Genomic DNA, 144,179 nt, shown 5'->3' with positions numbered 1-144,179 from the left:
ATAAAAGGAGAGGTAGAGACTGTGAGGTGTGCAGTGGTGTATACTTCCCCTTAGAGGAGAGTGACACATTTATTCTCCAAGGTAGAACACTTTGAAAATAAAGAGTGTTATTAATAATTATGCCATATTAATAGGTGTAAAAAGAGACTCTCTTGGGCAAACTTGAGTGCACAGTCATCCCAGGAGGTAATGACCTCTCAGGCTTAGAAACTTCTCACATGGTATCTTCAAGAACTCCTGATTCATAAAGAGAAGCCAGGAATGTGCATTTCATGGCATACCCTCTAATTTTAAAACATTTCATGAGGTTTTAATTAATTTATATTTAAAATTTAAAAATACACAACCAAACCCACTGCCCAGCTATACCTGTCAGCCGGATCCCACCTTCTGTCCTCTAGTTTTCAATCTTAATACCTGACATTATAGGTTATATCACCTTTTTTTCTCCCCATATGTGTTTGTTTTTGTACCTTGTTTGGGACAGTCTTTTAATTTGACTGCAGTGCATGTAAACATGACTTCTACCGATCTCAATCCTTAAACCTGATCTCTGAAGAATAAACTTGCTTCTACCATGTCTCAGATCCACTTTAGCCATCTACTTCTAGGCTCCTGCTTACGGTGACTTTTAACTATGCCCATTGGAAATGAGGTAATTTCAGCCTCACCTTTGTAATCCTGGTCTTTAGGTCTCATTGTCAGTACACAGGTGCTTTGAAAAGATGTCCTTTAAAACTTTTACTTCTATTCTTTGGCAGAAAGTTACCTTTGTCAAATTTACTAAATATAAGACAATTGGGAAACATAAAATAAGTATAGTCCTATATCAATAAACCTAGAACTGGCACACACAATTTTATAAATAAATACGGTTGCTGTAAAGTCACCACAAAGCTGAAAATTGAGTATAAAATATACCAGCAATGGTAAATATAAGATTAGTGAAATTTTCATAATTGCACTATTTTGTTAGGAAATTAAGAAATTTTCAAAGTGAATCTCTCTGAATGTTAGATTTAATACATGCATACTCTAAAATAAACTCTCAGCAAATGAATAAATGCATCAGTGAAAGCAATACATCTTCCAGAGTTAAATTTGTGCTTATATGATGTACAGTGATTTTACTTGCATGTACATATTTAATAGGTGTGTAATCTTCTAGTTTGAATGAGAGTCATTATATATGCAGGCACCAAGAATTGGCAAAGAAAATAAACATTAAATTGGGTTTAAATGTTCTTCAAAATTGATTATAGCAAATTACCCAAACTAAAGCTATATTTAGAAGTAAACCTAGGAAATCTTGTTTTGGCAGATGATATAGGTCTCCTGACTAAAGATGTACAAATTCTTTCCTGAGGGCTTAGAAGAGTGCTTCTGGAGCCAAGGGGCAGAGCTAGGGAGACTGTTTTGATTCACGGTCACAGTCAAAGCTACACACCAATAAATTTTATATTTTGATCCAAGAGTTCAGCTTCAACTAGGTGATATTTCCCAGAATTCAAAAACTAGTAGGCATATTTTTTTGACTGTCTACTTGATCATAATTGGCACATGATGAAATCTTTCCCTCAGTTAACACAGGTTGAAGTATCTGAACTTCGAAGACTTTGATTTATCTTTATACACCTCTCATATCCCCTTACTACACTCTGTCCTATATCTCTTCATAGAAAGCCTCAACATTTCCATATGAGTTAAATTTTCTTGTCTACTAGATCTGGTTAGGTCTTCAAATGGTCTTCAGTATGCTGTTAGCACTCTTTGTGTTTTCAAATATGATTAGAATTAATTTTATTCTTATATTGTATACCTATATTCTTATTCTCATATTCTATAGGGATAGAATATGAGAATAAAATTAACATATAAATAATATATTGTATTCTGGCATAAAATATAAGAATAAATTGATATATATACATCCTTTCATATACATATGTTCATTTATGTATGTATACACAAGCCATTAACAGGCAATGTTCTAGGTTCTATGAATATAAAGATGAATATAAATAGTAGCAGCCTTCACATAATCATAACCTGGCTGAACAAAGTACATTGGATTATAAATTAATAACATAATAACCACTACTTCCACTACTGCCAATAGCAAATTTACATGATCTAAGACTTGCTAACTGAATACTATGTGTCATTACTCTGTTCGTTTCCCTATAAACTGATTATTATTTGGCATTATCTGCTCATTTCATAGATATAGGTTATTTAGAGATGAGGAAACTGAGGATTAGCAATTTAGAAATTTATTCATTAATAAGTTGGGAGGTCAATTATTGGAATCCAGGAAGGCTGACTCTAAATCCTTGGTTCTTGGCTGCTATGGGACTCAGGCAAAGAAACAATTAATTACACATGAGAGGATCAGGAAGATTTCATAGAAAGGATTTTTTTCTATTTATTTTATAATATATATTAAGTACCTATTATGAGCTGGGTGCTGTGCAAGTTGCTAAAAGGACACATAAAAATAAGACACAGTGTCTCCCCTTAAAGTGTTCACTCACTAGTAGGGAAGATGGCCTCATTTAAAAAAATGACTGACAGGGAGATAAGGGCAATAATAGAGACATATGGAATGAGGGCAACAGGGAGCCAGGCACCTGCTTGAGTGGGTGAGGAATGGCTTCACAAGGAAAAGACAAGTCCTACTGAGACTTGAAAAATAAGATAGAATTGACAGATGGCCAGAGTGTAGTTCATTTGTGGCTCAGCATGTGGAAAGGCATGGAGGTTTGAAATATCATTATATATATGGGAATATTGATGCTGGGACTTTAGTGGATGTGAGGAGCTTCCCGAGTCTAGTTGGGTAAGTAGGACAAGATCAAAGTAGTCTTTAGGTAGGAAGTATAACATGGTATTCTTTATAGTCCTTCTTATTAAAGACTATAAAACTGTATTCTATATGGTATGTGGAGCAATTAAGAAAGTAATCTGGGGTGGTGGGAGGATGGTAAAATAACCACATGTGTGGTTTTAAAATAGGGCAAGAGAGCAGAGAATTAGTAGGATTTGTCTAGGCTCCATAGTGAAGAAAAGTACTTCAGAAGGGGCAGGGAGAAGGCACAACAGAATGACACCATATGATGTCTTCAAGGAAAAATGAGTAATGCAAAATGGCAGAGGGAGGGACTGAGTGAGACTGAATAGGTTGACTAGGGTAGATTTTAAAGGACATTCAATTCCATGCATAGGAACTGTTTTGTTCTAGAAGAGATGTCCAGAATAATAATGTGACCATATCTAGCTTTTAGAAAGATAAATCTAGTGGAAATCAAGAGCAATGATTGTCGCCAGACAGCCCAGCGAGTAGCTTTTGTGATAGTCCAGGTGTGAGCAAAAAAGAATCAAAAATGAAGTAGCAAGTAAAATGGAAACAGGATAGTAAATTTCAAAGGATTCTATGTGGAAATATTATGACTTAGTATAGAAAAGGACATGGTGGGAAACAGGGTAGAATTAAAGACTATTCTAATGTTTGCCTATGTATTCTAGTCATGAATTGTCTTGTACTATAACATTTGTAATGTGTAGATGATCTATCTTCTCAAATTGTTTATATTAAAAAAGTATCTTGTTTAAATTAAAAGTGGATCAAATTAGAGATGGACAGGGCCTAGCAATAGCTGGAAAAAAGGAGATGACAACAGAACAGTGAAGCAGGTAAGAAGATATCCAAGAAGCAGATAAGAAGATATCCAAGAAGCAGATAAGAAGATATCCAAAATTTCTAGGCAATGAGAATCAGGGATGTGGGAAATAATATATGGGAAGATTCAGAGATTTTATTTCAGTCTTGAGGGGCATTAGATCCTCACAAATATCTGTTCAACTATTTAGCCCTGGAATATGGATTCAAGACAAAAAGACAGGAATCAAGACAGATAACTGGAAAGGTACAAGGCAGTGTCTTGGTCACAAGAAAGAAGACAAAACCTACCTTTTGGTTATAAAGTCTGAGTTGACTCAGTAGTACTGCTGAATTGGTGGTAAGCTAATAAATTCTTGCCCATGGCTCCTTCCATCTGTCTAGAAACAGGCTGCATCCTAAAGTCTGTAGAGAGCTAAACCCAGAGATACAACTCATACCTCCACAGAGGCAGAGAAGTGCAGAACTCTAAGCGAGGCATTGCATGAGTAGAGCTTTTGGAGGGGAGGAAAGGGAACAACTGTTTACTGCATTTCTCTTTCTGTGCTGGGTATCGTGGCCACTGGTAACAATACCGAGACATAGATTTTATTATTCCCATTTTATACACTTGGAAAACCAATTAGTGGTAAATTGTCTAAAACTGCGGAGCTAATAGGATAACCTGGGTCTGCTCTGTTTAATTCCAAAGCCAAAACAAATTCTGCCATCCCATGCTTGCTCCCAGGAGTGATCCACAAGACCTACTTTAAAATGCTTAGCACATGCGTGTATACACACACACACACACACACACACACTGCCCAATAGATAACACTGAAAATACCTCCTAAATCCAAGAAGTGATTCTGTTTCTCAGTCCAAAAATAAATTGATGAGGTATTCTCTCAGCAAAACATAAAAACAGAAATGTATTACCCTAACTTCCCCTATTCCCTGGTAACCTTAACTCCTTGCCCCTCCTGACCTTTTGTGACACCAATAGGGTTCTAAATGAAGCAGCCACTACCATGCTTTTCTTTCCTTGCTAACTGAAGTCCACCTAGCTGCTGATTTTTTCATCATCATCTCCCTGCTTGTGATTGGCAGAGAAATTGTAAAACATGCTTGGATTCATTTAGAGCAAGTAAGAGCAAGGGGTCATTTGAATGACAACTTTCCAGTTCTGTAGAAACTCTCTGTCTGACCTAATCAATAAATCATGTAGAGTCATCAGGTCAGGAGTATGGATTCTCTTGTCACCTCACTAACAGAACTTCAGCCTCTGAAATACTTTTGAGAACTGGAAGTCCAATCAAGATGGTGCAGGAAATGGTGCAATCAAAGTGATGTGAGGTGAGACACTGACCATCTGCCGAAGAGGCCACAAGCTGGGATTCATCTCTGCTGATTTTACAATATTTCTGCTACAAAAATATCCTTTGCCTTAAGACAAATAAATTAGCTTTTGTAATGGGGAGTGTTAATTCATTTTTTCTAAATCATAAAAAATATTTGCTCAAATACTAAGATTTGCACTAAATTCTCTAGCAGCCAGACTGTGTACATTCACTGTCTTTTTATTTCTTCACTACTTTAGCTAGGTAGATAATTAATAAATGTTATCTGATTATTTCATAAAGGCTCTGTGAATCACACTAAGCATTTGTGTTTTTCTTGTATCCCTACCATATTTTATTTTAGACAACTGTGCTTTCTTGTCCCTGCATTCTATGCAGCACGATTTATTAAACACCTTAATCCAGCTTTTTGATAAACTATACACTGTCTCCCATAAAAAAATGAGCTTTATTTTTAAAAGACACAGACTTGTTTGTACTTGATTGTGAAGGAATCCTAAGTCTTCAAGGGCCATGAAGCTGAGAGCTCAGGATGAGGTGGTTGCTTTTATTCTCATTACAGATTCTCTACATGGCTTCCTTACGGGGTGAGGCTTTCCTTTCCACATCAAAAATAACTCACAGTTTCTGTTGTACTATTTCACCCACTCACCCCCCACTCCCAAAAAAATAAGAAGAAAAAGAGAATTTGTATGTTTTGGAACAGATTTCAAAAAACAACGTGTGGTTAAGAATGGTATCACACAGCTCATAGTTTTACTTTTTAATAATCAACAGACACATTTTGAAATACAACAAACCCAACCATCCTACAACTGTATGTTCGGAATCTACAAAGTGCAAGACACTGTGCTGAGTGCTGGCAAGTGTTAAGGTTGAGGGAGCCAGGCTCTAATTTCAAGGAGGACTAAGTAGAATGGGATTCTTCCCTGAACGAACATACAACACACAGCAAGTAAAAAAGAAGGCAAACTGTTTCACACTCTATGACTAAAATATAAACCAAATACTAAATGAGAATCAATACAAAGCCAAACAAAAAGAAAGTCCAGACATTTTATCTACATTCACCATTAGTCCCAAATTTCCTGGAACTAAGAGAATGTTGAAAACTCTTGATACTTAAAAAAAAAAAAACCTTATTTATAATTCACTTGAAGGTAGGAAGGAAAGAATCAGAAAGACGTCCATGATATTTGGAGAGCAAGAAGCAGGGATATTGGAAACACATAAATGATGATTGGAAAATTATAACTGAGTCCTAGGGAGTGCTGGATTCCCAATAAATGTCTATTCAACTACTCAGTTAAGGTATCAACTCTAGAGTAGATAATCAAGGCAAAGATAAGCGTGGAAGAAAAAGACAGGTAAGATACAAGGCAGATATACATGAATGGTATATGTGTCTACGTTGAAATAAAACAATGTAGGTTACCTAGCTGTAAAAATTTAAAAGCAGATACACATTTTTTTTCCTCCAGAAGGTGTACTCCATGCTTATGCTGATAACATTAGTTTGTCTCAAGTAGTGTGATAGAATCATACTTATTTCCTGCATGGTGGTGATAGTGGGGATAAGGATAGTGAAGGCAAAATAACTTCGTAATAAAATAGCCATGTTTTTAAGTCCAGCAGATTTGAAACTAAATTCTGCCTCTATCTCTTCCTAAGGCCTCTGACCTTAGGCAACTCATTGCCCTTTTGCGAATTTGTCTGTTGTCATCCGTAAAATGAGCAAAACAATCTTTTCACAAGATTAACAAGTTAATATAGGTTAAACATAGGACAGTGCCTGGTAGACAGTGGAGCTCAATCAAAGATGGAAGGAAGATAGTAAGAATAGTGGCAACCTTATAGGTCACTGGGACAGTGGATTGTTAAACTGGTTTGGCATAACAACTAATGGAATAAAAATTGATTTCAGTTTCTACAGAACTTTTGTGGGTTGCATGTTAAGTTCAGAGTGATACATTTAGAAGGGGCCAAAGCAACCTACTTGAAAGTATCCTGGGAAAAAAAGCATTGTTGGTGATATTGTCAGTTTGTTCCAGTTTATATAATTTCTTCTAGTCTTTCTGCTTGTTTTTCTCAAGTATTGATCTCAGCTCCATTTCTGGCATTGCCTAGAATCTCTTCCTTGGCAATATGATGGCTCAAACACAGAACACTATGCCTCTTCCTAGTTTTCTAGTTCTCAATAATCCCTGGTCTTACCCAGTTTTAGACCACAATCTAGAGCAGATGCTGCCGTACCCTATAGGCTATACTTTATGTGAAAATGCATTTTCTTTGGCTGTGCATTTATTTTATTTTTTAAGCAAGTTTTATTTTTTTTTAGATGGAGTCTTGTTCCATCACCCAGGCTGGAGTGCAGTAGTGTGATCTCAGCTAACTGCAACCTCCACCTCCTAGGTTCAAGCAATTCTCCCTCCTCAGCCACCCGAGTAGCTGGGAATACAGGTGGGTGCCACCACGCCCGGCTAATTTTTGTACTTTTAGTGGAGACGGGGGTTCCACCATGTTGGCCAGGCTACTCTCGACCTCTTGATCTCAAGTGATCTGCCCGCCTCGGCCTCTCAAAGTGCTGGGATTACAGTCATGAGCCTAGGTGCCCGGCCAGCATTTTTTATTGGTACATAATAGATGTGCCCAGTTTGGGGATACATGTGATAATTTAGTACAGTTATATAATTTGTAGAGACTAAATCAGTGTATTTGATGTATCTCTTATCTTAAATATTTGTCTTTTCTTTATGCTAGAGACATTTAAATTATTCTCTTCTAGCTATTTTGAAATGTACAATAGATTATTGTTTACTATAGTTACCCTCCTGATCTATCTAACGCTAGGTCTTACTTATTCTATCAAACTATTTGTAACCATTAATCATGTGCAGTTATTTTTAAACACAAAAGTGATTTTCATAAAATTTTCAGCTTTCCTCATAAAAGAAACCCAAATACCTCACCCCAGAGTCCCTAAAAACGGTAATTGGCTAGAGCTAAGCAGGGGTGTAGAAGACCCCAGTGACTGGCATCCTTTCTTTCTTCTCCTTTTCCTGGCAGAAATATGTCAGTTCAGATATACAACTTCACGTAGCCTTTATGACTCCATGAAAGGTGACCCCCTCAGTTTCTGAATTTTCTCTTTCAGCAGAAATGTGGTCCTTCTAGAACATATGACCAAATATGGGCTGATGAGATGTTAGGAGATATTTTCTTGGGCTTCTAGAAAAGTTCCTTCCTCCTACATCTTCTGAGAAGCTTCCCAAGCTGTCCCTCCCCTTTCTCCTAGATACTATTGGTTATGATCATGAGGCTTGGAACTGCTGCAGCCATCTTGCTACTACTGTCTTGAAGATAAAACCCTACACAAAGGAAGACAGAGCCAGGGGAATTTCAGGGAGACAGAGGAATAAACAGTAGAATTAGTCAATTCAAAATCCCACATTACCACTGAACTTACTATTATGCTAGCCACTAGTTCTTTTCAACCATTTTTAATTAGGTGGTTATTGCCTATGCCTGAAAGAACAGGAGACTACACAAGTGCACCCCACTCATCTCCACAGCAACATCTCTTCATGCACTTTCCCTGCCCTTCTTCATTCCTTTTAGCATTTGAGTTTGTATATTTTATTACAGATATATGCTGAAACAAATTCTGACCAGGAAAATATCAGGTTTTGCGGTGCTTCAGGAATCAAGAGTGAAATATGGTAACTGGTGACTTCCCCTCTTTTTAAAAAAGTATTGATATGTTTCCTACTTTTCTATTTATGGATAAGGTTTCTGCCCAGGGGTTGGTACAAAATAGTACTTCAAGGTGAGGGTTGTCAGATCAAACTGCTTAGGTATAAATTCTGGTCCTTTAGCTTGCCATCTGCTTAACTTGCTGTAAGTGACACATTTTAAAATCTTCAACATTCTTATCTAAACCCAAACTTATTGGGCGGTTGTAAGAAGAAAATGACACATAATGTATGTAAAGTATTTAGTAGGCTCCCTATTTCACATGAAATACTCAAGACCTAGTTCCAAAAAAAAAGATGTATTAAAACCAAGATAATTATTTTAATGGTTTTGAGTCAACGTATCTCAATTAGGAAATGGCTCTTTAAAATGCAGTTTAAATGATGGTATAAAGAACAAATAGTCAAATGTAGGCATATACGTTTCTTTATCGAGCTTTATCATTTTTTGACCTAACATCTTTGATTAACACCCACAAAATTAACTTCTAACATTAAAATACTGCATTTATGTATCCTTGGCCTTGTGTAGGGGTATTATATTGTTTCTGTTGCAAAAAGAGACATTTATGAGCTTCCTCTGCAATGCATCAGAATATTTATTTAAGAATTTTATTTGAGGATGGATACCTTGGATACTTCCTGTAAATGTTTCCTAAGAAGTTACATTCCAACTTGGGAAGAATTCTCCATTTAGATTTTAAATAGAAAACCACATTTAAAAAGAAACAGATAAAAATTGCATATATTTGCAATTTTGACTCACATAATTAAAAAGAATGGTATTCTACTCAAAAGGCAGGAAATAAATTGGTAGTCACCACAAATCCACTGAACTTTGTTGCTGGCATCATTCAATAGCTTAGCTCAAGAATTTTTGCATACTTTTACTCAACAAAACCTTTTTAGTCATTAAATTAATGTATGCACCGTGAGCAGAATATAAATTAAATTAACCTTTTTTGAACTGTTACATTTGTTCTCAAGGTTTTAACTAAGAAGGGGTGTGGATTGAGTAAGAAAGAACGAGTATCACCGTATCTCCACCGTTTGCTTATAACTAGGGTATGTTTATGTTAGCAGATTCAGTCTGGATTAAAGTGAGTCAGAGATCTAGGAATTATAATTTGAGCTTCAGTCCTGCTAGAACCGTATGATATAAGTAATTCCTCTGCTTCCTTAAAGACTTAGTTTCTTTTATAAAAATAGATACAACATTTGTGCTTTCCTTTTTTTGAATTTTTAAAATTGTAGTAAAATATATATAAAGTTTACCATCAACCATTTTTAAGTGTGCTGTTCAATAGCATTAAGTACATTCAAGTGAATGTGCAAGCATCACCATCATCTGTGTACAGAACACTTTTCATCTTGCAAAACTGAAACTCTATACCCATTGAACAAGAGCTTCTCAATCCATTCTCCCACAGACCCCGCAAACCACCATTCTACTTTCTATCTGTATGATTTTGACTATTCTAAGTATCTCATATAAGTGGAATCATACAGTGTCTTTTTGTGACTGACTTATTTTCCTTAGCATAATGTCCTCAAGGTTCATCCATGTTGTAGCAAATGTCAGAATTTTCTCCTCTTTGAAAGCAGAATAATATCCCATTGTATGTACACAATACACTTAGCTTATCCATTCATCTCCTGGTGGACCGTTGGGATGCTTTCAAATTTTAGCTATTGTGAATAATGCTGTTATGAACACAGATGTACAACTGTCTCCTCAAGACTCTGATTTCAGTACTTTGGGGTGTATACTCAGAAGTGGCTTTGCTGGATTACGTAGTAATTCCGTTTTTAATTTTTTTTTTTTGAGGAACTGCCATACTATTTTCCACAGTATACCATTTTCCATTCCCACCAGCAGTGCACAAGGGTTTCAATTCTCTACATCCCCCTCAGCACTAAATTTCTGCATTTAAAAAATAGTAGCCATGCTAATGGGAGTGAGCCGGTATTTCACTGTAGTTTTAGTTTGCATTTTCTGAATGATTGATGATGTTATGTAGCTTTTTAATCTGTTTATTGGCCATTTGTGTATCTTCTTTGGATAAATGTCTACTCAAGTCCTTTGCCCATTTTTGAACTCTGTTTTTCTTTGCTGTTGAGTTTTAGGTGTTCTCTATATATTTTGGATTTCAATTCTTTATCAGATATATGAATTGCAAATATTTTCTCCCATTTTGTATGTTGCCTTTTTACCCTGTTGATAGTGTCTTCTAATGCACAGATTTTTTTTAAATTATTAAGTTCAATTTGTCTATTGTTTCTTTTGCTGCCTGTGCCTTCATTGTCATCTCTAAGAAATCACTGAAAATCTAATGTTGTGAAGAATATGCCCTATGTTTTCTTCTAAGAGCTTTAGAGTTTTAGGTCTTTTTTTTTTTTTTTTTTTTTTGAGACGGAGTCTTGCTCTGTCGCCCAGGCTGGAGTGCAGTGGCGCAGTCTCGGCTCACTGCAAGCTCCGCCTCCCAGGTTCACGCCATTCTCCTGCCTCAGCCTCTCCGAGTAGCTGGGACTACAGGCGCCCGCCACCACGCCCAGCTAATTTTTTGTATTTTTAGTAGAGACGGGGTTTCACTGTGGTCTCAATCTCCTGACCTCGTGATCCGCCCGCCTCGGCCTCCCAAAGTGCTGGGATTACAAGCGTGAGCCACCGCGTATTTAGGTCATGAATCCACTTTGAGTTAACTTTTGTATTTGGTATTAGGTAAGAACCCAGCTTCATTCTTTTGCATGTGAATATCCACTTTTCTCTGCAACATTTGTCGAAAAGACATTCTTTTTCCTCTTGAATGGTCTTAGTACCCTTGTCAAAAATCATTTGACTTATATGAGAGGCTTTATTTCTGTTTTTCTATTCTGTTTGATTGGCATATATATATATATATTTATGTCAATATGTCATATATATATTTGTCTATATATATATTTATGTCAATCTGTTTGATTGGCATATATATATATATATACATTTATGTCAATATCCCACTCTTGATTATTGTAGCTTTGCAGTAAGTTTTCTAATTAGGAAGGAAGTATGAGTCCCCCAGTTTTGTTCTTTTTTTTTTTTTTTTTTGTACAGCATTGTTTTGGCTATTCAGGGTCAATTAAGATGCCATATGAATTTTAGAAGTTTTTTCTATTTCTGAAAACTACCACTGGGATTTTAGTAGGAATTGCATTAAATCTATAGATTGCTTTGGGTAGTACTGACATGGTAACAATATTAACTGTTCCAATCCATGAACATGGGATGTGTTTCCATTAATTTATGTCTTCTTTATTTTCTTTTAGCAATGTTTTGTAATTTTTATCATACCAATCTTTCACTTTCTTGGATACTTTTTAAATATTTTGTTCTTTTTGGTGTTATGGTAAATGAAATAGTTTATTTTCTTTTAAATTGTTTATTGTTAGTGTATGCAAACGTAACTGAGTTTTGCATGTTGATTTTGCATCCTGCAACTTTCCTGAATTTTCTAATTAGTTCTAAAAATGTTTTTTTGAAATCTTTAAAGTTTTCTAAATATAAGATCATATCATCTGTGAAAAGAGATTATCTAGTTTAGATGACTTGTTCCTTTTTTTTGCAAAATTTCTCTGGCTATAACTTCTAGTACTATGTTGAGTAGAAGTGGTGAAAGTGAGCATTCTTGCCTTATTCCTGATCTTTGTGGAAAAACTTTCAGTCTTTTACCATTGAGTATAATGTCTGCTGTGGGATTCCTCCGTCTCCTGACCTCATGATCCGCCTGCCTCAGCCTCCCAGAGTGCTGGGATTACAAGCGTGAGCCACCGTGCCTGTCCTGCTGTGGGATTCCTATGTATGGCTTTTATTATGTTACAAAAGTTTCTTTCTATTTCTGGTTTAAGTATTTTTATTATGAAAGTGGGAGGTGAAGACAACTGGACTTCTGGGTTGGATGGGGACTTGGAGAAATTTTCCTTCTTACAAGAGGATTGTAAAATGCACCAATCAGCACCCTGTGGCCAGGATTGAAAAATGCACCAATCAGCACTCTGTAGCTAGCCAAAGGTTTGTAAAATGTACAATCAGTGCTCTGTAAAACGCACCAATCAGCACTCTGTGGCTAGCTAGAGGTTTGTAAAATGTGCCAATCAGCACTCTGTAAAAATGCACCAATCAGCTCTCTGTGGCTAGCTAGAGGTTTGTAAAAATGGACCAATCGGTGCTCTGTAAAATGACCAATCAGCACACTGTAAAATGGACCAATCAGCACTCTATAAAATGGACCAATCAGCAGGACATGGGTGGGGACAAATAAGGGAATAAAAGCTGGCCATCCCAGCCAACAGCGGCAGCCCACTCAGGTCTGCTTCCAGGCTGTGGAAGCTTTGTTCTTTAGCACTTCACAATAAATCTTGTTGCTGCTGACTCTTTGGGTCTGTGCCACCTTTAACAGCTGTAACACCGCAAAGGTCTATGGCTCCATTCTTGAAGTCAGTGAGACCAAGAACCCACCAGAAGGAACCAACTCTAGACACAAAAGGATGTTGAATTCTGTCAAATGCTTTTTCTGTATTGTTTGGGCTATTCAGATTAGTATGTGGTTTTTTTCCTTCATTCTGTTGTATAATAAACAACATTCATCAATTTTTGCACATTAAGTCATTCTTGTTTTACAGGAATAAATTCCACGTGGTCATGGTGTATGATCTTTTAAGTGTGCTGTTGAATTTGGTTAACTAGTATTTTGTCAAATATTTCTGGATCAATGTTTATAAGAAATATTGGTCCGTAGTTTTCTTGTAGTGTCTTTGGCTTTGGGATCAGGGTAAGGTTGGCCTTACAGAATAAGTTTAGAATGTACTCTCTTCTTCGATTGTTTTGGAAGAGTTTGAGAAATGTTGATGTTCTCTTTAAATGTTTGGTAGAGTTCACTGGTGAAGCCATGAGATCCAGGGCTTTTCTTTGTCAGGAGATTTTTGATTACTGATTCAATGTCCTCAGTATTACAGATCTATTCAGATTTTCTGTTTCTTCATGGATGAGTCTTAGTAGCTTTTGTATTTACACAAATTTGTTCATTTCTTCTAAGTTTTCCAACTTGTTGACATACAATTGATCACAGTTTTCTCTTATAATCCTTTTTATTTATGTAGAATTGGTAAGAATGTTCCCACTTTTATTTCTAATTTGAGTAACTGGACTCATTTCTTTAGTACATCTAGCTGTAGAATTGTCAATTGTATCAATCTTTTCAAAAACTCAACTTTTAATTTTATAGATTCTGTTTTTTTTTTTCATTTCTTTGTTTTGTTTTTCTCATTTCTAATCTTTATTTTTTCCTTCCTGCTGCTAGTTTTGGGTTTTGTTTTGTTTTTCTTTTTCTAGTTTCTTAAGTTGTAAACTTGGGTTGTTAATTTGAGGTCTTTCTTTTTTTAATGTAAGCTTGTATAGCTATAAATTTTCCCTTTTGTACTGCTTTGCTATATCTTACAGTTTTGGCATACTGTGTTTTTGTCTTCGTCTATTTCTAAATATTTTCTCTAAGTTTCTTTGTGATTTCTTTTTTGATCTATTGGTTGTTCAGAATTGTGTTATTTAATTTCTACAAATTGGTTCTTTTTTGGTTCCTTTTGTTATGAATTTTTAACTTCATCGCATTGTGGTAGGAGAAGATACTTTGCATGATATCTATCATTTTAAATCTACTGAGACTAATTCGAGGCCTAACGTATTGTCTATCTTAGAAGACGTCCATGTGCATTTGAAAAGAACGTGTACTCTGTTGTTATTGGGTAGAGTGTGCTGTACATGCTTGTTAGATCTAGCTGGTTTATCATGTTGTCTAAGTCCTCTACTTCTTTACTTATCTTCTGTCTGGCTGTTATATTCAATATAGAGAGTAGGGTATTGAAGTCTCCTATTACTACTGTACAACTGTTTATCTTTCATCATTTCTGTCCATTTTTCTTTATATATTTTGATGGTCTGTTATCAGGTAAATTAATGTTTATAATTGTTAGATCTTGCTGTATTGAAACTTTTGTTAATATGTAATGTCTTTGTCTCCTAAAAACTTTTTTGACTCAGTCTGTATTGTCATATATAGTATAAGCCAGTCCTGCTCTGTTTTGGTTACTATTTAGATGGAATATCATTTTTCATCCTTTCAGTTTCAACCTGTGTGTGTCTGGATCTAAAGTCAGACTGTTAGGGACGGCATATAGTTGAATTATTTTTAAACATCCATTCTGCTACCTGTGTCTTTTTATTTAAGAGTTTAGCCAATTTATATGTAAAGCAATGAATGCAAAGGAAGGACTTAACTAAATCATTTTATTATTTGTTTTCCATATGCCTTTTAGCTGTTTTGTTCCTCATTCTGTATTACTGACTTATTTTGTATTTAGTTGATTTTCTTTGTAGTGAAATGTTTACATTCTCTTTTTTTTGTGTGTTATGTGCTTTAGCTATTGTCCTTGTAGTTACAATGAGGATTTTATGTAACATCCTAAGTTATAACACTCTGATTAGAATTTATAACAGCTTAACTTAAACAACCTACAAAAGATTTGCTTTTTTAACAGCTCAGTCCCCACTTCTTTTAGTCATTGATGTCACAAAGTTGCATCTTTATACATTGTGTGTCCAAAAACATAAGCTAATTAATTTTAAAAAACACTGGTCTTTTAAACTGTCCAGAGAATAAATGTAGAGTTACAAGCCACAGTTATAATAATACTACCTTTTAATCTAATAATTCTTAAAATACATATTAGTCTCTTAAATCACAAAGGAAACAAAAAGTGGACTCACACACCACTGTTACAATAATTTTATTATTTCCCCTGTATTTACTTTTACAGAGATTCTTATTCCTTCATAGGAATTCAAGTTTTACTGTCTAATGTCCTTTCATTTTAACCTGAGTGACTACCTTTATAATTTCTTTCATAGTAGATCTTGGGGAAAAAAAAGTCATAAAGTTTGGTTTATATGGGAAGTCCTAATTTCTCTTTCAGTTTTTAAGAAGAATTATGTGGGATACAGAATTCTTGGTTATTTTCTTTGAATATATCTTATAAGAATTCTGGTAATAATCTTAGTAAGAAGCCCTTGTATATGACAAGTTGCTTTTCCCTTATTGCTTTCAAAATTCTTTGTCTTTCCACAGTTTAATTATAATATGTCTTGGTGTGCGTCTGCCTTTTTGAATGCGTTATATTTGAAGTTAGTTAAGATATTTGGATGTTAATATTTATGTCCTTCATCAAATTTGGGAAGATTTCAGACTCTTCCTTTAAGTATTTTCTCTGCCTTTTTCTTTGTCTGTCTTCTCCTTCTGAGACCCTACAATGTGATGTTGTTCACTTGATGGTGTCCTACAAGTCCCTTAGGCCTATTCACTTCAAAGAATTTTTTATTTTTGTTCCTCAAACTTGATAATTTCCACTCTCCTACGTTCAAGTTCAGAGTCTTTCTTTTGCCTGTTTAAATCTGTCTTTAAATCACTCTAGTAAATTTTTATTTTAGTTATTGTACTTTCCAGTTCCAGAATTTTTTTAGGTTTTCTATTTTTTAATTGGTATTCCCATTTTGTTATACATTGTTTTCTTGACTTTTTCTATGCCTTAAACTTGCCCAATTTGTTTTGTAAGACAGTAGTTTTAAAGTACTTGTCTAGTAGATCCACCATCAGCTCTTTTTCAGGAAGAGTTTCTGTTCATTCATTTCTCTCCTTTGAATGGGCCATGCTTTTCTATTTTTTTGTATGCCTTGTGATTTGTGTGTGTAGTACCCTGGACATTTTATTTTAATAAAGTGATAACTCTGGAAATTATATTTCCTCCCTTCTCTCAGTTTTGCTGGTGTTTTTGTTTGGTTTTGCTTTTGGTTTTTTATTGTTGTAGACTGTATCTGTATAGAAGATTAGTTAGAGGTATAAACTCAAAGTCTTCTCTGGTGTTCTCTGAGCCTGTGTCTTACCCCGTGCATGGACAATGACTTTCTAATTTCTACATATATGAAATTACTTTTTTTTTTTGAGACAGGATCTCACTCTGTTGCCTAGGCTGGAAGGCAGTGGTGAGTGGCATGATCTTGGCTCATTCCAACTTCCATCTCCTGGGTTCAAGTGATTCTCCTGCCTCAGCCTCCTGTGTAGCTGGGGTTACAGGTGTTCACCACCATGCCTGGATAATTTTTGTATTTTAAGTAGAGATGGGGTCTCATCAAGTTGGCCAGGCTGGTCTTGAGCTCCTGACCTCAGGTGATCCACCTGCCTCAGCCTCCCAAAGTGCTAGGATTACAGGCGAGAGCCACCACACCTGGCCTGCAATTACTTTTCAATATCCTTGTTTTCAATGTCTGGCTCCCAAAAGCAGGAAAAAGAGAGAAATGAAGGAGAAAAATTTATTGGTCCTTTAAGTTCCCTGGAAATCATTTCAATTAGAGGACAATTGGCTTGCAACAATAAGGAGGGGGAGTCACAACAAAAGTGGGCACTGCCTCTTTGTCTGCACCTCTGTGATCAGAAACAGAAGTCAGTAATCACAGCAAAGATATCTGACATTTGGAAAGCAGGGTTATTTTTCATCCACCCTGGCCCTGCAATCTGTGTGCAAGCTGCTGGGGACAAGGGATGGGTAGCTCTTACTGTGCTATCAGGTGAAATGGTCATAAATTAACTGAAATGTACCATCTAAGCCTTCCCTTGGAAGTTGCAAGCCTTCAACAGATTCCAGAGTTTCAAAATATTTACATCAGACTGATTCTGCCAGTGCAATTTTTGTGTAGGTAGGGAGACAGATTTCTAGTGCTCCCTACTCTTGTCAGAAGCCTTCCATCCATGCTTTATTAACCACAGGATAAAATAATATAGTAGATGGGATTGTATTGTGAAAAAATTAAGAGAATTGGAGGAAGGCAAATTATTATGTATAAAAAAGTAACTTAAAAATCATTATTTTCTCCAAAGCATCTGGTGACTTTATAGTGAGGTATAATTTACACAGAGTGAATGCATAGATCTTAAGAACACAATCAATTTTAACAAATATATACACCAGTAACCTACATGCCTGTTAAGATATAGGGCATTTCCTTCATCCTAGAACTATTTCTCATGCTTCTTCATGCCCAGTTCACTCCCCTCACTCAAAGCAAGAACTCTTCTAATTTTCATCACCATTGATTTGCTTTGCCTGTTCTAGAACTTTGAAGAACTGGAAGTATAGAATACTTAGGCTATTGAGCCTGAATTCTTTCCCTCAACATAATGTCTTTGAAATTAACCAGTGTAGATTTTTGCCCCCCTTTTTACTCCCTTGTAGTATTCCATTATAAATAAAGATATCCTTTATTCAATAATCTACCCTCTTCTAGTTAGACAGGAGAGAGAAGGATTGTTTCTAGGTTGTAGCTCTTACTAGTAAGGCTGCCGTGAATATCCTTGTACAAGGCTTTTGTGGACATATATTTTTGTTTCTCTTAGATGCATACCTAAAAACATCATGCAACTTTACAAGAATCTAATTTAAGCATGGACCCTAAGAGTGATTTCCTCAAGTGTCATGGCTATTTTAATATTCAACCTAGAGGAATTCCAATATTATTTTCTAAGAATCTGCACCCCATACTGAAGATGGCCTCTTCCGCCAAAGAGGACCTATGTTGCCAAAGAACATCAGTATAATCTTCATCAAGTTGCAGCTTTCCTTCCTCTGAGCTCTCTCTATGTGACTGAAAACAATAAGAAAATGCCTAGAAGTCAGGCCTAGAACATTAAATGGTAATAGACACCAAACAACAGCAGAAGATAGAGTTGATTAAAATGTATCTTTGGGGCAAGAGTAGAAATGAGTGTGTGTGTGTGTGTGTGTGTGTCTGTGTGTGTGTATCTGTGGACAATTTCCTTTTACTTATTCCTAATGGTCCTGAAATTTAATGGATTAATGGAAATTAAAGTATGAAAATCAATTTGATGCCTTACAAAAATATCATATTAAATTTCCTTCTATAAAAACACAATACCACAAATTATCCACGATAAAAACAGTACTGGCACTCTTATTTCTATATAGGTTAAAAAATAGGAAAAAAAAAAACTTTCCCTTTAATCATTTTATTTAGAAACCTATGAAATAGCCTATGGCATGATGAGTTAAAAATTTTGAAAAGAATGCCTTTCTCGTCTTGTCCTCTATGTCAGGGGTTTGACTGTGTAACTTAGAGGCTGAATATATTATTTTAGTTTACCCAATCATCACTTTTCTTGTTAAGTTGCAAGTTACCTTTAAAATGTCAAATATCAAATGTTAGTTGTATACTTTTTTCCACTCCATGAGATGAAGCATTATCATTCCATGCATCAAAATATTTCCAAGGGATGTGATTTCACCTTTAGAATTTCTGCCTAACTGGGGTTTGGTATCCAGGGCTATAGCATTATTATTAGTGAGCAAGCTAAAGAGCAACATACAATACATAGTGCAAAACAGGGTTCCCTCATTGTAAAATCAGTACAGCCCCTCTGTTACAGGCAACGTTTATGCAACAAAAGGAGTGTTTCAACAAACGTCCAAATTAAGCCAAGAGAACAATCTGGGAGATGATGATAATGAAATCCTCATATTATTGGTTAAACACAGGCATAGAGGAAAAGGACAACAGTCCAATTACTTCGTATACCAAAGGACTTTTCTTTAAAGAGATAACCTATGGATCAGAATTCCCTGTAGTTACTGGCAGAATATAAAATAGTACTTTTGACCTTGAGGAGTTAGAAGCTGATCTGCCAACAGGAAACCAGAAATCTAACTTTCAAATGATTGTACAGTGTCAGCAAATATCAACTTCTCTCACCACTGAATAGAAAGGGATAAAAAAGGTGAGAGAAAGGACTTGCATCTGTCACTTCATTAGTAATAAAGAACTTGGTCTTTACTCAATTGACCTTCATAACTAATGCTTATTTATGGTTAACATGATTCTATTACTAAACACGTCTTCCCATTACTAAATGTTTAGCAGTTTGCTCTTCAAGCTTAAAATAATGAGATATAGAATGTGTATTCCTTTGGCAGAGGATGAGCAGTTTCAACACAAAGTGCTACTACAATTAAAATGTCTACATATGCATTTAAGAGCTATATGCTACTAGGATTTACTACATATCTGAAGTTTGGGGAAAATACTCTTTGAAAATACACAAGAAGGCCGGGCACAGTGGCTCACGCCTGTAATCCCAGCACTTTGGGAGGCCAAGGCAGGTGGATCATGAGGTTAAGAGATCGAGACCATCCCGGCCAACATGGTGAAAACCCCGACTCTACTAAAAATACAAAAATTAGCTGGGCATGGTGGCGGGCGCCTGTAGTCCCAGCTACTTGGGAGGCTGAGGCAGGAGAATCACTTGAACCCAGGAGGCGGAGGTTGTAGTAAGCCAAGATTGCGCCACTGCACTCCAGCCTGGTGACAGAGCAAGACTCCGTCTCAAAAATAAAAATAAAAAATAAAAAAGGAAAGAAAATACCAATAAAATTAGGCAATGAATCATGTACTTTTGAAAATTCTAATCCTTTTTATTTCTAAATTAAGGTTCAAAACAGATCCCACCTCATTTATTTTGCTGCTTTATTTTGTAGTCCAAGATTGGGCAACTGACATTCAGTCCCATGCACTACCTGAGCCAGTCTTCACTGAAACAGGAATCACATCAAAACGTGAGGCAACACAATCAGGTGAATTTCAAAATCAAATTTCATTTCTTATGCTTATGACTTGGGCTCTCATTTCAGTTTCTTTCAGACAAATCAGATCCAAAACTTAAAGCTTAAACAGCAAGGACTGAGCTTTATTTGCTCCCTAATATCTCTCATTGTTATTTCCCACTAAGCAAAACTGGCTTTCTAGAACCATGGAAGGCTGGAAGTAAAGCTGGGCTCTAACTCTCTTCCCTCCCCCAGGGGAACACGTAGCCTTGTCACTCCTGATTGTTTTAAGAATGGTGTGCTGGAGCAGGCCCAAACTAGTTCATTATTTTGTCAAATCTTCAGGAATTCTGCACACTTATTCAACGTAGTCACTATCAAAAATTAAATTATATAAATATACAATGGAATTAATTATGTGAAAAACAGAAGTAGTAAATACTCAAAGGTCAACAGCTTCAGTATTCTTTTCCAAAAGCCACTGCTATACATTACCACAAAGTTACCACAAGTTTTGTAGGTTGGAAGTCCGAAGTCAAATTGTTCCCAGGCTCCCTCTGAATGCTCAGGAAGGGGGAAAGGGGGAGGAAATTCCTCCTTGCTTTTTCCAGTTTCTGGTGATTGCTGGTAATCCTTGGCATCCCTTAGTTTGTGCCAGTATAGCTTCAATTTCTGACTCTGTCGTCACAGGGCCTTCCGTGTGTCTCTTCTCTGTCATCAAATCTTTCTCTCCATTGAAATTAGGACTCACCATTATCCAGTATGACCTCATCTTAACTTCATCACATTTGCAAAGACCGTATTTCCAAATAAAGTCCACATTCACAGGTACCAAAGGTTTTAGAATTTCAACGTATCTTTTTTGAGAGAGATAATTCAATCTACAACTTCATAACTTAAGTAAAATTTACCACATTTTACTCTTATCTTACGTTCTTGGACTTGCTTACCCCCCGCTTGCATGGGTGTGGCGCAAATTCCATCCAATGATGTGCTACTGAGCATTTCTCCCCAACTCTATACTTAGTTGTTATCATTAGTCATATTGTATTGATAGCTTGAAAACAGAGTGGAAATGATTATACTGTGGAAACCAGCAAACACCACAAATCAGGGCTCGATTTATTATTTTGACTGAAAATACAAATCTCCTCTATAGGGCCAGAGAATAAATATTTATACTTTGTGCACCATATGTTTTCTGCAGCAACTACTCAACTCTGTGGTTCTAACATAAAAGTAGACACGGACAGTACACAAACAAATAAGCTAGGAGTACTCCATCAAACTTTATTTAGAAAGACAGGTGGCAGGCCAGATTTCCCCTGTGGGCTGTAGTTGGTGACCCTTAGCCTAGGGTTAAGAAAGTAATGGAGAAAATATTAATAATATAGATAAATTTCAAACTCATGTCTGTAGCTGTAACATTATTAACAGTACAAACAAAATTAAGAAATATTATCTTAGTGCTTGAAAACAATTATTTGAATCAGCAAAGAAGTTGGTCATTGGTGAATTAGTGATGTTCCAATATATTTATTGTTTTGTCTTATGAATGTAAATTAAAATACCAATATATATTGTTGATCAATTATATATAGTAGTTGATCAATTATTACCAGCACACTGGCAATAAATACCAGAGTTTGACAAAAACCAAGGGAACAGTCTTCAAAAATTAATTGGCTGCATAAAATTTACAATAAAGAATATCACAAATTTTGTTACTATTTGTAACTTGTGTCCTATGTATTATAACGTTCACGCTAAACTTATGTATCCATATATGTGCATACTTTTTTTTTCTGGAGAGTCATTTGTTAAACATTTTTTAGCACATTGCTGCCCAAACCACTAAGATTTGTCCTAATTCCTGCAAATGGCAGTATTCACATTGGCAATGTAAACTCTGATAGGATACTGATAGGAACCAAAAATGTAAAAAGAGAGTCAAGTAGCAGAATCTTTTACCACTTCCTAAGGTTGGTAAGAGCTGTACCTCTCAAAGACAAGCTCTGCCAGCATTAATATATATGTGATTAGGAAATTGGAGCCCAGGAGAAAGCGACACAAATAAATCTGCTTCCTTTTGAGGATTAAACTTGAGACTTTTATTAGATTGTGATCTCTTTCTGCAAATTTATGTAAAACACAATACCTACCCAAAAGAAGAGACTTAAAGGTGCAATGACCTCCTAAGTTACATCTGAATTCGTGACGTTTTTGGTACAGATGGTTTGGACCTGTCTTGCTGCCTTCATTAGGGCCAGCTAGGCTGAGTTGTTTCTTTTTTGCTTTTTCAAAGGGCATTGACGCATTTGTATATTTAGCCCAAGCTTCATTTCTTTATATGTAAGATAAAGATTGTCAAGGTAGCACTATAAATATTAGAGAATTTGCACTATAAATATTAGAGAATTAAAGCAAGGAAAACAAAGACAATGCTTATTACATAAGTGCCCAGTAAATACATGCTATAACAATTGCTCCCATGAATTCTGCTACTACTAACATAAATATTAATTTTTCCAGAAGGTGTCAGTTTTCTGAGAATCCAAGTATCCTATGTCAGTTGCTATAGGTAGGTAGAAATGACATCTATAATCTGAAATATAAATAATTCAATTTTTGTTCATTTTTCCTAAAGACATTCCAATGTACAAGCAAGAGGACTGGTTCTTGTGGTATCAGGGCATAAAATATCTCATGGCAGAAACTACTTTGGTCTCACATAATTATGTCTATTCATCCAAGAACCTACTCTGGCCAATGTCAGTAGGTAGAAATGCATGTTGAATTCCATCTCATGGAGATCACTGCCTGTAAAATCAAGCCATCAGCGAAGAGGTGGTTATGGCATGATCATTTTTACATTGTGTGACAAGTTCCTGTTGTACTGTCAACACACATAAACTTTAATCTCCACAAGGAGAGTTTCTGTAAACTGTATGTCACACTAATGCTTTTATTTTGCATGGTTCTTTTCCTCAGAGAAATTCCTTTTACCTTTATTTCTTTACTACGATTGTAATTCATTTCTGACTGACATGCTGACAAATCTATTCAATTTCTTTATATTATTGTACAGCCATTGATTACTCAACATATTTGAGCTCCCTATTTTTCTTTTTAAAAATAAATACTGCTCCGATTGTCTGCACAGAGATGGCTTTGAATTAGCATTTAAGTTCAAGAGGGAAGTAGATGTCCCCTATATTAGGCTTGCCATGTCTAATTTGAAATTTATAGCTTGACTTTGCACATTTAATTGAAATCATTTCCTCATCATCAAAAATGTCCTTTAGAATTTAACATTTATCAGAATCAATAAAGTGTGCTTTTAAAGACCAGTTCAGCGTATCTGTCTATACATAATAACTGAACACAGTATTGCGATACCAATGGTGTCTTAAGGTCCATTTAAGCCAGGTCAGACCAATGGCAAATTGGTCTAATCACAATGAGAAAGAAAGAGTGACACTTTACTAGGTGGTTGGATAACATGCTATCTGTACTATCTCTTTTCTCCAAACTCTTTATTTCTTTCATCCTAAAGACGTTCCACACCGTGTTCCTCAAGGCCACGTAACAATTCTCCATTCATCTTGACTTCTGATTAATTTATAAGCATTGTTCTTTCTGCCACTTGACTCCCTGCAGGCATTCATATTCTAACTCATGGATGCTTGGCTTCCCTTCCTGCTTAAATGGGACCATAATGAGTGGGGAGACAAGGATATATTGAGAATTGCCTTCTATTTGAAACAACGGATCTATCTCTTTCTCATCATCTTTGAGGGCAAGGACGTCACTCACCTAAGCCTCTGCACAGTTTTAGACACATAATTGGTACTAAGCTTGTATGTGTTGACCAACAAAATTAATGAAATCCCATAAAGTTGCCGATTTATACTTTAATTTCTTATGTTCTATCACAATAATTAAAAAAAATGTTCTTGAAGGGCTCAACTTGCTTTCTATTTTACTAAGACCATTCTTCCTAGCGTCTACATTTTCTTCTGAAATTGGTTTCTTCCTTGCTGAAGTGTTACCCATGGTGATTATAAACTTTGGTGTATGTCATTCATAGATCAATATTTTATAAACTGAAAAACTGATAACTTTGATTCATGACATCACTTCACTAATGCTTTAAAGTATATCCCAGTTCAGTATTATAACAAAAATGAAAGCAAAACCAACTTAAGTAGCCTTTGTTTTATACACTTGTTTAAGCCAGGTTTGATAAAACAAAGTTAATATTTCAGTGAGCCTCACAAACTACATTTTTTAAAAAATGCACAGAGCTGACCCTATCACATGAAAAGGCAAAAAATTACAATGGACAATTGTGCTGATGACCATTCTATGGCTAAACAAATCAAGTATGATAGCATTACGTGCTTCTAACATGATTCTTAGTTATTTCTAGGCTTAACACTATCTTGTATGTTTTATTTTCCATGCATGGCAAGAAAGAAGTGCAAACATTCCAAATTCAGTAATCACATTCATATCTCAATAGTTTGTTCATTTATTATAGATAGATAGGTATGCACACTTGTCTTCAGAACCACACATTCATGCACTCTTCATTACCTCCTTTATTTTAAAAACATGGGAACAAGTGTCAAATTTATGTTAAAAAATTTCCAGCAATCCAACATAATTTAACACTTTTATTATTGATATTCCTTTAGTTTTTAAAATCATCATTGGTTGATCAGTTTATCTTTTTATTGTTGTTCTGTTTTACCTTCTCATGCTGAGTTTCCAATAACTGTTAGATGATAGAACTGCTGCAAAATGGGTATCTTACCCTATTTTGGCCTGAATCCAACAATGTTGCACATATACCAAATCAAGGCATAAGTAACTCTGTTCTTCACGTTCTGTAATAGCATAAGGCAGCATCATATTTGTTGGTGTTTAGTGTCCTTTAACTGTCATAACTAATGGAGACTCTCTTCTCGGAAATTGAGTGGGGAAGGCATTCCTGTAGAGTGTGCCATTTCCAGACAATGTTCTCTTAATTTTTTAATGCAACTATTATTGTGATTTATAATTGCATCAGAGGTTCTTCATAATCTTTTTCAGGATATGTTTGTTGTTATTAGTGAAATCCTTAAGTCTTTGGAAGAGATGTTTTCAACCCTATTTAATAATATAATACTTTCCTGAAAAATGGTGCAATCTTACAACTTCTTTTAACAGATCAGATTTATACCTGCAAACTTTAAAGAGCTTCCTAAACTTAAACAGCCCGAAGCTGGGGGCATGTTGAATTTGAGGGGAGTTATTTTATTATGTAGATTTGGAAAAAATACAAAATATCTATTGTTTTATATATCATAATTCTGAACTCTTTCCTACATCAGAGGATTCACAAGTTACTGCCTATGATGTGGTTTAAAGACATTGGTAAATTGTTGAAGTTCTTTCTTCTATCATCATATTTGGATTAACATTGTCTGCTAATTAATGAATTCTAACTGGGTAGAGCATATCAAAATGTGTTTTCTATATCTATTGTATTAGCTTGAGTTAACAAAGACTAGTAGCTATCTGGGAGAAGGCAGAAGTATTTTATTAATAGGAAAAATATGTTCAAACTACATTGGAGCTCCAGCATTACAAAATCTTTTAAATAGAAAATTCAGCAGAAGGAGTCTCTATTGGACTACGTCTGTAGGGTCTATTATCCAAGATACTGGAAGGAGCTTGCTATGAATACATTTCAGTCTTGTAGTATGCATCTTGAGAATAGTGGATTAGCAAGGCTCCAGCATATGAATCATATATGCCTCTTGATAGTGTATCAGCACAATAATTGTAAGACAGAATTTCAATAAATTCCTCCTCTTACTCTTCCCCAAATTCCTCAAAAGCAGGTTTTGGTTGTGGTAAAGTTTGGGCCATTATTTCTTATGTATTCAAAAAGTTAGGGAGCAAAGAAAAATCTAATGCAAAGAAACACAGTTAACAAAGTTAAATATTAGTTTAGAATTAGATATTTATTTGTGTATATTTTTAAAATTACTAGATGCCAGAGGTAGAACTCAAAAAAAGTTTTGGCTAGAATTTAGAATCTTCCACTCTAATATTTATTCAATGTATACAAAGCAAGTTCATGAATAATCTGAAAGTCAACAATGGAAGGGGGAGGGTCTACTGAATTGCTTCTGGAATAACACAAAGAAAGTGTAAAAGAATCAAACCAGATAGATACCACTGGACACAGAGATGTTAGAATTTGTGGCCAACATAATGATTTTATTTTTATTTTTAATAAAGCACCTGGGAATTATCCCTATGGTAATAGGAACTTCAAAGGTAGGGTAATGAATCCAAGTGAACTAATCAAGTCATAACATCAATTATCAGAAAACCTCTCAGACTCTGAATTTATATATATTCTGTTACAAAATAATAAAAACAGGTCATAAAGTTACTGAAGGTGTTTCATGCTAGAAGTAACATCAGACTTTATAATATCTGGAAACAATTTCTAATTTCAGGATTATAGACGTCAGCAAGTATTCATTCCAGCTACCTGCAAAACAACCCCAAACACACTACTTTGTGTCCATATTCTAGCAAAAAGCTGTTCTGGCAAAGCAAACATGACTATAGGAGATGAAAAATTATCTTAGAAGAGTGGAAAAGTATCAGTACATATCAGCAAGTTCTTTCTTGTGTTTTTTTATGATAGAGTAAGCATTAATCATGGAACTTTGAAAGGACTGAAGAAGAAAGTGGGAAGAAAGGTAGAAGAGAAGAAAGGAAAGAGAATATCCACTCAAGCTATAATGAACATCACAAAACCCTAAGGTTTTGTTAATGTTACCCTCTCAAATTTTCTGGAATATTTGCAGGTTAATAGGATGATCTCTATATTGGTAATTCATGGGGGCACATAAATAATCAGCTATTACATATACTATTTAGGTATTTTATAAAATTGTCATTAAATTCAGACCTTGGGTGAAATCACCCAGAAGCTGATATTCCATCAAAATATTACTTAAATGTCTTTAGACAATAGGATGTGAATTTTCAGCTTTGACATATTAATTTCAGCCAAAATATATCCTTTTAAAAACTCTTGGCCGGGCGCGGTGGCTCACACTTGTAATCCCAGCACTTTGGGAGGCCGAGGCGGGCGGATCACGAGGTCAGAAGATCGAGACCACGGTGAAACCCCGTCTCTACCAAAAATACAAAAAATTAGCCGGGCGTGGTGGCGGGCGCCTGTAGTCCCAGCTACTCGGAGAGGCTGAGGCAGGAGAATGGCGTGAACCCGGGAGGCGGAGGTTGCAGTGAGCCGAGATCGCGCCACTGCACTCCAGCCTGGGCAACAGAGCAAGACTCCGTCTCAAAAAAAAAAAAAAAAAAACAAAACCTCTTCTGCTTCTTTCTGCTCCCTAAAGTATCTGAATTGAGGCTGTAGACTCTCTTAGTGTTTACTCCACGCTAATCATGTGTGGTGGCCATGTCTCATATTGGCATCCCATGTTACACAATTTACAATATACTACTTAATTTACTATCTGGCTAGATTGTTTTGTTGTGTAGGGAGACTCAAACGAAACATATTTCATTATCTTAGCTCCTAGAAGAACACCGTGGAGATTGAAATGAGTTTAAATTGGCATGCCTCACATCATGCTATGTTTCAAAAAGACAGAGCCCAGGTGCTTTTAGCTAAATCAGACAAATGATCTTGCCAAAATTCTCCAATATGACATTCCTTGGCTATACATGAATATAGTCCTATATAGAGGCCGCCTCCTTAGCTAGAAAGAATGGACATTTTGAGAGATAGGAGATTAAGAGGAGATTAAGAAAATTCAATCATTGCTGCAAAAACAGAATAAGAAATTCTATCTTCACAATATCATAAGCTAAGATATTTATATCTAGCATTCACTTCAGTATTTCCTCAAGTTTCAGACTCTCTCTTACATAACATTTGTACAGTTTCTACATCTTTCTCAGATGTCCTATGGTTTTCCTCTCAACAAACACCACAGGCGGAAGAGAACCACTTGTGGCTTCCCGCATACTCTGTTCCATGGCCTGTCTGACTCATTGCATAAACTTAGGCTTTCCTCTGTGAGTCCCTTTAGCAGAAATTCAAAGCTTTCTTTAAATTTCATCACATGTGATGGTGGCTACTCACATACATAACCCATACGTGTAACTGGTGGTGTACAGAAGGGAGGCCACAGGCTTTGTATTTTATGAGGTAAGCAGAAAAAATACATATGCCATCTAGAAAACTGCTTCTAGCATTCATTATAGAATTGGCACATCTTGTTTGAAGAAAATAAGCACGCAAACAAAATAATAACAATAGGTAGAAATAAAAGGTGAGACTTTGAGAGCTCTGAAGCTGATAGTAAGAAGCGAAAAGGCCTGGTCTAGGTGGGAAAAGGGCCCAAAGTAAAAAAAAAAAAAAGTGTGTGTGTGTGTGCATGTGTGTACGTGTGCATGTCTGTGTGTGCACACGCATGTGTGTGTATTAAAAATGGAGAAGGCAGATGGAAAAACACAAAGGAGAGGAAGGAGTTGCAGAAAGAGACAACAGGAAAGAATGTAAAACTTCTATGGCAGGAGCACCAAGAGAGATACACCTTAGGAGAGCAAGAAAGCTTTTGGAGAACTTTAAAGCCTAATTAAAAAACAAATGAGCCTTTTGAGACGCAAGGCCTAATATGTGATTAACTGTGCTATTATCAGCACTGCTGTACAGATGACTACTCTTGTATGAGTGGCGGGATATGAATAAAGGGAATGAGTTTCCTGTCTGTGTTGACATGGTAAAGAGCAGAGACTGTAGGAAGACATCTCATACCAACCTAGATCCCATTAAGGATTTGCAGAAATCTCAGTGGCAACATTGATCCTTCCTAGAATGTGGAATTGCAGTTGAGATCATAACAGTTTTTTTTTTTTTTCTGGAATTCAAGGGGCAGCTTGCATCTAAAAGAGGTCTAGCTGGCATCTATCTGCATCCAGAAGTTCGGGTAAGGTAAACGAGTAAAATGAGGCAAGCAGGAGACGTTGGGGATGATGGAGCCTGTGGGAACCTGAAGTATCCTACCATTTCTAGATGGCTCTGCTGCTTCTTAGATTCACAGCGTGTGAGCCATGTGAGTGTGTGCACTCAGTGTTGCTACAGTTACTATTTTTTTTTTCCAAGAGAAGCTCCAAATCTAAATATTTAGATAAAAATCTCTTCATTTAAAAAAAATCTGTGGGCCAGATAGATATGAGATCTACCAGTTTGCAAACTTTCCTGTACATCTTAGCTGAAATTTCTCTCTTTCATATACAACCAATTAAAACAGTATATAAATCAGTTCTTTTTCATCTTACAAATAACACAAACCCAAAATGTTCAGTTTTCCCTTCCTTAAGGAATGGGTCTCATTTAATATTCTAAGACTGAGTCCCAGACAGTACATCTATATTTCAGAAAGGATATTCAGGAACTTGACAGTATCAGAAACAGTGGAATGTCCTCTGCATTGCTAGATGGAACTGTCTTCTCTTAAAAGGGCAAAGGCATGAAGCAGGCATCTCCTAGGGTAGGGTCCTAGAAGGCACCTCCTGATACTACACATACGTACCACTGAGCTAAACTCAGTTACATGGCCACAACTTGCTGTAAAAAATAAAACAAAGGACGTTGAAAATACAGACCTTTTCTGACTGCTCATTTGCCTGTCTAAAAATTCTATTATCTTGGAGGAAGAATGGACCAGAAATCTTGGGAGGACCAGTACAATAGATCCCTCTGTATGTTTGGTATTAGAGTGTGACTGTAACAATGACAATTTCCCACCATTCCCACATCCATTCAAAATGCTGAACATCATTAAAATAATTCACTAGATGAAGCATTGTTAATTTCACTCATTCTCAATTAATTTATGGGTGACCTGAAACAGCAATAAAGTTAAATGAATTTTTTAAACATACAGAGCCATTTCAAAAAATAATTTTTGAAACATTAATTTTTAATTAAGAAATATTTCAAAACTAGAGAAAAGCAGAATAATAGGTATTACAGATACTCATGTATCCCACCAGCTAGAGTTAACAAGTGTTAAAATATTGCTGTATTAGTTCTCTATTTCTTGAAACAAATTTTTAGATAACAGACAAGTATGCAAAGCTCATGTGGAGCTGAATTGTTTGCAGATAAAGGAAGGCTCAGAATCTCACTCATTGGGCAACTCCTATTGCCCCCAAACCTTCAATGTTCTGCTGAGTGGTGAACAAGCAAGAGTCAATCAGCTATTGATGATCAAAGATAAAGAAATACTACTTTTAAGTTTATTCGAATTTAAACATTATGCTAGCTGAATTTATATCCTCCAAAAATTTGTTTGTTTAAACCTAATGCCAAATGTGATGGTATTTGAAGATGGGCCCTTGGAAGATGATTTCGTCATGATGACAGAGCCCTCCTGAAGGGAAATAGTACCCTTATAAACGAGGGCAGATAGCTCCCTTGTTCCTTTGGCCATATGAGGACACAGCAAGATCATTGTCTATGAACAAGGAAGCAGGCACTCGTCACACACCAAATCTGTTGGTACCTTGATCTTGAACTTCCTAGACTCTAGAACTGTAACCATCTGATCTTTGACAAACCTGACAAAAACAAGAAATGGGGAAAGGATTCCCTATTTAACAAATCGTGTTGGGAAAACTGGCTAGCCATATGCAGAAAACTGAAACTATGCCCCTTCCTTACACTTTATACAAAAATTAACTCAAGATGGGTTAAAGATGTAAACATAAGACCTAAAACCATAAAAACTCTAGAAGAAAACCAAGGCAATACCTTTCAGGACATAGGCATGGGCAAAGACTTCATGACTAAAACACCAAAAGCAATGGCAACAAAAACCAGAATTGACAAATGGGTTCTAATTAAACTAAAGAGCTTCTGCACAGCAAAGGAAACTATCATCAGAGTGAACAGGCAACCTACAGAATGGGAAAAAGTTTTTGCCATCTATCCATCTGACAAAGGGCTAACATCTGGAGTCTACAAGGAACTTAAACAAATTTACAAGAAAAAAACAACCCCATCAAAAAGTGGGCGAAGGATATGAACAGATACTTCCCCAAAGGCATTTATGTGGCCAAAAAACATATTTAAAAAAGCTCATCATTGCTGGTCATTAGAGAAAAGCAAATCAAAACCACAATGAGATACCATCTCACACCAGTTAGACTGGCGATCATTAAAAAATCAGAAAACAACAGATGCTGGCAAGGCCATGGAGAAATAGGAAAGCTTTTACACTGTTGGTGGGAGTGTAAATTAGTTCAAACATTGTGGAAGACAGTGTGGCGATTCCTCAAGGATCTAGAATCAGAAACACCATTTGACCCAGCAATCACATTACTAGTTATATACTCAAAGGATTATAAATCATTCTACTATAAAGACACATGCACACGTATGTTTATTGCAGCACTACTCACAATAGCAAAGACTTGGGACCAACCCAAATGCCCATCAATGATAGACTGGATAAAGAAAATGTGGCACATATACACCATGGAATACTATGCAGCCATAAAAAGAATGAGTTCATGCCCTTTGCAGGGACATGGATGAAGCTGGAAGCCATCATCCTCAGCAAACTAACATGGGAATAGAAAACCAAACACTGCATGTTCTCACTCATAAGTGGGAGTTGAACAATGAGAACACATGGACACAAGGAGGAGAACATAACACACCAGGACCTACTGGGTGGTGGAAGACTAGGGGAGAGAAAATATTAAGAGAAATACCTAATGTAGATGATGGATTGGTGGGTGCAGCAAACCACCATGGCACATGTATACCTGTGTAACACACCTGCACATTCTGCATATGTATCCCAGAATTTAAAGTATAATAATAATAATAAAATTTTAAAAAAGAAAAATAAATGTGTGTTGTTAAAGCCACCTGTTCTATGGTATTTTTGTTATAGCACCCTGAACAGACTAAGGCATTTCTCAAATGTAAATTTTCTACACATGTAGGAGCAATAAGTCTACAATACAAGCACACTTCTTTCTTCCTGCCTGCCTGCCTTCACTTCTTCCTTCCACCTTTCTCTCTCCCTCCCTCCTTCCTTCCTTTTCCCCTCTCTTCCTCCATTCCTTCCTTTTTTCCTTCTCTGTTTCCTTTTAAAGAAGTTACTGGTTTTATTTCTTACACATGAAAACATTATGTGTTCTGACTTTGTTATTTATTTATATTTGAGCGGCTTCAGGAAATTTCTGAAAACTCTTTGGCCCAATTAGAAAATCAATCTGAATGCCTATTACACTTTCAGAAGTGTGCTATATAACTTCAAAATCATCACTCAGAATACTATGTATTTTTAAAATATTACATGATTGGTTATAATCTAACAAGTGTTTCATTTTTTCCATAAAGTCAAATACATTTAAACTTCACAGAAAAGCAATAACAAAACGAAGCTAGAATGAAAAAACACAACCACAGTAGAATTAACTCTAGTCTACGATCTTTTGTGCCTGAACTTAAACATGGGTCACATTCAGATGCCTAGCTTGATACTGCTGTTAATTTTAAGCACTGCTTTTGCAATACTAGACTTAAATAATAAGAATACTAATTATATAGAGAGGTGAAACTCACAATTCTAAAACAGAAATTCACTCAGAGTTTCTCTTGCCACTTGGGCCGTGAGCTACTTAAACAATATTGAACAGAAATTGTTCAATTTGCACGCAGAAAACACGGGTCTCAACATGTCAGGTGGTTTATTTCTGTGCAGCGCAGCTAAAGCCAACACTTCATTTTGCCCTGAAAAACTAATTTTATCTAATTTATCTGTGACACAAGCCCCCTGAGAGTTCCTGAACAAGTTTTATACAATGTATTCCACATACTTCAAAAGGAAGAAATAAATATGGTACGACTTACCCTTACCTTCCTTCTGGTAACTCCCGCCTTCATTCACTCATCGTTTCTAAAGAAAGGAAAAGCAAGAAGTATTCATTGTTCACGTACCTACAGTTATAACTTAATCCAGAATATAATTCAAATTAGCTGCTGAATGGCAGCTTTGCTTTTTTTAAAAAAAAAAAATCTTTGACGAGTTGTTGAAAATTGTTTTAATGTTTGCTATCATTAACCATCCACTTTACCAGTTGTAGACCAAAGTAGATCGGGACACATCTGTTCAGGAAACCTAGACTGCTCCCTTTTTCTTCAGAATCCATCTGTCTTTAGATTTTGAGTTAAATACAGTATTTGGATCTATATTTCATTTTGGAATTTAAAAAAATTTCTTTAAATACATTGGGAAAAAGAACACATGAACCAATTTTCCCTTTCCTGTTATTTACTTATGTCAACCCCCTCTCCCACTTACTCTTATTTCTTTAATTGTCTCATCCCTAAATACATCTACGTTAATTTAGGAGAAAAAATCAGGCAGCCAAATTCAATATGTACCAAGCAAAATGATACTGGGAATTTCGCAAATTAGGCATATATGCTCATCTAGTGAAATGAGGGAAAGGAGAGGGTGGGTATAACAGAGAAATAGTGGAATTAAATTCTCAGATCCCTAAGAGTTAATTTATGCCTCTAAGCATGTGCGTCTGAGAAATGGATTCTATTTATTTGGAATACTTTTTAAAAGTCAGAAATCAAAAGAGAATGGTTTGATATCCAGTGCATTTTGATAGAATTCTGAAAAATAAGTAAAGATTGAGGTTTGTTAAGCACTGGAGAGTTACCTCTTTTTCTAATTGCAATTTTATTGAAGTCAAAGTTGAGCACCCTCGTGGGGCCTCACTGCTATTAGAATAACAAGCTATGGCTGGCCAAAACACACTGGCTCTTTCGCCACTGGGCAAAACAGAAGACAAAACAGCAGTGAAATAACAACTTGGCACCATCACTTCCTTCTATCACATGTTGACAAAGAAAAATAATGAAAGCTGCACCAACAACTGTACTTAAGACAAAAATGCATTTATATGAAATACTTGATTTGGAGGCAATCAGAATTTTCATTTATAACAGCTTGTTACCAGAGTGATACCAACAGTCCTTAGTAATTAGAGGTGTCATTTATGCCCAGACCCTTGGCGAGAGAAGTAAAAATTCACCCCCTGTTTCTTGAGAATTGCTGTTTTCTAATCATTTTGAAGCAGAAGGTGACTAGCATAGTCACCTCCCCACTTTGTATTATACAAATAGCTCATCTTGGGAACAGCTTCTGAGGCACCAAAAATCCCCTCCACATCCCACCCCCGAAGGTAACACATTTCATTTTGTGCGTCCCTCCCAATTCTGGCTGGCATTCCGTTAAGGAGACCTGGCTCTGAACTTTCAGAAGAATGTGATGTTTTACGTTAACACCAAAAGCTCTATACACTGAGGAAGAAAACATCAAGTGAAGGAAGTTCAAACAAAATTTCCAATCTTTACAGTCCTTTAGTATTTATATTTTAAAAACGGAGGCATAATTTATTTCTGATGAAACTGAATTGCTCAGTTCTCCACTAATAGGATCCTCAGGGCGAAAAGGGTCGAGCAAGAGTCAACATAAAAAGCAGAAGCTTCACAATTTTTTGAAATTTAAACTTGAAAAAAATTAATAATTAGGTTTGTCATGATTATTGCACTTTATGATAAATTTTTCTCATTTAGTGAATGGGATAATGAACTTGAGTGACCTGGAAGATTAATAAAAGACAAGTAATATTGGCCTAAAAAGCACTGGTGACCATTCCTATTTTGTTAAGGAAGCCAGCAAGCCATGTGCAGGTGTAATGGCACATCACAATTTTTTTACCCTTTCTTCTTACGCATTTTTTTCCCTCCTAGAATTAATTTGACTGTTTGCCAAATGTTTTCCACCTGAAAGCTGACCAGGGTGAAGACCTTTCTGCTCTTGCCATAGAACTGTGGCAGAGTTTCCATCTGGTGCAAACACTTTTTTTTTTTTTTTTTTTTTTTTTGGAGCCTAATCACGGTGATTTATTTTTCAATCAGTCACATAATCAAAGGAATGCTTAAATATCTTATACTGTCATTGCGGAGGGATGGAGCCGCATTCTACAAAAGAATCATCACCGAAGCAATGGAGGTCCATCTGCCTAATTATCCAGCGATGAAGATCGCCTTTAGTAAGCACAATATTAAAACTGTTGTGGGTTCTTCAAAGGTGCTGCATTCCCATCATCTTCCCTTGAAAATAATGAAAGGGAAGACACAATAATAGAGTGTGAAAGTGGATGGCATGTAGCAAGGGCTCCAGGCAAGCTTTGTGTTTCCTCCTGTGAAAAGTACCACCATTTATTATCACTCATTAAAATTTAATTTTATATGGCATCCTTAAAAGGTCATTTTTTAAATTGGAATTTTGTCGGCAACATTACTGACTGATTAACTACTGTGAAAAAACAAACCTTCATAGATTTATTGTTTTAAGCTATTACTAAAGAAGCACCTTAAAAAAAAACAGAACAAATTATTTCCTTCCTATACAGCAAGATTGTTCTCCTTTCTAAGTAATTTAGTTTATACAGTATTTTCAGTTGATTTTTGTACTAAAAGCACCTTGGAAACCTAATTAGAAATAGAAAATCATTAGCATATAAAGGGTTTAAACCTATAGCTTAACTATGACAAGTTTAAACCAAGACTATGATGGTAAAATGCAAATCGCTCTAGCATGGAAAGTGGAGAAGTTTAACTTATATCTTTTCTTTGTACTTACTTCAATCAAAATCTGTTATTTTTCTACTGAATCTTATTTTATTATAGACTATGATTACTTTGACTTCTAGTCTAAATTGGTTTTATGTAGCTGTACAGTTGTAATAAATATTAATACTTATACTATCAGTATAAAAGAAACCCTTCATTCTCCAAAAGGAAAGAGAAACATTTTTTACAGCACCAAAATTTTCAGGCGCTTTATATACATTTTATTCTTTAATCATATAAAAAAATTGAGATTGACATTAAGCCCATTTTGGTATCAAGGAAACTGATGCTTAGGAAAGATAAGAGACATATGCTGAAACCATGCGAGAAGTTAGTTTAATAGGAAAGCCAGATCTAACCCATATCTCCCTTGCTCCAATAGAATTTCCAATACCTAGGCTATCTCCTGAAGAAAGTACATCTATTTTCACAAAAAGAGAAGTCAGCTAACTTTCTGTAAACAGACAAATAGTAAGTATTTTCTGCTTTTCAGGATATACCATCTACGTAGCAACTACTCGATTTTGCCTTTGCAGCAAAAAAGCAGCTATAGATAAAATGTAAAAGAATAGGCTAGCTGTGTTCAAATAAAGCTTTCCTTTCAAACTTGGACAGCAGGCTAGGTCAAAGGGTCACAGTTTGCCCTGCACTCGAGTATAAGCTATGTAAAGGCATAAACTTTATTTGTTCAATATTATATAATCTGATGTCTAAAAAAGCAATGATTAACTAGTGATATTAAAAATAATGCTAATACTTATTTTGAATTTGTTATGTGCTGACTGTTTTTGCATACGATAACTCATGTGTTCTCAAAATATCCCTGCAAGTTAGTTACTATTTTTTACCCGTTTTAGGAGATAACAGAACTGAGGAATGAATAATTAATTGGTCAAGATAATTCAGCAAGTAAGTCGGGAATCTGGGATTTAAATAATAAAAATGCATAATACACAGTAAGATCTCAATCAATAATTGATTAATTAAACAAATGAATAAATGAATGAGTGAATGAATCAGTATAGGGAATTAGTCCTGGGTATTTTGAGTAAAAAATATACATCTTGGTAATTTAGGAGATATCATTCTTCCAAATGGTCTAGGTTTACATAGTCAGAGGCAAATTTAAAAAAAAAAAAAAAAAAAAAGAGAGGCAAATCAAATGAAGGAAAATGTTAATCTGCTATTGAGCATATATTTCTGCATTTCAATTAATTAAACTAGTTGTCTGGTATGGTTTCTATGTGCCCTCCAAAGACTCATGTGTTGGAAACTTAATCCCCAATGCAACAATGTTGGGAGATGAGGCCTAATAAGAGGTGATTGGGTCATAAAGGCAGAGCTCTCATGAATGGGTTGACACTGTTAATGCACAAGTGGATTAGTCATTGCAAGAGTGTGTTGTTGGCCAGGCACGGTGGTTCACACCTGTAATCCCAGCACTTTGGGAGGCCGAGGCGGGCAAATCATGAGGTCAGGAGATCAAGACCATCCTGGCTAACATGGTGAAACCCTGTCTCTACTAAAAATACAAAAAATTAACTGGGCATGGAGGTGGGCGCCTGTAGTCCCAGCTACTCAGGAGGCTGAGGCAGGAGAATGGTGTGAACCTGGGAGGTGGAGCTTGCAGTGAGCCGAGATCGTGCCACTGCACTCCAGCCTAGGTGACAGAGCGAAACTCCACCTCAAAAAAAAAAAAAAAAGAGTGTGCTGTTATGAAGAAGTCTGGCCTCTGGTGTCTCTGTCTTGTGCACTCACTTCCGCCTTCTGCCCTTCCACCATGAGATGACTTTGCCAGTTGCTGGCTTCATGCTCTTGGACTTCCCAGCATGCATCTAGAACTGTAAACTAAATTAACTTGTATTTTTAATAACTAACCAGTCTGTAGTGTTCTGTTCTAACAACAGAGGACAAAGACATTGTCTTATCTTAAATAAAACTGAACTTTACATAAGTAGGTGGGAAGTTTTGAATTTAACTGACAAGTCTGCATTTGTCATGAAAGAACGTAGGAAGCAAAGAAGGAAGAAGAAGGAAGGACAAAAATCTGAGAGAAGTTGAAAATAGAGGTGGGAGCTAAGGGATATCTGGTGAGAAGAGAATTGTGAGGAAGACCTTTTAATCAACAGGTATTTACCAAAGGTTTAAAATCTATTGGGTACTAAGCTACGCACTGATAACACATTGATTTTAAAAAGAACGAAAAATAATCAAGGCTGCTTTATTCATAAAGCTTACAGTATATTAAGGAAAAAACATAAACATCATTTATAAAAGTATTATTACAAATCATGATAAATGCAACAATAACAAAAAAAGTGGATAAATGCTCTGAGAGTGTACCAGTAAAACTTAATTAAGACCTGCCAGATGTGGTGGCTCATGCCTGTAATCCCAGCAATTTGGGAGGCCAAGGTGGGTGGATCACCTAAGGTCAGGAGTGCAAGACCAGCCCGGCCAACATGGTGAAACCCTGTGTCTACTAAAAATACAAAAATTAGCCAGGATTGGGGGTGGGGAGCCTGTAACCCCAGCCACTTGGGAGGCTGAGGCACAAGAATTGTTTCACCTGGGAGGCAGAGGTTGCAGCAAGCCGAGATCACACCATTCACTCCAACCTGGGCAACAGAGTGAGACTCCATCTCAAAAAAAAAAAAAGAAAAAGAGAAAAGAATGTAATTTAGACTTAGGGTTTTAAGAAGGACTCTTCGAGGAAAGGATATTTAAATTGAGAATTGCAGATGAATAAGAACTATCTGGATGAAGAGTAGGGAGAATAGCATTTCAGGCAGATGATTAACAGGAGCAAAGGTTCAGAGATGGGAAATAACCTGATATACTACATGGACTTTAAGACATGCCAGTATGGTATATTGCTGTGAGCTGGGAGAAAAGTGGAAAAAATGACAAGAGCAAGATGGGATAACCCAGCAGGGTTTGTTAATCATATTAAGAATTTAAGAGGCTAATTATTTTTCTCAGATTATATTCCAGGTTTGATGGGCAAAAATGGAAACGATTTAAATGGTGCAAAAAAAATTTTGGTTTTTATTAAAAAATAAAAGAAAACTGGCAGCAATGGAGGCAGAAGTCAAGAAGTATCTAAGAAGGAGGTATGTGGGGAGGTAGGTTAAGAGGATGTTGCAAGAACAGGCCATCAGAGAGATGCTCATGGATAAGGCTAGGGAGTGAATGGTACAGCTGAAGATGGATGGATAGATACTTTGGACATAGATGTTGACATGAATTTGTGGATTAGATGTAATAGGTGAAAGGAGAAAATGTTTTCTGTTGGTAGAGTGGGGAGGTGGGAATTCAAGCATAAGATTTTGAACAATTTAATTTTGAGATAACTGAGAGACATTCAAATAGACGCAGTGGATCCATTAGCCTATCTCTCAAAAGAGAGGTATGGATGAGTGACAGTAAAGAGTAAATATTACCCTAAGTCATGGGTGTGGAAGATCACTTAGAAAAAGACTGTAGAAATAGAAGAGAAGAACTCTGATATTTAAGAGTGTGGCAGAAAGCGTAACTAGTTAAGAAGACTGAGAAACTGTGGTTAGAGAGAAAAAGACAAAGCCAGGCAATTGTAGTTGTATTATAGAAATCAAGAGAAGAGAGTTTTCAAGAAGGAAGCATGGTCAACTGTGTGAAATGTGGTGAGAAGTCAAGTAAAAAGTCAAGTAAGAGTAAAGTTCTTAGATTTCCAACATGGAGTTCATTGGTGTCCTTCACCAAAGCTTTCGTAGAGTCAGGGGTATAGAAATAAGATGTGAGTGGTAGAGTAACAGAACAGCAAGGGAGTGACAATGTGTATAGACAACTTTTTTGAAAAGCCTCAGGGGGGTAAGAGGGAGCCAAATGGCCGAATAGGAACAGCTCTGGTCTACAGCTCCCAGTGTGAGCAATGCAGAAGACAGGTGATTTCTGCATTTCCATCAGAGGTACCGGGTTCATCTCACTAGTGTGTGCCAGACAGTGGGCACAGGACAGCGGTTGCAGCGCACTGTGCATGAGCCGAAGCAGGGCAAAGCATTGCCTCACTTGGGAAGCGCAAGGGGTCAGGGAGTTCCCTTTCCTAGTCAAAGAAAGCGGTGACAGATGGTACCTGGAAAATCAGGTCACTCCCACCCTAATACTGCGCTTTTGCGATGGGCTTAAAAACAGCACACCAGGAGATTATATCCCACACCTGGCTCGGAGGGTCCTACACCCACAGAGTCTCGCTGATTGCTAGCACAGCAGTCTGAGATCAAACTGCAAGGTGGCAGTGAGGCTGGGGGAGGGCAGCCCGCCATTGCCCAGGCTTGCTTAGGTAAACAAAGCGGCCAGGAAGCTCGAACTGGGTGGAGCCCACCACAGCTCAAAGAGGCCTGCCTGCCTCTGTAGGCTCCACCTCTGGGGGCAGGGCACAGACAAACAAAAAGACAGAAGTAACCTCTGCAGACTTAAATGTCCCCGTCTGACAGCTTTGAAGAGAGTAGTGGTTCTCCCAGCACGCAGCTGGAGATCTGAGAACGGGCAGACTGCCTCCTCAACTGGGACCTGACCCCTGACCCCTGAGCAGCCTAAATGGGAGGCACCCCCAAGTAGGGGCAGACTGACACCTCACACGCCCAGGTACTTCTCTGAGACAAAACTTCCAGAGGAACGATCAGGCAGCAGCATTCGCGGTTCAGGAAAATCCGCTGCTCTGCAACCACCGCTGCTGATACCCAGGGAAACAGGGTCTGGAGTGCACCTCTAGTAAACTCCAACAGACCTGCAGCTGAGGGTCCTGTCTGGTAGAAGGAAAACTAACAAACAGAAAGGACATCCACACCAAAAACCCATCTGTACATCACCATCATCAAAGACCAAAAGTAGATAAAACCACAAAGATGGGGAAAAAACAGAGCAGAAAAACTGGAAATTCTAAAAAGCAGGGCACCTCTCCTCCTCCAAAGGAATGCAGCTCCTCACCAGCAACGGAACAAAGCTGGATGGAGAATGACTTTGACGAGTTGAGAGAAGAAGGCTTCAGAAGATCAAACTACTCCGAGCTACAGGAGGAAATTCAAACCAAAGGCAAAGAAGTTAAAAACTTTGAACAAAATTTAGACGAATGTATAACTAGATAACCAATACAGAGAAGTGCTTAAAGTAGCTGATGGAGCTGAAAGCCAAGGCTCAAGAACCACGTGAAGAATGCAGAAGCCTCAGAAGCTGATGTGATCAACTGGAAGAAAGGGTATCAGTGATGGAAGATGAAATGAATGAAATGAAGCAAGAAGAGAAGTTTAGAGAAAAAACAATAAAAAGAAATGAACAAAGCCTCCAAGAAATATGGAACTATGTGAAAAGACCAAATCTCCATCTGACTGGTGTACCTGAAAGTGACAGGGAGAATAAAACCAAGTTGGAAAACACTCTGCAGGATATTACCCAGGAGAACTTCCCCAATCTAGCAAGGCAGGCCAACATTCAGATTCAGGAAATACAGAGAACACCACAAAGATACTCCTCAAGAAGAGCAACTCCAAGACACATAATTGTCAGATTCACCAAAGTTGAAATGAAGGAAAAAATGTTAAGAGCAGACAGAGAGAAAGGTTGGGTTACCCACAAAGGGAAGCCCATCAGACTAACAGCGGATCTCTTGGCAGAAACTCTACAAGCCAGAAGACAGTGGGCTTGTAGAGTTTCTTCAATGTTGAAGAATATTCAACATTCTTAAAGAAAAGAATTTTCAACCCAGAATTTCATATCCAGCCAAACTAAGCTTCATAAGTGAAGGAGAAATAAAATCCTTTACAGACAAGCAAATGGTGAGAGATTTTGTCACCACCAGGCCTGCCCTAAAAGAGCTCCTAAAGGAAGCACTAAACATGGAAAGGAACAACCGGTACCAGCCACTGCAAAATCATGCCAAATTGTAAAGATCATCGAGGCTAGCAAGAAACTGCATCAACTAACGAGCAAAATAACCAGCTAACATCATAATGACAGGATCGAATTCTCATATAACAATATTAACTTTAAATGTAAATGGACTAAATGCTCCAATCAAAATACACAGACTGGCAAATTGGATAAAGAGTCAAGACCCATCAGTGTGCTGTATTCAGGAAACCCATCTCATGTGCAGAGACACACATAGGCTCAAAATAAAAGGATGGAGGAAGATCTACCAAGCAAATGGAAAACAAAAAAAGGAAGGGGTTGCAATCCTAGTCTCTGATAAAACAGACTTTAAACTAACAAAGATCAAAAGAGACAAAGAAGGCCATTACATAATGGTAAAGGGATCAATTTAACAAGAAGAGCTAACTATCCTAAATATGTATGCACCCAATACAGGAGCACCCAGATTCATAAAGCAAGTCCTGAGTGACCTATAAAGAGACTTAGACTCCCACACAATAATAATGGGAGACTTTAACACCCCACTATCAACATTGGACAGATCAATGAGACAGAAAGTTAACAAGGATACCCAGGAATTGAACGCAGCTCTGCACCAAGTGGGCCTAATAGACATCTACAGTACTCTCCACCCCAAATCAACAGAATATACATTTTTTTAGCACCACACCTATTCCAAAATTGACCACATAGTTGGAAGTAAAGCTCTCCTCAGCAAATGTAAAAGAACAGAAATTATAACAAACTGTCTCTCAGACCACAGTGCAATCAAACTAGAACTCAGGATTAAGAAACTCACTCAAAACTGCTCAACTACATGGAAACTGAACAACCTGCTCCTGAATGACTACTGAGTACATAACCAAATGAAGGAAGACATAAAGATGTTCTTTGAAACCAACGAGAACAAAGACAAAACATACCAGAATCTCTGGGACACATTCAAAGCAGTGTGTAGAGGGAAATTTATAGCACTAAATGCCCACAAGAGAAAGCAGGAAAGATCCAAAATTGACACCCTAACATCACAATTAAAAGAACTAGACAAGCAAGAGCAAACACATTCAAAAGCTAGCAGAAGGCAAGAAATAACTAAAATCAGAGCAGAACTGAAGGAAATAGAGACACAAGAAACCCTCCAAAAAATTAATGAACCCAGGAGCTGGTTTTTTGAAAAGATCAACAACATTGATAGACCACTAGCAAGACTAATAAAGAAGAAAAGAGAGAAGAATCAAATAGATGCAATAAAAAATGATAAAGGGGATATCACCACCGATCACACAGAAATACAATCTACCATCAGAATCATCCTGATACCAAAGGCGGGCAGAGACACAACCAAAAAAGAGAATTTTGGACCAATATCCTTGATGAACATTGATGCAAAAATCCTCAATAAAATACTGGCGAACCAAATCCAGCAGCACATCAAAAAGCTTATCCACCATGATCAAGTGGGCTTCATTCCTGGGATGCAAGTCTGGTTCAACATACGCAAATCTATAAATGTAATCCAGCATATAAACAGAACCAAAGATAAAAACCACATGATTATCTCAACAGATGCAGAAAAGGCCTTTGACAAAATTCCACAACCTTCATGCTAAAAACTCTCAATAAACTAGGTATTGATGGGACGTATCTCAAAATAATAAGAGCTGTCTATGACAAACCCACCGCCAGTATCATACTGAATGGGCAAAAACTGGAAGCATTCCCTTCGAAAACTGGCACAAGACAGGGATGCCCTCTCTCACCACTCCTATTCAACATAGTGTTGGAAGTTCTGGCCAGGGCAATTAGGCAGGAGAAGGAAATAAAGGGTATTCAATTAGGAAAAGAGGAAGTCAAATTGTCTCTGCTTTCAGATGACATGATTGTATATCCAGAAAACCCCGTTGTCTCAGCCCAAAATCTCCTTAAGCTGATAAGCAACTTCAGCAAAGACTTAGGATACAAAATCAGTGTACAAAAATCACAAGCATTCTTATACACCAATAACAGACAAACAGAGAGCTAAATCATGAGTGAACTCCCATTCACGGTTGCTTCAAGGAGAATAATATACCTAGGAATCCAACTTACAAGGGATGTGAAGGACCTCTTCAAGGAGAACTACAAACCACTGCTCAATGAAATAAAAGAGGATACAAACAAATGCAAGAACACTCCATGCTCATGGGTTGGAAGAATCAATATCGTGAAAATGTCCATACTGCCCAAGGTAATTTATAGATTCAATGCCATCCCCATCAAGCTACCAACGACTTTCTTCACAGAATTGGAAAAAACTACTTTAAAGTTCATATGGAACCAAAAAAGAGCCCGCATCGCCAAGTCAATCCTAAGCCAAAAGAACAAAGCTGGAGGCATCACGCTACCTGACTTCAAACTATACTACAAGGCTACAGTAACCAAAACAGCATGGTACTACTACCAAAACAGAGACATAGATCAATGGAACAGAACAGAGCCCTCAGAAATAACGTTGCATATCTACAACTATCTGATCTTTGACAAACCTGACAAAAACAAGAAATGGGGAAAGGATTCCCTATTTAATAAATGGTGCTGGGAAAACTGGCTAGCCATATGTAGAAAGCTGAAACTAGATCCCTTTCTTACACCTTATACAAAAATTAATTCAAGATGGATTAAAGACTTACATGTTAGACCTAAAACCATAAAAACCCTAGAAGAAACCCTAGGCATTACCATTCAGGACATAGGCATGGGCAAGGACTTCATGTCTAAAACACCAAAAGCAATGGCAACAAAAGCCAAAATTGACAAATGGGATCTAATTAAACTAAAGAGCTTCTGCACAGCAAAAGAAACGACCATCAGAGTGAACAGGCAACCTACAAAATGGGAGAAAATTTTTGCAACCTACTCATCTGACAAAGGGCTAATATCCAGAATCTACAATGAACTCAAACAAATTTACAAGAAAAAAACAAACAACCCCATCAAAAAGTGGGCAAAGGGCATGAACAGACATTTCTCAAAAGAAGACATTTATGCAGCCAAAAAACACACGAAAAAATGCTCATTATCACTGGCCATCAGAGAAATGCAAATCAAAATCACAATGAGATACCATCTCACACCAGTTAGAATGGCCATCATTAAAAAGTCAGGAAGCAACAGGTGCTGGAGAGGACGTGGAGAAATAGGAACACTTTTACACTGTTGGTGGGACTGTAAACTAGTTCAACCATTGTGGAAGTCAGTGTGGCGATTCCTCAGGGATCTAGAACTAGAAATACCATTTGACCCAGCCATCCCATTACTGGGTATATACCCAAAGGACTATAAATCATGCTGCTATAAAGACACATGCACACGTATGTTTATTGCGGCACTATTCGCAATAGCAAAGAGTTGGAACCAACCCAAATGTCCAACAACGATAGACCGGATTAAGAAAATGTAGCACATATACACCATGGAATACTATGCAGCCATAACAAATGATGAGTTCATGTCCTTTGTATGGACATGGATGAAACTGGAAATCATCATTCTCAGTAAACTATCTCAAGGACAAAAAACCAAACACCGCATGTTCTCACTCATAGGTGGGAATTGAACAATGAGAACTCATGGACACAGGAAGGGGAACATCACACTCCGGGGACTGTTGTGGGGTGGGGAGAAGGGGGAGGGATAGCATTAGGAGAAGTACCTAATGCTAAATGACGAGTTAATGCGTGCAGCACACCAACATGGCACATGTATACCTACGTAACAAACCTGCACATTGTGCCCATGTATCCTAAAACTTAAAGTATAATAATAACAAAATAAAAAAAGAAAAAAAAAAAAGAAAAGCCTCAGGGGGAATTAGAATAGATAGTGGAATATCTGGAGAAGGATGAAAAGGCAAGAGTAGTGATTATTAATGTTTGAATGCTGATTGGAATATGTGGTAAGAAAAAGAGGTGAGGATGGAGGAATAAGAATGCTTCTGTGTAAAGCTATAACGGAAAATAAAAGGAAAAGGAAGCATGTGAAAGCAAGAACATGAAGAAAAAAAAGAGGAAAGAAGCAAGTGAATAAAATTGAGCTGGGGTTGGTACAGACAACAAGGAAACCTAAAATCTAAACAATCAATGGCTTATACTACAGAGATTCTCTGGGAGGCCTGAAGGTTGATCCCACATAATAATTTAAGAGTAGTATGGATTACCCACTCTCATTTTCTCCCACTATTTATGGGTGCAGTCAATTAAGCTTAGCAACATTACACAGTAGTAGCAGAGCTATTGCATTTCCCATCCTGTGGGGCTGTCAGCACACACAGTCATTTTCCAACTGTCAGGGCAGAGGATTCGGTCTCTGGATAGTGATTACACTCCTTTGAATGTGTATATGGAAACTCTTTCTACCCAGAGGAGGAACTATTACAATGAGCACCATCAGCGAGTGATACACTGCTTCCTTTTGCATTCGTAACACAAGCATAACTAAGCTACCAAATAAATCAGAGAAGCATAGACATTCCTTAGAAATTATTTTCCTTAAATTGAAATTGATTGTTAGGGACCAGATCTCTACTTCAGTCTTTATTTTTATTAATTTTTTCCAAGCCCTGCATTTTACCTCTTATTCACGAATCTGTTTTAAAAAATTATAAAGTGGCTGGGCGTGGTGGCTCACGCCTGTAATCTCAGCACTTTGGGAGGCTGAAATGGGCAGATCATGAGGTCAGGAGTTTGAGATCAGCCTGACCAACATGGTGAAACCCCGTCCCTACTAAAAATACAAAAATTAGCCAGGTGTGGTGGTACGTGCTTGTAATCCCAGCTATTCAGGAGGCTGAGACAGGAGAATCGCTTGCACCCGGGAGGCAGAGACTGCAGTGAATTGAGATCTTGCCATCGCACTCCAGCCTGGACGACAGAACAAGACTCTATCTCAAAAAAAGAAAAATAATTATAAAGTAATTCCTATGTATCAGAAACTGGAAATACTAAAATGAAGAAGACAGCCATGTTCCAGCTTTTATGGGGCTTACATTCAAGTGAAGGAGACACTCTTTATATTTATTGTGTAACATTTTTTGAAGTTTACAATCATTTGGAAGGCAGAGTAAATAGTCTCATCTTAAAAGTAAGCTGAAAGGAATTCACATAACAGCATAGCACACGGTTCTCAGAGTATGTCCCCCCACAACCGGTTATCAACTGGAAACTTCGTAGAAATGCAAATTCTCTAGCCCTAGTCATAAATTGGAAACTCTAGGATGGGGCTACACAGTCTCTTTATCAAGACTTCCCGGTGATTCAGATGCACATTTGAGAAACATTGGTATAAAAAAAATACTAGACTGAATTAAAAGACTAGGCATTTGTTGTGAGAGCCGGGGAAAATTACTTAATGATTTGGCTTCTGTTTTCTAAAAACGAACCGTGTTTTCCTGTTTTGTAGATAAATCTATGCCAGGGGTCACAAACTCAAATAACTGTAGATATTCAGTTGGCAATGTCAGTGAGTGAAAATGGTCAGGCATATGAGAACACAATAGCCTAAGTGAGTTGACAAATGACAACTAGATGTTGGGAGACAGAAGTGTGTAGTGAGAACCACAGCAAACTTGAAATAACAAAGCCCATCTAGAAAAAAAAATTCAAGTAAAAATAGAAAGCTGAATTTGTATGTGTAAATCTCTTAGTGATTAATTATGAACTAACACTGCAGTCCAAAAAAATTGCATGTGTGCAAAAAATAAAAAATTATTGGGGAGAAACAGAGAGAGACATTGGGGCTGAGAGACTTGTAGGTTAAATTTGGTGAGAAGGTTGTCAGGCTGTACACTTTGGCTATGTTTTTGAGGTCCACATAAGGAAAGTAATGTCTCTGTGGATAAAGGTAAGTGTTGTGGTAGGAAGGGGTTGATTGGATGGCAAGGTAGAAATGGTAGACTTCCATGATGGGCTTCTGCCACGATGGTCTTTAATAGAGTCATACTGCTGATAAATAGTAGAATCACACATATTATTGCCTATTAAGATACTAATAATGACTCCAAAATATGGAAGAAATTTGAAGTGCTTTTAAATTCACCCGTTGGGCCCAAGTGTCAAAGGGACAAGAGTTGGCCAGGTAAGGCAAGGACTGGAAGTCTGGTTAGAAAAGGGGTCTCACAAGGTTTGGACAAGCAAAATGTTGTGTATTAAAATGGCAGAAAAGACACAAATACTGTATAAATGCAATATAGATGATATAAGAAGATAAGACAGGGGAAGAAAGAGGTACTTATTCAAAAAATAGGTAAGGAGATTGTATTTGATCAGAAAGGCAAAATTAACTAGTAAAAATGGCACAATAAAATCTAGGGTTACTTTTATTCCTGTCTTTTAAAAAAGCACTGTATGGGCCAGGTGCAGTGGCTCACGCCTATAATCCCAGCACTTTAGGAGGCTGAGGAGGGCGAATCACGAGGTCAAGAGATCGAGACCATCCTGGCCAACATGGTGAAACCCCCATCTCTGCTAAAAATACAAAAATTAGCTGGGCACGGTGGTGTGTGACTGTAGTCCCAGCTACTTGGGAGGCTGAGGCAGGAGAATCACTTGAATCCGGGAGGCGGAGATTGTAGTGAGCCGAGATCACGCCACTGTACTCCAGCCTGGTGACAGAGTGAGACTTCGTCTCAAAAAAAAAAAGAAAAAGAAAAGCACTGTATAATAACTTTGTGCTTAAGCCACAGAAGATGACAATTGCCAGAGGGTACACAGAGGCTTACAGATGACTCTCATCTCTTTTAGGGGCATTGATCAAGATGATAAAAAATAATTATGGTTATAATTCTGTATTTCTATTATTTTTAATGAAAGTTTAACAGAATATGACCAACAGGGAATATGGAGAATTTTAAAAGAATACCCTGCCATAATTGAAAACTCAGGTCCTGAAAGATACTCATGTCCTGAAAGAAAAGACAATTACTACATGTTCTCATTATTTAATTTAATTTATTTTTTATTTTTTATTTTTTGGAGACAATGTCTCACTCTGTTGCCCAGGCTGGAGTGCAGTGGTTCAGTCATGGATCACTGCAGCCTTGAACTCCTGGATTCAAGTGATTCTCCCACTCAGCCTCCCAAATTACTGGGATTACAGGCATGGGTCATCCTCCCGGCCTTGTTCTCACTTATAAATTGGAGCTAAATAATGCGTACACATGGACGTAGAGTGTGGAATGATAGACATTGGAAACTCAGAAGGGTAGGGAGTCGGAGGGGGGCAGATGATAAGAAATTGCTTAATGGGCACAATGTACATTATTTGTGTGATGGATGCATTAAAAGCCCTAACTTCACCACTATGCAACCTATGTAACAAAATTATACTTGAAGGCCAGGTGTGGTGGCTCACGCCCGTAATTCCAGCACTTTGGGAGGCTGAGGCATGAGGCAACCTTGAGCCCAGGAGTTGCAGACATGCCTGGGCAACACAGTGAGATCCCATCGCTAACAAAAAAAATTACACTTATACCCTATAAATTTATACAAATTTTAAAAAGAAAAAAAAAAGAATACTTAGCAAGCTTCTGATGATATTTATCTCAAAATAAATGCCTTGCTTAATAACAAAAAATAAGTTTCTCTTTTCTACCATTCCCCCACTCCAAGTTAGACAATAACACAGGATTCAGTTCAAAGGCAGACTGGCAAATTTGCAAAAATTATCTACTTACACAGGCTTCAGAATGCCATTGCCTGTATCAATTATAACAATTTTCATATAATTACAAACTGACCCATACCAAGATAAAAATGGTCATATGTTTTAAACGTGTCTCTTCACTAGCATAAGGAAAATAAATTTTTAAAAATTCTGGTTTTATGCTACTTGACATATTCGATAATCTTATTTAAGACACAGCAAGGGGGACACAGTTTCTCAATGAAAACAGTAACTCCACATAGCAGCGTTTTAAATCCTATTGGGGCTAAAGTCACCTATCAGTGGGCATCAGGGTAGAGGGCCTCAGTGCACATGCAAACGCTCTCTGCTCTCAGCCCATCCACCATTTTTATCTGTATTTGGCAGATTTCTGCTTATCCCTCAAAATCTATCAAAAGTGACACCTTCTCTGTGGAGCCTTTCTGGGCTACTGTAGGCAGAACTAATTGCTTGCTTTCTCCTTCCACAGCACTCTGTGCGTACCTCTGTTTTGATGTTTTTCTCATCATTTTGTAACTTTATCTGGCTAACTGCTACTTTAGACTGTGACTCTCTCAACAGTCATGCCCTTATCTACCTCATCTTCTACTCCCTGGGATCTATCTGAGTACTTGGCCTGTAAAACGTTTACTAAATAAGCAGAGATGTGAACGAACGAATGAATGAATGGATAAATGGAGGAAAGTATGATAAGGAGGACAAGATGCATTTCATTAGACCAAGGCCAAAGTTTCCCTTTTGTTGCAATACATGAGTGATTTAGACAGGACGTAGTAAACTGCAGTTGAGTTTAGAAGCTCCTGAGTCAGTCTACAAGATCTCGGTACACACCTACACATTGAAATTGCCACGGTTGATATGGGCAAAAATAAGTAGAGAAAGGAAATGTATGAATTGCATATACATAATATTGGAAAAGCAAGTCAAGTCATCGGATTCATTCTTCTTCCATGGGTTCCTACAATCATAGCAGATTTTTTTAGGAAAGTGCCACAGTTTATTTTTTCACTATAATCCTATAGTTGCTAGTAATTGGACATGCGTCTGGCTTTTTGCTGGGAATGCCATGGCAATTCTAATACATTCTTGGCCTAAGAAGTAGAAAGAATGACTTGAGACTGTGGTCCTATTCACAGTCATTACTTTTGATCAGTTTCACTCTATTTTAAGTTGGAAAAGGGTGGGAAACTGAGGAACACTTTCTCTTGTAAAACAATTGTTGTATATTCTTTTTATACTTACACTTTCAAAAGGTATTTTTTAGACCTACCTATTTTCTCTTTTGTTAAAGGTAGTATAAAGCATATTTTGTCAAGACAATGCTCCTATTTTTTCCCTATATGTGTGCATATATATGCATACACACATTTGTACGGATATAAAACAGTAAGTGCCTGAGCCCCTGGAAAATGACACACAATTTGAATGAAAGGAGTGAGAAATTGCAGGTCTGTGTCATTTCATGTGAGGGAAAATAAAGAAAATTGCTTGAAAAACACAGAAAAGGTGCAGGGAAATGTTCAGCAATTGCAGAAGGATTGCTACTTCATGAGGCATTTTTCCTTATTATTTGTGTCTTTAAGTAGAATGTCCTGTGTTCTGTTTATGTATGAGTTGATGCCTCAGCTTCGCTCTCTGATCCTTATTTAGACCTAGCAATTGACACGGCCTTCAGAGGATCTTGGACAGCGTCAAGAGAGGATGACATACTCAACTGCATACCTGCAAAGGAATTCAGAACCTGTAGGTAAACAGCCTATTTCAGATTCTCAAAGACCGAAACACTCGAGGAATTACTCCTACATTGTTCTGAATCACTCATGCTACAGGCTTAAGAAGCTTAAGGAAAAGCATGCAAGATATCACTCTCCTAGTGTGGAACAAAAGGAAACCTTTATCTTGTCTGTTTTAATTTCCCAGATTTCCTACCTTCTCATTTCATCATATGCATTTTTCAATGTTAACTGGTCAGTGCCAGTCACATTTACCTCATGTATCATTGTCTGATATTCAAATTCTCTCCAGTGCTTCCTTTAATGACATGTCCAGTCTTCTGTTGGGATACAATTCTGCCCATGTTGCTCATTTCTTAATTTCCCTGCCCCTACCCTCTCTCTTTATTGCAAAGTATCACTTGAGACTAAATGAGATTTTTTTTTGCCTGTTGTTTGTTTTTAAGCCTTCAACTGTCCTGCTGCGCAATTTCCAGCTGAAGTTATAATCTTCTGTTTGGGATACCATAGTTGATTACTGTTGAAATGACTGTAATACTCATTATCCACCATTTGTTGGAAGAGTGGAAGAAGACTGTGATTAAATAAAAATTGGCTTGGATTTTGCTTCCAACTTCTACCACATTACTTTAAGAACTTAATCAAAATTTTGCTGCTGGTGTCTCTAAATGTTTTTCTCGATCACTTGCTTGGTCAGTACAAACGTTGTAGATTGAATTATTGACTCCATTATTTACCACTGCAGGAATCTACATCCTTTTCCACAGACCTTTGCAGTTCCTCTCACTGTAGACCGAGTAGACCCTTCGGTCTCAGTCATGTGACTTGCTTTAGTCAAGAAGGCTTGAAATGTGCTTGCATAGATGGGCTTGTCCTCTCACACCTCTGCCACCTTTGTAAGAAGAAGCTGTCCTGTTACGATTTTGCACCAAGGAAGATGATGGATACAGAAGCATATTTGGACCCATCTCACACCCTGGCATCCATGGCAGACTGGAGAGCCAATTCTGTGCCTACTCACACACATCTAAGAGAGAATAAATGGTTGCTTTAAGCCAGCATTAGGACTGTTTATTGTGCAACAACAGCTGACTAGTACAACCACCCACATTTATTACTATGAGTGAAAAGATATGTTATTAACTGCAGTCACATCATCAATTAACATTACCAGAGTACTCATTGCAGGTAGAAATATGCATTCTGAGGAGCTCTAAAAGACATAAAGAAGTTTTGTCTGCTGCTCTGGAAGATTCTGGTAGAAGGCATGCTGCTCATCAGATTCATTATTTCAGTAACATTTATTGAGAGCATACTCTGTGTCAGACACTGTGCTACAGCCCGGAAGAACAAAAATAAACAAGTCAGGCCTGACTTCAACAAGCATGGGGCCTAGTAGGAGAGACAGACTTGCAAACAAAGCGCTGCTTTATAAAATTTCCAAACTGGCTGGGCGCAGTGGCTCATGCCTGTAATCTCAGCACTTTGGGAGGCCAAGGCAGGCAGATTAGGAGGTCAGCAGATGGAGGCCATCCTGGCTAACATGGTGAAACCTGTCTCCACTAAACACACACACACACACACACACACACACACACACACACACACACACAAATTAGCCCGGCATGGTGGCAGGCGCCTGTAGTCCCAGCTACTTGGGAAGCTGTGGCAGGAGAATGGCGTGAACCCGGGAGGCAGAGCTTGCAGTCAGCAGAGATCGCGCCACTGCGCTCCAGCCTGGGTGACAGAGCGAGGTATGGTGACATTTGTCTCAATTTTGCTGAAGATGACACTATGTAAATTCATGCTTGATAGTTATAATTAAATTAAAATGGAAGATTTGTATTTCTTTCTTGATAAATTGACTCAGTCTCACCTACATCCTTAGGAACTCAGTCTCAGGCAACAAATTTCAGTGTAATTCTATTCAAATTGTATATACTGGTCTATAGCCATACTTCTGCCATTTGTAAATGAAAAATATATAATTGAATTAGGTTTCTGGAGCTTGCCTTACTTATCAAGTTTCAAACCCAGACTAAGTGCCTAGAACAGCCCTTATACTACTCTAAGTTACTAGATTAACCACAGTATCTAATCTCCACTCAAATTGTATGTGCAGAAAGACCCAGAGTAAGCATGTTATTAAGTTTAATATGAACGATAAATATAATCATAAAATAATATATAGCCCAAAGTGTACGTGTGTCTGAAACCAGGCAAGGGCCAGTTCTCTGGACTTGGTCTAGGTGATGTGATGATTAGAGTGGCTCAGGTGAAGATGCGGGGAGTAAAGGGACTGGACTGATTAGAAGTATACATAATTGCCAAGGCATGGTGGCACACGCCTGTAATCCCAGCACTTTGGGAGGCTGAGGCAGGTGGATTACCTGAGGTCGGGAGTTCGAGACCAGCCTGATTAACATGGGGAAACCCTTTTTCTACTAAATACAAAAAATTAGCCAGGCACGGTAGCAGGCACCTGTAATCCAAGCTACTTGGGAGGCTGAGACAGAAGAATCACTTGAACCTGGGAGGCAGAAGTTACAGTGAGCCAAGATCACACCATTGCACTCCAGCCTAGGCAACAAGAACAAAACTCCATCTCAAAAAAAAAAAAAGTATACATAATCTTCAGATATTTTCCCCTCAAAAATTGTACATCTGGCTAATTACAAAAGCTTACAAACATCTACTACACACACACACACACACACACACACACATCAACAAATAAAGAAAGTAAAAATTGGCAAACGTTATAAAGAGGTAACTCACAGGAAAGCAAATATAAATGGCTATCAGATGAAAATGTTTGACCTTATCGGTAACTAGAGAAATTAAACTTAAAACAATATAAAAACATTTTACACTTATCTGATAATTTAAATTTTTAGTACTTATATAATAGCAAGCTTTGGTTCTCAGCTTGAACGCTACTGGTGTATGGAAATGTTACTGATTGTTATCTGCTGATTTTTTTATCCTGAAATTTTGCTGAAGTTGTTAATCAAGTCTAGGTATCTTTTGGAGGAGTCTTTAGGGTTTTCTAGGTATACAGTAATGTCATTAATGAACAGAGAGTACTTGACTTCTTTTTTTCCAATTTGGATACCTTTTATTTCTTTCTCCTGCTTAATTGCTCTGGCTAGGACTTCTAGTACAGTATTGAATAGAAGTGGTGAGAGTGGAAATCCTTGTCTTTTTCCACTTCTTGGGGGGAATGTTTTCAACTTTTCCCCATTCAATATGATACTGGCTGTGGGTTTGTTATAGATGGCTCTTATTATTTTGAAATACGTGTGTGTGTGCGTGTGTATACACACACATATATATACACACACATATATTTTTATATATATACCAACACACACATATATTTTATATATTATATATACCAACTTAAATCCCAGAGGTGAACACTACAATGTGTAAGATAAAAATTACACTGGATGGGTTTAACAACCGATTATACATTACAAAGGAAATGCAGAAGAACTCGAAGGCGTAGCAATAAAAACTAAAATGAAGCAGAGAGAGACAGGAGAATTTTTCCAGAAAGAAAAAGAATATCAGCATTCTGTGAGGCAACTGCAAGTGGCCTAATACATGTAAAAGGGCATGAGAGAGAAAAAACAAATGCAACAAAATGATCTGAATTTTTTCCAAATTTGATGAAAACTCGAATATCCAGATCCAAGGGGCAAAATAAATCCTCAAGCACCAGAAAACATTATTTTCATTTTCCTTTTTTTGGTAGAGAAAAGGCCTTTCTATGTTGCCCAGGCTGATTTTGAGATCCTAGGGTCAAGCAATCCTCCCATCTTGGCCTCCCAAACTGCTAGGATTACAGTCATGAGCCACCACACAGGGCCAGAAAAAAGTTTAAAACTAGACTAAGGCATATCATCATCAAATTGCTGAGAACCAGTAATTTTTTAAAAATCTTAAAAGATAATCTTATGTACAGAGGAACAAAGGTAAAGAGGACAGAAGATTTCTTGTTAGAAAGAAATATATCCAAGAAAAGAGTTGAGCAACATTTTTAAACTACTGCAAAAGAAAAGAATCCTTATAATCTAGAATTCTACATCCAGTGAAAATATCATTCAAAAACAGGTAAAATGACATTTCCAGAACACAAAAGCTGTAAGGATTCATTATTAATTGATACACACTAAAAAATATTAAAGGTAGTCTTTTAGGCAGAAAGTAAATGATATTGATAGACTGTGATAAGTTAAGATGTAAACTATGCACCCTGAAGCAACTGCAAAAATAACACAACAGAGTTTTAGCTACAGGCTAACAAAGAAGACAAATTCAAATTATAAAATCTACTAATCCAATAGTTGACAGTAAAAAAAAAAAAAAAAAAAATTCAAAGAACAAAGAAAAGATGGTTCAAAGTGAGTTTATTGATGACAAACTTAAGCCTAACCATCTCAATAATCACACTAATATTTAATATTGTCTCTTCAAATATAAAGATACAGCTATAAAAAGATTAAGATATAAAAGAGTGGTATCTATGTACAATGATAACACTTTCAAAAGAAAGCTGAAGTGGCTGTTAAATATCAGACAAATTATACTTTAGAGCAAAGAATATTACCAGTAATAAAAATGATTTTTTCTGATAATGGTAAAGTGCCATTTCATCAAGACATAATTATTACGCATTTCTATGCACCTAATAACATAATTTCAAAATCAGTGAGAGAAAAATGCATAGAACAAATAGAACAAAAAAGCAAGGACAAATAAACAAATCCAAACTTAAGTCAAGGATTTCAATACTGTTCTCTCAATAATTGATAGAATGAAAAGAGAAAAAATCAGTAAGGATATAAAAAATTGAAAACCATTAGGAACTAACATGACATTTATGGAACACTCCACACAAAAACAGGAGATACACATTTTTTCCCAGTGCACATGGAACATTTGCCAAAATAGACTATACTCTGGACCATAAAAATAAGTCTCAGTATATTTAAAAATATTCAAATCACATAAATAACATTCTAACATAAACTAAGTAAAGATAACAAAAATATTTCAGATAATATTAAAGTATTAGGGAACCAAATAACACAGTTTAAAATAATCTATGGGTCAAAGCATATATAAAAAGGAAAATTATAAAATATTTTGAACGGAATAATAATGAAAAGAAACCATATTAAAGAATTTGGGGGTGCCAATTTTTTTTTGAGACAAAATCTCACTCTGTTGCCCTGGCTGGAGTGTAGTGGCATGACCTTGGCTCACGGAAACCTCCACATCCCGGGTTCAAGTGATACTCCTGCCTCAGTCACCCGTGTAGCTAGGGTTGCAGGTACCTGCCACCACGTCTGGCTATTTTTTTCAATTTTTTTAGTAGAGACAGGGTTTCACAATGTTGGCCAGGCTGGTCTCAAACTCTTGATCTCTAGTGATCCACCTGCCTTGTCCTGCCAAAGTGCTGGGATTACAGGTGTGAGCCACCACACTCAGCAGGGGATGCCAATTTATAGCAATCTATGCCCACATTTAATAAGGTATGGTTTTAAATAAGTGACCTCACCTTAGAAATTAGAAAAAGAAGACAAAAATAACCCCAAAGAAGAAAAAAGAAAATCATTAAAATAGAGACAGAAATCAGTAAATAGAAAACAGCAAACAAAGGAGAAAATTAATGAAACCAAAAGCCAGTTATTTTAAATAATCAATAAACCTGATAAACCTCTGGATAGAATAAAAAGAGACAAGACTCAAAATACCGGTATAGGGAATGAAAGAGGTGACAGCAATACAAATTCCTGATATTGAAAGAATAATCAGGGGAAATACAAATAAGTTCAAAACTTTGATGAATAGAAAAAAATTTCTTAAAAGACACAATGTAACAAAATGTATTCAAGAAGAGATAAATAATCTGATAGTCTTATATCCATTTAAAAAAAAAAAAAACCTGAAACTGTTCTTCCTGCCTTAGATAGCTTCACTGGTTAATTCTACAAAACATTTAAGGAAAAAAAAAATAACAAATTTCATACAAGAAATTCCAGAAGATTGCTAAGGAGGAAATATTTCACAATTCATTTTATATGGCCATCATTATTTTGATACCCAAACTAGACAAAGACATTACAAGAAATTACAGACCTATCACAACAATACAGATTAAAAAATCTAAATTTCAGAAAATAAAACCCAAAACTCTTAAGATTGTGTCACTAAATTGAGTTTATTCCATGAATAAAAGGTTGATGTAACATTAAATGTTAATCAATGTAATTCAGAATATTAACAAATTAAAGAAGTAAAAACATATGAACATCTCAGTAGATACAGGGAAAATACTTGCCAAACTCTGACTTCCATTCCTGATAACAACTCTAGCAAACTAGGAATAGCAGAATATTTATACTACCTGGAAAGTATATCTATGAAGCACCTATAGTTAATATGATAGTAATAATGAAAGACTGAATGTTTCCTGCCTAAGGAAGAAAATAAGAATGTCAGCCTTTAACACTTCTATTTAATAATTTTACTTGAGCCAGTGTTTTAATAAAGCAGGAAAGAAAAAAATTAAAAATTGTCTTTATTTTCAGATGATATAACTGTCTATGTTAAAAGCATGATGAATTATATAAAAAGTTACAGAATTTATTATTGAGTTTGGCAAGGTTGCAGGACACAAGATCAATATTAAAAAATTAATTGCATTGCTATATACAAGCAACAATTGAAAACTGAAATAAAATTACCATTTGCATTAGCATCAAAATATGACATTCTTAGGAAAAAATCTGAAAGAGATATAAAAGACCTATACACAGAAAACTAAAAACAATATTGCTGGAGGGAATTAAAGAAGAGCTAAATAATTGGAATGACGCACTGTGTTCATGGTTTGAATGACTCATTATTGTTAAGATGCCAATTCTTCCCAAATTGATCTGTAAATTCAACACACCCTCAAACAAAATATCATCAGGCTTTTCTTGTAGACACCAGCATAATTTACAGGGAAACATACATAACCTAGAATAATCAAAATAACTTTTAAAAAGAAAAAAATTATAGGGCTAACAATATCTGATTTCAAGACTTAATACAAAGCTACATAACTAAGGGTGCTATTATTACAAAAATAAACAAATACGCAAATAGAACAGCCTAGAGTTTTCAGAAATAGATCCACACACTATCGACTGCCTTTTGACAAAAGTGCAAAGACAATACAGTGGAGAAATGATAGTCTTCAACAAACAGTATTGAATCATTTGAACAAGTTGTACGTAAAAAAATGAACTTAAATTCAAGCCTCATACTATATAAAAAATTAACTTAAAAAAGGATCATAAATATAAAACATGAAACTATAACAATGTTTTAGCAAAACTACACAGAAGAAAATGTGGCCTCAGATTAGTCAAATATCTCTTAGATATGATAGCAAAGGTATGATTCTTAAAATGATACATGAGTATACTTCAAAAACAAAAACTCTTTCTTAAAAGACACTGCTAACTGCAGCAAACCACCATGGCATGTGTGCACCTATGTAACAAACCTGCACGTTCTGCACATGTATCCTAGAACTTAAAGTATAATAATTTAACAACAACAAAAAAAGGCCAGGTGTGGTATCCAAGAACTTAAAGTATAATAATAATAATTTAAAAAAAAAAAAAAAAAAGGCCAGGCGTGGTGGCTCATGCCTGTAATCCCAGCACATTGGGAGGCTGAGACATGTGGATCACCTGAGGTCAGGAGTTCAAGATCAGCCTGACCTACATGGTGAAACCCTGTCTCTACTAAAAATACAACAAATTAGCTGGGGGTGGTGGTGGGCACCTGTAATCCCAGCTACTCGGGAGGGATTGTTTGAACCCTGTAGGCAGAGGTTGCAGTGAGCCAAGATCATGCCATTGCACTCCAGCCTGGGTGACAAGAACAAAACTCCATCTCTATTATTATTAATAATAATAATAATGATAAAACACTATTCGGAGAATACAAAGACAAATTTCATCCTGGGAGATATTTGCAAATTGTATATTTGATAAATGACTTGTAACCAGAAATATATAAGCAACTTTCAAAACTCAATAGTTAAAACCAGAAAGCATATCACAAAAACAGAAAAAAGATTTCAGCCGATACCTCACTAAGGAAGATAGATAAATACCAAGAGGCATATGAAAATATGTGTAATGTAATTCTTCATTAAGGAAATGCAAAATTATACTACAATGAGAAACCACTCCACACCTGTCAGAATGGCTAAAATGAACAAAGTCTGACCAGATCAAGTGTTGGTAAGGATGTGTAGGAACCACCCCAGAAGATATTTACTTAATGCAAAGCAATGCAGTAAAGGAAGAATAGAAGAACCCAAAACACCTGACACATATGAAAAACAATACAATGTACTGTGGAAATCTTTCTAAATTAATAACTGAGCTACAAGCCAACCTTTTCTTTTAAATGGCTGTATCACATTCTACTTAGGGCTATGTTCTATAATTTATCTATTACCAATGATGATTGTATAGAGTGAATCCATGTCTTTATTATTATTATTATTATTTTTTATTTTTTATTTTTTTAGATGGAGTCTCTCTCTGTGGCCCAGGCTGGAGTGCAGGGGCTCGATCTTGGCTCACTGCAAGCTCTGCCTCCCGGATTCCCGCCATTCTCCTGCCTCAGCCTCCCGAGAAGCTGGGACTACATGCGCTCACCACCACGCGTGGCTAATTTTTTCTATTTTTAGTAGAGACTTGGTTTCACCGTGTTAGCCAGGGTGGTCTCGATCTCCTGACCTTGTGATCCACCCGCCTCAGCCTCCCAGAGTGCTGGGATTACAGGCATGAGCCACCTCGCCTGGCCCCATGTCTTTATTATTAAAACAAAAAAACATTCTTACAGATATACCTTTGCAATTCAGGGCTGGTTTATCTGTTTGTTTTAAAGCACCAGCTGGTAGTACATTTTCTTCACACACAGTGGGTAGTTATGAAGGAACACAACAGTGTGAACACAATATATAATCATGGTACTTTTGCATACTTTAAAAATCACTCAGGTTCCTTCCAAATATGAGCTAATCCAAAAAACTACTTGGGATGCACTGGCAATATGGATGGTCCTTCTGTTCAGGATTAAACTATGGCAAAATTTCATGTAAGCCTCATACTGGTTGTATTACGAGAAAAGTTCTCAGCCTCAACTTCTACGCTTGTGTTCATATAGGAGCCTCCTGCAACAGCAGGGGACTTTCATACTGAGGACAACGAGGTAAAAAAATAACAACAACAGCAACAAAACAGACCACCACCGCTACTCTCATAAATACTACCAGAGCTGTCATTTATTCTGGGCTTACACTCTTAGTAGCAAGCTGTACACGAAATACTTCCTATTCTCTTATTTACTCTTCAAGGTATTAAAGGGGGTAGATAGTATTGTTTCTGATTCATAGGTAAGTAAATCTGGATGCAAGTCATTTAAGGAACTTTCCCACAGTCATTCAGCTGGTGAAGAAAGTGACCAAAGATTCAAATATAGATCTTTCTGGCAGAAAAGCCACACTCTTAGCAACTACCTTACCGCTATATTTAACCGTAAAAAATCATCTGGAATTTCAAATGTCCAACAATAAGAAACACATCGTGTAAAGGATGGACTATTTACATGATGAAATATTCTGCACACATTTGAAACATATATTCAAAATTAATTCAAATAAAACTAAGCTGTAAAACATAATGATTAAAATCTTATTCAAAACTGAGAGTGTAGGAGGCGACACAGACACGTCTAGATTTCTCCTTTTTTTTTTTTTTTTTTTTTTTTGAGACAGAGTCTCACTCTGTTGTCAGGCTGGAGTGCGATCTCGGCTCACTGTAACCTCCACCTCCCAGGTTCAAGCAATCCTCCTGCCTCAGCCTCCCAAGTAGCTGAGACTACAGATGCGTGCCACCATACCCAGCTAATTTTTTTGTATTTTTAGTAGAGACGAGGTTTCGTCATGTTGGCCAGGATGGTCTTGATCTCTTGACCTCGTGATCCACCCTGCCTTGGCCTCCCAAAGTGCTGGGATTACGGGTGTGAGCCACTGCACCTGGCTCAAATTTTTTTTTCCTTCATTTTACTCTTCATGGGCATTTAGTAAGACTCTATCTGTCCATTTATTTTGCAATAAATTTGAGACCATATGGCAAAAGTTTCTTGGTTCTTATAAATATCCTTTATGAGCCTCCTATCTTATTCTATCATAGGAAACTTGGAGGCCATGTGTTTCAAATCACTTACCTATGCTATAGTGGAGCCTACAACAGACTGGAACTTTGAGAAACTATGGGAAGCAGAACTCCTGTTAACCTACGTTAAGTATATGATGGAATTAGTAACCAATCTTTGTGCTACAAAACTCCTAAAATTTAGGAATGTGCCACTGTGTCATAACCAGCCTATCCTCACCAATACTTTCTCCCTATGTTTACAAATACAAACACATGCACGAATACATCCCAGGAAAATACGTACCAAAATAATAATAAATTTTCTGTTTTAATTTTGAGATTGTTCCTAATTTTTTATTTTCTTCTCCGCATTTAAACATTATCCTCTAAAAATATCTATGTCTTATGTAATTGTTTAAATTGTTTTTTAATTATCCAGATATTTTTTGTAATTATTAGGACAGACAATAATTCAGAAAGAGTTTCTCTACTACTTTTTGAAAAAATGTTCAAATTTCTTTCCTTTTTCTCAGCTTCACATAGGTTTCCATCTCAGCTCATCTGTCCTATTATTTGAAGTCCTTTAAATATACATGAATTTGCATTTTTATCTATCTTCTTGTAACAAATAATTTCTATTAATTCCCATGCTACTTTATTTTTTTAATGTTCCAGAATTTGCTTAATTGATTTCAAATTTTGTTGGAAAATTCAGTCTGTATTGTTTTACTGGCATTAGCTCTATATAGGCTTTTTGAAATGCAAGAAAAGTGTCATTTAATTTTTAATATTTTATATAAGCCCAAGTATAGCTATAACCCCCAACATATTCATTACTTTTTCCCATAAACATGGAAATGTTTCTTGTAATTCTCACAATACCTGTTATTAAGGAAACATCCAAGTACTATGTATTGACAATCTAAGCATAAAGGACCAAATGAGGAGGGAGGAAGGGATTATTGATAAGGAGAAAGTTGGGTCAATATAATATCAAACAATGGTCTTCAAGAGACTCTGAGAACTGTGTATTGATTATTGGTATCTTTCTGAATCAATAAGCTGATCGGTTGTGAGTACTTTTCTATAAAGAGCCCTTAAATAATTTCTCTCATTGATCCAGTAGGCAGCTGTTCCTGTTGCCTTTGTGCATATATGGGCGTGCAGATGTGTGCTTTGTTTATGTATCTGTACACACAGAAAGTGACAAGATGAGGAAGAAGAAAGGAAGAAATGAAGAAAGAATGAGAGAAGTTCACAAACAATGAGAAAAAAAAAAGTCCATTTACCAGCTGGATTTCTTTTCTCATGATCAGTGATATAAAACAACAGCTCGCCTTGTATAATTCTGGACTCAACCAAAAGAAACATCAGACTTTAAAAAATGGTTTCTTGGCATCGTTTGGCTTCCAGGAGATTGAGGAGTAATAATACTTCATCACAAACTCAAATAGCATCAGAACCTCTGGGCCCTTGCTTGACCTGCATTACTCTTTGACCATCAGAACACACAAAAAGATTGGGGACAAAGTTCTCCAGAAAGTTATTTTACCGAATTTGCAAATTCTCTTACTATTTCATAAATAAGAAATGAAACATGTTTTAAGAAAACGTGTAATAATAAGCTTCAAAAAATAGGCTGCCTTTTAAGTTAGGACTTCCTGAAGTCATGAGTCAGGGAGGGTTTAGTTTTTAGTGATTTTTAACTACAAGATTTCTGTCTTGAGAAAACAGTTGTTCCAAATTGGGCGTCGGTCCTTACCCTCTTATAATCATTCCCATGGTTCCACAAAGTTGAAAATCCACATGGAACATATGGCTTTCATATATCTTATAGTCCCAGAATCCTATGATCACCTTAGTTGCAATCTCATTCTGATTTATTTTCAAAACCTCTGATTAGCTCTGTTCTGCACCTTCCCCATTCTTAATCTGCATTCCCCCACAAGGTAGCCACGTACGATCAACAGAGCCCCCCAAATAGAAAGCAAGAAATGACGAGCCAGAAACAAAATGTCCTTTAAGATGTAGTTTGCAAACTCTTCCTTGTTTGCTGCCTACTGTCTGTTTTTAAATAATGCACAAATCAACTTCAGTACCATGGAAATAATCAACACAGGATCAAAACCTGGAGTTTCTGGTAGAGCACAAATCAAAAGCTGTAGGAATCCAACAGCTGGAGCCTGTCTCATTATTTCCCTGTTCTTTGATGTGCTTTTCAGCCAAGTATCTTACAGAATTACTTGCAGATATGTCTATCTACAAATTCTACATTGCTTACGTATTATAGTTTCCAACAGAGATAAATACTGTAACTGAGTTCTCATTTTCAAAATAGAACCCCTTCTTTTTTTCATCTTTTATTATGCACACAATCTTGTAAATGGCAAAACTGAAAATCAGCTGCATCTACTAAGAGAATCAAGTTTGTTATTGACTCTGAGATGCTACTTTCCATTAGATCATCCATCATAGCTTTATTATGTGATCAACTGCCTAATTAATTTTGTACTGGGGTATTTAGACAGAACACTGAATGTTTCAGTAGGGTTTTACTATAATCCTGCACCTGCGGCCTCAGAGATTTAGATATCCTCCTATCATAAGTTTGTACTGTGCCTATAATCACTTCTGCTTCACTAGGATTCCAGCAATTCAGTCCAGTGAAATTCAGCAATATTAATTTCAGAAACACCAGAACATTTGCATCTGTGGTTATGTTTCTTTGGACTTTAATCAGATCAAAGTCACTGCGAGATATTAAGAGCGCTAGATACAATATTTTGTTCAGACAGTTTTAGTGGCTAAATCAGACACTGTTTTGATTTTCTGTGCTTATCTGTTAATATGAACAGATGCAATCATGCTATTGTATAATGACTCTTGATTGCCAGCAGTATTTGATTTTGCAACCATTCGGTGGTGATAATTAAAGATAACGGGATATCCTATACAGTAATAATTAAAGATAGCTTTGTGAGCTTTATCACATGAATAAATGCCACAGAAGAGGAACTGGTTCTCTAAAGTTCCTCAGCAATGCATATTTTTGGAAGGCCGAGTTTGAAAAGTCTTAAAAAGAGACATTTTGGTGCAACAGGCATAGCTAAGTTTGAGCTAATTTAAAAATTTTCACTTATCTTGGTTGCCACACATTATGACTTTGTTCTTTATTTGTTCAGAAAAAATACCAGCAAGAGTGTGCTGTTCACAAGACAGAAATGGAGAAGAATCAAGCATTATGGAATGTTATATTTCACGCACAAACAGGCATTGATGAATGTACCTACGAAGAATCTTTGAATCCATCTTCCATTTGAGAAGAGGAACTAGAAGTCTGTGAAACTTTGCTTTTATCTACTCTATGGAAACTAGGTGACAACTTGGGATGCAGACAGCCCCTCTCACAGGACATTATTCCCCCTGGGATTAAAACTGAAGGAAAAAATTTAATTAATTATGTTTTTGTCAATTAATTGAAAGTGAAGGCAATGACTTCTCACAAAAAGCAATTCTTAAAGCAAGGCCAGCAGTGAACCCAGCTTGTAACATCTGCCTTCAGGAATGCATTGCTTATAAGTGTAGGAATGCCATGATAAGTACAGGACACTCAATTAAATTTAAGTTTCAGATGTAAAAAAAAAAAAATCACTTTTAAAATTAAGGTTTAATTCTATTTCTTGTATTTGCATTTGCTAAATCTTCCAACCCTATATAAACAGCTATACAGGTATAACTCAGAGATATTGCTGGTTCAGTTCCAGACCATCACAATAAAGTGAATATCATGATAAAGTGAGTCATGTGAATTTTTTGGTTTCCTAGTGCATATAAAAATATGTTTACACTCTACTGTATTCTATTAAGCGCACAATAGCATTATTTCTAAAAACAAGGTACATGTGTTAATTTAAAAATTCTTAATTGCTAAAACTGCTAATGATCATCTGAGCCTTTAGGGAGCAATAATCTTTTCACTGGTGGAGGGTCTTGATTCCATGTTGATCGCTGCTGACTGATCAGGGTGGTGGTTGCTGAAGGTTGGGGTGGCTGTGGCAATTTCGTAAAATAAAACGACAATGAAGTTTGCTGCATCGACTGACTCTTCTTTTCAAGAAAGTTTTCTCTATAGCAGGCCATGCTGTTTGATAGCATTTTATCCACAGTAGAACTTCTTTCAAAATTGCAGTCAATCCTCTCAAACCCTACTACTGCTTAGCAACTAACTTTACGTAATATTCTAAATCCTTTGTTGTCATTTCAACAATGTTCACAGCATTTCACCTGAAGTAGATTCCATCTCAAGAACTCACTTTCTTTGTTCGTCCAAAAGAAGCAATTCCTCATCTGTTCAAGTTCTTTCATGAGACTGCAGCAATTTAGCCACGTCTTCAAGTTCCACTTCTAATTCTAGTTTTCTTGCTTCCACCACATCTGCAGTTACTTACTCCTCTGAAGTCTTGAGCCCCTCAAAGTCATTCATGAGTGTGGGACTCAACCTCTCCCTAATTCCTGCTAATGTTGCTATTTTGACCTCCTCAAATGAAATGACAAATGTTCTTAATGGCGTCTAGAATGGTGAATCTTTTCCATAAGGCTTCCAATTTTCTTTGCCCCACCTCTACTAAAAATACAAAAACAAAAAACAAACCAAAAAAAAAACTTGCCACAGTGGCACACACCTGTAGTCTCAGCTACTTGGGGAGGCTGAGGCAGGAGAATTGCTTGAACCTGGGAGGCGGAGGTAGCAGTGAGCTGACATCCCAACACTGACTGCACTCCAGCCTGGGAGACAGAGCAAAACATCATCTCAAAAAAAAAAAAAAAAAAACTACTATATACGATAGCTGTAGCCTTGGAAAATGTATTTCATAAATAATAAGATTTGAAAGTCAAAATGACTCCTTGGTTCATGGGCTGTAGAAAAGATGTCGTGTTATCAGGCATGAAAATCACATTCACATCCTTGGGCATCTCCGTCAGAGCCCTTGGGTGACCAGGTGCATTGTCAATGAGCAGTCATATTTTGAAAAGAATCTTTTTTCTGAGTGTTAGGCCTCAAAATATCCAGTAAACCATAGTGTAAACAGATGTGCTGTTGTCCAGGCTTTCTTGCTCCATTTACAGAGCATAGGCAGAGTAGATTTAGCATAATTCTTAAAGGCACTTAAAGAAAATCTTAAAGATTTTCAGAACAGTAAACAAACATTGGCTTTAGCTTAAAGTCACCAGCTATATTAGCCACTAAATAAGAGTCAGCCTGTCCTTTCAAGCATTGAATCTAGACATTGAGTTGTCCTTTCTACCTATGAAACTCCTAGATGGCATCTTCTTCCAATATGAAGCAGTTCGTGTAAACTGAAAATAGATTGTTTAGTGTAGCCTCCTTCAATCAGTGATCTTAGCTAGATCTTCCAGATTACTTGCCGCAGCTTCTATTACTACATCAGCATTTGCTGCTTCATCTTGCACTTTACTTTATGGAGATGGCGCTTTCCCTTAAACCTCACAAACCAACCTCTTCTACCTTCCAACTTTTCTTCTGTGGCTTCCTTACCTCTCTCAGCCTTCCTGTAATTGAAGAGAGTTAGAGCCTTGTTCTGAATTAGGCTTTGGCTTAAGGGAATGTTGGGGCTGGTTTGATCTTCTATCTTGACCACTCAAACTTTCTCCATTTCAGCAATCAGGCTGTTTCCCTTTCTCATTGTTCATTTGTTCAATAGAACAGCACTTTTAATTTCCTTGAAGAACTTTGCATTAACAACTTGGCTAACTGGCACAAGAGGCCTGCCTTTTGACCTGTCTCAGCTTTCGACCCGTCTTCTTCACTAAGCTTAATCATTTCTAGCTTTTGATTTAAACTGAGAGACATGTGACACTCTCTTCGACTGAGAAGTCACTGTAGAGTTATTAATTGGCCCAGATTCAGTGTTGTTGTGTCTCAGGTAATAGAGAGGCCCAAAGAGAAGGTAAGGGGTGGGGAAAGGGTCATTTGGTGGAGCAGTCAAAACACACACACACATTTATTGATTAAATTTGCGCTCTTATATGGGTGTGGTTCGTAGCACCCCAAAAATCATTATAATACTAACCTCAAAGATTACTGAACACAGATCATCATAACAGATATAACAATAATAAAAATTTTGCAATGTTGTAAGAATCACCAAAATGTGACACAGAGACATGAAGTGAGCACGTTTTTGGAAAAGTGGCGCTGGACATTGGGTTGCTAGACACAGGGTTGTCACAAACCTTCTATTTGTAAAAAAAAAAACTCGTATCTTCAGTGTCTGTGAAGTGCAATATAACGAGGTGTGCCTGCACTTTCTGGTAACTAGGCTTCAGAGCACCTGCTGTGTTTTTCTAAGTAATACTTGATGGGGAAGATCAAAGGTTAGAATAATAGCAGAAGTAAGTCTTGTAAAAAGTGAAGTAAGGCCTGATGGCTGGGAGTTAGCCAACGAAGTCGTAGCTAGGTAAGTTCCCTAAGCAGGGAAACAACCTCTCCTCAGTTCAAACCTACATTTTCTTTCCTCCCTCCTGCTGCCCCTCAGTTTTTAAGTAGACAGCACTTGAAAATGATGCTGTGAATGGGAGGAGGGAGATGGGTGGTCCATTACTGTAAATGGCTTTAATGAGGAGTCTATTGCACTTATCAGAAAATGGTTTATAATTTGTATCAGCTTATCAAAGGGATGAATGATAACTAAAGATCTCCTAGTTGACCACCACTTTACCAATCTGAAATAGTTCATATGTTTTGCAGTGACCTTCCTCTCCTCACTTCTATCCTATTTGGATAATTCACTCACGGGACATCTTTTCCTATGAATTAAAGGAAGAGTAAAGATTAAGTATCTTCAGATCCCTTGAGGCCAGGAGTTCAAGACCAGCATGGCCAATATGGTGAAACCTTGTCTCTACTAAAAATAAAAGTTAGCTGGGTATGATGGCATAGGCCTGTAACTCCAGTTACTTGGGAGGTTGAGGCACGAGCACTGCTTGAACCTGGGAGGTGGAGGTTGCAGTGAGCTGAGATCGCACCACTGCACTTCTACCTGGGTGACACAGTGAGACTCTGTCTCTAAATAAATAAACAAACAAACAAACATTAAGTATCTCTATGTGTGGTCTCTTAAGTCTTCTGATAAGACTAAAATGTCACAAAAAGATATACAGGAAAATTGGTAATAGGCATAACGTTCTCCTTTATAGAAGTTATGAGTCAAGGGAGAAGGTTTTATGGGCTTTCCCTTTCCAATCCTTATGTCAAGAATAGAAAATTATTTGTAAGTGAGTGCTGGTAAAGAGCCTGGGTCAAAATAATACAATAATCAGCCTTATTAGCTACGTGACCTTGGAGAAATTACTTACGCACTTCAAGTTGTAATTTCAAGTTCTATAAAATGGGTATATTAACAGAACAACCATGGAGGCTTAAGGTGGACTGTAAAGATTTTCACTAATATTTTTATTTCTCAAATAGGACAACGTGGAAGTAGACTTGAGAAAGCCCCAAAGTACAAAATTTCAACCAACTGTTGCCCAGTAAAATTTTTCAGCATAAGGAAAAGCATGTTAATAAAAGCATATTCTATGAATATTAGAATTTTGACATGACAAGTTTATGACATGAGGGATATATACTTTATAACACAAATTTTCACAGATTTCAGTTGAGTCAGTTCTGCTATAATGCTTCTTGTGAAAATGTGAATTTGGTCCAATGCGATTAGTATAGCAGGGAATAATTTGGGCGTAATGCAATTCATGTTTATTTACACATGATTTCATCTGAGTGAAATGCTAGGTGAATGCAGAAAACTGTACCCAGCTGACCCATATTTCATAGGAAAGCACAAAACTCACATACCTTAAACATCTATCAGCTACCAAAAGTTCCCCACCTCTGTGATGAGCCACACCTATTCTTTTTTTGTTTTGTTTATTTGTTTGTTTTGAGACAGAGTCTCGCTCTGTCGCCCAGGCTGGAGTTCAGTGGCGCGATCTTGGCTCACTGCAACCTCTGCCTCCTGGGTTCAAGGGATCCTCCTGCCTCAGCCTCCCGAGAAGCTGGGACTACAGGCATGTGCCACCACATCCAGCTAATTTTTTGTATTTTTAGTAGAGACGGGGTTTCACCGTGTTAGCCAGGATGGTCTCCATCTCTGGACCTCGTGATCTGCCTGCCTCGGCCTCCCAAAGTACATACAGTATATACAGGCATTATAGCTTTCTTTTTGATATTAGACAATCATCCTTCTACCAACTTAGAATAACAAGCTACAACTCTTCTGAAACTCACTTCCACAAGCAAATGCTGGAGTTTTTGAGACAGTACCACACTTACATCATATTTACGAATTTCTTAACCATTTAACATGTAAAACTGTGCTACCATTTTGTTAGTTTCTGTTGTTGCCAATAATGTTAATAGTAAATGTCACTAATATTAAATAATGTCAATAACAAAATTTTTGAGTGTTGTACCCCAACCTCATTTTTCCCACAAGCCCCTGGTTTTTAATGCTGTGATTTGGCATAGCATGGTGACTTTTAGAAAGGAATATGTTGCATTACAGGAGAACTCCCTGTATAATGAAGGTACAAATTTCCCAATTGTGATTTAAGTTTATAAATTTTAAATTTTTAATCTCTTTTGTTTCTAAAGTTTAATTCATCTGTAGTATATGCATTTAATTCATTGTTTAGTATATAACTTGGACATTTATTCAAAGTCAGAGGATAGAAGGGTAGAAGAGAAGGTTAATGTTAATTCTTTTTCTGCTAATAGTTTGCTATCTCTTCTTAATAAGGTAAATCTTGCCTAAAGTGAACAGTAGCTTGCTGTCTGTCTCTATGAATACTTAAGAAGTTGAGTCAAATATAGGTAAGTATTTATAACCAGTAAACTCACAGTTAACGATTGCACTACTCTCAAACACAATGGTAATTTTAGAATTTATTTTTAATATTTCAATTGAACATTTTTCAATCTACTCGAGTTTAAAACTCATTTCTCCCAGCATTTAATTACGCAAACACTTACTTCACTTCCAGGCAGAAACATTTCCTATCTTACGTTTCCTCTTACACATCGATGTTGAATGGGCACATGCTATTAAGCAGATGCTGCCATTTTCAATGTGGCATTCGAATGCTTGTCACTAAATTCCAGACAGTGTTATTAATTTTGATCATGCTTCAGAATCTAGCCTAGCCAGCATCCTAGTTATTCCACTAGTATTTCATCTAATAAGTAATTTTTTAAAATAAAAAAAAAACACTTGCATGTACAGCTTCATTCTGTTCAAGAAGTGATATGTGTCATGCATCCAAAAAGGCCAATTAAAGACTTTCTTTTCTTTCTTAAAACTGCTGACTGTATACTAACATATGCCTGTTTTAAAACAAAGAACGCATATATCCTTTCCTGGTATTCTTATCCATGGGGGTTGGGAAATATCTGAGTTTTTTTCCGACCAAAAAAAAGTAGTGGATAATGGTGCTTTATACATTATAGGTGTCCCGTTTCTCACTTTGGTCTTGTGTCTTAGGAAGAGATAAGTTTCTTCAAGAAAAAGAGCTCAGAAGCATTTGTGCTGACAGTGTGCTACTACCTTTTTATTCCAATTTACACATAACAGGGTAAAACAATTTTATGACTCCATGCATGCCCTATTGGTGTGACAGTGTAAGCCTTGATTAGCTCATCAGAGATCAAACTCTTTAGCAAGGTACCGACAGATGCAGCATTGAATCTAGGAAGTAGGTCAGATTTATCACCTACGTCAATCCTTTTATTTAGTAGGGCAGACACACAAAGGGAAAGAGAAAGAGCATTTGTGTGCAGAAACGAGTTGACAGACACATTACAAAAATAAGTCTCCTCCTTCAGAATATCTCTCATTTAAAAAAACAAAAAAATTGAACATTACACTTCTAGATAGGGACCATGCACACTCCAGGCTGCCCTGTGTAAAATGTGATTGTGCTTCTTGTCACAATTATAAAGATGACTTTTCATGATACCTGGTAGGGAATAATAAACACTATTCTTTTTATGCTGTACCAGACATAATAACTAAGTTAAGATCTGCACGAATATGGCTTTTAAGAGTGCCTCTGATTTAAAATATTCATCTACTTTCCAGCTGAAAATATATTCACATATTTGGCATTATAGTAATACTTAAACCAAATTCTAAGAACTGTCCACAAATTTTGACAGTTGTCTAAAGTTTTCAAGTGACTATTTCTGTTAGATCACCAGTTCTGCATTCAGCCTCTTTCTCTTTCTCTCGACCTCCTAGCACTTTGCTTTCCATTGCTGTTGGTGAAAATAAATTTAGTCCCAAACTACAGCTTAAAAAAATAGACAAATAAAAACCATGCCCAAGCATTCATTTTTAGAATCATATTTCCTCAGATTTTGGAGGAAAGAGAATGACAATCCCAACAGTGTCTGTGTCCCTTACTGGTTAAATAATTAATGGTGAAAATAAAATAAACACAGCATTTTTTCCATTGAAAATTAGGAGCTCACAATTTATATTGATAATTTATAACAAAACCATAAACCTTTTTTGTTTTCTTGGTCCCCTTTCGCATTTAATTTATGACAAACCATTAAAAGTCAATAATAAATGCCTCAGATTAAAACACTTAACATCTATGTATGCTAATTATTAGAGTTTTAAAGAACTAAAATAACAAACTGAGCCAAAAAGGAGATCCATGGAGAGTTATATTTCATAATTAAAAGATATGAATCCTAAATATGCTTTCTTGGCCAATCATGTAATCTCTAAGGGTATACCATAAAAATGCGAATGCACCCACATATTCCAATTAATGTTTCCATCTTGGCTGACTTGCTTGGTGGATTCAGAAAGCCAGAATGTTCCAACAACTTCACAAATACAGCATGAGAGTCAGGCTCATACTTTAACATGCTACTTTTTCCAAATACTGCACATGCTCCTAATGCAAAATGGTGTAGTTCAAAAGTAAGACTATAAAAAGCTTTAAAAAGATAACAAAATGCTATTACCTATTAGTGCCTGAAATTGCAAAAGCATGGTGCATTTCTCTGTTTTAGGTAGAAGGGTTGTATGCGTCAGTTCGTATTTGCAAATGCATGTGACTTTTTTATTCTGGCCAAATGGGTCCGTCAAGGTCATGAACTTGAGGGGTTATCTCTTAAAAAGTGTGGCCACACCCCATTACAAATGAGTAACAAAGCATTTTCAAAGTACTAAATACAGTTATTTATTTCGTTAAGCAATGTTTCTGAAATAAATTAATAAATTCATCTGAGTCTATCAAAATCTCTCTGCTCTGTAGTTCATCTGTCTATTTCACAAACAATTGAAATTCATGGTATGTCAAGGCACAGTTGCCAGATTATCATCTTAGGTATATCTCCTTTTAGAACAGCAGGTAGACAAAAACGAGACAGGAAATATTAAAAGTCAAGTATTTGTGAGTACTGGGGTAGATTTTAGCCCAAAGAAATATCTTTCAGGATACCATTGGGTTCTTAATTTACATTTATTTCTCCCTTTGACTTACTGTTTTTCTTAAACAATATTTGAGTGGTTTCTAAGGCAATGGACAAATTCCTTCCCACTGCCATTGTCTTCTGGTATTTATGCCACTGTGGTTTGCTACTAGATATTGAAATAAAGAGTTTCATTTGCTATCTCACCATGTCAAATGTACACAGTTGCCCTTTGGTACACTCAGGGAGTTGGTTCCCAGACCACTCCCTGCCCCACATATACCCAAATTTGCGCATACTAACGTCTCACAGTGGGCCCAGAGGAATCTGTGTATACAAAAAGTCGGCCATCTGCACATGTGGGTTTCACATCCCACCATTACTATATTTTTTATCTGTGTTTGGTTGACAAAGATCAATGTATAAATTGCACTCATGCAGTTCAAGCCCATGTTGTTCAAGGGTCAGCTGCATATCTAAGATGGTTTCTATCCAACATCCTGGAATTCAGCATCTGGCTTTACTTGTGTACCCAATAGTTTGCTCTGTTTCCAGGCCAATAACTACATGGAAACTGGATTGTTTTTAATGGTGGTAGCAGAATTTCTTGAAGTAGAATTATTTAAGGGACTTCAAAAAAATACGTATCCGTGGGCTCCAACACTGCCCTAATGAACCAGATACTCAGGATCATAAATCTACAATATTAACAATTTTCTCTGTTGATTCTTACGTCCACTAATGTTTGGTGATGAGTGCTTTCAATAATTTCACAGCTCAACAAAACCTCCACTGTACATTAACCAGCTTTTGGAATTGTGTCTAGATTTTATTAATTCTTCCCATTTTCCCCCTACTATCATGATAAGTAAAAATGAACTTTGGGTCCATTCTAATAAACTGACTTTCTGAACCCATTTGTGGAAAACTATATCATAACTTGTGGAATAGAGACATATGCATTCATGCATGCATCTGTGCACTTACTCTTTCACCAATCATATATTAATTGCCACATATTGTATGTGACAATTATTATATTAAACCTGTTGCTAAAAAAAAAAAAAAAAAGAGAGATCTTTGCTCCCAGGAAGAAAACACCTGTGACCAACAATTTGGAAAATGAATATGGCTGGAGTCCACCATAATTGACATATGAACAAAGTGCTGTAGGAGCACGGTAGAGTGATGTATTAACTCAGTAACTCAGTTCTTATTGTAAATAAAAAAAAAATGGAACTAATAAAGCCTCCAGGGCATGAGCTGTGCCTTCTTTGGGCAAAGAAATAATTATGAGCAAATGCATGAAGGTATGGAGGTAGGGTGTGTTGAGGAAACAGGTTACTGGGGCTCCCTTATAAGGTACATGGGGATTTGTGTCAGAAAGTGAGGACAAAATAATCAGTTCTGAAGTGTGTTTTTGTTTGTATGTTTGAGATGGGTTTAGGACTTGTGTTCACAGAAGAGTTGACATTAAAACTGTCTAGAAAGACGAATAGGATTTTATCACCAAACAATGAAAGCATAGTCTGACAGCAGAGATAACATAAGCTAAATGCACAAGAGCATTTGAGTGTCTCTGTCACTAGGGAACAGTGTTGCTTTACAGCCTTAGAATATATAATACATGTGGTGGGGAATGACATTATATAAAGTTGGAAGATTAGACTACAAAAAGCTGCAAATTATAAACTAGGAAGGTTAGATGCTATTCTAAATGGAATGGAATGAAGTGAAATGAATGAATGAAATAAAAATATTTAATAAGGGAAGAAACATCATCAGAGGTCACTTGTAAAATGACAATTACAATGGCAGTTATTTTGGGTGCTGTGTAGTATTCCGCACAAAGATATGCTACAAATTATGTATCTATTATAATATCAATGGACAGCATATCCATATGTGAAATACTATACAGCACCCAAAATGATTGTGCCATAGCTCCCCACAGTAACAGCTGAATCTCACAAGCATAATGTAAGTTAAAGAATCCAGGCACAATAAAATCCAAGCAATGCGTTTCTGTTTGTATGAAATTAAAACAAGAGGCAAAACTAAGTGGTGATTAGACAGTAACACCAAGGAAGTGATTACAATACTTGTCAGGATAATGGTTAGGATATAAGAAAGAATTATATCCTAACCATGTGATATAACCAGTGATGGGGAGAGGCTAGAAAGGAGATTTCAGGTTATAGGTCATGATCTATTCATTGCTATGAGTAGTAGACACATAAATGTTGATTTTATGATAATTTAGTCTTGATTTTTGTTTTATGCCTGTTCTCTGTATTATATTTGATACACACAAATATTTTAAAAAATATATTGGTGACAGGGTAGTTTAGAAGCTGGGAGACCCGTCAGGTGCATTAAAAAAAAAAAAGAAAATCTTGGCTAGGAGAAGTGCTCATGCCTGTGATCCCAGCACTTTGGGAGGCCAAGGCAGGTGGATCTCTTGAGGTCAGGAGTTCGAGACCAGCCTGACAACATGGCAAAGCCCCATCTCTACTAAAAATAAAAAAAATAAAAAAAATTACCCGGTCTTTGTGGCACATGTCTATAGTCCCAGCTACTCACAAGGGTAAGCCAGGAGAATTGCTTGAACCCGGGGAAGCAGAGGTTGCAGTGAGCCAAGATCACACCACTGTACTCCCGCCTGGGTGACAGAGTGAGACTCCATCCACTTTTCAACACTGTCATATACAACGTAACTTTAAGATAATTTCAATTAAATCAAAATTAATTTACTTTTGCTTATTAGAGAATCACCATGTAAATTATGAATATTCTCTTAAGGAATTTGTTCAAGTTTTATTGTTGATATTATTTCATATTCATTAGGATTTCTTCTCCTAAATTTTCTTTACCTCAAATAATATTTGAACCTCAAATATTAGATCTGAATTTCCTCTAGTAACTTGCCTTTGACTTCATCGAGCAATCCCAAGTAGTTTTCTGCTCTAAAGGCGTACATATTTCACAAACCTGTCTTAAAAATGATGATGAGTAAAGAAGAATTTAGATATTCTATGTCAATTTTAACTACCGAAATGTCTCTTTTTTAAATCTATCATAAAACATGGCTTTTATACTGTCATCCCTCTGCTCAAAAACTTTCAACATTTCACTAGCGCTTAAAGAATAAAAATATGTAATTACAAGATCATAGAACCAAACAAGATCTTCAGATCATCCAGCTCACTCATTACTTTGTAAATAAGGCAACCAAAACGCACCACAGATGTCAGGGGGCAAGGCCGCAGATGTCATAGGAGTAGATCAGAAAATGGGGTACCTTTATCTTTTTCCTCCTAGTCTGTTATATTACACTGTATCAAACAACAAATTTCAAAGCCCATAATTTATGACCTTCCAAATTCAAGCGCCCCCATCGATTTTTCAATGGCACCCTCCTCCCAACACATATTAGTCCCTAACGACACAATCAAATATATCTACTATATTGCTAATTTTGTTTGCTAATTATTTCTTTGGTTTATCAGGTTGGATGAAGGTTTGGGTATCACGGAATCAGGTAATTTTCCTAGACTACAGCCCAAAGAACTAATTTTGCCTAAAATTGAATATATTGGAAGGACATGGAACAGCTCCCCAAGTAAAAGGACCAACTCTTTTACAACCAGATCTTGGTAAGAACACGACTCAGGGCTGCTTTGGCAATCTAAGGCAGAAAAGTTAAAAGGCGGCAAATCACCGTGGCACACGGTTACCTATGTAACAGACCTGCATATCCTGCACGTGTACCCCAGAACTTAAAATTAAAAAAAACAAAAAATTTAAAGGCACTCTCTTACATTTTCCCTGCAGGAATGTGTCAGGGCAAACCATTTTCCATCTTTGTGTCTCTCTGTTTAATTTTCAAATATAGAAGAATATAGTCTTATTGGTGTAACTTAGGTCACACGTCCATCCTCCCTTGGCTCAGGAAAGTGATGTGTCTTTACTGACAGTCCCATCAAAACTATAAAGTCGAGGTAAAGGGTGAAATTAGTTCCCTGAAGGAAAATAAAATCTAGGAGCTCCTGCCAGAAGGGGGAGAAATGTCAGAAGGCAAAAATAACAGATGTTTACAAAACTCGTCTAATTCTAACCAATATATGAGTCCTTTCTTACCATGCTGGCCTTAGAAATTTCCAGTTTAGAATTACTAGTTAAGTCTTATAGTTTACACCTTTGAAAGTCTTGTTATTACTAGAATACACATAGCTGGTGCATACAATGTAATTAAAGAAACCAGATGAGGAAAAGAAAAAGTTAATTAAAAAATAAATTTCAAAATGATGACATATCTTTTCATAGTCTAGTAAAGAGGTAAGCTTTAAAAAAGAAATATGTAAAAGAGAAAGAAAATAACTTTTCAGTGGAACAAAGTAAGGGAGATTCTTTTCAGATAATGCCTTCCTGACCTTTCGCTTTAAATTTTCACTGCCAATACTTGGTTAATTCATTCACGTCTTGCTTTGGTGGATGAGAATCCCACATAACTCACAGCTGCCGCGCCCAGCCCCTCCTGCTCTCGATGCTCGGCTCTTGGACTCTGTCCTGTGCAGTCCACAGCACTCCAGATGGGTCTGGGAACCGTGCCATGAGCCTCACTCACTATCCCAACGTGATTTTATGGCCTTATGGTGAAGCATTATAGAGCACTATAGAGCCTCGATGACATTTTTTAGTCACAACAATAATGACATATGGCACTGTCTTCATAACCCTTCCATTTGGGAGAAAACAATTTGCTACTTATTATCTTAAAACATGGGGGCTGAGTGACTGCTGCAGCTTCTGAAATGCACACTCAACACTAATGAGCACTAGCCTACCGTGACCTATTCAGAATGGAAGGCTCACAGTGTGACATTCTGTTTAAGTGGGCTAAATGATTGGACATCAGTCACAGGAGTTTAGAGGTCTGAAGAGATGGCAAAATATTATTAATTCAATATCTCTTTAATGCTAAAAAAAAGTATGGCCATGGGGACCCTTTGACAATTTCTTGGGCTATCAGAATACCTAATTGGAGATTAATCTCTAATAACCTCTTAATACCATTCAGAAGTTTAAATGAAGCCCAAACAAGAAAGAAATTGTCAGTTCAGTAGTGTCATTTACAGCTAATGCTATGGAAAACTATTTAATTCATTACAGAGGCAGAGAGGCCCATTTCAATTTTTGCCCTATTTCTATCTGGCCAATTAAGTATAGTGCTGGCTAAACACTAAAATTAGAAAATGGGAACTCCTGTGCCCAGAATTGACTTCTTCAAAGACTTTCTGGGCTGATGCCTCAGGTTTCAGGCAAACCGTCAATCCCAAGGGCTGCCTTCCTTGTACCCAAGACTAGGTTAGGCCTTCCTTTACAGTGCTTAATAGAGTTGGAGTTGTACTTTTTTCCTTTTAACTGTCATCTATAAAAAAGCAAACTCTAGCCGGGCACAGTGTCTCACGCCTGTAATCCCAGCCCTTTGGGAGGCCAAGGCGGGTGGATCACAAGGTCTAGGAGTTCGATACCAGCCTGGCCAATATGGTGACACCCCCTCTCTACTAAAAATACAAAAATCAGCCAGGCTTGGTGGCTCGCACCTGTAGTACCAACTACTCAGGAGGCTGAGGCAGAAGAATTGCTTGAACCCAGGAGGTGGAAGTTGCAGTGAACTGACATGGTGCCACTGCACTCTAGCCTGGGTGACAGAGCAAGACTCCATCTCAAAAAAAAAAAAGCAAACTCCATAAGGTGAGGTTATTTATCTTTCTTGCTCATGTAACTCAACACCTGGAAAACTGCCTGGCTACATAAGTAGATATGGTCTTATTCATTAAAAAAAATGAATGAATGAATGAATAAATGAATACACACTGAGATCTCATTTTAAAATTGATTGTGAATGTCACACATTTGCTCCTGCACTACAAATATTACTCTATTAGCACATCATGTTTGAAGCATGGAAGTATTTTTTATACTTTTCTGCTATTTTAGCTTTAGAGAAGGTGGATCTATGGATCGTGGGGTCCTGTGTGTAATTCCAGATCTACCTTAGGAAATATGTACAAAAGGAAAGAAGGAACTAGACCCTGGCTTTCTTCATATTCCCCAAATTTGTGTAATCATCATGGTCTCTTACCATCCCTCACTGGGGTTTCATGTATTCTGTGGGGAAGCTGCCTTTGGTCTCTGGAGTAAGGAACCCCTGGGCAATGACCAGCCATTCCCACATAGCAGGGAAAAATCAGTGTGAAAAAGAGACCTACCCTCATTTTTTGACATTTGACCACTCATTCTGAAGCCTCACTTTTCCCTTTTCTGCTAGCCCCACATCTGGACAGGCTGATCAAAAAGCCCATACCTGCCCCTTCCTTTGGCCCTGGTGGGAAATTCAAATCTAGTCAACCCCTAGCCTTATCCCCTAACCTCTATGAAGCTTCAATCCCCTCCTTCTGCCTTCACCAAGCCAGCCTGGATCTGTTTGTGCCCACCCTGCTCTCCCCAGGTATCCCTTGTGTGAATAATAAACTTGCTTTCAAATTTCCTAAAACTCTCTACAACTTAACTATTAATTGCGAGGCAGTCTATCTTACTCCATGGGGTGTCCACAAAGTAGCCTGATAGAATTCTCTCCACCATTATCTCGTTTTGTACCTCAGAATAATTCAGCTACGTTTGTGGTAAGAGTTTATCTCTAGAAGACCCTTGTCAAAATGTATATTTGGTGCAGCCTTGCATATTGGTTGAATCCTTAGAGAGATTTTAAAGAATAAGATTTTATTTTTTAAATTTTTTTCAGCTTTAGTGAGATATAATTAAGAAATAAAATTACTTAAATTTAAGGTGTACACTGTGAATATTTGATAGATGCATATATTGTGAAATGATTACCATAATCAAGTTAAGTAACACATCTATCACCTCACAGTTACCTCTCACATTGTGAGTATGGTGCAACATCTCCCCGTTCCCTCATCCCCCGGCCCAGTAGAAATGGCAATCGCCATTCTACTCTGTGTTTCTGTGAGTTTGACTTTTTTTAGATTCCACATAGAAGTGAGATCATACAGGATTTGTCTTTTTTTGTCTGATTTATTTTACTAAATAACCTTCAGGTTCATCCATGTTGTTGTAATTGGCAAGATTTATTTCTTTTTTAATGGCTGAATTATGTTCCATATGTTTGTGTATGTGTGTGTGTGTGTGTGAATATATATTTACATATACATATATATATATATATAACTTTTTAATCATCCATCTGTCAATGGAGGAAAGGTTTTTAAACAATGAAATATTAATACAACATAGGTTAAAAAGATCCATGGGAACTCTCTGAAGCTGGGACTTGGATATGTGAGAAGACTGTGCAAGAAGAGAAGAGCAGTATCAAGATAGGATGAAGAGGAATTGGAAGGCATCTTCCTGAATTTGCTATTTTGCCTTGGCTACCCTTAATTATAATGATATTCTGGGGTCTTATCACAAAGGCTTTGCAAAGGCTTGCTTTCTAAGTCCTATGCGAATATGCATAATTTCCTTCCTACTTTCTTTTCTTTCATTTTTCTTTTGCAAATTTTTAGTCAGTGTGAAGCATTGACCAAGGAGCTATTTGCTCTTTTGGCATCAGCAATTTTTTTCATTTGTTGCCTGAACCAACCATCAAGAGGCCACTATTGCCCCAAAGAGAAGTTGCCACGGATATCAAATTTGTGGATGTAAGTTTAAAAAGTCAAAAGCCAGACAAAACTAAGAAAAAAATGTGAAGAATATTTGCCAAGTCAGTTGATTCATCTATGATCTCTGTGAGGCAATAGGAGAGCTGAAGTTAAACATGGTCTGCCATATGCCCTAGCAGACAACAAACCCCACTGTGTTTCTAGAACCAACATCTTGGGAAGAATAGAGCATGCCTAAACAAATCAGCCCCAACCCATGTCACATGGCATGGGGGGATGCTATTTGTTTTCTTGTATAATAAAAGATGATGACACTGTGACACTAAGAACTGGCAGACATGGAGAAATTTCAGACATGATGCAAAGACGCCAAAGAAGAAAAGAGTTTGCCCTGGTGGTTAAGAGTATTGGTCTGAACAAGGAAGCTTGAGCAAATTCCAATAGGATGTTCAGGAAATCAGATGCACCTGGAGATGCTGGTGGGCATGGAGTGGAAGGAACAGATACTGGATTAATTGCATTTAATCCTGAAATAAATGAGTCCACATGGGTCAGACTAAAACTACGTATTTGGTCACCAGGAAGAATGGAAGCTCGAGATAGAGATAAAGTTAAATTGTGGAAAACAAAAATTACATTTTTCCCCTACACATCTGAGTTAGTGGCTGAGAAATATCATCTCTAATATTTCCAATTAATATGTCTATGTTAGAAGCTGGTGTTAACTTTGTCTTAGAGAGCCCTTTCAACCAAACATTTACTGAAATATCACTGACTATTTTACTAAATAACATTCTGAAGGCAAAATGAGAAAGTCACCAAGGACAAACTGTGTCCTCTGGTAGATTCTGCATAAATGATTTTGGTTAGCTTCCTTTCATCAAGATTTTCACAAATTAACTCATAAATATTAGCATTTCATTAATTGCACTAATATTAACATTTCACATCAGTGGGGATTTTTAAGCAAATTTCTAATTACATTCAAAAAGTAAAACAAGGAAAAGGTTTTCTAATAATGCTGGTATTAGCAGGCACTAGAATTAGTTTTGTCTTGAGTACACATACATTCCAGCATGAGAATCTGTTGCTCTGGGTTTTAATAATCAATTTTATGGGTATTTTATGAATAACACATACTGAGTATCATTAATTGGCTAGTGAATTTCAATGCTTAGGATGAATTTAAGCATCAATCCACGTATCTTATGCATCCTTTTAAAAAATCAACAGAAAATCAATTTCAGGGAAGTAAAATATTTTCTACATGATAATTTAAGTAATCAATAATTCAAGGGAATTATCAGCACAATTTAAGGATATTTTAATTTTGATTTTTTTTTCAAGAGAAAATTGTGTCCATAGAATAAAATAAAGCAGGGAGTTCATTTGGGAAAATCATCTTGTTCTTGATTTTAGTAATAATCCAAAGAGACACTTCCACTATTTTGAATTTCACTCACTAATCATTGAATGAAACTTTATGCTAATTAACCATAATTCCATTTGCTTTACATACAAACTGTTCTCACACCAGCAACATGCTGTAGTAAGTAAAATAATATTTTATTTGTTTAAAGATCCCTTTTATAGACATTCCCAGGTTTTAATGAAGTGTTAATCTGGGAAACAATGACATCGGGGTTTCAATTGGCATACATAATTTTGTTTGTTTTATCTCACAGCGTACTCATTTCAATTTCCATGGAGAATTCTCAAATAACTTAAGAAAAAACTTAATAAAAAATAACAAACATAAAGGTAACTTTTAAAATATATTTGCATTTGACCTAAATCCTCATTAATTCTTAAAACATCAACTTTTTTGGTATCAATGTTTTCATAATTTTGTGACTTTTTTTCTGAAATTTTTAAATAACTTGTGAGGAAGTAGTTGGCAATTTTTTTTGAAACTTTTAAACAGCATGAGTATTCTTTTAAACTCTCTCTCCTCATTATGCTTCAGCCAGATGAGCCATTTGTTCAATCCTTGTCCTTCGCACATGCATACCATTACTCTAGCTAATTCCTAATTTTGAATATCTCATTGGAAAAAAAAAAATTGACTCCTCAGAATCTTTCCTTGCCCTTTTCATCTGAATTAGATAAGTCTTCTGTTTTTCTTTGATGGCATCCAATTCTTCATCTTCTTGTCATGTATTAGATTTGCATTATGTATTTTTGTGGGTATTTATTCTGTCTACACCCAGCTCTCAGACTAGACTAAATCTAAGAAAACAAGGACATTGTTTCTTTTGATTTACTGACGAATATTGAGAAGTGTTTGGCACATAGTTGCAACTCAATAAATACAGAGATAATGAATCGGTGAGTAAATGAATAAATGAAACTCAGTAGGCTACAGGAAAATCTGACTTACTACATTACATAGAACCTAGCACAGCCTCACTGTACCATAACACAATAATGGATATTCAGAATAATATTCCTGAGCCCTGTGGAATAAAGCTAAACTATGTTCAACATATTCTGTTTAAGAAGGCAAGAAATATTTTTTAAACCTGTAATAATAATTTTCACAAAAATTTTTGCAATAGCTCTTAAAAGGAAGGCCTCAGCTATGGGGAAAATGTACATATTGTAAAATGTCTTATATATCTAACCAGTTCCGTGTGCATTTTGCATTATTAGAGTCACTTTTTCCCTTTCAAAATCTAAATATTGACTCCTTAAGAAGATGCAGTTAACAGCTATACAGCTGGGAAAGCTCTTCTTGAACTTTAAATTTTAGCAGCAGCTTGCTAGATAATAGCGAGAAAGGAAACTGGAAATTGACGAACATTAATTGAAACTCATAGCCTGGTCAAATACTGCAGACCTAATGCTTCTCAATTTTTTCCAATTAATTATTCCAGGTTTCTCATGTACAAGGAGGAAAAGAGGCCGAACGTGGAAACCCCATGCAGTGACTGCCTCCTTTGGATGAGCATGTTATGAAAAGTCGGTACCTGCCATTCTGATTGACTGAGAGCAACAGAAAACCCCTGAGGCCTTCTGGTTCAGTTGGGATTGTAATGATAGACTAGCAAGATAAAAGCCTGCCAGAACATTAGCTTCAACTGTATGACAATGCCCTTCCCAAGAAGATATGATGCTGTGTAGATGAATATAGATTGGAAACGTGGATCCTGTCAGCAGCACTGATTTCACTCAGAAAACTTGTATACTGGGAGGATGCTGTGTCTGCTCAGGGTTAGGACTCCAGCAATGTGTGAAAAATTCATTTTCCCAGCTGCAAACGCTCATGCTTCTAGTTGTACAAGTGGTAACTTGGGGATCCATGCTAATATTGAAGCTTAGACAGAAATAGGTGTGTGAGTGTCTGTCCCTACAACGAATGAGCAGATAGTTCTTGGCCTAATCGTAGGGCATGGGGGAGGATTCACACATTGCTCAAAAATAAAACTTCTTTCTGGAATTCTTGCAGCCCTTACTTTCCAAATGCACACTGACGCCATGAAGTAATTCATCTTCCTCTCTTCCATAGAACAGACACAGTTATCACCATTTTCATTGTTTTTCTGACTGATTCCTTCCTTCTGACTCCACAGAGCAGAAAATTTACCCTCCAGAGGTGCAGAGGGGATAGATTTTCCTCTTTTTAAATTATTTCTTCAAATAAGAGATGTGAATGGAAACTGTGTAGACAAATTTCTACACCCTCATGTTGGAATGGTGAATAACATTGACTTTGCAATTAAACAATACTAAGTAGAATTTCTCTTGCTGTGAGAAACTAAGAAAGCCACCAATGGCTCTAAACATCATTGGCTGTCGTATGGATGTAGCGAAATAGCGAACATAAAGTGAGGCACAAAAAAACGCTCCCTATAAATGTTAATTAATGACATGATTATTGCTTACAAACACAATGGGAAAACCACCACCATCTTTCAGTCATGCTTACTGATATTTTATTTTATGTACTTAGCAGAAGACAAGGCTAAAGTATCACAACCAAAAATGCCTATTAAAAAAAAAAAAGGAGCTAGGGGTGGCATAAAAGTTCATCTGAATTTCTTCCTCAGTAAAACGGGATGGGTGAATTTGTATCTTCACCTTAGAGAAATGGTAAGAAAAAGTACCTTCTGTGACATAACTGTGAAGACACTCTGACATTTGGAATGAGAATGAAATATTTTTCACTAAAAATGTAACTGTCATTGAACTCGGTACCAATGGGACGTGTATAATTCAGTCCAGCGATTCAACAGTAATTTCTAGTCTTTATATAATAGAAATCAAATCTTTTGCATTTTCTTTTCTCATTCCAGTGGAATGAATTCCTTTTTTTTTTGACTAGGAATAACTGAGTAGAAATGCTGCTTTTACTTTTAGTTTTTGTTGATAGATATTTGTTGATGGGATAAAAATTTGATGATATTCTGACACCATGTAACAGGTCTATGCAAAATATATAGCATTTTATGTTCTTTTCCCTATGAGTTGCTGAACTGTTTGCATGTATAAAAAGTTGTTTTAATTTCAAACTTTGAGATTATTGAGGATGAAAGATACTAAATGACCATCTTTCTTTTAGGGAGTTGATGTACATTATCCCAATTTATTATTCACTGCAACAGATTTTATTTTTTTGTCTTTCCATACCAACTCAGGCTGTGCCCTCTAAGTCACAGAATTGGATATTGCAATATCATTTTATTTTAAGTAGAATCTTTTTATTTCAAAAAAATATTTAGTCATTTATTTTATAAGAGAAATCATTATTTGGCTTTGCCTCTTCATTAACTGAGATAGGGAAATAAAAGAAGAGAAGATAATAAGTTTGTTTTGAACATACTGTGTTTTATATACCTACTTAAATATCAGCCATCTGGAGATGCTTAGCACACTGAGGTATAAATCTGGACCATAGGAGAATAGCATGAACTAAATATGTAGAAACTATCACCAGAGGAGACAGTTGAAACCGTAGATATAAATTTCAACAATGCTTCTTCCCGAGCTTTAATGTGCACATATAGGAGTCACCTGGGGATCTTGTTAAAAGGCAGATTTGATGCATAGGCCTGGTATAGACGTTCTGCAATTCGAAAGAGCTCACAGGTGATACTGACGCTGTTGGGTGGCAGATCACATTGTAAGTGGCAAGAATTTAGATCATCCAGGGGAAAGTGTAGACTGAAAAGAGTAGATAAGTAGGACAAGATATCAGAACATTATTCAAAGAGGAACTGTGAAAAAGCTTAAAATACACGAATTAAAGAGAGTTTAAAATGTGCAAATAAGGAAAATAACAGCTAAAAGAGAAGTAATTTTTTTTTTTTTTTAAACGAGACGGAGTCTCACTCTGTTGCCCAGGCTGGAGTGCAGTGGCATGATATCCACTCACTGCAAGCTCTGCCTCCTGGGTTCACGCCATTCTCCTGCCTCAGCCTCCTGAGTAGCTGGGACTACAGGCCCCCACCACCACACCCGGCTACTTTTTTGTATTTTTAGTAGAGATGGGGTTTCACCGTGTTAGCCAGGATGGTCTCGATCTCCTGACCTCGTGATCTGCCTGCCTCGGCCTCCCAAAGTGCTGGGATTAAGGCATGCTCCACAGCACCCGGCCAAAAGAGAAGTAATCTTCAAGAAGAAGTGGGTGGCCAAACAGAGCCCAAGGATATGAAAAGCCAAACTAGAGAAGGAAGAAATGAAAAGCCCATATATTTAATAATTAAAAGATCATTTGTTATTTATATATTCTGCCTACAAATCATTGTCAGATGCATGTATTGTGAATTTTTTCTCACAGTCTGTGTCTTCCCTATTGATTTTTTTAATAGTGACAATTGTCGAGCAGAGATTTTTAATTTTCATAAAACCTGATATTGCAATATTTTATTATATGGATAGTGTTTCTCAGTCCCATCCAAGAAATGTCTGCCTACTGCAATGTTGTAAAAAACTTTTGAAAATACTTTCTTCTCAAAGTTTTATGGTCTTGATATCTTTTATGTTTCAGTCCATATTCCATTTTGAATTAATTTGTATATATGGTAGGAGGGAGGGGTTTCCTGCAACTAAGTAACTTTTTAAACACAATAAAAATGGACAAAATGCTTAAGCAAATACTTCACAAAGGGACAATAAAATCAAGAAAAGGTAGTTCACATCCTTAATCATCAGGAACATGCAAATCAAAACCACAGAGATACTATTATCTACCTGGTAGAATGATCAAAATTTAAAAGACTGAAAACACCAATGATTGGCAGGAGGATATAGTAACCAGAACTTTATATGTTGCTAATGAGAATACACAGTTGTACATCCACTTAGGAAAATGGTTTGAAAGCTTCTTATAGAGTTAAGCATACATCTACTCTATGATTCAGCAATTCTATTCCTAGGCGTTTAACACCCAAGAGAAATGGAAACGTGTTCACAAGGAGACTTGTGAAAGAATGCTCATAGCAGCTTTACAGAATCATTCCAAATTGTAAAAAATTCAAATGTGCATAAACAAGGGAATGGATTAATAAATTGTAGTATGTTCACAACATGAAAAGCACTAGGTAATAAAAAAAGAATAAACTTGCTACACAGAACAACTTGCATGAAACTTAAAGATGTTGTACTTAGTGAAAGAAGCTCGACAGAAAAGTAGGCATTGTATGATTCCATTTATTTAAAGTTCTACAACAGGAAAAAAATAATCTATGATGAAAGAAACCACCCTGTCCATCTCTTCTGTAGTAGCAAGTGTTCTAATTTCTTTCATCACACCTAGAAGATGATATGAGGGAATGTTCTGGAATGATACACATGTACTGTATATACATAGGTATGTGGTTTACAAAATATATAAATTATATAACTACTTAAGATCTGTGCTTTTTACTATATATAAATTATATCTTAATTTAGGAAGAGGTAAGAAGTACAAATAGAGTTATTAATTATATTTAAAAGAGATATTTCAGTGAGGTCGTGGAGAAGACCCTGTATCTTACAAAATAGAAAATCTAGACCATACTTTTGGGGATTTTATCCTCAAAGAGAGTAAATCGTCATACTTGTTTGACTTGAAACATGGTAGTTTTGTTGCTGTTGTTTAATATAGGAAAGATCTGTTAAAATTTTCAGAATAGTAAAAAATGAGCGGAAAGGATGAAATTTTTTTTAAAAAAGTTGAATCGAAAAAGACCTAGGAATTGATGGTAGTGCTTGGGAATGAGGTAAAATCATCTCTAAGCTTTGCACACTTGAATCCACATCAGCTGAAGCAAAAAGTTCTTTGTACCCTTAAATTCTGTTTATAGTTTTTGTTGTTGTCGTTTGCCTATAACTCCAACCTTTTAACCAACAGTTAAAAGCCAAATGCATATCTGCTTAAAATCATTTTAGGAGTTTTAGAAATTCTTTTGCAAATGCAGTATTTAACAAAATTCATTGTGTTCTCCTTTCCTGTTTATTTGATGAACCACTTGTTTGGTGTTGAGAAGATGAGAAAATTGTTATTCAAGTTCAAGGAACACAGATATTATGCAAGCTTAAACTTCACAAGAAATGAAGATATAATACTTCAATGCCCTTGGCGTTTTACTCATATTCTTAAACTAGTGGTCTCAACTTCTTTAGGATTGTCATAATAATTCTGAAAGCAAAGTTCTCGAAGGCAGTTGGTTTTCATGTCCCCCTATCTGAAGCAAAAGGTGCTTTAGAGCCTACTGTATTTTAAAATAAAATATTACCTAAAATAACTCACATTTAAGAATTTTATGAAAGCTGCCAGGATAAGGAAATAGCTTGGGTGCAGCAAAAACAGAAACAACAACAACAACAAAAACAGCAAGGTTGGAGAATCCCTGCATAGCAAGAAACACCTTTTATATTGCTATATCTGAAATAAACAATAAGAAAACTATTTAAGTTTCACATTTAGCTATAATCTATTTGAATGTGATACTGTTGAACCCAGGCTGCCATAAACCACCCTGGGGCCTTCTGCAGTGAACAAATATAGCAAATGACCCCTTGCTAATATTTTTCAGGGGCTCAGACTTTAATCTATTAAATATTTTATTTTCTAGTTTTATATTATTCTTTAGGGGACTGAGAGGATTTACATGGTGTTCCTCTCTGTTATTTTACGTAGTCTTTTAGATAATGAATCCATTGTACTTAACACAAACAATATTATCTTATTCATACTAATTTGTCAATTTATATAGTGGATTTGAGTAGAATGCAAGCCTATAGGGAGAATACTATATGATATTACACAAACACAAATAAATTAATCTTCCTTATCCTCCACGAAAATACAGGAGATTTCCATCAAGGTAGTTTTTCCTGAGAATGAGAACCTGAAATTTTGAAAAGAATTTATAACATAGTGATTAGAATACTGGTTTTTGGGCCAGACTAGTGGGGTTTAGAAGTTGCTTTGCCTCTGTATTTCAAATTATTCACCCATGCAATGGGATTTTTTTTTTTTTTTTTTTGAGACAGGGTCTCACTCTGTTGCCCAGGCTGGAGTGCAGTGGCACGATCATGGTTCACTGCACCCTCAACCTCCCGGGGCTCAGGTGATCCTCCCATCTCAATCTCCCAAGTATCTAGGATTACAGGCATCTGCCACCACTCCCTGCTAATTTTTGTATTTTTAGTAGAGAGAAGGTCTCATCATGTTGCCCAGGCTGTTCTTGAACTCCAGGGCTCAAGTGATCTGATCACCTCGACCTCCCAAAGGGCTGGGATTGCAGACATGAGCCACTGTGCCCAGCCATGTGCAATGGGATTTAAGATAGTACAATAGCTACCTCACAGAGCTTCTGTGAGGAATGAATAAGATAAGTACTGCTGAGAATACTGCTTTGCCATAGTAGGTACTCAATAAGTATTAGCCATTACTACTGGAGTGAAGATAAATGATTTCTTGCTTCCAGCAGCTGCTCTACTTAACCGAAATGTTGTACACACCGAAACCGACACACAAACACAACACTGGATTAAATTCTAAGATATGTTTGAATCCACACAGTCATGGCTCTGGATTAAGGACTCCCCAACACACAATTCTAGCTAAACTGCATTACTTCTTCCATTAATCAATGGACAATTTATTTATCAAATGCCTCATGGCTCAAGTAAAACTTCAAATTTTTAAGCACACACCATACAGGATCAACCCCGAGTGCTCTCCATGGTTGCCTTTCAACCCATCCCCTTTTCTGAAATACTAGAAAGAAAGGGACTTTTCTTTATTAAATACGTTGGTTCCTATTTTCTTTCATAAGGTGGCTATACTCATTATTTTTAGGAGCTTTCGAGTTCTCCATTCCGTGCATAGACAGCTCCCTGAAATATTTAATTACTGATAATACTATCCTCCTAATCTTCTTTTCTCCTTGGTCTATGCACCCATGGCTGATTTGCATCTTCTGTCAAAGTCCCTACAGATGAAACTATATGTCCACCCCCCAAACCCCACTGATTTACATGTATATATATAAACTCCTATTCTTCAAAGAATGCCACTTAGAAAGGTTGTTAATCACCACGTGCTTGTTCTGAATTGTATTGTTCTGCATTGCATCATGCAGCTTGGTTGTAAGCTCCACGGGGCAGAGCCTTTGTTTGCCATGCCCTGACTATCGTTCAGCACAGTGCACATTGATGGGACCATAGAAAAAACAAACAATGGCTTTTTCCACGTTTCCGTTTTAATTGTCAAATGGGATGGTTTAAAAGCACAATTCACACAAGAAGTTGAGTATACAGCCTCTGAAATGGCTAAAATAAGCCATGTGAGCTTTAGAGGTTACGGCTATCCTTTTAAAGTGTAACTTTCAACTTTCGTTCATTTGCCATTCTTTTTCTCTGAAAATTACCTGAAAGTCAACCTTGCATATCTAAATGATTGCAGGTACGCTTAGCTCATGTGACTTGGGGGAAAACTAACTGGGTGTAGAATCTAGTACTCAAATATGCTTGGCACTGCCAGAATTACAGGGATCACAAACAATCTGTTAAAGGATTTCAGAAGCTGGCTCTGTAAAAGGTACCATTTCCCAGCAAAGACCACAATTAGCACCATGGACAGCAGACAGTACAGTCTAACCTGTGTTTTTTTGTGAGGGAGCAATTACAAAATAAGAAAAAAAATCGACAGGTAATCTCTTGCCAAAGCACAATTTGCATTATCTCTAGGAAACGGCAAGAATAGCAGTTTAGGCAGTTGACAAGCGTTTTAACTGTGTCTGCCTGACATTAGTTCCTATTGCACATCTCCTATAGCACAGTTGGGATTGTTTTAGTGCATCTTTGGATTCCACATCTTACTAAGCAGAGTGCTGACTGAATGGTCAAAGATCTAGATGAACTCCAAAAAATACCAGTATTACAGATGACAGACATGTAAATACCACAAACATAAAATCAGATCCCAAGACAATTGACTTATAAATGGATGTATCATACAGGTCTAAATGCACGGCTTCTCTAAGGTCTAATATATAAGCACAGACAATAAGTCTATATTTTAAAATAAGTTCATAACCATACGTTTTAGAAATTTCCATATCAGTTTATTTGATTAGTAGTGATCTTTTATCTTTGAAGACAGAATGATAGAATGTGGAGTTTTCTATAATTTCTGTATCCTAATTATTTCCCAGGGCATTTGTCCAAAGCAGAATCTCAGACTCCACTCCAGCTATTGATACAGATCTTCTAAGAGAGAATCTTAGATATCTCTGTTTCTAAAAACCCTCTGGGTTGATTCTTATTGATTAGGCAATGGTGCTGGAATAGTAAAATGGTAAAATGAAATTGGAAACATCAAGCACTGATTTCTTGTTTGCATTGTTTGGATACTGACAGACACCTGCCTTTAGGCCTTGGGTCAGTTATTTTAGCATTGGAAACCTCCTTTTTCTCAAACAGGAAAAGAAGGATCTAGACTGGGTATTCTCCATGGTACTTTTTTACTCTAACATTCATTCTAGGATTCCAATTAATAAGATGAACTGGATCATATTGTTTTCTGATTCATCTTTACATATCTGAGAGATTAAGTAAGCTTGCCAAGAACAAAGCACATTTGCTTTGTTGTTTCTCTCGATACATATAACTCAAGGCTAATTTCCCTACTGCATGTCAATGCATTAACATTGATGTAGGAAAAAAACCTCCTTGAGAAATTTGGATTGTGGGGATGTTTGGAAGGGGAAAAGCAATAAGTAAAAGTGCTTGATGCAAAGATTAATTTAGGTCTTAGCAGACTCTTAGAAGGCTCTTTAAACATCTATTCATGATATGGCCACAAGACCCTGGAGAGTCAAATAAATTATTCTAAGATTCTTTCATAAGATAATGGAGGCTAATTTGAAGAAGTAAATAGTAATTGCAATATTAAGCAATTCAAACCACTGTTACAACTATTTCTGGAACTCCCCATGCTGACAGATTTATTTGATGCTAAGTCCTTTTCCCTCATCTTTTAAAAAGCATTTTACATAATACGGCATTACCTATTTTACATATGTGGCATTTTGCTTAGCATTAAAGTAGTTTATTTGGAGAAAATTCTTTACAGACTATTCTGGGGAACAGCCTGCTACCCTCTTCATGTAGACGCAAAAGATGCAGGGATGCTTGTTTAAATGTGGCTTCTCTTAACAGCTTGTAGAGCTAGGGAGCAGAACAAGAGTGTAAACATTATTAAAATAATCTATAGTGCCAAATGCAAGGAAGCAAATGCCAAAACTTCTCCAAAAGTAGCATGGAATTGACAGAGAATGCATACTCTAGTATTTACACTCTTGCTTTACTATGACTTACCAAGGTTCATGCACCAGCCACGTGTACTCCTCCTCTTCCCAACGGCTCTGCAGGGAAAACAACAGGTGTTTCTAGTCAATAATCCAGGGGAACACAGTCAGTAAAGACCCAGGTAGGCCTAGTAACCCACAGATTTGCTTTAAGATTTTAATAGTCTCCTTTGCTTTTCTGGTCTTTGGGAAACATGCATGCGTGCGCATGCACACACACACACACACACACACAAAGTTGTTTGTATAAAACCAATTCCTTCCCGTTGTTTGCTGGAATTCAACAATGTTCCAACCCTGACAACAAAGGCATTAGGTAAAAAAGAATGCAGTAGATAAATCTTGTGGCTTCCATAAAAAAGAATACAAACATAGGGATTTGTGATAATGCCAAGTACTTTCAATGTAACCACCTCTGCCCTTTGTAAAACACTAGCTGTTCTCTACATGTATATGAATGGAGTTCAAATGCAGAGCTGAGACACAGCTAAGTCCTTGGGATCCACTTTTGAATACTGCATAGGACAGTGTAGTGAGGAGTATGGAAGCTGTTTCTGCTAGGCATGAATTTTAATCTATACCCCGTGGTCTGCTAGAGGTCTGAAGGTTTTGTACGAATGAGACAGGAATTTACCCATGCCCTGAAAAAAGATGATGTTATAGGCTGTTTTCCTTGGCAACAGGATATGTATGTGGTCCCTCCAAGGAGACTAACCGTGACAGCTGGTGAGTCTCGCGCTACTTGAATTGGTTTACTTGTAGTTAATCCAGTTCCAGGCATTAATTGACAGTGGCTGGATGTGACAGGGTTATTTTGGTTTTGCTTTTTTACTATAGAATCTAAAAGATAAAAGAAAATTACTGAGGTTGCTGGTTACAAGTTTGGATAGCTCATTATAAAATCTCTATCGAGATATAGAAAACCTTGTCCTCTGCAATTTTTTTGTATCACTACCTAATTTTTAAAACTAAAGTCTTGACTGTTCTAATTTAGTGCAAACTTATCCATCACATCCCATTGTCAATTGTGGAAATACTGTTATGTAGTAAAAATTCCTTAAATAGGTTTTAAGCTCCTAGAAGGTAAGTTAGAGCTAACATATTTCTGGACACATAGTTGTCATATATGGAATTAACAAATAAATACTGATAATGTGAACAATAATGATGAAAATGTTTTTGAGTGTTTATTATGTGTCAGGCATATATTATGTATCTTATTTGCATTATTTCATCTCATTTTCAGAACAACCAAGTTAAATTTTTTTTCATAAAAATTAACAGGATAAGTAATTTGCCTAAGATCCCATAGTAAATAAGTAGCCAGGAAACCAGTCATGTCTTGCGACTTATTTATAACTTTAAAATGTCTTATGAAGAACTTATATCTGACTAATAAGATTCATGTAAACGTACAGATGAAAAAATGCTAGTCATATTTTTCACATTTTTAGTATAATGTTAAGTAAGTGAGCAAGATACAGGATACTAGATGTGATATAATTGTATATGCATAAGTATATACACACATACATGTATACAAGTATTTCTTTACACATACACACATTCATGCTTGAAAAATGTGAACGCACTTTCTTCTGGCTAGTGAAATTGCAAGTGATTGTTTTATGCTTTATGCTTATGTCTGTTATTTTCAAATTTGTATATGTATTAATTGCATAATAAATATTATATATTTTTTATTATTATACTTTAAGTTCTAGGGTACATGTGCACAACGTGCAGGTTTGTTGCATATGTATACGTGTGCCATGTTGGTAATAAATATTTTTAAAGACATCTAGCAAACTAGAACTCTGAGATCAGCAATTGATGCAGTACAGCCCGAGCAGGACTTCATGAAGGAAGGCAATTGAGCTAGTCTAAAAGATTCCATCGGATTTACGTAAATGGAGAACGTAGAAAAAGACATCAACAGACAGGAGAACGCCTTTCCAGCAAAGTCAGAGGTATGCTTCGGAGCATGTTCTAAAGACAAGCACAGGCCAATTTTCTACACCAGATAGTGGCCAGTATATTTAAAAAAAGGGGGGGAGGATCATAAGTAGAGAGGCATCCCCTATTTCACAGTATTCAGGATGAGTATATTCAGCCTTTCCCCTACCATTCCCATAAAGAAGTCTGGAAATATGTATACCCTCAACTAAAAACTAATATTCAATTCATTTTCAAAACAGCATGTCAGTCATGTTAGTCGTGGTCCACTATCTTTGCTGTCCCTTTTTCACCCTTATATGGCACAAAGGTCCTGCTAAATTAGATAGGCATCACATCACACTTTGAAGTCATTCATACTTGGGTATAAAACCCTGTCTCTTGCAAAACTGCCCTAACATTAGTGCCTTCTTCCTAGTGCTGTGATGAGGAATGTGAAGGACACAGTAGGTCAAGTCCTGAGTCAGGCACAATACCAGGCACAGGAAAACCATTCCACAGGTGGTGGCAGTTAACAACTGTAAATCATTACTTCTGGAGAAAACTGAAGGGGATAGTGACTGGCAAAAGTGCTGGGGGGAGCACTGAAAGCCCTCTTGTGGAAGAATATTTGCCTCATCATGTTGCCATATAATCTATATACACTCTACAATTTCTACCATTAGTCATTCCACTGGCATAACAGGAAAAGGCTTTTGCTTTGATGCAACAGGCTTATGCAAAGAAATAGGAAAAAGGAAAGGAATTTAACATGTACTAACAAACTGGTATTTCTCCAGGCACTGTGACGGGCACTTTATACACATTTCTGTATTTAGGCCTCACATATCACTTAAAATGCTTCTGGTTTCTGTGTTTGTTTGTTTGTTTCCTTTAGAAACAAAGTCTCACTCTGTCACCCAGGCTGGAGTGCAGTGGTGAGATCACAGCTCACTGCAGCCTCAACTTCCTGGGCTCAAGTGATCCTCTTGCCTCACCCTCCCTAGTGGCTGGGGCTTCAGGCATGCACTACCATGCCCAGCTAATTTTTTTTTTTTTTTTTTTGTAGAGGTGGATCTGGGTTTGTTGCCCAGGCTGGTCTGATTCCTGGGCTAAAGACATCTCCCTGCCTTGGCCTCTCAAAGTGCTGGGATTAGAGATACACACCACCATGCCCAGTCCATTTTTAATCCCATTTCAAAGACAGGTAAACACAGGCTGCAAGGGAGCACTTAATTTGCTTAAAGCTATTTGGTTAGAATATGGGAAAAAAATGGAATCCCAGTCTACCTCTGTGCTTTCCAAATCCATGGTCTTTCCATGAGGAGTCATGTTTTGTTGGAAAGAAATTAGACTTAATGTGGTATTGTAGCATGAGCACAGAAACCTGAGTTCTGGGACCACTGACCATCTCTCTTTATCCTTGGTGAGATAATGTAGTTCTCTGTAGTTATATCAATTATTAGAGGATGGAATTACACTCTAATAGCATTTCAGGACCCCTTCTTTTCTAAAACCTATCAAATCTAATTATTTAAAGCCGTGGACAGTGAACACTTTATAAGAATGACTAAGGCTTATATTGTCTTTAAGTATGTGTCAGGAATTATTCTAAACTCTTTGTATATATTATCTCATGGAATCCTGACAATTCTATGGCATAGTTATAACTACTAGATATTATTACCAATACTTTACACATAAGAAAACCAAGGCACACAGCTATTAAGTAACATGCCAAAGGTCACATAAATGGCAAAACAGGGTCCTTAATCCAAAAACTCTGGTACATTTTGTGCTTGTAGTGGCAGTGCAACCATTAGATCTTTGGGTCAAGTTATCCTGAGAAAAGCAAACAGAGAATATACATTTCAATGGAAAATGATCCAGTGCTTAAAGGTGAGCAACCTTGTATAGCCAGAAAAGTATTTTGAGGCTACTGAATAACTAGAGTAGAAAGATCAAGAAGAAAAAAAAGACCAATATGCAAACAATTGTCATAGGTTTCACAAGTTTGCGCAAGCAGTCATAGTTTAATTGTGTACCATCAGGTAACGTGGAATCCAGTCACCTCTGTAGGCAGCAGCCCTCAGATTTTTCAGGGGAAACCATCCTTCCAGTTCTCAAAGGCAGTGGTTCTCACAGTGTGGCCCCTGTATCAGCAGCATCAGCATCACCTAAAAACTTGTTATAAATGCAAATGATCAGGCCACAACCCCGACATGCTGAATCAGATGTTCTGGGGCATTTGGCCCAGCAATCTGCATGTTAATAAGCTCTTGTGGGGAGGCTAATATGTGCTACAGCTTTAGAATTACTGTTTTAAGACACGTGGCTTGGATACACCTAATCTGGATCTGAGTTTTGAAGGGGGCTTTTAAATTAGATGTGGCCAATCACGCTCAAAAAAGTGGCTGATTCACCCATGTGGAGCCCATGAGACACAGTTTTTGAGAATCTTATTGGAAATGTTGAGAGGAAATCACATGAGACTGGATTTTATTATCATTTCTAAGGGAGAGGCTGCTTTGGGAATGGCATCAACAAAGAGAAATGCAAAGGAGACCAAGGTGGGTGGAGCTGTGCCACCTTCTATCAATATCTTTGGCATCTCAGAATTCCATAAACACAAACCATGTACGGTCATGTGTCCATTTATTTATGTTGCTGCTTCTGCCCAAAATATTATTCCCACTACCTTGCCTTCCTCAGGCTGAATTAACCATTTACTGTTCTCATTCATGCACCAGCTTTGTCTTATGTTGAACACAACCCTAAAGACATCCCACAGTAGGTAGTTATTTTTGTTTCTCCATACCTCTCCCACACCCAGTGAAAAAAAACCTCCCTGAAGGTAGGAGAGTAACATTTATGTATATGTGTGTGTGTGTGTGTGTGCGTGCGCACGCACATATATATACACACACACAAATTTATTCCTATATATAATACTATAAGTATAAATACATGTTATAAATATTATAAATATATGCTTAATATATATTTATGTATATATGATGTTATATATAGGTATATATGTACCTTTATAATTTATGCCTATATAATGTTACTATATGTTACCTATATAATATTACTATAATATAATGTCACCTACATAGTATTACTATATAATTTATACCTATATAATATTACCTATATAATTATACCTATATAATTTATACCTATATAATTTATATTATGTAATTTATATTATATAGGTATAAATTATATAGGTATAATTTATATATTTATATCTTAAAATATATTTATTATATAATTTAAAGTATATAATTTCTAGTATATAGGTATAAATTATTATACCTATATATGATACCTATATAATTTATACCTATATAATGTTACTGTATATGTTACCTATATAATATTACTGTATTATGTTGCCTATATATTACTATATAATTTATACCTATATAATTTTACCTATATAATGTTACCTGTATAATGTTACCTATATAATTTATACCTATATGTTACTCTTCTCCTCATTACATATATACACACATACACACAAATATACACATTTATATACTATTTTTATATATAAATGTTATACATATATACCAAAGCAACATATATATACATATCTCCCTAGTTCTCAGCATCATAGTAGTTGCTTAAAAATATGTTTGCTGAATAGATAACTTTCCTACATCACCAATGAGATTATTACAAGGATCAGATGAGAATAAGACATAGAATAGACTTAGCAAAATATAAAGCTCTATACAAACATGAGTCATATTTATAATAATTAACCTCTTCTCTTGTGGGCTCGTCTTTTCCACAATTGGGCCATCATAAGAAATGACTGGGAAATAAGACTGATAAACCCTATATATCTGTAACAAATTAGTTACAAAAATAACAGCAATTCTTTGCTGCTTCTTGCATGAAATCAGAACACCAATCAAAAAAATTAACCATTGCAATAAAAATATAAAGGACAAGTTGCGGTGTTCTGATTATGCATTACATAGAGATTTGACTTAGTCCGAGTGATTAAGCAGAAGAGTGGCACAAGGAGCAATTGAGATGAGGCTTTTAAGCAAAGGAAATCATAGGTGTAAAGGCCCTGCGGCAGCAGGTACCTGGTGTGAGGGGTGCTGGAGAGGTAGCCAGAAGTTGTACAAGGTGCTAGGCTAGGTTAGAGAGTGGTTTTCATTCCAAGAGTAATGAGAAATCATGAAAATATGTTAAGGGAGGAATGACATAATCAGATTGCTGTTTTGAAATACTAGCCTGGATCTTGTGGCTTTTACTCAGTTAGTCCAGACCCCACTCTGATATTTTATAGTTTTTATTACTTCTGAATTGTAAGGTTGAAAATGCCATAAGTGTTTGTAACCTTTTAAAAGTTACACTTATTTTATTTTTCCTTTTACTTGAGCTGTGAAATTTGTTAAATACTTTTAGATTTGGGAGAGATTCCTGTTACCTGTGCATTATGAAAAATAAAGTTTGGATTTAATAGATTCTAATAACCATTATTTAAGAAAGTGCCTCATACAAAATTAAATTTTGCACACACAAAAATTAATATACACATATCTGATTCTTGCATGCATTATAATGTATTTACTAACTTCATTTTTTAATATTTAAAATAATTGTGGACTGCCTAAGGAGAATTAACATTTACAAAATTATTTTTTAAATAATAACTTTGGCAAATCATACACATAAACACCACAGAAGCATGTGTTCTTATCAATTTTGAAATTAGAAATTATAAAACATGGGTGCTTCCAGCCACTTCTTTTACTTGACATCCAATTAAAGTAATGTTGCACTAAAAAGAAATACAGAAATCCCTAAGGAAATTGGAGAGATTGTATACAAAACCTCTTGGCGCAATCAATAATGTGCTTTGACTATAGAATTCTTCAGTTTATTCTAGAGAAGTAAAAAATCGTTTGTTACATTTTCCCCCAGATTCTAGTTATTTTGCTAACTTTATGTTCTTTTAAAAATTGTTTTGTTTAACTTGGATGTTCCAGCAATATTGTTTGCAGATGTTTGACACTGCCCCGCCTAAATCACAGATTTGACACTCCCACATAATCTTCACGTTTCTCCACTGCCACTTTAGGAACACATGATTGCTATTGTCAGCTACAATTACCACCCACTGCAGAGGTTTGCTTAAGCTGATTAGTTAGAGAAGGTATACATATTTCAGCAGCTTTGAGACAGAGAAAACTATGTATGTAATTCACCATATGATACTTTGTATTCCATTATAACAGAGGAGAAACAAGGTAGAGAAAAAAATATAACAGAGGGGAAAAGAAGGTATAGACAACCAAGGGATAGCGTGAAAGACATGAACCCTCAGTGGGCACCTCATGCCAACTGTGGCCCCATTCCAACTTTGGCCAGCATGCCCTGAATAAGGGGGCCCCACACTCAGCACTATTGACAATACTTTGTTGTAGGCGGTAGTCCTGTGCAATGTCGGATGTTAGCAGCATCACTGGTCTCTATAAACCACTCCTTCCGACCCATTGTGACAAGCAGTAGTATTGCCTGTGGAAGCAAAATTGCTGTTGATTCAGAACCACTGCTCCAGGCCCTCTGAGTTTGGAACAAAGATAATATGCTTGTCACTCACTTTCCTCCTGAAGTTGGTAAGATCTTCTGGAAAGTATCTAGTTGTGAGACTCCTTACTAGCAAATATGCTTACAATTAGTTCTGACCTCTCAGCCATTATAGTCTCCTGACTCTTTTCCCCAAATCTGCTTATTTAATAAGAATGCAATCAATAACAGAATCAACGAAATGAATAACTAATGTTATAAAATGGTTCAAATCTGCCAGGCCTTGTTTTCTAAGAAAAGTTTATATTTATAAATATTTGGAAGTGGAGTTATATATATAATTTTAGACTCTATGAGATATCTTTATCCCACATAATCTTTAAACAAAAACCTATGAGATAGATGATATCTTAATTTATAGCTAAATGAATTGGCATTTAGAAATACTAAACAACGTTCTTAGGGGGGAAAAAAATCTAAAATTCTGACATCTCTTTCAAGGCCTTTCCGTATCTGGCCACCACTGACCTCTGCAGACTCACCCCTTACTGTCTGGATCAACTAGGCTTCGTTTCAGTCCCTCAAACAAGCAAGCCAATCTGTGGGAATCCACACATGCTGCCCCCACTCTGGCAGACCTGGTTCCCTGAATTCCCTACTCACTAACATGGCTTTTCATTTTCTGGCTTCAGCTTTGACCTGGGTTCTATTAGACATGCCTCCTCTAGCCCCCATGATTAGGTCCTCCTTTGGAGACTCACTGTACTTGACATTCGCTCTTGTCTCTGTCTATTTCCTCCATGTGCCCCTGCCCTCTCAGAATTACGGAACTTTTTAGTCCACTGCTATTTCTCCAGTGCTCAACAGTGCTGGGCTCCAAGCTCCCAGCATGCTGTAAATGTTATCAACTTACCAACTGAATGAACGAATAATGAATCACTATTCCCAAAGCGATTTAGCCCAGATGTAGTGGAAAAAGGATGTTTTATTTGGATATCCCTGATTCTGAAGGCAATTCCAAACCTTTTGGGCCTATTAGACCACACCTGCCTGAAAAGTTCCTCTGTCCTGTTGGCTTCACTTTAGCTCTTCCCAGCTACAAACTGTGACCTTGTATAAAGGCAACTCGAGACATATGGGTATCATATGATCTCATCTCAGAAATACTAATGATTAAAACAATTATTTGTGATTCCATAGGACACACACTTAAAAAGAGGAAATGGACTATTAAATTGAAAAATCAAAATTGGATGACTTTAATAAAAATCACAACGAACAATGACCCATTTTTAAATCCTGTACTAGATCTTATCAGTTCACATGATAATGAGTTTAGGACTGTGGTGCAGTTTAAAATGCCAAGCATCACCCTCTGTGACTGTTAACAAATGGAGTTCCACCATGTGTGAAAATTTCATGATGTTACAATCCGTGCTTCCCAATATATTTCAATAGATAGCAAGCGGTTATGGTTAAGACTTTGCTAACCAGTCTTCAGATTTCGTTGAACTTCATTGTGACTGGATGACCTCCTCAAATCCAATGATAGGCAATGGCACACTTCTCTGCAAATGAGTGAATAGACGTGTTTACAATATCTAAAATGCCTCAAGAAATATGTTTAATTCTGCATAGGCTAACAGCTGTTTGCTTAGTGTACTGTATATAGGATAAAATAATCAAGTCAAAAATAATATATAACTTATTGGAAAAAGATACTAAAGACAGCTACTGTGTAAACATCCACTTTGGAGCCAGATGCCAAATGTCAACATTTCAAATCTATGGGTAACTGCATTTTCTGATCTTTTCTACTGCTTGTAGTTTTGTAATTACTTCACTGGGCATGGATTATTGAAAGGCTATTACTCTAAATTCATGATTTAATTCTGCATTTTTTAAAACCCTCTCAACTGATAGCTAATGCTTAAATTCTAGAACCCAACTTAAAATGAACAAGTGAAAAATGAAAAAATGAAAAAAAAAATGAAAATGAAAAAAAAATCAGCTGACACCCATCTCCAAGAAAAGTAACAATAAAAAATATCTGGAAGGGCACTTCCCTTAACCCTTCACCTTGAGGAATTCAAAGTAATAAATAATATGGTGGTAGTGAAATGACTATCATTCTTTCAGACTAACATACAGTGATGACTTGCATCTCCATAATTGGATTATATATTATCTTACATAAAGCTTTTCACACTGGTCTCTTGGTCTCTTAAGTTACTGATACTGCCTGCCACGGCTTACATCTCTTTGAAAGCAAAGTTAGTATAACATATTTTTTTATGCTTAAGTACATATTTATACATGTAATACATTATAAAAACATTCCATTAAAAATGCCATTTTAAAGTTAATTTCTCTTAGACAACTCCCTATTCCCTCTGAATGGGAAGGAAGTTTCCACATCCTGTGTCAATTTATTTTTAGGTTTGTTCACTCCTTTTCCAATCTAAATTTCCTTAGTTAGATATACAGAAAGTATGTGATAAAGTATTTGTGAAGGGTCGGGTGTGGTGGCTCACGCCTGCAATCGCAGCAGTTTGGGAGGCCAAGGCGGAGGGATCACCTACAGTCAGGAGTTCAAAACCAGCCTGGCCAACATGGTGAAACCTATTCACAACTAAAAATACAAAATTAGCAGAGTGTGGCGGTGCATGTCTGTAAACCCAGCTACTCGGGAGGCTGACGCAGGAGAATCACTTGAACCCAAGAGGCAGAGGTTGCAGTGAGCCAAGATCGTGGCACTGCACTCCAGCCTGGGCAACAAGAGTGAAACTGCGTCTCAAAAAAAAAAAAGTATTGTGAGGAGGACATGGTAGCCTGCAGAGGACTATTAAGTGATGAGTAGAAAAAGGAAAATGAGGCTGGGCATAGTGGCTCACACATGTAATCCAAGGCACTTTGGGAGGCCGAAGTGGGTGGATCACCTGAGGTCAGGAGTTTGAAACCAGCCTGGCCAACATGGTGAAACCCCACCTCTACTAAAACACAAAAATTAGCTAGGAGTGGTGTCAGGTGCCTGTAATCCCAGCTACTCGGGAGGCTGAGGCAGGAAAATTGCTTTAATCCAGGAGGTGGAGGTTGCAGTGAGCTGAGATCATGCCACTGCACTCCAGCCTGGGTGACAGTGAAACTTTGACAAAAAAAAAAAAAAGAAAGAAAGAAAAATGAGGAAAAAATCTTAATTTACTGAAGACTTACTGCGTGACAATCACAGGAGTATGCTCTTTAGAAACATGGTATCATGTAATCACTACTAAAGTCCCATAAGATAGGAACTGTGTGATCTTATTTTCTTTTTTCCGGATATTTAGTAAAGTCAAGTAACGTGCCCATGATAATCAGATAGATATTTTCAAAATCAAAACTTAATTTCATGTCTATTTCATTTCAAAGCTTGTGTTCTTATAGTATATTATCTTGGATCATACAAACATTTACTAAATATCTACCATTCCTATTAGGTGTTAGGCTAAATTTTTAGAGCCCTAAAGAGTTCACAGTTAAAAGGGGAATACAAATTGATGAGTAAATGGTTATAATAGAAGAGAAATGGAAATTAAGAGGAAAAAATAATAAATATAGATGAACTAAGGAAAATGTATTATTTTATCAGAATGTTCAGTATGACGGGTTAGCTTAAAATATATTTTGTCACCATTTTTACATACAAAAAACATAAAAGTAAATGGCCTAGGATAGCATCAACAAGATATTGTTCATGTTAGAAATTACCAGCACTATCAACAAGTCCTGCACATAAGGTAAAAAACCCCTCCAATCATATACCTAAACTATAAAACTATGCCCATAAAGCTATTTTGTTAAGAGCTTCCTGTGTACGTATGTGCATACATATACTTGTGTTTAACTTAATGGATTATTCCATAGATATTTCTGCATCTTAAATTTTTTAAAATAATGTACCTTGTGGCAATCTCTATGTTAATACATTACGGTCTTTCACATTTATTTTAATAGTTAAGTAGTCTTCTATTGGACAAAAGTACCAGAATTAATTTCACTAATATGAATTGATAAACATTAAAGTCATTTCCAGCATTTGTTATCAAAAATGATAAATTGAACATCCTGTGAGAGTGTGTGTATATGTACATGGGTGTAAATATCAACTTTTTGTACATACTGGCAAATTATTTACAGTAAGATTGCAAGATAAAATATTTACTTATAAATAACCAATTGAGCATGCTATTAAGTAGAATCCCTAATTTCTAAGTAAATTAAAAAAATAATGATAACTGTAATTCTTTTTTTGTTTCAAATTCAGTTTAGACATCAGTTCAAATTTATTATATTTCACTGATTAATAATCAAGGCAGTTCAAGTCCAATATATTTCTATAAAGATCAAACCACTTACATTTTAGGCTATTTAAAACAATTCTCAAAATGGAAGTGTAGATGTATGAAACTTTTGTGGTATGTTTTGATTTTCTTTTAAACTGAGTTATAACATGGAAGCCTAGCAAAACCACCTGGTTTCCTCAATAGCTCTAAGTTTTAAAATATTTTGGAGATAAAATTCACCTGATGTAAAATTAGCTATTTGAAGTTGAACAGTTCAGTGCCATTTAGTGCATTCACAATATTGTACAACCACTGTCTGTATGTAGTTTCAAAACATTTTCTTCACCCCAAAAGAAAAAAGAATCTGGACCTATTAAATGGTTGTTCCCTATTCCTCCATCTACAGCCTCTGGCCAATTTGTCTTCTGTTTCTATGAGTTTACCTATTCTGAATATTTTAAATAGAAAGAATCACAATTGCAACATTTTATGTCTGGTTTATATTCATTAGCATAATGTTTTAGAGATTCATTCATGTTATAGCATGTATCAATATTTCATTCCTTTTTAACAGAAGAAAAAATTCCCACTGGGCTCTGTGGCTCATGCCTGTAATCCCAGCACTTTGGGAGGCCGAGGTGGGTGGATCACCTAATGTCAGGAGTTCCAGACCAGCCTGGCCAATAGTGAAATCCCATCTGTGCTAAAAATACAAAAATTAGCTGGGCGTGGTGACGTGAGCCTGTAATCCCAGCTACTTGGGAGGCTGAGGCAGGAGAATCGCTGGAACCCAGGAGGCAGAGGCTGCAGCGAGCCGAGATAGCACCACTGAACTCCAGTCTGGGTGACAGAGTAAGACCCATCTCAAAATAAAACAAAATAAAAATTACATTGTATTTTTTACAACCATTTCTTTATTCATTATCCCCTGATGGACATTTGGGCTATTTCTTCCCGTTAGCTATTGTGAATAGTGCTATTATGAACATGTATGTACATATTTATTGAGTACCAATTTTCACTTCTTTTGAGTATGTTTTGATTGGGATGTTTGTGTCCTTCCTCCACCAAATTCACATGTTGAAACCTAATTCCCAATGCAATAGTATTAAGAGGTGGGACTTTTAGAGGATGATTAGATCATGAGGGCAGAGCTCTCATGAACAAGATTACTACCCTTATAAAAGAGGGAACTTGTTTGCCCTTTCACCATATAAGAACACAGTGAGAAGGCACCACCTATGTAAAACAAACAAACAAACAAACAAACAAACAAAAAAAGCAGGAACTCAGTAGACGTAAAATTGCTAGCATCCTTGATCTTGGCCATTTCAGCCTCTAGAACCTTAAGAAAATATTTCTATTCATTAGCTACTCAACTTGTGGCATTTTGTTGTAACAGCTTGAATGTACTAAGACAATAGCTTATTTTTAAAAAATACACAATCAAGTCACTCCCATTACCTGACCAGTCAAGTGCTTTATAACCAACTTCATTATATATTGGTTATAAACGAATATATAACCAATATTTTCTGCCTCCATTTATTCACTTTTCACTTTTTCCTCAACTCATCCTAATTTGTCTTCTGTCTCCATTCTGGATCAAACTAGTCACTGACAATTTCCAGATTTCTCTTATTTCAGTCCTCCTTTTTTTGCCTCAACAGCATTCAGCACTGTTGATCAATTCCTCTTTTTAGAAACACTGACCTCTCTTGGATTCTATATTCTCTTGGACATTACATTTTCATGCTTTGATTTTATGTCTGGTTGCTCTTTATCATTTGCAATATTAATCTCCTCTACCCAGACTGGCATGTCTTAGGGCAATTCTGGGACATCTTTCTTTTCTTTATATACAGTTGCCCTAAATGATCACATCTTCAACAGCTTTAAATGTATTCTGATGAACCTCTCTGATGCATTTCCAATCATACTTTCTATCCCTTGCTCTCTGCTCAAGTCTCACTAGCTGATTTTCAGCTCTCCATGGCTGTTACGCTCCCTCTTGTCAGAAAGATTTTCTATGTGCTGTTAGTCTAGACTACTATTCCATTCTGCCTCAACCTACTCATCTTTTACATGTCTGCTCAGTTGTCACTTCCTCATTCAGTCCAGCCTAGTTAACACCACAAAGTCAAGCCTCCATTATATGTCTTTAACATGACATATTTATTTATATGATTTCGCTGTGTCCTCCACCCAAAATCTCATCTTGAATTGTAGTCCACATAATACCACACGTGTCAAGGGAGAGACCAGGTGAAGTAATTGAATCATGGGGGTGGTTTCCCCATGCTGTTCTCATGATAGTGAATGAGTTCTCACGAGATCTGATGGTTTTATAAGGGGCTCTTCTCCCTTTGCTGGGCACTCCTCCTTCCTACTGCCTTGTGAAGATTGTGGCTTGCTTCCCCTTTGCCTTCTGCCACGATTGTAAGTTTCCTGAGGCCTACCCTGCCATGTGGAACTGCGACCCAATTAAACCTCTTTCCTTTATAAACTACCCAGACTCAGGCAGTTCTTCATAGCAGTATGAAAACAGACTAATACATTTATCTTCATAACATTTGCCCCATCATTAATATAATTATTTGTTTAATATCTGTCTCTTTCATTAGACTGTAAGCTTCATTAGGGTTCAGGTCTAATTCCATCATAGACTGCAGATCTATATTTCTTCAACAGGACCTACCATAGTGTTTGGAATATAGAAAACATTCGATAAATATCTGTTGAGTGAATGAAGGAGATAAAGAGGGGGATTCATGCAATCAGATTTCTCATAAAAACTGAATGGCTTTTAAACAATCATTTATATTGTCTTTCATAAATCAAAGAATACTTCTAAGGCAAGTCTTGACTTGTCTCTCAACAATGTTAAAATAAAGAATTTTCTAAATGTTTTTCACATACTCTACATGAAGTTGAACCATTCTAAGAATGAAGTCAATAGCACCTGTAATCCCAGCTACTTGGGAGACTGAGGCCAGAGAATCGCTTGAACCTGGGAGGCAGAAGTTGCAGTAAGCTGAGATCTCACCACCGCACTCCAGCCTGGGCAACAAGAACAAAACTATCTCAAAAAAAAAAACAAAAAAAAAACAAATATAAAACAAAAAAAAAAACCTGCTTTAATTTAACTTCCCCATTTTTTACGTACATGTATTTTTTGGTTGACAGAAATACGGTTATATATTTTGAAATTTTACTACCTATTTAAATTTTTAAAATAATTTTACTTTTTTCCTAATATGAGCCTACTATTTCCCCATTTTCTTTTCCCTAGGAAATAATTCAGAATTTACAATTTGAGAAAGATACATAAAGGAGGAATACAGTACAATAATTCTATCTATTTTCAAATTGTATAATAGGACATGTTCTATTTTGGTAAGGATGTATATCTAGTGATCTTTATTAACAAAAACGTCTCAGACATCTGCTTCTAGGACAGAAAGTGATTTTATGAAAACCTTGCTGTCTCAAGTATGAGTTATCTTTGATTTTATGTTTGATTAATGCATGTTTCTAATAAAGTTATTGTAACTGAATTCTGTGAGGTGGAATTTGACAGTTACTTTTGTAAGTAAAGCTAGAGAAATTGTTCTGTAAAATGCCAGTTGAATAGAAATCAATTATTCTAAGGGAAGAATGTGACAATATTTGACAATGGACTCCCCTATTCATAACCACACTAGGGTAGTAAGGCTATTAGGGAGGAGGTACAGCAATTTGTGTAACGGTCAAGGAGATCTCTAAGAAAAAAAATAAAAATAATGATTCTTTTCTTGAGTCTTACCCTCAAAATGAGTAGGTACTGAAGTCAGGTATAGACTTTTATGATCCATTGGTCATATTTATCTTAGAGATATGTTTTGAATGGCTTTCATAGATGTTAAGGGAGCAGGTCTTCATTACTTCTTAAAAAATTTTTAACTGACATGACATGATAGGACATATTTATGAGATAGAGTATAATATTTTGATACATATATACAACGTGTAATGACCAAATCAAGATAATTGGCATAAGCATCACCTCAAATATTTATTATTTCTTTGTGTTGGGAACATTCAAAATCTTCTCTTCTAGCTATTTGAAAATATATAATAAATTAGCGTTAACTATAGTTACTCTACAGTGCTATAGAACACTAGAAGTCATTCTTGCTATTTAGTTGTAATTTTATATCCATTAACACAATTCTCTCTACTCCCGATCCTCCCTACATTTCCCGGCCTCTAGTAAACAAAATTCTACTCTGTAGTTCTATGAGCTCAACTTTTTTAGTTCCCACATTTGAGTGAGAACATGTATTATTTATTTTTCTGTCTGGCATATTTCATTTAACATAATGTCCTCCAGGTTTATCCATGTTTCTGTAAATGATAGTATCTCACTGTTTTTTAATGACAGAACAGTATTCCATTGTGTATATATACCACATTTTCTTTATTCATTCATCTGTTGATGGACATTTAGATTGATTCCATACCTAGGCTATTATGACTAGTGTTGCAATAAACATGTGCACATATCTCTTATATTACTAATTTCCTTTCCTTTCCATAAATACCAAATAGTAGGATTACTGAATCATATGGTAATTCTATTTTTAGTTTTATTGTGAAACCGCTATACTGTTTTCCATAATGGCTGTACTAATTTATATTCCCACCAACAGTGTATAAGAGTTCCTCTTTCTCTGCATCCTTGCCAACATTTGTTATTTCTGTCTCTTTGATAATAGCCATTCTAACTAGGGTGACAAGATATCTCATTGTGGTTTTAATTTGAATTTCCCTGATGATTAGTGATGTTGAGAATTTGTCATATAATTGTTGGTTATTTGTATGTCTTCCTTTGAAAAATGTCTATTCAGATCCTTTGCCCATTTTAAAATTGGGTTATTTGCTCTTTTACTGTTTAGTTGTTTGATCTCCATGTATATTCTGAACATTAATCCTTTGTCAGATGAATAGTTTACAAATATTTTCTTCCATTCTATAGGTTGTCTCTTCACTCTGTTGTTTTGTTTGCTGCACAGAAGCTTTTTTAGTTTTATATAATCCCATTGATCTATTTTTAGCTTTGCTGCCTGTGCTTTTGAAGTTTTATCCATAAAATCCTTTCCCAGATATGTGTCCTGAAGCATTTCTTCTATGTTTTATTCTAGTAATTTTATAGTTTCAGGTCTTACATTTAAGTTCTTAATCCATTTTGAGTGATTTTTGGATATAGTGAGAGATAGGAGTCTAGTTTCATTTCTGTACATATGGAAATCTAGTTTTCCCAGCACATCTATTGAAGAGGCTGTCCTGTCCTCAATGTATATTCTTAATGCTTTTGTTAAAAATCAGTTGCTGTAAATATGTAGATTTATTTCTGGGTTTTCTATTCTGTTCTATTGGTCTGTTTGTCTGTTTTTATACCAGTACCATGCTGTTTTGATTACTATGGTTTTTAGTATATTTTGGAGTCAGTTAGTGTGATGCCTCTGACTGTTCTTAGTGAGGATTGCTTTGACTATTCATAGTCTTTTGTGATTCCAAACACAATTTTTTTGTTTTTTGATTTTGTGTTTTTTTCTATTTCTCTGAAGAATGTAATTGGTATCATGATAGAGATTGCACTGACTCTGTATATAACTTTGGGTAGTGTGATCACTTTGGCAATATTAATTTTTTCAATTAATGAATATAACATGTTTTCTCATTTTTTTGGTGTCCTCTTCAGTTTCTTTCACCAGTGTTTTGTATTTTTCATAGTAGAGATCTTTTACGTCCTTGGTTAATTTTATTACCAGCCTTTTTTTTTTGGTAGCTATTTTAAATAAAAATGCTTTCTTGATTTTTTTTCAGGTAGTCTATTACTGGTATATAGAAATAATATGAATTTTTATATTTTAATTTTATTGAATTTGTTTATCAGCTCTAAGAGGTTTTTGGTGGAGTCTTCAGGGTTTTTTTAAATATATGAAGATCATGTCATCTGCAAATAGGGACAATTTGACTTTTCTTTTCCAATTGGGATGCCATTTTTTTTTTCTTGTCTAATTACTCTGGCTGGAACTTCCAAAGACATGTTGAATAAGAGCAGTAAAAGTAGGCATTCTTGTCTCGTTATATAATCGTTCTTAGAGAAAAGTTTTCTACTTTTCCCAATTTGCTATGATATTTGTCATATATGGCCTATATTGTGTTGGGATATGTTCTTTCTAGTATTCCTACCTAATTTATTGAGAATTTTTATCATGAGAGGATGTTAAATTTTGTCAAATAGATGCTTTTTCTGCCTCTATTGAAATGATTATATGGTCTTTGCACTTCATTCTATTGATGTGATGTATTACATCTATTGATTTGTGTATGTTGAACCATCCTTGCATCCTTAGGACGAATCCCACTTGATCATTGTGCATAATCTTTTTGATGAATTGTTGAATTCAGTTAGCTAGTATTTTGTTGAGAATTTTGCACCTATGTTCATCAGGAATATTGGCCTCTAGTTTTTGTTGTTGTTGTTGTTTCTGCTGCTGCTGTGTCCTTGTGTGATTTTGGTATCAAAGGAATTCTGGCTTCATCAAATAAGTAAGAAAGAATTCCCTCCCCTTTAAATCTTGGGAGTAGTTTCAGAATTCTTATTAGTTATTCTTTAAAAGTTTCCTACAATTCTGCAGTAAAGCCTTCTGCTCATGGGCTTCTCCTTGTTGGAAGACTTTATTTCTGATTTAATCTTGTGACTCCTTATCAGTATGGTTAGGTTTTCTATGTCATCTTCATTCCACCTTGATAGGATATACGTGTCTAGAAATTTATCTATTTTCTCTAGGTTTCCCAATTTGTTGCTGTATAGTTGTTTATAATAGTCTCTCGTGATCTTTTGTATTTCTGAGGTATCAGTTCTAATGTCTCCTTTCTTCTTCTAATTTTATTTATTTGGGTTTTCCCTCTTTTTTCCTTAGTTTAACAAATGGTTTTCAACTTTTCTTATCTTTACAAAAACCAACTTTCCATTTCACTGATCTGTTGTATTTTTTTAAGGCTTTATTTTGTTTATTTCTGTTTGATCTCAATTCTTTCTTTCCTATTAATAATTTTTATTTTGGTTTGTTCTTTTAATTCTAGTTTCTTGACATGCAATGATAGCTTCTTTATTTGAAATATTTCTAATTTTGTTGTAAGCATTTAATCTTATAAACTTCCCCCTTAGCATTGCTTTTTCAGTATTACATGGGTTTTGGTATGTTGTATTTCTATTTTCACGTCTCGAGAAATTTGTTTTATTTTCTTCTTAATTTCTTCATAAACTCTTTGGTCATTCAGAAGCATGTCATTTAATTTCCATGATGGTCAGACACAGTGACCCATACCTGTAATCTCAGTATCTTAGGAGGCCAAGGTGGGAAGACGGCTTGAGGCCAGTAATTTAGGACAAAGCAAGGGAACCCATATCTCCATAAAAAAAAAAAAAATTAATTGGTTGAGCACAGTAGCACACGCCTGTAATACCAGCACTTTGGGAGGATGAGGTGGGCAGATCACGAGGTTAAGAGATCGAGACCATCCTGGCCAACATGTGAAACCCCATCTCTCCTAAAAATACAAAAATTAGCTGGTCATGGTGGCGCTCGCACCTGTAGTCCCAGCTACTCAGGAGGCTGAGGCAGGAGAATTGCTTGAACCTGGGAGGTGAAGGTTGCAGTGAGCTGAGATCGCACCACTGCACTCCAGCCTGGTGACAGAGCAAGTATCCATCGCAAAAAAAAAAATAATAATAAATAAATAATGTATTTGTACAGTTTTCAAAATTTCTCTTTTGATTTCCAGTTTTACCCCATTGTGATCTGAGAAGATACTTGATAAGATTTTGATTTTTAAAAATTTGTTGAGACTTGTTTTGTGTCCTAAAATATGGTCTATCCTGGAGAATGTTCCATGTACTGATAAGAAAAATGTGTATTCTGTGCAGCTCTTGAGTGAAATGCTCTATAAATGTCTGTTAAATCCATTTGGTCTATGCAGATTAAATCCAATGTGTCTTTGCTGATTTTTTTATCTAGGTGACCTCTTCAATGCTGAGAGTAAGGTGTTTAAGTTCCTAACTATTATTGCATTGGGAAGTATCCCTCCCTTTTGCTCTAGTGGTATTTGTTTTATATATCTGGTGTTGGGTATAAATCTATTTACAATTGTTATATCTTCTCACTGAATTGATTCCATTATCACCATATAATTACTTTCTTTGCCTCTTTAATAAATTTTTAAAGTCTGTTTTATCTGATGTAAATGTAGATACTCATGCTCATTTTTGATTTCTATTTGTGTGGAACATCTTTTCCCATCTGTTCACATTCAGGCCATGTGTTTATAGATGAAGTGAGTTTATTGAAGACAGCATATAGTTGGAAGTTTTCATTCAGCCAGTTTATATCTTTTAATTGGGGGTGTAAACTGTTTACATTCTATGTGTTTTGAAAGATGTGAACTAACTCTTGCCATTGTACTAATTGTTTTTTTGGTAGATTTGTATTCCCTTCTTCCCTTCCACATTCACTCACTTTCTCTTTCTTTTCTTTCTTTCTTTCTTTTCTTTCTTTCTTTCTTTCTTTCTTTCTTTCTTTCTTTCTTTTCTTCTCTCTCTCTCTCTCTCTCATTGTTTATCTGTGTGGTTTAGTGATTTTCTGTAGTGATGATATTTGATTTTTTCCTCTTTCTCATTCAGGTATCTGATCTACCAGTGAATTTTTTTCTTGTGTGCTTTCTTATGGTAGTTATCATCCTTCTGTTTCCAGATGTACAATTATCTTGAGTATTTCTTGTAGGGACAGTCTTGTGGTGATGAATTTTCCTAGTATTTGCTTGTGTGAGAAAGACTTTATTTCTCCTTCATTTCTTAAGGATAGCTTTGCTGAGCATAGCATTCTTGGCCAATAATATTTTTCTTTCAGCACATTAAATATATCAACCCATTCTCTCCTGGTCTGTAAGTTTTCAACTGAGAATTTTTTGTTTTTTTTTTGAAGAGGATCCCCCTTTATGTGACCTGATGCTTTTCTCTTGCTAAAACCCTCTTTTTGTCTTTGACTTTTGATGGTTTGACTTTAATGTGGCTCAGCAGAGACCTTGTAGGATTGAATTTACTTGGGGATTTTTGAGCTCCCTGGATCTCAGTGTCCATATCTCCTCTAAGCCTTGGGAATTTTCCAGCTATCATTTAATTAAATAGGTTTTCTATGACTTTTTTCCATCTCCTTTCCTTCTGAAATACTCATAATGTGAATTCTTGTCTGTTTAATGTTGGTCTATAAGTCTCATTTTATATTGTTTAATATTTTCTTTTCTTTTTTTCTTTTTGCCTAAGTGGATTATTTCATAATACCTGTCTTCAGAATCAAAAATTCTTTATTCTTTGATCTAGTCAATTGTTAAAGCTCTCAGGTGCATTTTTTTAAATTATTCATTGAATTCTTCAGTTCCAAGATTTGTGTTGGGTTCTTTTTAATGATATCTATCTCTTTGTTAAATTTTTGATACAGATTATGAATTATTTTCCAGATTTTGTTGAATTATCTATCTGTATTCTTTTGTAGCTCACTGAGTTTCCTTAAAAATCATTTAATTTTTTTGCAGGCATTTGATAGATTTCCTTTTCTTCGTATTCTGTTACTGAAGAATTATTGTGTTCCTATGGAAGAATTATTTCCCCTTGCTTTTTCATGTTGCTTTTGTCCCTACATTGACATCTGTGCATCTCATTTCATAGCCCCATCTTCTATTCTTACAAAGTAGCTTTTTTAGAAAAAAGACTTTTCCCTGTGGATATGTCCTATAATGTTGGCTATATAGATTGCTTTGGCTTTGGTTTGGAGTAAACATAACAATGTAGTCTCTGAGTGATTTCTTTGGCTGCAATAAAAGTCAACAGTGTCTGCAAGTACCTCAGGGTCTTATAGTGCAGTTGTTTGTGGAGGCTGTGGCATGGTTCTGCTGCTGGTGGAAACTGTTGGAAATCCAAGCTACACCTCCTCCTCACTCCATGATCTGCACAATACAGTCCTTTGTGACCACCTACAAACTCCCCCGAATGCTTTTTTATAGCCGCTTGTGCAAGACTTTCAGTAGAACTCGTAAACAGTTCCAGGAAGTGTTTAAGACATCTGCCCACCTTGCATAAATGAGCAGGCAAAAACATTTCCAGGAAATGGTTGAAACATCTGCAATCCTACTTAGTTTCCCCCACCTCAACGTAGCCTCTTGCCCTACAAAACCCCACAGCAGCCTGTAAGTGGGGCTGCCTCCTCTGCCTACTGTGGAGCAGCCTGACGGGTTAATAAAACTTCCTTGCCTGACTTTGGGTCTACTCATCCTTACTCTGGGCTAACCTTACATTTTGGTGCTGAAACCCGGGAAGGGGTAGGCTCTGGCCAGGTGTCCCTAGAGGACTCATTCTTTCTCTCTCTCTTTCTCTCTGTCTCTCTTTCTCTCCCTCTTGCTCCCTCCCTCCTCCCGGGCTCACTTCTCTCTCTCTCTCTCCCTCCCTCCTCCCGGGCTCACTCATCATGGTTCACTAGAGTCTCAGTGCCTTTCCCCCTTTCCTGGCCATCAGCCCCTTCCCGAACCTGCTGAAGACCTGGGGAATTTCTCAGACCCTCCCATTGTAGGTGACTCCATTTATCACCAAAGCCTGCCCAGGGGTAAGAGAGACTCTTGCCATTTACCCAGAATGCTTGAACATCCCTATTTGCCCAAAAGACCCAGCCCTGGGCCGAGGGCTTCCTCCCAGCATCTGGGCCTCTGGTTCCTCTGTTTCAGGGACACCTGACTCAGTGGTTACCTCCCTCCTCCTAGGCAAGGCCCGTGGGACAGGGGACACTGTCTCCCACCGTCCTTGTCATTGGAAGTCTCTTCTTCCTCTACTGCCCCCCATTCCATTCACTATGGGAGCCTCTCAGTCTACTCCATCTAAGATTACCCCCCTGGGGTGGCTCCTTTGCAATCTTAACACTCTTGGCCTCTGTTCAGAGGTTCGTCCCAAAAGACTTATTTTCTACTGTAATACAGCTTGGCCAGAATATAAATTAGACAATGACTCCCAATGGCCTGAAAACAGTACCTTCAATTTCTATATACTCAGGGACTTAGACTAATTTTTGCTATTGCAATGGGAAATAGTCTGAAATTCCTTATGTTCAGGCTTTCTTCACTCTCCATAATCACCCTTCTTTCTGCCAATCCTGCTACAGTAGGGGCCACAGCAGTTCCCCGAGAAAAGCCTTCCTGGGAGTACCAACCAACAGGTCCCAGGCTGAGCACCCCATAACCATATGGACACTTGCTTCATTGCAGTCCTTAACAAAGCTGCCCATAAAGCTGTAAATTTTGAAAAACTCAAAGAGATTTCGCAGAGGGCAGATGAAAATCCCACTGAATTTCTCTCCCACCTTACAGAGGCTCTCCAAAAATACACGCATGTCGATCCTGCTTCCTGAGAAAGCACTATAGTTCTTTATACCCATTTTATCTCCCAATCAGCTCCCGACATCCGGCACAAACTCAAAAAGGCTGAAGAAGGCCTGCAAACCCCACAACAAGACCTTCTCAACCTGGCTTTGAAAGTCTTTAATAATAGGGATGAGCAGGAAAAAATAAATAAGGCTCAACGAGATCATGCCAAATACCAGCTACTAGCCACAGCTATTCACCAACCTGGCAATAGCACCCAAGGGCACAAAAGACCCAAAAGCAGTCTTCCTCCTGGGGCCTGCTTTAAGTGCAGCAAAGAAGGCCACCAGACACAGGCGTGTCCTAACCCATGAGTACCGAAGAGCCCCTGCCCATCTGCCAACAGACAGGCCACTGGAAGTCTGACTGCCCTCTTAACAGGGGAACAGAAAAGCCTGCCTCTGCCCCCAACCCGCTGTCCCCTCACCAAACCAAAGAGTGAAGAATCCCTCACACTCCCACAGCTCCTCGGCCTGGCCACTGAAGACTGACAGGGCCCAGGGACACCAAACCCCTCCTCCATCACTGCATCAGAGCCCAGGGTAATCCTACTAGTAGCCGGTAAGCCAATCTCTTTTTTAATTGATACTGGGGCCACCTATTTAGCTTTACTTGAATTTGCAGGACCAACTCATCCCTCTCACGTCTCAGTTGTGGGAGCTGATGGACTTGTCTCCAATCCGCATGCCACCGGACCCCTGTCTTGTTCCCTGTTTAATACCATTTTCTCACACTCTTTCCTTATCATGCTTATCATGCCTCGCTGCCCTACCCCTGTTCTAGGCCAAGATCTTTCAGCCAAATTCAAGGCTTCTATCACCTTTTCCTGCCTCCCTCAACCAGAGTCCCTCCTGCTCCTTTCCACCAGTCCAACCCCTGACCCCCTCCCCAGTACCTGCTTCCTGCCTCGCTCGTTAACCCAGTGGTGTGGGACACCACCATCCCATCCCTAGCTGCTCACCATGACCCCATCATAATCCAAGACCCCTCCAAGTTTCCCAATGTACCCCAATATCCCATCTGTCTCACCCACCAGAAAGGCCTACAACCCATTATAAACAAACTCTGCTTATGCGATCTTCTTAGACCAACTCACTCTCCATATAACACCCCCATCCTTCCTGTTAAAAAGACAAATGGCTCTTACCGACTAGTCCAAGACCTCTGGGTTATCAATCAGGCAGTCCTTCCCATTCACCCAGTAGTTCTCAGTCCTTATAGACTCCTCTCCCTTATTCCCTCCAACACCACCCACTACACTGCCATTGACCTAAAGGATGTCTTCTTCACTATTCCCCTGTATCCTGACTCCCAAAACCTCTTTGCTTTCACCTGGACTGATCCTGACACCCTTCAATCACAACAACTCACGTGGACTGTCCTCCCTCAGGGCTTCAGGGACAGCCCTCACTTCTTCAGACAAGCTCTAGCTCAAGATCTCACCTCCTTGGACCTTGCTGCCAGCGGTCTCCTTCAATACATAGATGATCACCTTATTTGCAGCCCCTCCCTGGAAGATGCTCAAATTCACACTATTAGCCTTCTAAACTTTCTTGCTAGCCAAGGATATAGGGTCTCCCTCTTCAAATCACAACTATCTACCTCAACAGTAACACACGTGGGAGTCCAATTCTTCCTCGGGGCATGAGCCATGACCCCTGTATGGGCAGCCTTAATAGACAGCCTGCCTACACCTTCCTCAAAAAATGAAATTCTCTCTTCCTTAGGACTGGCAGGTTTCTTTAGGATATGGGTTCCCAACTTTGCCCTCCTAGCTCACCCCCTCTATGAAGCAGCCAAAGGCCCCCTCAATGAATCCCTAAGCCCCTTACATAACATACTTCCCAGTTTCCATAAACTCCAAACTGCTCTTGTCACCACACCATCCCTGTCCTTACCTGATATCTCCCAACCTTCCATTCTCTATACTGCTGAAAGCTGGGGGATACCCCTTGGTGTCTTAGGGCAACAGAAAGGAGATGCTCCTTTCTTTGCCCCTGTAGCCCATCTCTCTAAACAATAAGACAATACCATCAAAGAGTGGCCAACCTGTCTTACAGCATTGGCAGCAGTGGCCATCTTACCTCTGGAAAGCAAAAAACTGACATTCAGCCAGAACACCACTGTCCACAGTCCTCACAATTTACAGGATCTCCTCTCCTCTTGGGTGTTAAGCTCCCTCTCTCCTTCCCAAATGCAATCACTCCATGCCTTCTTTATTAAAAATCCCGAATTCAGCCTTGCCAAAAGTGCTCCCCTCAACCCAGCATCCTTACTTCCCATATCCTCTTCCCCCCACTCATTCTTGCACTGACATCCTGGGCCACATACAGTCACATTTCCCAAACATTTCCTCCAAGCCTCTCACCAACCCCGATGACAAACTATTCATAGATGGCTCCCCTTCTGGGCCCACCAGCTCCCTCAAAATTCCTGGATATGCAGTTATTTCTCTTGACCAAGTAATTGAAGCCAAACCCCTACCCCCAGGAATCTCCTCAAAAAAGCAGAACTCATAGCTCTCACCAGGGCCCTAACCCTTTCCAAAGGCAAATGAGTCAACACTTTCTCAGACTCCAAATATACCTACCACATTCTTCATTCCCACGCTGCCATCTGGCAAGAGAGAGGATTCCTTACTGCCAGAGGAACCCCCATCACTATCGGCCTCCTTATTTGCCAGCTCCTTCAGGCTGCACACCTCCCCGCTAAAGCAGGAGTTATACACTGTGGAGGGCATCACACAGGGTCGGATGAGATCTCCAGAGGACACAGAAAGGCTGATGAGGCAGCAAAAGAAGCCTCCCTTTCTTCTGTCCCTGCCCCTCTCCTCCTCATTACCCCGGCAATCCAACCCAAGTACTCTCCCACTGAAAAAGCTTTGCTACTACAGCAAGGAGCCTCCCTCCAAGGGGATTGGATAGTCAAAAATCAAAAGCTTGTCCTCTCCCAAGAGCAAACCAAAGAAATTATAACATCTCTGCACCAATCCTTTCACATCAGTGCGCACTCCCTGTACCTACTCCTTTGCCCTTATTTCTCCTCTCCCCACTTATTCACCTCACTAAAAGACATAAACTCCAACTGTCGTATATGCTCTGTTACTTCCTCCCAAGGGGCCCTCCACTCTCCCTCCATCCCTACACATCAGCTCAGAGGAACAAGCCCAGGGGAAGACTGGCAGGTAGACTTCACCCTCATGCCTCCCAACAAAAGAACAAAATTTCTTCTTACTCTTATAGACACCTTCTCTGGGTGGGTAGACGCATTTCCAACCTCTTCAGAAAAGGCTGCAGTAGTCACCCAAATTCTTATAGCAGAAATTATCCCTAGATTTGGTCTCCCTCACTCCATACAATCAGACAATGGTCCTTGCTTCATGTCCCAAATTACCCAACGGGTTTCTCAGTCCCTCAGTGTTCAGTGGTGCTTCCATATCTCATACTGACCCCAGTCACCAGTAAAAGTTAAGGGCAAATGGAATTATCAAAGCATAGTTAACCAAACTCATTCTTGAAGTCCAGAAACACTGGACTTCTCTTCTACCCCTAGTTCTAGTCCGCATTAGAGCCAGTCCAAGGGCACCCTCCTTCCTCAGCCCATTAGAATTAATGTATAGACGCTCCTCCTACAAAACAGATCCCCATCTGATTCTCAGGAGAATACCTCCCCACACTATTCCTTATCTGCCATCTCCTCCATGAACAAGCAGACCAAGCTCTCTCAAAAGCCCCGAAGGCCCCACCGACCAGACTCTCCTACCAGGAGAACATGTTTTCCTAAAAACTTTCAACCCGATAAGTCTCAAGCCCAAGTGGGAAGGCCCTTTCCAGGTTATTCTCACAACCCCCACTGCAGCCAAACTCTCAGGACATACCTCTTGGTACCATCTTTCCAGATTAAAGAGGGCTCCTACAGCTGACCCACTCACAGCTGATCTGCCAATCGTCCTTCGCAAATACCTCAGCACTCCTCTGGTACCAACCTGACTCTGCCTCACTCCTATTTCAGAAGAACCCCCGCCCACCTAAAGATATGAAAGATAAGTAACACCCAGTTTAATCTTTAACATCTTCCCTACTTCTACCCCTGCCGTCTCTAATGGAAGTCTTTCACTATACCACCATTGCAATAAGGAGCATACTAACCATACTCTTTGCAGTAGGATTATATACTGTAGCACCTTCCAAGTGGAGCATCAGGCAAAAAATCTCAGTCACTTTAACCCTTTGCCTGTTAATTATCCTCATAATTGGAATCACGGTCTATAACAAATAATTACCACCTCTAAATGCCCTGCCCGTGCCTATATTGCCACTTTACCCTCTTCCTCACCTCCGTTTGCCAAGATAGCTCTTGGTTATATCCCCAAGCTCCCACTTTTGACTCTCTTTTAGAGTGGATAAATGACCTTCTCTTCCAAGGTGACATGTGTGATTTTTCCCCAGATGAAACGCATTTACTTACTTTTCTACTTAGCCTTTGTCTGTCTACCCCTCCTACTCCCCCACACTCTAGCTCTCCTTCCTCCACCAATGCCTAATTACCTTCACAAAATCCTAAATCTTACCCATGCCTTATTACAATAGGCCAACCTCACTCTAGCTGATAACTACTGCCTTTGCTTTTACCTATCAACTACAGCCTACACTGCAATTCCTGCTTCACCCCGTGACCGGGTTTTTACTCGAATAACTTTCCACCCCCATTATGAGCTAAGAGGACCCTACCAATACCCAGATTTACGGTCCTTAATAAGTCTCTCCAATTCCTATTCTGAAACAAACAAACCCCTCACCACAATAGGGCAAGCAGTTCTGCTAATGTGCCCCTATTTTGATAATCTAGCCCCAATACCAACCATACCAAGCCCATCCTTGGTCCTATAACCACCAACACCTTCTTAACTTCCCAAGCCCCTCTATGCATCCAACACCACCTACTCTCAGGTCACCTCCTGGGACACCTACCTTCAAACCACTGCAATTTCACTCTGCAACTCCAAGGCCCAATTGACCATACTAACCTACCCATTTTCCGGGTTACCATGCGCTTTTCTGGTCCCCCCAAAATTAACACTACTCTACTACAAAACTTAAACTCAGGATACTACAATGGAAGGCACTGACCCTGCCTAACCCTTCAACCCTGGACTCCATCCCCCTCTGAGGCCCATCCCCCCACCACAAATGAATGTCTTCTAATCCCTTTATTAAATGGTAACAAAAGACTCCTGGTAGATACAAAATGATTTCTCCTCCACTGGGAAAACACAAATCCAGGTTCAACTCAACCATCTCCTAATACCACTCACCGCAGCTGCCTTAGCAAGCACCCTAGGAGCACGGATATACAAAGACTACAAGCTTACACACCTTTTTAACATACACAGCCAATTCTGCTTACCCAGCCAAGGCATATTCTTCCTGTGTGGTACCTCCACCTATCACTGCCTCTCTACCAAATGGACTGGTAACTGTATTCTAGTTTTTCTAAGCCCCAAAATTGACATTGTCCCTGGAAACCAAAGCCCACCAATCCCTGTAAGACCTCAAGTGCGCCAACGCAGGGCCATTCAGTTAATACCCCTCCTAGTAGGGCCAGGAATTACTACTGTAGTTGGAACTGGAGTGGCCGGGCTTTCTACTTCCCTCACTTACTATTGCTCCCTCTCACAAGATCTTACAGACAGTTTAGAAGACTTAGCTAACACTGTTTCAACCCACCAATCACAAATAGGCTCCTTAGCAGCAGTTGTCCTTCAAAATCGCAGAGGCCTTAATTTGCTCACTGCTGAAAAAGGAGGGCTCTGCATCTTTCTAGACGAACAGTGCTGCTTTTATCTCAATCAGGCCTAGTGCAAGATGCAGTCAAAAAACTCAAAGACCAAGCTAAAAAACAAAAAACAAAACAAAACAAAAACACATCTTCTACTGGGTCCCTCTCGCTGTCATGGTCCCTTAGCTCTTGGGCTCCCTGGCTGCTACTCTTCCTTGGCCCACCTATGACCATCCTTCTTTTAGCTTCTGGACCCCGCTTCAAACATCTCCTTACCCAGGTTTTACAGAACCGCATTAAAGCCTTCACCCATGGGACAGTATGAGATACGCTGCTTCTTCAGGAATACCGGCAGCTTCAGGAACAACCATCCCCCAGCCTCCCTAGCCTTTCCACTTGCACACCTCCCCTCTTCAGCTAGAAGCAGTCAGACGATAACCTCGCCCCTCTTCCTTTATCACCTATTAAAGGCTGGAATGTTAGAGATGCAAGCTACCCCTCCTCCTCACTCCATGGCCCTGACAATACAGTCCTTTGTGACCACCTACAAATGCCCCCCCTCCTTATTTTACAGCCGCTTGTGCAAGACTTTCAGTAGAACTGGTAAACAGTTCTAGGATGCGGTTAAGACATCTGCCCACCTTGCATAACCGAGCAGGCAAAAACATTTCCAGGAAATGGTTGAAACACCTGCCATCCTACTCAGTTTCCCCCACCCCAACTTAGCCCCTTGCTCTATAAAACCCCACAGCAGCCTATAAGCCGGCCTGCCTCCTCTGTCTACTGTGGAACAGCCTGGCAGATTAATAAAACTTGCTTGCCTGACTTTGGGTCTACTCATCCTTACTCTCAGCTAAACTTACAGAGACAACCAGGTGAGCTTGAGCCACTGCGAAGCCATTTAGCAGCTCTGCCACAGGAGTGGACAAGGTTACCAGCAACAGCAGGCCTTGGGTGGGCCAGTCCTTGGGCTCTATGGAGGGTGCGTGATGATTAGCAAATCTGCCACTGTGGTAGGTGGGGTCAATGTCTGTAGCAGGCCCTGGTTACGTGAATCCTTGGGACCCTGGGGGGTACACATGTGACAGCTCTGCCCTGGAATGGGTAGGGTCACCTGCAGCATTGGTGGGACCTAGATGGACCGATCCTCAGGCCCCAAGTGGGAACACAGGTGTAAAGTAGTTCTACTAGTGAAGGTAGCAGGGTCACCAGCAGAGTCAGATGCCAGGCTGTTGGCTCTCAGGCTCTGTGGAATGTGTGCATCTACAACTTCTATCTTGAGGATATCCTCCCTGCTATGCTGGACCACCGATTATCTGGGATGCAGAGCACTATGTGGGCTTAAGAGCCTGGTTCGCAGCTGCACCACTGAATCTAGCTGGAGCTGTGGCCCCGCAGTCTTCTGTGTGGGTATGGTGGGATAACAGTGGAGCCCCAAGGATGTGCAGATACAGGGGTTAATGGCCCCCTGGGCAGGATGCTCTCTGGTAGGGGCTCCATCCTCAACATGGTGTTGTACTACAGCAGCCCGGGTCCTAGGAAGTAAGAGGGCCAAGTGTATATTCTCTCTTTAGGGTAATATAGTCACCTGGACCCCAGGAACCTCCCTCCACTGGACTCAGGGCCTGTGAGGATAGTAAGGCTCTTCTGCAGCCTAGGATTACAGGCTTCCACGGTGGGATGTGAACTGCTGGGGATCTCCCACTCACCCTTTCGTCACAATGGGAATGCTTGGCTCTAAATAGATCCTGGCCAGGCACTTTGCTTCCCTCTTTTTGCTGCCATCCTGAGTTTCCGTGCCTTGGGGGGGTCTTTGTCACTTCATCATTAAATTCCATTGTTCTCCCCTAGAGACTTTGTTCAACTTGCAGTTATCTATTCATACTTGTTATTTTTGTCCTTCTTTGTAGAGGAGGCACATGCTAGGTGCCTCTAGTCAGCGATCTTGATAACATCTTTGTTTTGGACTTCTAATGACACAATGAAGAAAGTTAAAAATAAACAAGCCACAGATGAGTGGGCACCTTGGGCCAAGCACTGTTCTAGACATAAGTATTTCATAGGTAAGTAAATCCAGCAAGATCTTTTTTCCTACCTTTTTCTTTTTCCTTTACATTCTCAGATTTTGGCTACCTGCTGCCAACTATGCAAGGGAAGCAGATATAAAAACACCTTGTAACAGGGCAGGAGAATAGAGTCTGGAAAGCACCCCAAGACCCCAGACAGGAAGTTGCAGTGGTATACAAAGCACTAGAACCTGCTGAAGGAGCCAATAGTCCTTCCTAGCCACATCTCCATAGAGTTTCTTTGTTGTTTATTTCTTTGTTTTATTGTTTTTTCTTTTCTTCTTTTGTTTTTTGAGATGACCTCACTCTGTCACCCAACCTAGAGTGCATTGGTGTGATCAAGGCTCAGTGGAGCCTCAACATCCTGGGCTCATGTAATTCTCCTGCTTCAGCCTCCCAAGTAGCTGGGACTACAGGTATGCACCAACACACCTGGCTATTTTTTTTTTTTTTTTAATTTTGGGGAGACAGAATTTTACTCTTTTGCCAAGGCTGGCCTCAAACCCCTGGGCTCAAACAATTCTCCCATCATGGCCTCCCAAAGTGCTGGGATGAAAGGTGTGAACCACGACACCTGGTCTCCACTGGGTTTTTAAATATACAAGTTAGCTGTCAACATTGAATACAGAAGATTTTATATAAAAATCAGGATGTTTAGTTTCTCTTAAAAAATCCAATAACATGTAACTTGGGCCTTCATTCTCACACAATAACAATGAGCTAGGGTGGGGCGAGAGCTCTTCACTTTATACCAGACCTCACCTGGCCTGCTTCTTGCATCTGTTATCTTCGTGGGCCTGTAAGTTTACAACTGATGCTCTAGAGGTGCACGATGAAGTCTGGGTCAAGCAATAGGGAGTGGCTGTAGCTAATTACCTCTGCACTGTACATATGCTATTGAAAAATAGCTAAGAATATGTGCTAGAGCTGTTACCAAGAGGGTTTAGACTTGAAGTGCTTAATCTCTCTGGAGAGAGAGATGTTATTCTCATCTTCTTCCCTCCCTGAGAAACTATGAGAGTTGAGTAGTAGCAACATAACTCAGACACCTCTAGATCCTACATGTCAGCTTCATTCCATGATGAACTGTTGGTTTTCTACAGAGACACTTCATCAGCAGAGGCACAAGCAACCAGCAGACAACAGAATCAACTAGCAGATTGGTTAGAATTTCTAGTTTTCATGTTACTAGGCAATTGTAGCGAGGAATTGGCCAGTTAACTTGAGAATATCCCCAGGAATTCTTATCTTTTTATGACTGAGGAAATTCCAGAGCAGAAAGATGATATTTTCTTGATTAGGAGATAGGTGCTATAGCTGATAATCTGAATTTCAAAAAAGAATGTTGTCTTATTTTTGCACCCTCAAAATCTGAAACAAGGTAAACTAGTTATATGATGAAAACATTAAAAATTGAAGTAGAAACATTTATAAGTGTGGATTAATATTTAAACTGTTTGCCAAAAGTTTGATATCACATATTGGAAATATATTCAGAAGTAACCCTGGGCATTCATTTGAAGGTGATATGATCATATTTATAGCAAAATGCAAGGTGGTTTGCAGGTCTGAATCTACCTTCCCAGTGATGTATTGAGATATTCTGAGGTTATGCCCTGAAAGTGGTTTATATTTTTCTTAATGTGTATGTGTGGGCATATGTGTATGTGTGTGTGCACACACACACATACACATGCTTATAGGGATGCACACATGTACAGTTTATGAAGTCACTGAAGAAGCCATAAAATGAATCACCATTGGATTCAAACACAGTTTCTCAGGCATTTTAAAAAGAGGGACATTTCACTGATATCTGTTGCCCCTTGAAAACATTATCAACCACAACATGGGACAGTGCTTCTAAGGTAAGGGATCTGCTAAGATTGAACTTTCCTGATTATGACTAAGACTTCATATAAAGAATTCTCATAACAGAAGAGAGGAAGATTAATTTTGCTAACGATTGGGACGCTAAGCTTAACATTTATATATGTTTTATTTCTGTCTCCTTAAACATTACTTATTGTTATAAGATGCCAAAAAAAATTTTAAAGAAATGATACACTTTTCTCACCAAAATTTATTTAAAAATGACACTGATTTGTCATTATTTTAAAATTCTAATAATAATTTTAAACTAGATTAATTAACTATTTAGTGGTTAGATCCCTTTTTTCAGGCCACCTGAACAACAACTATCTATATATAACTTCAACTCTACTGATGTTTCCTGTGAAAGCAACTTGCTATTTACTAATAATTTCACAAATACCATATTCATAAAGGTGACAAGAAAACATTAATCATCCCAACCCCATGTATCTTTTAAATTACCTCCTGCAAAATAAAGCCCAGTTGCTCAGTATGGCATGTACAGCTCTGCAGCACCTGACCCTTGCCTGCTTCTGCAGTGCTATTAGCTTTGACTCTGTATCTGCTCCTTATCATCTATCCCAAAGGATACACCTGGCCATTTCTAACCTCGTGCTTTTGCTCATATTCTACGTAACAGTTATTTCAACAACCCTTTTTTGTGGGGGAATATGTTGTTCAGTTACTGCCTCCAAGAAGACTTCCCTTTCTTGTTCTTCCTTTTATTTATAACAGAGATTCATCAACACAAATTGCAATAAAACACGAAAAAGATTGATGTAATGTTTCTGTGATAGGCAGCCTCTAAGATGGTCTACCAATCTCCACTTCTTGATATTCATCATCTTACTGTAGGCTGGACCACCTAGCATTTCTAAGCAGGATACTGAAAAAAAGTATTGAATGAGCTGCTACTTCTGAGATTATGTTATGAGCTACTGTGTCTTCCAGTTAGCTCACCCCTCTCTTGCTTACTCAATCTGAGGTAAACCAGCTGTCATTGCTGCCGTCTACCCTATACGGAGGCACAAAAAAGAAGGAATGGAGGGAGGCACCCAGCCAAGAGCCAGTGGGGACCGGAGACCTGCCAGCAGCCACACAAGTGAGACTGGAAGCACATCTGCCTCCGATTTAGCCTTGAAATAACTGCAGCCTCAGCAGACACCTAAACTGCAGCCTTGTGAAAGACTCTCAGCCAGGGGCTCCCAGCTAAGCTGTGTATGGGTTTTTGAACCTTAGAGACTGTGAGAGAATACATTTTTGCTGTTTGTCTCTAGGTTTTGGGGTAATTAGTTAAGCAGAAATGAATAGAGTTGCTAACAGAAATAATACAGTTGCTTTACTTTGGAAGAAATATATTTTAATCTAAGATCAAGTCGTTTCTCTGATTTGGATATTAAAATGGCTTATATTTTTTGACATTATAGTGACAATATATTCTCTCTTTCTTTAAGCCTATAGTTAGTAAAATAAGTCTATTTGAGTCCCACAGAATTTTTAAAAATAGTTTTCCAATTAATAAAATCAAAAGTTTGACAATAAGTTTTAAATGATTTCCATATCATTTACATTCTTCTATGATCACTATTTTGTGTAAAATGCTATAAATATTTATTTACATTTGTTTTCTCTAAATAAACTGTGAGTTTCTAAAGTGTAAGAATTATGTGTTATTCATATTCACCAGCACACCATGCCGTATCTGGCACAGAGGGTACATTCTACAACTGTTTATTAAACAAGTAAGTAAATGAAAGTATGAATGAATAAAAACATTAATTACAATAAATGTGTTGGCTATTCTCCTGCAGTATCCTGGCATCATAACGTATATTGCTATAGTGTAAAAAACACAGACATAATAGAAAACATTTACTAGATCCTCTGGATAATGCCTAATGTTTGATTTCTTTTAACTAGAAAGTTCAATTAATTAGAATGACCATCCTCTTTTTTTAAATAGCACAGCTATTATCTTTTTCTACATATGGCACAGTTGAATATTGATTCAAACTTAAAGTCTTTCATTTTTGTCATCATAAAAGCACAGTACATGTAAATTACTTATCTATATACTGGGGAACTGAAGATTACAACTATGAGAGTATTTAGAAACAAAAATTGCCAAAATATGAAATTCTCATATTTATGAAAACCAAGGCAGATACTGACTTTGGAAACACACACACAGTCAATTTTCTGCAGTCAGACACATAAGAATTAGATTTAAGTAACAGAATTGTGATATTAAGAAGATATCCTAAAAAAGACAATAGAGAAGAGAAGACTGACTGTAATACTGAAGGAAAATATACGGACACTCTTCTGTAAAAAGATGGTTCAACTGCTTAGCAAATATGGGAGTCCTAGCATCACAGACATCTTAAAAGAATCAAGTAAATTATATTCCCATTTTCACTGATAGAGGACAACGACCAAACAGCTGATTATCAGTGAGAACCCAGTACAATATTGCACCATAGCAGATAAAAATCTTGTCTACATGTCTAAAGCACACTGTCATGATCACTTGAGTATGCAGCACTAAGAGCTTTAAGAGAACACACTGCTATGAAACTAAATATGACAATGAGAAGATTTCAATAACAAATGTATGGTAATTTCTCTTGATAAATACACAGATGCTACTATAGAAAACAGAGTTGTGAGGACATTATAAAGTGAAGGCTATGCTCTGTTTTGCCTTACTACTTTCATGTTTGGTGATTAAGCTACCACATGATATCAATATGTGAACAAAAAATTGGCATCCTACTGTGCGAAGAAGCTTCTGATACGATTCCTGATATTCATGACCTTGTAGTATTCATGACCCTTCTCCCTGAGTGCTGGCTGGGCCACATGACTTGCTTCTAACCAATAGAATGAATATGAAAAATGTAATAGGCTGTCACTCCTAAGATTACATCATAAAAGACTATGACTTCCATCTTATACATACTCTTTCTCTCTAACTGTCTTGCTTGCCTGCTCTGATGAAGCCAGCTGCCATACAGAGACCACCAACACATCAAGAAACTGAGGGCTGGTTGGGCATGGTGGCTCATGCCTGTAATCCCAAGACTTCAGGAGGCTGAGGTCTCTACTAAAAAAACAAAAAATTAGCTGGGCGTAGTAATACATGCCTGTAATCCCAGCTACTCAGGAGGCTGAGACAGGAGAATCACTTGAACCCAGAAGGCGGAGGTTGCAGTGAGCTGAGATCATGCCACCGCACTCCAGCCTGGGTAACAAAGTGAGACTCTGTCTCAAAAAAAAAAAAAAGGAAACTGAGGGCAGCCTCTAGCCAACCTCCAGCAAAGGACTTGGCCCTTAATCAGCTATTCCTTGAGAAAATGAATCCTGCCAACAACCACATAAGTGAGTTTGAAAGCAGATCCTTCCCCATTTGAGCCTTGAGATGAGACCACAGACATTGCTGACAACTTGATGACAGTCTTTGATGGACTCTGAAACAGAGAACCCAACTAAGTTCTGCCCACATTTGACACCTACAGAAACTATAATATGATAAATATTATTGTTTCAAGCCACTAAATGTTAGGGTGATTTATTATGCAGCAATAGATAATTAATGTACCTCCCAATGCCATACAGGGCTGAGTAGTTAGTGCCAAGGAGACTTTTGCTACAGTTACCTTAAAAATAAAAAGACCCATTTTCTGTGATTAAATTTCCCTAACAAATACTAAATATCTCTAGAATTTAAGGAACAGCTATGAATGGGCAGAGAACATGTGGAATTTAATTCCAATAGTTTGAGATTTGGGAAGAGTTTAGTTAAAGGAAGCAAGGACTAAGGTAGAATCAGGTCAATTATATCAAGTAATTATGAGACAGAAAAAAGTCATAAGCCCATGCTCAAGAGGAAGCATGAGTGAGACTGATACTGAGTGTGCAAAGGTGTCATGTATAAATAGTGTGTTTCAAGTGGCTGGCTCATACAATGGGCCTTGGATGGAACCATGGGAGCACCTGGGTTGATACTAGATTTTACCGGCATAACTGGGAAAATCACAGAACTCTTGGGGACTTAAAGTGCATGCATAGAGGGGACCATAGAGCCATTGGGATGTTGCATTTTCTTGGTTCTATAATGCTTTTTTTTTTTTCATTGTCTTGAGTCATGGTATATATTGGTTTTAGTTATTTAGTTACAGGTAACAAAAAACAGAACAGACTTATTCAGGCCAAAAGTATTGGAAATAGGTGGAGTAGCTTGTATATTTTCAAACAACACTTGAATATGTAGGCCTTGGGAAACACAGAAAGTAGGACAGCCTGGAGGATCTACACAGCAAGAACTCATGACCAAGTAGCAATTGTTTTTGTCATTGCCGTTCTACCTGATACTTAAATTATCTGGGAGGAAGTACGATTGGAATAACTTCATTTGAAAGTTTGTCTCTGATTCTATTTCTGTGGCAAGTGGAGGCCAGACTCTATTTGGTCAAGTGTGTACCATACGTCCACCCTTAAGACAGTGGTTCAACCCTACTGAACTGAACTACATGGGCTAACATGGAAAGGGGTGGTTTTGTGAAGAAAAATAGGAGTGTTGTTAAAAAAATAAACGAGGGCATTAGAGTTGCTGCATAAGTTAAAACCATACGCATTCACTATAGAAGCCACCTTGTAGTCAGTGAAGCTATCTTAGAATCAAAGTAATGTCATCCTTTAACTGGCATCACTTTTAACAGGCTTGATGCATATACTGACTGGTGCCTCAAAGGCACCATCTGACATATAAATTATATTTCAATGCTAGGGATAGAAAAAAATTGCCTCTCCAGTGAAGGTGTGCTCTACAGCTGCGGTTTCACATCTTCTTTCTATGCAGAATAAAGTTCAACTGGCCCTTCAGATCAGGCCACCCCAGGGCAAGAACTGTAGCAATTCATCTCACCTGGCAATTCCTGATACCTAAGACAAGAATTCTATGATACCATCCATTTATATAGAAGTTGAAGCAGTTGCCCGGCTTCTTCTTAGATGTTGTTTCATTTTATAATTACAAAACTGTTTATTACCCCATTTATATATAAATAAAAGAAGGCACAATCCAATTAAATGGCTTATGCAAATTCCTATAATAGTTCACAGTTGAAATCAGAGTCAAGATCTCTAATATCCTGTCAAATGCTCATTGCATTCTAACTGATACCTTGTTTTCAATGCCTCATCACTACCTGATGGCATGTAATCGTATTTTCAGTTGACATGAAGCTGAAGGGATAACTTTTTTGAATTAGTGAATAAGAATCCAGAAATGTCACGGTAGATTGGAATGATGAGGCAAGTCATGAATTTAGCCAGGATAAATATCAAATCCTGCATAAAGGAATACTGGGTAAGTGTAGGTAGGTTGAGGTATAATTTAACGATAGCAAATGTTAGAAAGATATGAGTTTTAGTGAAGTATAATAAATATGGGGGCAAAAATGTGACTTATTGTCAATAATACAAATCTACTCTTGGAATGTATTAAGAGATTTATGTGTTGAGGTTCCTTTCTTTACCAAGCTCATTGAGCTTGGTTTATAAAAGTGATATGCAATTTATGTCTGGATATATGGCCTCCCCTGAATCCCTTCTAAAGTGATCCAGGGAAGAAAAGAAAGTCAAACAACCTCTCTCATCTTTTTGATATCTTAAAATAAGTTTTAAACAACCAAGTTCTTATTTTTGTGTCTTCGAGCTCCCACATATTTACCTCCTACAGAAAACATTTTCCTTGATTTTCTCAGACCCCAGGGAACTCAAAGTCACCCCTCTCTGTTGTAGACATTTTGAGGATTGCCTATCCTGGTCTCTGTTGTAGACATTTTGAGGATTGTCTGTCCTGATCTAGAGCCATCTACTTTCTCCTGGAATTGTCTGACTCTGATCTATACATGTAAGCCTCCCAGCCGTGATGTTGAACAACATTATGCTATTTCTTCAGCCCCTTAACTCCAGTTGATTAGATGAAAGAACATGACTGCCTTGACATGAGTTGGGGGAAGTGGCTTCTATAGATTGGTGCAAAAGTAATTGCAGTGTTTGCCATTAAAAGTGAGCAAAAGAGTCAATATCTTCTAAAAATTTGGAATTGTAACAGAGGGCTGTTTGTTGACCTGAATAAATCTTAAAGAGTAATATGCAAATTGATAATCAGTAATGTCACATAAGCCAGTCTGTAGAGAACGAAAAGGATAAAACACAAGCAGAAGATATGCAGAAGAAAGAAGAAATGAGATTGACACTCAGAAAGAATGAGACTAAAAAAGGAGAGAGATAAATGAATAAACAGATGTGATTGTTTCTCATTGTTCTAGAGATCCTTGTTTCAGCTCTTTGAACCTTGGCTGCATTCCTAACCTTCATTTTCATGAGACACTTTTTTATAATTATTTATAAAATTATTTATTAATTATTTTATAATTTTTTAAATAATTTCTATAATATAAACCCTTTGTTTTGCTTAAACAAAACACATACCAACAGCCAAAATCTTACAGGAACTTTACAGATCCTCTAGGCCCAAAGTATCGGCCGAAACCCACAACTCACAGATAACTCTCATTTGATTTTATAGCTTCTTCACACCTTCAACTAACTTGGATTCACAAATGGTTACAGTCAATATTAGTAAAGACTTAGTAGCATTGACAATATCTACACGTTTAGACAAGGCCTTAAATGATGACTCAAAACAGTGTCACATGCAGAACTGCAGGAGACACTCAGGATTGTCGCTGTGGAAAAGAGATGACTAGAAAAGGAAAATAACCTGTCTGCAAATAATGTAATAAAATGTTTAACTTAATGTAATGTAGGATGATTGTTTTTCTTAATGTTGAACCATTAAATGAAATGAGTTCTTCTGAAAGGTAGTGAGTTCCCTGACATTGGAGGTATGTGAACAAATTTTAGATGCCCTCTTAACAAAGTATTGGTAGGAAACACTATTCAAGCATCAAATCAAATGGGTGGTTTGTTAGCTACCTCTAAATTTTCTTCCAACTATAAGATTCTATGATTCACAAATTTATCCTGAAGGCCCATAGGATACACTGTAAAGTATACTGTTAGCCTCTGCATGACTAAGAACATCTTGTTTAAATCACAATAAGTAGTACTAGCCAAAGCTTTCTGATGGACAGGCATTATGAAAATATGTAAGGCAATAATATTTACCAGTTGTATGACCTGATCCTTAAACAAAGGAGAACACCCTCTACAATGACATTTAAAGGTAGGCTTTTGTTTAAGATAAACTGTGTGAAACAGCAGCAGTCAGTGTAAGGTGCCTCCAACACATGTTCAGTCTTGATGACATCATATCTGAATGGTGCCTTCAGTTGAATCACCACGCCTGGAATACTGTGATCTCACCCTTCTACAAAGCTTTACAACCACATGTTTTGTTATTGTTGCCAGGGTCACAAATTAAGCTCATTAGATGCTTGAAGTTTTTAAAGTGTCTTGTTCCTCCTTTTCAAAACTGTTTACTGTATAATCCAGACATCCTCAGATGGCTTCATTTTTCATAAATTTATAATGCAGTTACTGCTATTAGGGCACATTACAACAAAATGATTAAGTCAGTTAAAATACAGAAACAATTACTAAATCTCTTTCAGCTGAATGCTCTTATGGGCTAAGTACCCTTCTATTCCAGACAAGCTGAGAGTCACAGCCGGGAGAACGACCATGCTGTTTCCCATAACTCCTTTCCTTCAAATACCCAGAGCATATTAGATACCAAGAAGCCTGTCTCCTCTTTCCCCTTTATATAACTTAAGATTAACCATATGTAGTGGGCTCAGTGATGATTCCCAAAAACATATGTCCATATCCTAATTCCCAGAAACTTTGACTATTACCTTATATAGCAAAAGAGTAAATATCCTGCACAGCAAAGATATAATTCAATTAAGGATCTTGAGAGGAGGTGATTATCCTGAATTATTCAGGTGGGCCTTAAACGCCTTTGCGAGTGTTCTCATGAGAAATAGGCAAGGGAGAGCAGAGAGACAGAAGAGGAGAAGGTAATATAAAGATGGAAGCAGAGATTGGAATGGTGGGGCCTTCATCCAAGGAACATCTGTATCTGCCAGAAGCTAGAAAGGATAAGGAACAGAATCTAGCTCAGAGCTTGTGAGGGAACACAGCCCTGCTGACACCCTGATTTCTGACCTCTGGCTCAGTCACAATATACCTATTGTCTATCACTGTCCTTGCATGGGGATGAAAGCACTCCAAAATCAACATTTCCATATTTGTTAAAGAAATGCCCTGAACTGAAAATTCACAAAAAGAGATAAAAAAAAAGTCCTTTAAACATTTGAAATGGTATTCATCTTCATTCATAAGAAAAGTGTAATTAAAACTACTGTAAGAAAGTGTTCCTGGACCATGAGACTGGCAAAAATTCAAACACTTGACAATCCACTCCATTGGAAAGGCTATGGAGAAACAGGCTCTCTACAACATTGTGGGTGGGAATGGAAAATGGTGCAATTCTTATGGAGGGGATTTGGAAAATATTTAATTAACTACATATGTATTTACCCTTCAATCCAGTAGTCCTACTTCAGAAATTTACATTGAAGGTATACCTCTAAAAATATGAAAATCCATTTTTACAAGTCTATTTATTGCAGCGTTATTTGTAATTTCAAAATACTAGAAACCACCTAAATCTTCAAGCATAGGAGAGCGGGTAAATTCAATGGAGTACTATGCTGTCATTTAAAAAATGAGGAAAGACTCTATGAACACGCATAGCATTGAGTGAAAAAGCAAAATGTAAAAGAATATATATGCTATGATATATATTATATAAGAAAGAATAATAAGTAAATACACTACACTTGCTAATCATGACCAAAAAAAAGCAATATAGGTAGCAAAATCCAGAAAAAAATAAAGTTGTTAACTACATGGGGTGAGATGGAAGGGATAGGGTGGAAGGACAGAGGAGAGTGACTCTTCTCTGAGCATACCTTGATGTACAGTTTTGACTTTTGAAGTGCGTTAACATCCCACATATTCACAAAGTTACATTAAACAAATAAGAATGACAAGAAGAAAATACTGCCCACAAACAGAAACAAATGAGCTTAGTCATATTTTAGACGAACACCATAGTCACATGAAAAAGCTATAAAAGAAAAATCCAGTCTAAGTGCAGATAAACAGAATGTTTCACTCTGTACTCTTGGTCTTGGGCAGTGATGTCTGGGATTTGATGGCAGAAGCTCAAACCAATCCTACACTCTTTTTAGTAGAATTGTTTATGATAATGGTGTGGGTGAGAAAATTATGAAAATATTTTAGATGTATTATAGGATTGAGCAAATGCATACATGTGTTGATCATGTTGGGAGCTAAGATTTTCACTGAGAAGAAAGAACAGATGAAGTGATGATTTCTAAAATAGGTACGTGTGTATGTATGTGCATGCTGATGTGCTCATGAATGCAAACATATAAGTATACATATACAAGTGTGCTTGTGTAATACATGTATGCAAATACATCTGTATATAAACATATTTTTACCTACACTGTCTGCTGCAAGGACCCAGAAGCAAGAACTCCCTACTAGCAACATGCATAGCTTATACCTAGATCTTGGTCTTTACTTCCCACTAAAAGGAACACAATTTCTTGAATAAATTGTTGATTTCAGGGATTGAACAGCATGGCTACAAGGTAAGCTACAAAGAAAGAAAGTGCCAAATAAGTAAAAACAAGTTGTGGGCCTATCACAAGGAGAAAGGAACCAACGAAGAGGCTTTCACTGGCCAAATATGGACATTACGAGCACCAAAATACTCAAAAACTGCAATGAATTATGACCTCTTGAAGAAAACAGAAATTGGTGAATTCATACTGACAATAAATAAATATATACTACTATATGGATATGGAAAGGATATATAAAAGCAGAATGCTGAGGGTTGACTGGTAACATTAAGGGATAGTTGAAATTAGAATATTATCATGTTAAAATTGGAGCAGGAATGAACCCTCACTAGATGATAAGACCAGTAGGAAGTTTCAATAGGAAGCAGGATATTTGCATAGTCTTCAAGTGACTCCCACAGGTTGTTTGATAGTTGCAGGGAAGAGAGAAAAACAACAGCTCAGTAATTATACAATGGAGAAAAGAGAAATGCGGCAACATCATGACCAGGTGATAATTAATTTTATCATTAACCACTAAAATTAACACCATTAATGAGGGACCAATGGACATCACGTGGCTCCAGATGTGTAACACAGATGTATAACAAAATATCTCCTATGCAGCATTCCAGTGAGAATGCATAACCACCATCTAGTCAATAAAGAAAGATCAAACCAATGCTCAATGAGAAACAGTCTACGTTTTTAAAGACAGAATAATATATTTGTCAAAAATATCAACTTCATTAAACACAAAGAAAAGCTATGGAAATGCTCCAGGTTAAAAGAGGCTCAAGAGACTTGACCACTAAATACAATACCTGCTCCTAAACTCATGCTAAAGAATTTACGGGAAAAGGGCCATGATGTATAAAATCTACCTTCAAATAGTTCAGAAGAAAATAATTTATGTATACATACACATAGAGAGAGTGAAAGTATGACAGAGAGAGAAAAGAACATAAATGTTAAAGTAAATTAAGTAAATTATGAAGAATAGGAAAAACTGGACGGAAGTTTATGGATATTATTTGCACTATTTAAGCAACATTTTACAAGTGAGAAATTACACCAAATATAAAGTAAAAACAAGAAGATACTCCAAAGCAGAAATTCTTTGAATCTCAGAACTGTTTGACGCCGAAATCTGAGTTGTTTGTATTTATTTAACACCTCTGGATAATCAAGATATATCTACCCAGTATGCCCCACCTGCCTTGCACATACACAAAAAATCCCATAATATCTGAAGCCTCAAAGCACTTACAACCTAACTGAGGTAATGAAAAATGTCACTCAATAATAAAATTAACAACTTTGAATCTCAAGTAAATGCTAAGTGAAAGGAACATGTGATAGCAACTACAGTCTAATTATCTAGTTAAAATTATACTTTTCATAATTTCTGCTGTTTTTTTATCCAAGTTAGTTGATTTAAAAAAATTATTATTGCTCTGCTAAATAACACACATTTACTTGAAAATCACTACTGAAATATGCTGCCTTTCTCTCTTCTTCAGATTGAGGAACTCCAGTTTCTGAAACTTGTCTGTCATGCTCCTATTAATCTCCTCCTCCAGGAGTACAATGTGCTGATCAGCTGTCATGTGTGCAGGCCTAGAAACTAACAAGAGATGCCTTACCACCATCCTTCTGTTTCTAAGTGTTAGCATTCCTATTACAGGCTTCAAATTATGAATTTGGGCTTCATTTGACTAGGTTTTTTTCAACAAATTGCAGGGTCTTTTCACCCACGTTAAAAATAAGCTACATTTTCCAGTACTGCAGGCAACTTGGTAATATGAGCTGATAAAATTTTATTTACCTACTAATTTTGCTCCTATACAAATTATATAGAATTTTATTATACTTATCAATATAGGGTTTTCAAGATTCTCCTTCCACAGGCACATTAAAGACGCATCAGTTAAATTAAAATTTGACCCAAAAGTATTTTAGCATAAAACGTCATTGCATGGCTTTCCTCTGTTCATAAAATGGAATAATTTAAAGAGTAGTTTCTGTTTTGGTTTAAAGATGTGATTTATTTTTCCTTAATTAGAATAGAAAAATAACAGTACCTTTAATGATAGCTTACTCAAGAAATATACATGATGATAGGAAAGAAACCAATTATCTATCTTAATTAATGCATCAGTACTAATGAGTAATCTAGAGGAAGTTTAAATTCTTTTCATTATAGCCATGTCAAGGTTGTAAACTTTTAAGGCTCAACCATCTCTACAATAATTTGATAATAGTTCAAATATTTGTCACCAAAATATGTGGAATATTCTAAAGTACTAGATTTCATATGAGTTTACAAGAACCCTCTTTATTTTTATATTTTTATTTGTAGAAATTTTATACAAATTTTATTTGTAGAAATTTTATACAAATTTTATTTGTAGAAATTATAAATATTCATTCCTTCTGAATCCTTCCTTCCTTCTTTCCTTCCTTCCTTCCTTCCTTCCTTCTGTCTTGATGAGGGTAGTGAGTGAGTAATAATTCCTTATTGACTCTCCATTATGCCTAAAATAAGTGTAGAAAATCTGAGATTCCAATTCAATCTGCAGAAAGATGCAGAAATCTGTTTATTTGCTGTTCCCCACTCATCGCTCTTGTTAACTATATTCTTTCCTTTCTCTGACTGTCCGCTTTCTTTCTTTATTATAGTGGTAAACATGGGCATCAAAGAGTGATCTTTTACTCATTCTTCTATTAATTTATTCATTAATGCATGCAATTTATTTATTAATTCATTTATTCATTACATCATGTTCCAGGCACAATCAAAGGTTAAACATAAAATCCTAAATAGACGTGTGCTTGTTTGTGTTTTAAGTACCCTACCTGAGTCTTCCAATTAGAGGTAGCATCTGCTTTTTGATTTCAGGTTTGTTTGTAGCCAGCCCGGATAATCTGTTTAAAATGTACAAAGGGATGAACTAGAAAGAACAATTAAATATGTTCATTGCTAATGAATTATTTTCATGCTGGGTGAGCTCATAAAAAAGGAATGAGAGTTATACAATGGAGCAATCTTAGGCACTATCCAATTCCCCACTTCAGGTTTACCCACTGGCTGAAAATGAATCCAAATGGATTCATCAGTATGAAGTCTACCAGCTAGCATTTGCCACATAGGAGAGATTTTTACTTTCAAGTATAATGAGTTATTACTAATGGTAGGTAGTTCCTGGCAACAGCTGGTAGCATTTATCTAGAATAAGAAAGGTATAAATGAGTTCTATGGCAATCTGTACTGGCAGCAGAAAAAGATAAAGGAGAAGGCAGAAGGGATAGATCACCTGAAGGTGTGGGGAGATGCAATGCACTGGTTTGAAGGTTCAAGAAGGCACATTTTATTTCATACATTTGCTTTGAGTCACCTGGTACAGAAAGAGTTTTCTGTACAGGTAAAGATGGAGAAGGGTGTTTCTTGGTTAAAAAAAAAAAATTGATAAACCTTTCCAGGAACTTTCCAGAATATCTAGTTAAAGACATTTTCTCACTGCCGATTTCACAGCTCCATTTCACAATCGAGCCTTTGATTTATATCCTTTTAAATTTTATACTGAAAATACAGAGATCTGCAACTTTTAAAAGCTTGAAGATGACCAATACACTACAGCAAATTGTATCTTCTGTGGCCTCTTAACGCTGACTTCTTCAATAGAGTGCAATCTCCTTAAGACTGTTCTTTATTCATATTTGCTTCCCAAGGATCCAAGTATCCTATCAGTTTGATTATCAATTGTGAGTGGATTATTCAATTGTCAATCACTTTTCCACTCCTTATAGTAATTTAGTAACCAATTACTATATTAATATAGTAATCATGTAATCACCTAACAGGTTCACCTTGCCCACTGCCTACACAGAGCTGATTTATCAAGACAGGAGAATTGCAATAGAGAAAGAGCAAATCATGCAGAGCCAGCTGTGTGGGAGACTGGAGTTTTATTGTTACCCAAATCAGTCTCTCTGAGAATCCCGGAAGCAATGATTTTAAGGATAACTTTGTGGGTGGGAGGAAGCCAGTGAGCCGGAAGTGCTGATTGCTCAGAGATGAAATCATAGGGAGTTGAAGCTGTCTTACTGTGCTGAGTCAGTTCCCGGGTGGGGGCCACAAGATCAGATGAGCCAGCTTATCCATCTGGTGCCAACTGATCCATCAAGTGCAGGGTCTGGAAAATATCTCAGGCGCTGATCTTAGGAGAAGTTTAGGGAAGGTCAGAATCTTGTAGCCTCCAGCTGCATGACCCCTAAACAATAATTTCTAATCTTGTGGCTAATGTAGTCCTACAAAGGCAATCCAGTTCCGAGGCAAGAAGGAGGTTTGCTTTGGGAAGGGGCTATATTATTGTCTTTGTTTTAAAGTATAAACCATAAACAAAGTTTCTCCCAAAGTTAGTTCAGCCTAGACCCAGGAATGAACAAGGACAGCTTGGAGGTTAGAAGCAAGATGGAGTCAGTTAAGTCAGATCTCTTTCACTGTCTCAGTCATAATTTTGCAACGGTGGTTCCAATCTTATGGGCTAAGTTTAGTCTTTCAAAGAGTTACTTAGGACTCCCATTTATTGGTTGTGTGTAGAGTTCTCATGTCATGATTTCCCAAAGTAGCTTTATGTTTCTGAAGTTAAAGAAATCCTAGAGAATATTGTAAGACCTAGTCACTGTCATGACTTATGGAATATGAATGGTAAAGTTTCTTCACACAAGGCTCTACTACCTACCTCCTGCTTATGTCTTTGTGTAGCATCTTTGGTATGGGGCTGTGGAGGCATGATGTAATAATAATCAGGAAAATATGGTGTGATGGTTAAATTGATGTGTCAAATTGACTGGGCCATGGAGTGTCCACACAGTAGTTAAACATTATTCTGGGTGTGTCTGTGAGAGTGTTGCTGGCTGAGATTAACATTTGAATGGGTAGGCTGAGTTCAAGCACAATATAGGTGGGCCTCTCTCCAATTAATTGAAGGCCTGATGAGAACAAAACAGCTGACCTGCCTATGATAAGGGGGAGCCACCCCTATCAGACTGTCTTCTAGCTGGCACATCAGTTCTTTTCCTGCCTTTGGACTCAAGCTGGATTATCAATCCTTCCTGGGTCTCAAACCTATCAGTCTTCAGACTCAAACTACATCATTGATCCTCCTAGTTCTCCAGCTTGCCCATTGCAGATGTGGAGACTTGCCAGCCTCCATAATCACATGAGCCAATTCCTTCTTTTACATACTGTATATGTATATAATATATAGGATTTCACTGTATATATTATATAATGTATGTTAGACAGGGTCATATATACATTTACACATATGCAGGCATACCTTGTGTTATTGCATTTTGCTTTATTGTGCTTCACAGATACTGCATTTCTTACAAATTAAAGATTAGTGGCAATCCTTCACTGAGCAAATGTCTCCTTCCAACAGTATGTGCTCACTGTGTCCCTGTGTCACATTTTGATAATTCTTACAATACTTCAACTTTTCCACTATTGTTATATCTGTTATGATGATCAGTTATCTTTGATGTTATTATTGTAATTGTTTCAGTACACTACAATTAACGCATACATAACACAGTGAACTCAATTGATAAAAGTTGTGTTTATTTTGACTGCTCTACCAATCAGCCATTCCCTCATCTCTCGCAATTTCCTTGAGCCTCCCTCTTCCCTGAGACACAAAAATATTATAATTAGCCCAGTTAGTAATCCTACAATGGTTTCTAAGTGTTCAAGTAAAAGGATGCATAGCACATCTCACGATTTAACCCAAAAGCTAGAAATGATTAATCTTAGAGAGGATGCCACGTTGAAATCTGAGACAGGCTGGAAGCTAAATCCCTTGTACCAGTTAACTAAGTTGTAAAAGCAAAGGAAAAGTTCTCGAAGGATATTTAAATTCCTATTCCAGTGAACACACAAATGATAAGAAAGCAAAATGGCCTTATCGCTGAAATGGAGAAAGTTTGAGAGGTCTGGATAGAAGATCAAAGCAACCACAACATTCCCTAAGTCAAAACCAAATCCAAAGATAAGCCTTAACTCTCTTTCACTCTATGAAGGCTGAGAGAAGTGAGGAAATGGCAGAAAAAAGTTTAAAGCAAGCAAAGGATGGTTCATGCAGTTTAATGAAGGAAACCATCTCCATAAACTAAAATTACAAAGTGAAGCAGCAAGGTCTGATGGAGAAGCTTCAGCAAGTTATCCGGAAGAACTAGCTAAGGTAATTGATGAAGGTGGCTACAGGAATCCAGGAATCAACAGGCTTTCAGTGTAGACAAAACAGCCTTCTATTGGAAGAAGATGCCATGTAGGACTTTCACAGGTAGAAGAGAGAAGTCAATGCCTGGCTTCAAAGCTTCAAAGGAGAGAAGAAGAGCTCACTTTCTTGTTAGGGGCTTATACAACTTTGACTTTAAATTGAAGACAGTGCTCATTTACCATTTGGAAAGTCTTAGAGCCTTTAAAATGATGATAAATCTACTCTGTCTATGCTCTATAAATGCAAAAACAAAGCCGGGATGAGAGCACAAGTCTTTACAGAATGGTTTACTGAACATTATAAGCATAATGTTGAGAACTACTGCTCAAAAAAAAAGATGTATTTCAAAACATTATTGCTCAGTGACAATATACCTAGTCACCCAAGAGCTCTGATTGAGGTGTACAAACAGATTAATGTTGTTTCCATGCCTATGAACACAACATGCATTCTGTATCCTATGGATCAAGAAGTAATTTTGACCTTCAAGTCTTATATTATTTAAGAAATACATTTTGTAAGGTTAGAGCTGTCATAGAAAATGCTTTTTCTCATGGATCTGGGCAAAGAAAATTGAGATCTTTCTGAAAAGGATTTAGCATTCTAGATGTTATTAAGAACACTGTGATTCATGAGAAGAGAACAAAATATCAACATTAACAGAAATTAGAAATAAGTTGATTCCCACACTCATGGATGACTTTGAGGAATTCGAGACTTCATCGGACAAAGTTACTGCAGATTTGGTGGAAATAGCAAAAGAACTATAATTAGAAGTGGAGTCTGAAGATGGGACTGAATTCCTGTAATGTCATGATGAAACTTTAATGAATAAGGCAATGTTTCTTATGGCTTTTTAAAGAAAGTGGTTTCCTGAGATGGAATCTACTCCTAGTAAAGATGCCGTAAACATTGTTGAAATGACAAAAAAGGGTTTAAACCATTCTATAAACTTAGATGAAAAAGGAGTGTCAGGGTTCAAGAGGATTGACTCCAATTTTGAAAAAAGTTCTACTGTGGGTAAAATGCTATCAAACAGCATGGCATGCTTCAGAGAAACCTTTTGTGAAAAGAAGAGATAATTGATGTGGCAAACCTCATTGTTCTTTTAAAGAATTGCCACAGTCATCCCAACTTTTAGCAATCCCCATCCTGATCAGTAAGTAGCCATCAACATTGAGTCAAGATACCCCCCATCAGCAAAAAGATTACAACTTGCTGAAGGCTCACATGATATTGCACATTAGTAATAAAGTTTATTAAAAATTGAAATTATATGCATTTTTTTAAATGTAGTGTTATTGCAAATTTAGTAGAGCCAAATGTAACATCACTTTTTCTTTTTTTTTTTTTTTGAGATGGAGTCTCGCTCTGTCGCCCAGGCTGAAGTGCAGTGGTGCAATCTCGGCTCACTGCAAGCTCCGCCTCCTGGGTTCACCCCATTTTCCTGCCTCAGCCTCCCGAGTAGCTGGGACTACAGGCGTCTGCCGCCATGCCTGGCTAATTTTTTGTATTTTTAGTAAAGATGGGTTTTCGCCATGTTAGCCAGGATGGTCTCGATCTTCTGATCTCGTGATCTGCCCGCCTTGGCCTCCCAAAATGCTGAGATTACAGGTGTAAGCCACCACACCGTGCCTGGCCTTAACATCACTTTTATATGTGCCGGGAAACCAAAAAATGTGCGTTAACTCTGTTTATTGCTCCTTTTTTTGCAATATTTGCTTTATTGGGATGATATGAAACCAAAAGTGCAATATCTTTGACGTATGGCTGATGTATATAATATGTACATACATATTTGACATAAATATATATAAAATCTCCTATTGATTGCTGTTTCTCTAGAGAACTCTAATACACGTGATAACTTCTGGGAATAAATGAATTTGATAAAAAAATTTCCATTGAATTTTCTAAATACCTGTACACACATACATTAACTAATTTTTTAATAAATCACAAAGTCTGGCACATAGAGCCTAATAAATGTTGGTTAAATGAATGAATAACCCAGTAATTATGTTAATAATGTGTATTATCGTAAATATGTTGTATTAATTATGTTAATTATGCATATAAGGAAGTATATATAATGTTAACTAGACATATAAGAAAATCGTGTGTTCAAATTGTTGGAAAAGTGATCTTCCTGAAATTGAACAAATAAATGATTTCTGTCTTGAAACTTCATTTGTTTTTCTCCCTAACACATATTTTTTGAAAAGTCTTTCATTAACTTGCAATGTGGTTTTTGTGGTTTTAGCAAATCATGTATGCAGTGTCTCAGTCTCCTTATTCATAAAATTAACAAGTTGAAGATTTTTCAATGTCTTC

Source organism: Hylobates moloch, unplaced genomic scaffold (genome assembly GCF_009828535.3).
Source record: "Hylobates moloch isolate HMO894 unplaced genomic scaffold, HMol_V3 SCAFFOLD_6, whole genome shotgun sequence".
NCBI lineage: Eukaryota > Metazoa > Chordata > Mammalia > Primates > Hylobatidae > Hylobates > Hylobates moloch.
The sequence above is the reverse complement of the archived record's forward strand: the minus strand, read 5'-3'. Positions refer to the sequence as shown.